Source organism: Ictidomys tridecemlineatus, unplaced genomic scaffold (assembly GCF_052094955.1).
Source record: "Ictidomys tridecemlineatus isolate mIctTri1 unplaced genomic scaffold, mIctTri1.hap1 Scaffold_51, whole genome shotgun sequence".
NCBI classification, from domain to species: Eukaryota; Metazoa; Chordata; class Mammalia; order Rodentia; family Sciuridae; genus Ictidomys; species Ictidomys tridecemlineatus.
The window spans coordinates 1,215,252-1,359,430 of record NW_027523338.1 but is presented as its reverse complement, the minus strand read 5'-3'; the positions used below and the strand labels follow the sequence as shown (position 1 = coordinate 1,359,430).

The 144,179-nt window shown below is 41.5% G+C and overlaps 2 protein-coding genes and 2 pseudogenes across 6 annotated transcripts; 3 read left to right on the top strand and 1 right to left on the bottom strand.

Annotated features, from left to right (window-relative positions):
- The first annotated feature begins 23,129 nt into the window (after positions 1–23,129).
- On the top strand, positions 23,130–30,990 carry LOC101965773 (protein phosphatase 1J). The gene is given in 13 exon segments (XM_005337635.3): positions 23,130–23,192; positions 25,119–25,427; positions 25,430–25,530; positions 26,864–26,978; positions 27,448–27,735; positions 28,031–28,149; positions 28,636–28,670; positions 28,673–28,719; positions 29,600–29,718; positions 29,919–29,982; positions 30,140–30,247; positions 30,391–30,542; positions 30,681–30,990. Coding segments are annotated over 13 exon segments (1,668 nt in total). The 3' UTR covers positions 30,829–30,990.
- A 2,041-nt stretch (positions 30,991–33,031) lies between these two features.
- LOC144373840 (rho-related GTP-binding protein RhoC-like) lies at positions 33,032–40,046 on the top strand (annotated as a pseudogene). Its single transcript, XR_013433379.1, has 6 exons — positions 33,032–33,553; positions 35,971–36,034; positions 36,552–36,799; positions 38,111–38,231; positions 38,497–38,627; positions 39,461–40,046. The product of XR_013433379.1 is annotated as a rho-related GTP-binding protein RhoC-like (transcript).
- A 381-nt stretch (positions 40,047–40,427) lies between these two features.
- On the bottom strand, positions 40,428–51,769 carry LOC144373833 (helicase MOV-10-like; annotated as a pseudogene). The gene is made up of 16 exons (XR_013433375.1): positions 51,535–51,769; positions 51,021–51,183; positions 50,517–50,752; positions 50,058–50,317; positions 48,449–48,583; positions 47,607–47,792; positions 46,724–46,877; positions 44,736–45,457; positions 44,542–44,644; positions 43,082–43,199; positions 42,687–42,855; positions 42,410–42,475; positions 41,462–41,535; positions 41,239–41,327; positions 40,850–40,971; positions 40,428–40,764 (listed from the first exon to the last, which is right to left on the bottom strand). The product of XR_013433375.1 is annotated as a helicase MOV-10-like (transcript).
- Positions 51,153–140,432, top strand: LOC144373839 (uncharacterized). 3 transcript variants are annotated; one of them, XR_013433377.1, is made up of 4 exons: positions 65,542–65,614; positions 73,852–73,901; positions 79,963–80,031; positions 80,150–83,831. XR_013433377.1 is itself a non-coding variant. In XM_078036803.1 (2 exons), exon 1 carries the CDS (start codon positions 52,125–52,127, stop codon positions 53,451–53,453), a length of 1,329 nt encoding a protein of 442 aa, XP_077892929.1. In that variant the 5' UTR covers positions 51,153–52,124; the 3' UTR covers positions 53,454–53,498; positions 73,852–73,901. The 3 variants fall into 3 exon arrangements, 1 of the variants encoding a protein (XP_077892929.1); XR_013433378.1 differs by lacking the exons at positions 79,963–80,031; positions 80,150–83,831 and adding an exon at positions 140,420–140,432; XM_078036803.1 differs by lacking the exons at positions 65,542–65,614; positions 79,963–80,031; positions 80,150–83,831 and adding an exon at positions 51,153–53,498.
- The last annotated feature ends 3,747 nt before the right edge of the window (positions 140,433–144,179 follow it).

The following is a 144,179-nucleotide window of genomic DNA, read 5'->3' as shown; positions in this document are numbered from 1 at the left end:
TCATTTAAGGCAAAAGATTTCTTAGCTAAGGGCTGTGGCTCTAGCTCAGTGGTAGAGCACTTACCTAGCACGTGTGAGGCACTGGGTTCAATTCTCAGCACCACATAAAAATAAATAAATAAATAGATAAATAAACAAACAAATAAAGTCATTAAAAAAAGATTTCTCTGCTAAAATCCAAACATCACAAACCAAAAAGGTAAATTATCCTCAATGGGCTTCACCAGAATTAAAACTTTACTCTTTAGAATGCAGAGTTGAGCTACTGAGGCTGCAGCAGGAGACTTGCAAATCTGAGGCTAAACTTGGCAAATTAGTGAGACCTTCTCTCAGAATAAAAAATAGTGGTGATGAACCCCAATTCTAGCGACTGGGGAGACTAAGGCAGAAGGATCGAGATTACAAAGCCAGCCTCAGCAACTTAGTGAGGCCCTAAGCAACTCAGTGAGACCCTGTCTCTAAATAAAATATAAACAGAGCTGGGGATGTGGCTCAGGAGTTAAGCCCCTCTAGGTTTATTCCCTGGTTCCAAAAAAATAAAAAATAAATAAATAAAAAGAAGCTAGAAATGAGGTTCCATGGTTGAGAGCCCCCTGTATCTAGTACCAAGAAAAAAGAAAGAAAAAAAGACAAGTCACAAACTTAAGAAAATACATAAAAACATAGACTTACTTATATCCTAAATATACAAAGAACTTTTCCATTTAATAATATAAAGCAAATGACCTTATAAAAGCAAATGAATATTTGAACAGACATTGCATTAAAAGAGATATATGAATTGTTAAAATAAGCAGATAAAAAGAAACCCCATATAGAGACTTGAAATTTAAAAAAAAATAGTAAGATACCACAAGACACCTATTCGAATAACTAAAATACAAATGTTGGTGAATATGTGAAAATGATCAAAACTTCATATTCTACAATTGGGATTGTAAAATTCTCCAACCACTTCAGAAAAATAGTTGTACAGTTTCTTATAAAATTGAATGCATTTTCTGATATGACCTAGCAATCCCATTCCTAGATAACCATTCAAAAAAATGAAGTTTTATTCCCCACAGACTCACTTGAATATTCATAACATCTTAATTTAAATAGCCAAAACTGTGGGGAAAGCCCAAATATCTATAGACAAGGAAAAGTATAAACTTGCTATACAACCAGACAATGCAATATTAGCAATAAAAAGGAGTAAATTAATGACTTACAACAAAAGGGATGATTCTCAACAACATTATGCTAAGTGAACGAAATTAGGCACAGTTAAATATAAATATGTATCTATAGTGTTCAGAAAGCAGTCCATTGATTGCCTGGAACCCAAATGCATGGATGGGTTGGTGTGGGGGCTGAGAGTAGTTTGGGATACCACACAGATAACTTGTGTGTGTGTGTGTGTGTGTGTGTGTGTGTGTGTTACTGAGCATACATGACAACTTTTAAGGAGATGTACGTTGTATATAAATAATCATGTCAGTGGTATGTAAATGTGTCAAAACTCATCTAAATATTCACTTAAAATGGGTGCATTTTATTGCATGCAATCTGTACTTCGATGAAGTTCAGTTTAAAAAAAGAAAAGAAAAGAAAAGAAAAGAAAAAGGAGGCAGCTTTCCACTGAGCTTCAACCTGGACAGGCAATATTCTGGCACCTTTGTATCTTCATTTTCACCTACAGAGCCCTAGGTTTTCTGCTCGGAGACTGTCAGGGTGCCACAGAGCCCAAGAGGAACTCTAGTTAATACCTTCAGCCCGGTTGGACTCCGGACAGTGGAGCAGGTGAAGGTGGCGCGGGGTGAGTCCAGCGAACAGGCCGGGAAGGGCTGGAGGTAGGATGCGGAGCTCCCTCGTCGCCCCCGCGGGGTTGGGCGCCGGGAGCACCACCCGATCCCACCGCTAGGGGCCGCTGATTGTTCGGAGGCTGGAGGTCCAGAACACCCAACCAATATGCGTGCCCCTGACTATGCGCGGAGGCCGGATGGCCCTGGAGGTCGTGGATCCGCCCTTGGGTCCCCAATGCCTCAGCCTCGCACCCGCTCCTGCACTGAGCGCCACCGCGTGCCACTTCTGGAGGACTGGGGCGATGGACCACCCAGCAATGGGAGCGGGCAGGACCTGTCTGGCCAGAGCAGCCTACCGGGCGGGAAAGGAGAAGCCTCGGCCTCCTCTCAGGAGGCGGTCACCCGCCCAGATGCGCTCGGATCTGCCCTCCTGCAAAGCCAGCTCGCTCAGGAGGTGCCGGGGGGCTCTGGCTCGTCCACTAGCCTCCTGTGCCTCATTGTAGCCTAGAGGTGCATCAGTGGACATCCTCTGGGAGACGCCGCCGATCCCAGATCTGCGGGCTCCGCAGCTCCCCGAGGGGCACTGACAGAGCCTAGCCCGATGCGGTCCGGTCCTGACGGTCCTCGGTTGGTGCTGCTTCATTGATCAAAGGCATCTGCCCACCTCTAAGTAAAATAGAATTCCTGGGAGTAACTGTCCAACCAGAAGGGGATGGGGACGACAGGGAAGCAGAAACTGTCTTGGAAGAGCTGTCGCCCTGCTTAACCCAGAGACACCCCCCCCCCATCTTGTACATATCCTTCACTCACTCCCCACCTCCACCTTTCCAGCCCCCCACCTTCCCCTTGGACGTCTAATTGACTAATGTCTATGATTGCAACCAATTGTTTCTATGTAAACTTAATTAAAATATTTTTTTTTCTGGAAGATTATTGTTTTGCAATCAGCTTACCAGCAGCTTAATCTTTAACAATCAGCAACTAAAAGCAAACGATGTTTGCATGTCCCCTGGCTTGTGTTGGATAACACAGAAAAGGGGCAGGAGCTGGTGGAGAACAGCAAGGAAAACCCCCCTCAGGTGGGAAAAAGGGAACTATCCTGGACTTTCCAGCTTTGAAGACTTTCCCAGATATCACTCTTGAGGAGAAAACAAAAAACTAAAACACTTTCTAGTCCTCTCAGCTGAATGCCTTGGGCTCAGTCCTACACAAGAGCTTAGGGACTGTGCAGCGTGGGACTTGGATACTGAGCTGCTCACACTGCTCCTGTTTTTGACTGGTCATTGATAGGTCTTGCAAGTCTTAATGAGCTACGTTTTCCATATCTGTCACTCCTTTCTTGTGGAAAAATGCATCAGAGGAAATGTTCTATCATGTGCCTCTCCAGCTCCATGCAGGCTCTGGATGGCATGTAGCAATCTTGTTCTGGGAATCCTTGTGCCTTAAGAGAAGTTAAAGAGAAACTTGATGCTGTGTCAGAATGAGAGGGAAAAGACAAAGCTCAAAATTCCTAGAAGCCAAAGAGCAAAAATTATTTGTGTTCAAGGAATCCCCTTCCCGCTCCAGCAGTCCATCCATACCGGGCAGAGTGGCCTCTCTTCTTTCATGGAAATTCCTGGACATCTAGTCCTCCAGAATGGCCATACCATTAAAACTTTTGCATTTCAGTCTTTCCTCACAGTTGGTTCAGATTCAAATGGTAGCCCTTAAAGATGTCATTAAACAGAGTACCACTATGTTTGCTTGTTATGAATACAGCTGTAAAAATAAATAACTAAATAAAAATAACTCACAAGAAGGGATTATAGGCTCTGCAGAAGGCAGTATATTGGAATACTGAGCCTTCAGTATGTAAGCAGTCAGTCATCTGCCTAGTAGATGGAATTAGGGCTGCCACTCATCAATTGAGAAGAGACACACACACACACACACACACACACACACACACACAGCAAGCATTGACTAGAGAATAGAAAGAGCCTAGAGATGGAAAGTATCTTCATCTTCCTCTCCCCTATCTCTACACCCCCAGGCCAACTCTTGTTTTAAGAACTTATCATTTCTTACCTAGATTATTGTCAAAACTTCTGATCTTTCCTGTGCAGTTTCACCCCTCATCTGGACTTAGCAGCTCTGTCTTCAATGTGCTAATCTACTTTTGCTTTTGCTCCTGAGTTCTTGTGTGGCTCTCCATTGTCTTTAGTGTAGAATTCAAACTACACAGTATCCAGCTTCTTCCAAGCTCACTCTGGCCAACTGTCAGCTTCTGCAGTGGCATTTATTACTCAGCCTATCCCTAGGCCTTCTCATCTTCCCTAAGCATTTCTTGTGGAGTGTTTGGACTGTGGGGAATTGGGTCCCCAAGGATATAACCAGGACACAGCCCACATGTTATAAAATGCTACAAACTCTAGAGCTGGGCAATCCTGGGTAAATCATAGTTCTTCTGCTTGTGGGCTCTATGATCTTGGGCAAATTAGTTAGACTCTGGGTCTTAGATTCCTTGTCTATAAAATGAGAATATTAATAGCTACCTTATGGAATTGTTCTGAAGATTAATGAGACAACTCACATTGCCTGATCCTTCCCCACCAATTCTCACTTTCCATATGCATTTTCCTGGTCTCTCTCCCAGTTAGTATGAAAGCTATCGAAGGCCCAAAGGCTTTTTTTCCCTCTCTGCATCTGTAAACTGGTGTTAATAGCACTTACCTCATAGGTCTTGAGCAGATTAAATGTTTCAAGGTACATGTAATCAGTTCACTGAAAAATTTTTCCAGTTCATTGAAGTATAATGACTTGGGTGGGGAGGCTCAAGCAGGAAATAATTTCATTATTACCACACCTTTGTCTTTAATCCCAACATTTTTGTGGTTCTGGATGAATCTCAGGCAGCTTCTGTATATATTTCTGGTTGCTTTTAGATAATAAATTGCCCTGATCAATTTCATGAGTTTCAGGGAAGAAAATAAATTTTAGTATTTATGTTAACATATTGTATTAATGTAATCAATTACGTTATAATTGTATGATTATGGTCATAATAATATTCATATTAATGTGAGGAAAACATTTTTAACTATTGCAGTTCTCTTTTTTATAGCTATTTATGTGGTCATAGTTGGTGTTTTTAACTTCATTCTCTATTATTCAATCTATATTCCCTTTGCTTCCAGCACACTAAATGTCATCACTGAAAGATATCTGTATTATTGGGCTGGGATTGTGGCTCAGCGGTAGAGCACTCGCCTAGCTTGGGCGGGACCCAGGTTCAATTCTCAGCAACACATAAAAATAAAGGCATTGTGTTGGGTCCATCTAAAAAAAAGGTATTCTCTCTCTCTCTCTCTCTCTCTCTCTCTCTCTCCCTCTCTTAAAAAAAGAAAGATATATGTATTACATGTTTTACTTACATGCCATTAACCTAGGCAGATATATTTTTTTTTCTAAACCTGAAAAGAACAAAGTTGTGGGGCTAGAATGCAAAAATTTCCCTGATGGATCACTAAGAATGACAATGAGAGGAATCATTCTCATTTCAACCTTTTGATTTTCAGACCATGAATCCTTACTATGGGGAAAAAAGCACTACATATTGATCATTGCTTCAAGACATACACAGCTTCCTGAAGTACATTGCTTCAGCTCTGTCCTATGTGAGTATTCAACTAGCATTGAAACTGTGTCACCAAGTGACCATTCCACCATTCTATTAGGCCATTTACTTCAGAGTAACCAGGTACATTATAAGACCTCTGAATTCTATGATCATGAGTACTTTGCCATATTTTATTTGCTGTTAAAGGATCCTTGATCAGAAGCCATGTTTAGTGAAATATTATATTAATAAGATATTCTGTAAGTTGGTGATCTAATTAGCAGTATGTGGACAAGGAAGGAAAAATCCATATTCAGATTAAGTGTCCCCTAGTGAGGAGAGGCTTGCCCCTTCATGATAAAAGTGTTCCAATGTAATCAGCCGAATGGCACCACATTGAAGGTTCAGTGTTGGTCTAAGCTGTTGGCAAGTTGGCCTTTAAGCAGTGATTGTAGACAGATCAGACTTCATGAATAGAAGCCCATATTACTAAGCCATGCACAATTTCTGTCCCTGAACTTATATAATGGAACTATGAGACACTGGACAAAGATAGAGATGGCTGATAAAGACAGTTGGGGAAAGAAATTTGCTATCTTAGTGCCCTGATTATGAAGATCATCCTCCACTAAGATTTCACTTCAGTGGACATTCATGAAGACACAAATATTTTCACTTTGTCTCAGCTCATCATGGTTCATTCACATACCTCTTCCCCAGATTTCCTTATTACCGATTTTCCAAATGTGTATTTCCCTCTAATACTATGAGTATCAAGTCAAACTTTCAGCCACAGCACACACACCCATTCAAAAACTTTTTTTAAGTATATATTTTTATCACTGGCTATCTGGCCTTCCAGGAAAAATGAGCAACTATGTGTATTGCTTAAAACTTCTGAACAAAGGGAGGATTTTCCAGCTATCTTTCTGGGTGCCCTCTGAGTGGCATAGTAGTACTGCAAATATTTTCCTTTAGGTCAACTGGGTCAGAGAGAATTTCTCATAGGGTCACATGACAGGGAAGAGGCAGTTTAGCAGGGTTAGGAGCCAAGGGAATCTGGGGCACTTGTTTATGCAATTTTTTTTCACCTTTAAGGCCTGCTCAAGTTCTAACACATATGCATACCACTTCCATTTGATAGTAGAATATTGCTGTAAATAATATCCAGCTCATGATATGCAGCTCAGGTCACATGGTAACTTGGTAATCCAGAGTCAAACATTGAGTTTCTAGTAGACCCTCCCCAATGAAGCCAAAAAGGGAAAGTATTATCTGAAGAGAATGGCATAGTTTGATCCAAAATCCTAAAGGTTTGTTCTGTGATTCATCTTTAGCATCTGCTGAAGTTTCCATACACTTATTCATAGTCCTACACAGTACCAGACACCTGAAGCGCCATTGAAACTTAAAGCTTGGTTCAAGGAGCAGATAAGTTTGCACATTCTGGGTCCTACTCAAAACTGCCAGACATTTGAATTATTTGATATATTAAAGCTGCATGACCAAAGTAATTGAATGTTACTTTCCAAATCTAAAGAGGCTCACCAAACACTGCACCCCTTTCTTAGTGTAGAGAAGTGAGAGGTAACAATTTGTCTTTCACCTTAGATGTGATACTTTAATGTACCTCAAATCTCTGGGCCTCAATAAATTTTACCCAAATTTCTATGGTACTTATTTCCAACCATCTGGATGCATGTGTCTTACCAAAGCCTCTGAAGTACTTGCTACTTGCTACCTACCCGGTCCATTCAGCATCATCTCATTCCTGTAGTAGATAAAGCCCTGAGGAAGGAAGATGAGGGCATATTGCTGGCCTTACCAGTTGGCGTAAGCTGAGTCTGGTGATCTTTCCTAACAGGCATAAAGAATAAGCATTTTGCCAGGTCAACACCTGAAAACCAGATGCCATTAGAGGTCTTAGATCCACAGGCTGGAAATCCAAGAGCACAGCCAGCAGCTGCTCAGTTTCTGTGAGGGCCTCAGTGTGTCAGGGCATATGGGTGTGTGCAGAAGAGGCAAAACCCACTCCTATGAGAAAGTCATTAACAACCAAATCTCCTTTTAGAGGTCCCACCTTCCATCACTTCAAATTACAATATGAGCTTTGAAGGGAATAAACCATAATCAAGCAATAGCAATGATTTTTGGAGACACTGGGGGAATAAGGTTTGAATAGAGAAATTGGAGGATCAGAGAAAGCCTTTCAAACTTTTTGAGCTCAGGCAGGCCAGCTACTAGAGCAGGATCCTAGAGAAGTCAATGGAAGTCCGTTGTCTCTGCCTCTGAAATATGGACTGGGATTTCTGTGGGTCAAAAGGGCTGGAAGTTGCTACTACTTCTGGTAGTGGCATGGGGTAGAATAAGTACAACCTGGAACATGCTGGAAGTAATTGCTGCTTCTGCTAAATTTCTCTGCCTTCCACATAATTTAAAAATATATCTTTTTAGCCAACCCTAACCATGACAAGAAGATGATTCTGAAAAATATAGTTCTAGCTTACCCAAATTGACCCTATACAAAACCACCATACACCATTTATTAGCTGCTTGATATTGAGCAAATTATTTAATATCTATGAATCTTTCTCTTTCTATCACAGTTTGGCATTGTCTTGAGGGTCATTGTCCTGGGTTTCTGGATGATGTCCTATTGCAGAGGATCTCTTACTTATAGGTATAAGTAAGAGATTCTCAGCAACTGATGTGGGCAATACTCCTCCCACTGGCCACTTAAGACCATTTGGCCATGTAGCTTCTGTAAATCTTTCCCTAGTTAGGGTCACCTCTCTTTTCCAGGCCCTCTGGGGTAGTCTACATCTGGCCCATGGAAAATGCAAACATCTGCTCTACTAAGCTCTCAGGGGTGTGCTCACCCTGAAGGTAGTGATCTGGACTCACTATCAGAGCAGAAATCCTGCCACAGCCACTTGCCTTTAGATTATCTTTAGGCCTGAGTCCCTTTACTCCCAAACATATATCAATGATTCCAGTCGAAACTCTTTTCCCTCTGGAATACCCACCTTAAGTGTTATAGCAAGAAAGAATCAACACCCTTGGTTGGAGGGGGAAGAAAGTGACATCTCTCTGCAGACAGTTCTTCAAGTGCACCTTTTAGCCTCAACCGTTAGCCTTCTGTCATTCCATGAGGAGGCAGGTAATGAGCTGTTGACCACCCACTTTACAAGTCTGAACAAATAGTCTTGCATCTTGATTTAGAATGTAGGGTTGCTTGAGAATAATTCATACCCCATTTTCTTTTTCCAATCTTTAATCCCTCTCTCAAAATTTTAAGATGGGAGGAGTTCCATTTGTCAACAAAAATAACAACTCTGCTCTAAGGAATAAAAAAATGATTTATTCAGAGCCAAACATGAGTAACCATGGGCTGGGAACAGATTCAAGTTCTCTGGAATGACATGGTTCTCCTGTGAAAGAAGTTGAATGGGCTTTTACAGTCACAGAAGAAAGTAGATGGGGACTACAAACAGATGGATAAATCTCTTCTACAAGATTCAGGTGTTGTCTTTCATAAACTGAGGAAATCTTTTACAAGATTCAGATGTTATAACATTTTTATCAAGCTTATTATTCATTCCAAAAGTTTTATTTCATAGTCACAAGAATGCTAGGTCAGATACACAGGTCAATAATAAAAAGCTATTAAAGAGATTAAAGATAGCCCAAGATAACTTGGCTCTTTATCTGCAACATTCTCTCCACTCAAGATATGTTAGATGTCCAAGATCAAACAGTCTTCAGGCTCTTTGTAGATCTTTAGTTCACATGTTTAATATATGGTTACCTCGCATGGTACTTGAGACATGGTAGACATTCATTAATAGCAGTGATGATGGTACATTGCCAATCACCCAGCATGTAGGTCAATCCAACTTTTGAAAATACATAATCGTTTTCAAAAGTTGAACTCCCCTTCCAGAGTTAGTACCCTCATTAATGGTTTAAAAAGCAGTCGACTGGGCTTTCTTTTACCTATTCTACAAGGCTATTCCAAATACATGAATAGTCATCTGGGTCCAATAGCTGCTGTGCCCATGTTCACTGCAGAACCACACTTAGTGACAAACCACAAGCTTAAGGATATCGGGATCCAGTTTAGCTACTTGCCCTGGGGGAAGAGAGAAATGAATCCTCTCTACCCCGTAATGGAGTCCCATCTTAGCCCCAGCAGGTGGAGCAGGAATGTACAGTTATGTGCTAGACTGTGTGCAGCCTGTGTGCCCTGGTCTAGCCATCTGTCTTGATTAATCATAATTAATCATCTCTGTGCTGAAATAGTTTGATGATACAAGTATCATCCTTGATTGTAGATATGGAAATACAAAAATCCACAGATACCCCAAACACCAGCAGCATACAGGCATGTACAATTATATCATTACCCCCAAGGTACATATGCAGTTTATTCCTTTTTTAAAGTATTTTTCTAGTTGTAGATGGACACAATATCTTTATTTATTTATTTTTATGTGGTGCTGAGGATCAAACCCAGTGCCTCACACTTAAGAGGCAGGCTCTCTACCACTTAGCTACAGTCCCAGCCCCTGCAGTTATATTCTTTAAGTTTAAAAGTAGAAACAACATGAACTTGGAAAGCATGAACTGTACTGATATATGGAGAGACAAAACCTTAGGGAAGGCTCTATCTGCTCCAAGTCTTCTCTATGGCATCTCTCTTAGTCTTTCTTTCTTTCTTATTTAAAATTCATTTATTTGTATGTTGTGCTGAGAATCAACCCAGTGCCTCACACATGCTAGGAAAGCGCTCTACCACTGGGCCACAGCCTCAGCCCCTCTCTCTTAGTCTGATGTCTTCAATTCTTTTCAGGTATCACAAGTGACAATGGAAGGGAATAAAGGGGACACAGGTACACTCAGTGTCAAACAAACAGGTCCCTCAGAGCAGGAATACAATGCAGTCTCATTTTCCAAATTGTGAAATGTACATATTGAGAAAGCTTAAAAAAAAAAAAAAACACTTTAGCAGGGATTGGCAAAATTGTTCTATAAAGGCTCAGATAATTATTTAGGTTTTTTGGGGAGGGGGGACATATGGTCTCTCTTAAAAAAATCAACTCTGGGTCTAGGGATGTGGCTCAAGCCGTAGTGCACTCGCCCGGCATGCGTGCAGCCCAGGTTCGATCCTCAGCACCACGTACAAACAAAGATGTTGTGTCCCTCGAAAAACTAAAAAAATGAATATTAAAAAAATCTCTCTCTCTCTCTCTGTCTCTCCCTCCCTCCCTCCCTCTCCTCTCTCTTTAAAAAAAATCAACTCTGCTGTTATAGCACAAAAGTAGCCGATAATAATTAGGCAATAATAAGCAAATAAACATGGTTCTGTTGCAATAAAACTTTATTAACAAGAAAAGGTGACCAAGGAGTTTCATTTACAGACTCCTATAGCAGACTGTAAGAACCTAAAAGCAATCAAGGCTGGCTTCACAGCTTTCAGGGGTTGACAGGGGCTCCATTCCGTTTTCTCCAGAAAAGGCAAAAATAAATTCTCTTTGTAATGGCATTAGTTTTGTTTTTTTGTGTCCTGTGCTCTGGTGTTTTGAAGTTGTGGTAAAGTGATACAGTACTGGGCTTGAACCCAGGGGCACTTGACCATTGTTATATCCACACCCCTTTTTACTTTTTATTTTGAGACAGAGTCTTGCTAAGTTGCCTGGGCTGACCTCAAATTTGTGATCCTCCCAATTCAGCTTCCCTGGTCACTGGGATTACATGTGTGCCCACTGCACCTGGATGCTTCTTCCCTCTTTCTGTGTGTATATCTCTAAATGTTTCCATTTTACTTCTGTCCTCTTGCACTCAAGCCATAAAAGTGTCCAGACTCTTTCACGTTAATAATTTTCCTCCTCCTTCTTTCTCTTCTTCTTCACCCCTACCTCCTCCTCCTCTTTTTCTTCCTTTGTTCTGGAGATTGAACCCAGGGGTGCTTAACCACTGAGAGACATCCCCAGCCTATTAATATTTTATTCAAAGACAGGGTCTCAGGAAGTTGCTTAGGGTCTTGCTAAATGTTGAGGCTGGCTTTGAACTTAGATCTTCCTGCCTCAGCCTCCTGAGCTGCTGGAATTACAGATGTGCACCACAGCACCTAGCTTCACATTCATTCTTGATAACTACTTTCCAGGTCTCTCATCAGTTCTGGGGTAAAAAGTGATGAGCAGTAATGAAAAGATCACTTGTCTGGGTGGGTCACTGGGCAGAACAAGCCAGCAGACTGCTGTGTATCTTTGGGAAAATTATCTAAGCTCTCCAAGCCACCCTTTCCTTATCTAATAAATGAGCGAGTTAACTAACTGGCCCCTGAAATCCCTTCCAGCTTTGAGCTTGTGATTTTAGGAAGCTACAGCATAAACTCTGTGCAACTGTCTGGGGCCATTAATTAAGATGTCACTCACAGACCTTAAGGAAACTGCCAGGAGACAACAGAAATCCACTACATGATCTGTAACTAGCAACCTTCCTAAGGCCTTCACAGCTGAGGGGCAGAGGGTGCCTGTGAACTCAGAGGATGTGAGACTCAGCACACTAAGGGGAGATGAGGAAGACAATCCATGGAAACCAATTTACATTCTAGGCTCTCATTATACAGCTACAAAATGTATTACAAAATGTATTACAAATATTGACTTAGTTGGAAACAAGATCCCAGGGAGCTACTATTGGAAAGTGGGACAACTTCTCCATCAGATCCTCTCATGCGGGGCTTTTCTGGCCATGCAAAGGATACCCTTCAAAGCCCTTCAGATAAATATATGAATAGGTTTGGAGGAAATGTGACTTTGAGGAGCTAATAAAATAAACTACCAGATTGCAGCATGTGTCAAAGGAAAGCAGTCTCCTCTGAGCAGGGATGAGGGAGGCCAGGGAAGGTAGGAGAATGAGGTTGGCTGGTGCAGAGGCTGGCACTGGTTGGCTTATGATGAGCAGGGGCCTGGAGCTCTGTCCCTACCTCCTAGACACAGTCTTGAGGGTGAGGAGGGAATGGAAGAGCCCACATCCTGGCCTCCAGAAGAGCAGGCTTTTATTGCCTGACTCTGCTAAAGTTATCTCACTTGTAGTCTAAATAATTAACTTACCCATCCCTAAAGGAGCATTCAGAAAAAAACAAAACCCACCCCTGCCCTCAAGTTCAAGTTTCCACAGCACCCAGGGCAGGCCAGGAGGCTGGGAAACCATCCCAAGCTGCAAACATGGCCTGACTTCAGAGGTTCACTGGGGTTAGTGACCTTCTGAAAAAGGCCAAGAGTTGCTTTTTGTATTTGAGCTAAAGTTGTTTGCAGTTTTGAAGCTTTTTTTTTTAAAACCAAATGACACAAACAACAAAAACATAGAATGTGCAACAGGCTGTCCTCAATCTGATGGAGAAGGTATCCCACTTTTGTGGTCTACAAAGCCTAAAATATTTACTCTCCAACTCTTTCCAGAAATAGTATGTCAACCTTTATTCCCTCCTCCAGGTCCTTTCCCAGCCTTGAAGGAGGCAAGATTGGCTCTGATCAGCTCACTGACAACCCCACCTGAGAGCCCACTCTATGCAGAGATTATAGTTGTCAGAGCACTGATATTTATAGTCCAGCAAGAATCTGACACCATTGTTCACCCCGTTAATAAAAAAGAAAGAAAAAAGAAAAAATACACTAGGGTGGGGTGAGGGAGACATCAGTCTTGATTCTACTGTATAAAGAGGTAGGCAGAGAGGGAGGAACTGAAACTAGTCCCAAATCATCTTATTTGCCTTCTTGAGGATCAGAAAACGGCATCATCCCAGTTGGTTTCTGATGACACCCTACCCCTAAAGCCCTGGTGATCCCCACCATCACAGAGGCTGCATCCAAGCTATCATATGATGCCAGCTGATCCTCAGCCCTAGACAAAGGCTCCAGCCTACCATCTCAGCAGGTGAATTTGAAGTGACAGGACTTTGGCCAGCCCTACACTCCTCCCAGACTTTCTCCTAGAACCAGAACCTCTGAGAGCGTCACAGGCTGAAGACCACAAAAGAGATGGGTCAGAGCAGGCAATGGGGATGCCAACCGAGCACACCCACTGCAAGTGGGCTGAGTGACGTCTGTGTTATCATGGAGCTTATCTGGAGTTTGGGGGGCTTAGGGTAGAGTAGAGACAAAGTGACTCTACATCCTGGTGTGTGAAGATTCTGGGTTATTGCAGATAGGAGAACAGTAAACTTGGTCAAAGTGTCTAGCATGTTCCAAGAAAAATGTTGCTACTGTCCAGCCAATGCTTTACAGGGTCAGGTGTAATAAGGAAGGTCCAGGTTGGAATCTCAAGGTCCATACTAGTGAAAGGCTGCAGTCTTAGAGATTTGAGAGACCAGGCTGTGAGCTCATGGGATAATCATCTCAACCTCAGCACTCTGAGGCTCAGTTTTTCTTCTCTCTCTCTCTCTCTGTCTCTCTCTGTCTCTCTCTGTCTCTCTGTCTGTCTCTCTCTCTCTCTCTCTCTCTCTCTCGGTAATGCTGGGGATCAAACCCAGACCTCTCACATATGCTAGGCAAGTACTCTACTATTGAGTTACACCCACAGCTCTTTTTATTTTGAGGCAAGGGCTTGCTAAATTTTCCAGGCTGTCCTCAAACTTGTGATCCTCCTGCCTCAGTCCCAGAGTTGCTGGGATTAGGTGTGCGCCACCACATCCAGCTTTCTTATCTGTTACAATAAACAAATGAACAGAAACCTGAGGTGCTTGGATGAGGCTGATTCTAAGGACCTGTGCATTCCATACCCAACAACACAGCTCAAACATGCTGTGACTCCACAGATGCTTCATTGCTTTCCTTCCCCAAGTCAATCCAATCCCATCCAAATGAGAGATTACTGGCCTGGCATAAGGAAGAAAGCTTTCCTTCAACTTGTTAGCAGTTTACCATGGAATCAGGGTGGATGGAAAGGTGCTGATTGTGAATTCTCATCTTTGTGCCTTGTGACCAGGGAGTAGCCAAAGAACTTCAAAAATTTTATCCCCAAACTCCTATCATGCCCTCAGCAGGTGGTTCAGAAGTCATGGTTCCATAGACTCTCAATGACCTAAGTTATCTGTCTTCAATTCCCCAGCCCAACTGGATATTCCTTAAGGGCAGGAATTGTGTCTTGAACTTCTTTGTCTCTAGCAGAGCACAGTCTTCAAGATATGTGGTTGGAGATCCATCCATATCTACTTAGAGACTTGATTAAAATCAAGAGAGTTAATGCTGAATTTGACATGAAGCATGAGTCCAGGTAAGTGAATCTCTAAATTTGCTGGGTGATGACTGGATGCCATTCTTTAGTCCAATGCTCAATCAAGCTTCTCCTATCCAGGCTGTGATCCCTAAGAGCTATTGTGTTACCTAAACAGCAAACAATAGAAGACAAGGTGGATCCATTCCATTGTGCCAGAGACTCTCCAGGATACGCAGATCACAATGCTGCTGGTCCCTTGCTCCTGAAGCAGTCCAGGCTGCAAAAGTGGCCCAGCTGGACCATGCAAACATAAATCAGGCACGCTTTACCCACTATTTGCTTCCAGGTCACTGTACAAATTGCAAGCACAGTGTAGGCTTTATGGGCTACAAACCTAAACATATAATGTGGTGACAAATTTCACAAGCTCTGTGGTGGGTCTCACTCTCATCTAGGCTTAGGTATAATCAGAATGGCTGTCTCCTTTCTCTGCCTACAGATAAAATGCTCTATATCTAGTCAAACTCCCTGCTCCATTTGTTCTGTGCTCTGGGAAAATTGTTGCTTTTTTCAAAACTGTTGAGGCTGCCTTTCTTTCTCTTCTTGTTTGTTTGCCTGTTTGATGTGTGTGGTGATGGGCACGGAATGTAGAAGGCAGTGCCTTGCCTTGCCTCACATTGTCACTCTCATCTGTACAAATGGTGATGACAAAGAGATGCAACTAATTAACCATGACACACATGGAATTGCTAACAACTTTAATAAAATTTTAATTACCCCTTGTTTCATAGGATAGGCAACAAACCATGAAAATAATAATCCTCTTCGGTGCTGTCACAGCAGACAGAACAATTTGACTAGAGGAAGGGAGGTATGAACTGTCTGGAGTTTAGAATTGTGGGAATGGGGGGATAGTCCATGGAGAAATGTTGGGCAGAGTGACTACTATACCTGGAATTCAGGTAGGAGGAGAGACTCTTCCCTGAATTATCTAGATAGCTTCCCCAATTCCCCACTTTTTTTGTATAGACTTGATGTTTTCCAGAAGCAAACTCACTATAGGCAAAGAAGAGAAAACAAGGCATATGGACCATCAAAAAATCTGCCAGAAAGACACTCCTGGATTTCTGATCCAGAGCCCTAACACCAGTCCTCAGAGTCTGACTGTACATGGAAGGACCACCAGGGGATGCAGTGAGTATCTCACTGCTCACAGATACCAACTTGGGTCATGCCATCCTGGATCCCCAGGGCTCCTGTGCCCCCTTGGATGCCCCAGGTGAAAGAGGAAGAAGAGGAGTAGAATAAGGTGTCCACCTGGATACCTTAGTGAGTTTTGACTTTGTGTCCACTGCTGCAGCTCCATCCCGACAGGTCTGGGAGCACCTTACACTCCTATCCTGGCAGGCAGGGCTCCATCTGACACCACCACCTCTGCAGGATGATAGAGGCTATTGGGATAGGAGGCAGGAGTGCATCTCTAAGCTCTCTGCAAGCACAGCCAGCAGTCAAGAGGGGGGGTGGGTCTGTGAATGAGGTACACATTTCCACACACCCCTTGCATAGAGTCCCGCGTTTCCCTTATCTTCTGCCTACTCTGGGATGCCCAGAGAGGAAGAAATGTTGAGGCCTGGGGACATAGCCCTACCAACTTTAATCCTACAGGTCCTAGCTTCTCACCAAAAACATTGAGGGGGAAAGGAGGCAGGTGAAGTTGTCTCTGAGGCAATCATGTCATTGTCACAGAGGTACCAATCTTCAGCTTGGTGTGTGTGAGCTACTATGCACCATGTGCAGAGGTCCACAGACCAGGAGGACACAAGCTGGCATGCATGTGATCACACTGGGCATGGTTACTCAGAAGCCATTTAAGCGTGAGAACAGAAGCAAGGAGTGGGTAGGTGGGAAAGGGTGATGTGAAGGAATACAAGTGTTCATGTAAAGGCAGGGTTGAGAGTAGAGCATGTGGAAGAGGCTGGGGAGAGAGCAGTAGGTGAGGAGCCCACGTCCGACAGGCTGTGTGTGGCAGAAAGCCTAAAGTATGAGGGAACTAGTCTGTTGGTGTGGGCTGGGCAGTGAGGGACAGCACACAACAAGAGCTTTCCTTGTCTATAACACAGAGATAGTCATATCTACCCTCCTGTCCCCCAGAGGGTGCCCCATCATTTGAGACTCTGATCATGAAAGCCCTGAGATGGGTATGAAATTGGATCCCCAGAAGATGAAAAGGCCCAACCAGACCTCCTTATCTCTCTGCTCAGAGTCTCACTGACCAGGGCCTAGCTTCTCACTCACCATCCACACAGGAGGGCTTTGCCCGCATAGTGCCAACCACCTGGCTGGAAAAGCAGGAGCATTTTACAGTCTGGGAGTGCTCCTCCATGTGGTATCTGTTGCAGCAGTGGTGAGAAGCAATCACCTCATACGTGCCCTGCTTTACAAAGACTGATGGGGCCAGCCACATCAGATCAGGTCCCCAGCCCAGGCCTCCAGCCCTGCTCCCCTCCCTCCCACCTGCTGGTCCTTGAGCCGCTTATACCTGCTAGGGAGAAGGCCTTTCCTTCCTTCCTTTCTTGTTTGTGTGTGTTGGGTGGGAACTACTAGGGATTGAACCCAGAAGCCCTCTACCATTGAGCCACACCCCCAGCCCTTTATATTTTATTGGGAGAGGAGGTCTTGCTCAGTTGCTGAGGCTGGCTTCACCCTGCCTCAGCCTCGGAAGTCACTGGGATTATAGGTGTGCACCACTTCACCTGGCTGGGGGAAGGTTATTTAAAAAATTTCCAGGGCTTTGGTTTTAGCTCACTGATGGACCACATGCCCAGCAGCATCAAGTCCTGGGTTCGATCCCCAGCATCACACACAGAAAAAATCCAATGGCAGGGGATAAAGAAGCAGATGAAATCTTCCTGTTCCTCCCCAGTGAAGCCACACTCATCACCCTTTGGCAGACCCTGAGTCTGAGCAGAAGAAAGCTGAAGTCCGGCACCAGGTCCCGCCCCCACCTCCCTGCTTTCTCAGGGTGAGGGCAAGGGCCCCAGGACTTACAGTGCGTGGGGAGGATCATCCACTTATATAGGCTTCAGCCATCCCAGAAGGAAAACCCCAGAATTAGGCCAGGAGGCTAAACTTAAGCCCCACTCAGTGAGACCCTGTCTCTAAATAAAGCACTAAATAGGGCTGGGGATGTGGCTCAGTGGTTGAGTGCCCCTGAGTTCAATCCCTGGTATCCCCCCAAAATTAAAAAAATGGGCTGTGGTGTGGGAGGAACAATCATGCTAACTCCCATTTTTTTTTCAGTTCTTAACCCAGGCATGCTCTTGAATCCTTCATGACTATTCCAAAAAGTAGGATAGTTATTACCTATTTTTTAGATCAGCAAATGGAAACTCAAAAAGTCTGGACACAACCCAAACAGCCACCAGTGAAGGACTGGCTAAATGCTTTGAAGAGAATCTGAGCAGTCTCTTCCAAACAGCTGTGGAAACACAATGGAAAATGCTTTATTTAATGATGCATGCAGTGATCTCCAATGATTATCCACTGTTAAGAGGGAGCAGCAACATTTGGGACAATGTGTATAAAATGTGTAAAAGAGAGAGATTTATGCTGCTTGAATAGGCATAAACTAGCTCTGGAGCCACATGTGGTGGTCTGTACCTGTAAATCTCAGCAACTCTGGAGGCTGAGGCAGGATTGCAAGTTGAAGGTCAGCCAGGGCAACTTAGTGAGAGCTTGTCTCAAAATACAATAAAAAGGGCATGCACTTCGGAGGCCAGATAAGTCTGGCTGAAGATTCCTTAAATGGTGTGTCCTCCAATGTCCTCTTAGTAGGTTCTATACCAGGCTCCGATGTCATTGGTGTAGGACCCATATTTTAATACTGTTCCTAAAATTTCACTTAATACCAAGATGTCTTTGACTTGATTTTATTCTTTGTAATTCTAGAAACGAGATTGTAGTTTAGCCATTACTGATATTTTTAAAAAAGGGATATGATTTCTTGCACAGCGCTTCAAAAGAGAAACAAGCTTCAGTTCTCAATGCTGACCTTTCTTTTTCAGGTACAAGTTTTCTAGTTCAGACAACTGAGAAAAACTATAGACCATCCTTGAGGCATTGGTTACACGTTGATTTTCTATATTGCAGGCAGATTGGACTGTGATGGGTGGTGTGCAGGCAGATACAGGATCTGACAACCTTGGAGGTTCTGTATTAAATGTTACTTTGTATCAGTTTTAGTACAACAAAATAAAGGAAAATTTCAGAAAAAAATTAATTAAAAATAAAAAGGGCCAAGGAAGTAGCTGGCAATAGAGTAGCCCTGAGTTCAATCACTAATATTGCGAGTGAGCGCGCGCACACACGCAGGCACACACACACACACACACACACACACACACACACACACACACAAACACCAAACCAAACCAAACCTCACCAAACAAAAATGTTAAAAAATTAGCTATGGAAAAAAAAAAAACAGGAATAACATTGTTTGCCATTAAGAAGGAAAAGTGGTTGGCTGAGAAACAAGATGACTTATTTTTCTACCAATTTCTTTTTTACTCCCTATTTATTTTTTCCTTTTTTGTACCAGGGATTGGACCCAGGGATATTTAACCATTGAGCCACATCCCCTGCCCCACACTTTTTATATTTATTTATTTATTGTTTGTTTGTTTGATTTGAGAAAGGGTCTTGCTAAATTGCTTAAGGCCTCCTTATGTTGCTGAGGATGACCTCGAACTTGCATCTTCCTGCCTCAGGGAGTTGCTGGGTTAATAGGTGTGCACCACCATACCCGGCTCTTTTTCATTTTTTGAGTTTCAAACCTGGGGAATGTAGTGGCCATTTAATTTAAACAATATTTAAACTTAAAAATGAAAATGAAAAATGGGGGTGGCAGGGGCCAGAACCCAGCAATCTTCCCTATGCCCACCTACCACCTTGCTTCTGAGCTAAACTCTCTTCCCCTTTCCTTATCTTCCTCCATCCTTGGTGGTTCAAACTCCCAAATCTGTTCCAGAGAGTCACTAGAAATGGAGGGAGTTTCATCTGGGAAGTAGAGGTACACAAAGGCTGGGAGCTGCCCAGCCACAGAGGGGGGCAAAATCCGTCTCAGGAGGCATCAGGGTCTCAAGCTCAGGGATAGACCTGGGTCACTACCTCTGTTGCTCACCTAGCCCCTTGGGTCACTGCTGACATCCCTCAAGTGCCAGCACAATTGTGAGAGTATTAGGGATCAACCAAATGCCAGGAACCTGCTGCCTTTATTAGAATAAAATGCCCGATGTCTGCCCACCCCTCACACTTCAAATCTTCAACTGTTTCTTCACTTACCTTTTGTTAAGATCTTTTAGATTCAGTCTGCTCATCTGCTGGTCTCAGACTCACTCCACCTGGACAAGTAGGAAAGATTTCAGTGAGTTGTGAGATCCAGAGGGAGTCCGGGCCCTGGTCTGGTTGGGTAAAGGAAAGCTTAGGAGAAGGCAAGGGGGTGGGCTGGCCGGAGTCCAGTTATGAAGCTCTTCTAGGCAGTGGCAGAGTCTCTTTTTCTGGATTGGGAATGGCCCTTACAGAGTCAGGATGAGCCTGGGACCAGTGGCCAGGGAGCTTCAATGTCACAGGAGTGAAGCAGTGGTGGGAGGGGTCTAAGAATCAGCACTATCATCTCTCTGATCTTGGGACAGAGCTGAGGATCAGGGGAGGGTTCTAATCAGAATCTGACAGATAGATTCCTGCTGGGATAGACCTCTGGGGAGGATTCCTGAGTCTTGAATCCTCTTTGCCTCTACCACCAATGTCCCATGGCACTTGCTTCCTGGAGTTACATACAGCTGGCTCAGTTCTGCCACTGTCACCCTCTTTCACCCCACAGAGCCAGAATGGGGGTTCAGCAAGTCTCTGAACTGCAGGCCACAGCTCCCCAACACCTTCTCCTAAGTACTCCTCCTTTTTCAGCCTCCTAAGGAGGCAGAAGTGAAACGCAGGATGGTGAGGCCCTGGAAGGAAGAGAACCCTCCCTCCTAGCTCCCAGCAACAAGGGTCCTACAAAGGGGAATGAAGGTGTTCAGAGGAAGTGATGGCAATATCCTGGAGATAGTTAAGCTCCCACCTATCTGGATGTATCTCTTTCCTGAACAGATCTCTCCTCTCTCCGCCCCTATCAGGAAACCTCATTTCAACTATTAGAAATGCAGCTTCTCCCAGGTGAGGGGTGCTGGGGATTGAACCCAGGGCCTCAGGAATGCTAGACAAGGGCTCTACTACTGAGCTACATGCTCAACCTGTCTCAGGTGATCTTGTTTCTGAGCTTACAGACCCTTCAATCCCACTCACCTGGTCTCTCTTATGAACCCCAAGACTCAAAAGACCTGGGGGAGGGGAGAGGATTGGGGCTAGAGGAAGCTGCAGAAAGCTTCTGGGAATGTTTCTTCAACTTCTATGCTCTACCTCAGTTTCCCAGCCTGTTTCCCCCCCTCCCTCCAACCCATGCTATAGTGAGACTGAGTGAGCAGCCTGCACACCAACAAGGAGTTGAAGACGTGAACCACAAGAACCTCCAACCTTCCCCAACCTACCCTCACCCAACTCCAGTGTCCATTCAGATCTCAAAAATTCTGAGCACTCTCACAGGGACCTACCTGCCCCACAGCGGTGACCACTGTTCAACCTGCTGGCCTGAGATCCGCCGCTGCCTCTGAACCTGGGACCAAGACTCAGAGAGCAGACTACTGTTGGGTGCAGCCAGGTTGAATGCCCTCCAGTCCAGGGCTCTGTCTGCGTCCCTCACCAAGTTGCTGTGCCCCAGGACGGCAGGGCTCTGGCCAAACTCGCATCACAGACGTGGCAGTGATGAGAGCCCTTGGCCCGGCTCTGATCAGTCGGACCCTCTCCGATCCTCCCGTCAGAAGGATGGGGAGCGTGCTGCGGCCGCTGCAGCCTTGGCGCCGGTGCGGCCCCACTCCTCCACCCTGGGCCAGCACAGGACAGCGCGGGGCAATGGGCGGGCTGGCGGTTGCAGCGGCCCGCAATGGCCCCTGGCGACTCAAGACAGGAGGAGGGAGAAAAGAACTCCTGGCCCCTATGGTCAGATAGGTAACCCCGAGGAAGTCCTCCCAAACCTGCAGGCCTCCTGACGCCTAGTTCTGATGCTCGCAGGTGAAGGGCGGAGGCGGGGTGGAGGTGGCAGTGGGGAGCTGGAAGTGAGGAGTCATTGCCCGGACCTGCAAGGTGTCTTGAGCTTTGAAGATTCCAGAACTGCATTGTCCAATGGGGTAGTCGCTAGCCACATTTTATTTAAATTTAAATCTAAACTCATTAAAATTTTACTTAGCACTCAAACGCTATTTAAAGTGTCCAGTAGCCACAAGAAACTAGGGACAAGTGTATTGGGCAGAGCAGATATAGAACATTCCCACGGTTGCACAAAGTTTTTCCCTGTCCTCCTTCTACTAGGGCTTGATCAAGGGGCCCTCTACTGGAGTTACATTCCTGGTCCTTTTTATTTTGAAAGGAGGTCTTTTTTTGAAGGGGATATATGTGTATGTGTGTGTGTATATATATATATATATATATATATATATATATGATTTGTTTTTAGATATACATGACAGTAGGTTGTATAGATGAGGGCTGGCCTCAAACTTGTGATCGTCCTGCCTCAGTCTCTGGAATCAACAGTATTACAAACAATCACCATTAGACCCAGCTACAAAGTTCTTTTCAGCATTCCTCTCCTAGATTGATATCTGGAAGGCAATATTTCTACCCCAGAAATGGTACCCTTAGTGACAGGCAGGAGGGCTATTATAGCCTGGTGAATGGTCCCTATGGATGATGGGTGTGAGTCTCAACTTGGGAACCAAATTCTGGGACCCAGTGTCTGCATCAGAAAAAAAAATTGTAATATAATTTCCACTGTAGATTTATTTATTTAGGTACTGGAGATTGGACCTAGGGGTGCTTTACCACTGAGATACATCCCTAGTCCTTTTTATTTTATTTTTTTTTTACTTTGAGACAGGGCCTCACTAAGTTGCTTAGAGCCTTGTTAAATTGGTGGGGCTGGCCTCCAACTTGCCATTTTCCTTCCAAGCCACTGGAATTACAGGCATGCACCACTATGCCTGGAAATAGTAAAATTCTTTGTAAGGTTATGTTTTGTATGTGAAAAGCACTAGGAAAATAAAGGCAAAGAGATTCTGTGAGTTTCTCTTCATATGAAGGACATACCTCTTACTGTAACAGGGCTCTGGGGTTGGGGTAATGTGGAGGGAAAAGGCAAGGAGGAAGAAATGGTAAGCAAACTATCCCTGAAACACCAAATAATAAAAATAATAGGCCCTGAACCCCTGCATGTGGACTGTGAAAAAGGGGCCTGCCTTGAGGCTCTCCAGTCCCCCTTTATGGCTAGACATTATCAGTCTGAACTAAGGAAAACATCCCACAGATTTACTTCTTCCCAGCCTGCTACCTTTCTCCTCTCACCTTCTGCCACCTTGGGATGGGTAGGGGCGATGACTGCATTACCAGGTCTGAAACAGTCTGAGGATGAAGGAGGTGCGATCGTGTTAGGATGGGTGGGTGGCTCAGGGAGATGAAAGTCTTAGGGTCTGGGTAGGCTGGGGTGCTGTTCAACAGCCCACAGATGCTGCCAACTTCCCTGGGGATCATCTGGTACAGAAGCAAGGGGTCTCCAGGCCCTAGCTCTGTGGCCTATTTTTGCAGCCACTCCATAGATGCTGGGAAGATCAGGGAATAAGGAGCTGTGTGACAGTGAGAAGTGATAAGTAAACTGTCCCAGAAACAATGAATAATAAAAATAGCTAGGAGTCATATTTTTCTTCAGTCTTTGACCTGGCAGTGATGTTATGTCATTTATTAGAGAGCTGATTCCCATTTTACCTCAAACAGGAGGGGAACACCCATAACAAGCAGCATCGTGTTCTTTGTCCCTGTCTTTGCTGCTCTGTGGGGTCTGATGTTTTCTCCCTCTTGTGACTTCATTTGATCTGGTTTTCTGCCCAAATCTCAGGCATAATTACAGCAAATCCATACACCTGAGTGACTATTGTAGGCCAGGAAAGCCACCCCTTCTGGGAGCACAGTTTAGCCTGGGGTACAGAGTATACTATTTTCAGGAAGCACTCAGTGGACAGACCCCAGAGGTAGGGTCCCTATAATGAACTTGATTCCAGTGTCCCGTGATGGCTAGCACAACTTACATTAGGGAACAGAGACCTTGACCTCATTTGAACTGTGTGTTGGGTGGGTGTACCTGGGACCTAAAATGATCTATTCCCTGATACCGTGTGTAGGAATAGAGCTCTTCCCAGGTCAGGTCAGTACCACCTTCCTGCAGGAGGCAGAAAGCAGAAAGAATAAGCATCCCACCTGGTACTTGGTCTAGTTTCAGTCCTGGAGCAAGTGGGCTTTTAATCTGCCCAGGCAGGAGTTTAACCTGGCCTCTGTCTCCCCCTGGCTGCAGAGAACTTGCCCAGCACTCCAGGACTTCCCAGCCTCTGTGCAAATAGGAGAAAGGCAGAGGAGGAACCTCATCCCTCTAACTGCTGTCATCTTCTCCCTAACTCTCCCTCCCTGATTCAGAGAAATCAACTTGATTCTCAAGTCAGAACCGGGTTTTGGTATCAGGAGACTGACGTGGTTATGAATCTCTCAATGGCCGTATGATCTCTTCTGGCATGCCATATTAAATGACAGGTACATCCAGTCCCGTCTCATTTGTAAAATGGGAGTGATAAATTGGCGTATAGAATGTGCTTTGTAAAAGGCCTACTGCCCAGTAGGTCTTCTATAAATGGTATTTATTTATTATATTACATTGTTATCCTTATTAACTGATGAGAAGTCTAAATCTGAGTGTACAGGGAAGGTTCTGAGAAAGTAAGTGGGGTAGGAGTGGCAACCGCTCTCCCACACGTGGAAGTGGCCTTCAGAGATAACAGTACCATTAAGAGCTCAGGAATTTACCCCCGCTCTCTGATCCAAGGTGATGAGCTGTGACCTGCATGGTTACCATTGCCTCCACTCTGCACCAGCTCGCTGCTCTCGCTCTCACTCCAGTAGCTCCAGAAGTGTTGTCACACCAGCTGTTTCACACCCAGCGGCCCTGAAGCGGCTGTTTGGATCTGAGGTCATCAGCTTCGTTGCCCTGAAGGCAGCCTGACCACCCCGAACCAGGAGTGGGGAGACCGCCTCCCCCACCCTCGTCACAATAGGGAAGGTCTATTTGATGTCTCTCCTACAGCACCACTGAAGTAAAATTTCCTTCTTTCAGACCTTTCCCACAACAAACCCATCTCCCTCTGAGAAATTGCGGCTGGACGAAGACAGAATGAGGTGGAGAAGAGATCGGGAGCCAGTGGGGCTGTTCCCAGGGTGGCCTAGAGCTTGGGGAAGTTCTGCCCCTCACAGTCCCAACCAGGCAGGGAGCCAATGGCCTCAAAGGACCAACAGGGGTAAGCACCGCCCACGCTGAGCCCTAGGGTCAGGGTCTGAGAGAGGCGGGGCCACAGCCGAGGGCGGGGCCAAGAAGCAGCAGGCTAAAACTGGTGCACTCTCCCGTGGCTCACCTGGTGAGCTCTGGGGGTGCTTCATCTCCGCGCACCAAATCCCCAGACCTGTCCAGCATGACCTCCGCGCCACTGGCTTCAGCTACAGAAACGCCCAAGAGCCCTCCAGCGAGGCCAGGAAGCGAGAGCTGGGCGTCAGCGAAGACCGCAGAGGCTCCAGCAAGCTTCTCCAGACCGACGTTTCTGCAGCTGAGTCCCGGGGGGGGGGGGGGGGGGGGGGGGAGGGGCTGCAACGCGCCAACGACCACGCGGGCTGGGCGGGCTGGGCTGTGCAAAGCCCTCCGGACAGGGGCCGCCGCCTGCCCTGGAGCACTGGCTACATTGAGTGAACGCCCTCCCAGGGCACCCAAACCTGGATGGGACTACCACTTCTCCCTAACTCTGCATCCCCGTTCCAGGGATGCGCCTCCAGTGCGGCGCTCAGAGCCATGAACCCCGTTTCCCGGGACCTTTGCTATCCTCTGGGCTTCGGGCACCACCCGCTGCTCTGGGCCCTCTTTTCAATCGGGTGCAGCCTGAGTCACCTTCCTCAGAACTTTGTAACTCGTTGATAACCCTCACTCTGTCCCCTCAAAACCCCGTTTTTTCCCAGAGCTGAGGGGGTGGGGGGGGCTCTGCCAAGGATGAGTTGGCCAGGTCCTAATCGCAGCTCTGCAGGTTAAAGGCTAAGGGACTGCGGGGTGAGGGCGGTTGTTCAAAAAGGAGCGGAGTTCCTTCTAACCAGGGGATAGGGGTTGGAAAGACTATCAGCAGCTTCCAGCCCTAGAGCCCCAGGTCCCTGTCCCTCTTACCGTTCCCCCTCCCTCTCAACACCCAGAAATAGCCCAACACCAGAAGGCCGCCGGCCTCCCTGAGTGGGGGAGGGGGCAGCCTATTGCAGTGGGAGGGTACCCTTTGGATTGCGTTCTTTGGGTAGACTTATTGGTGCAGCAGATAAAGGAAATAGACCCCTTGATCAGGACGGTGGGCGTGCTTCTAGGCTACATGGATTTTTTAATGCATCTACCAGAAAACCTAACCCTGAGGGAGATGGGGACACTGAGATCGCTGAGAAAGGTGGCTGGTGGTCTCATGTTCCCACCACCACCTCTTTTAACTTCCTACAAGGGAGAAGTTTGTGGTTAAGTGGCTCCTTCCCAGTCCAGGTGGGCCTATACTCTTACTCTACTTTCAATTCCTCTTTCAGGATCTGGGCTGAAGCACTTCCTCACTGCCAAACAGGCAGAAACTTTTGCTGGGCAGTTTTAAGGTGAGGGTGGGTGTGCCCATGAGTTGTGGAACGCTGGGGAAAAAGTACTGGGAGAACTGATTGAGATTGGAGGTGGAATGTAGGGTCTTGGCGAGCAGAGAAGTAAAGTTTCTTACCCTCATCTTGCCTCTTCCAGCAGAACCCCTGAGGGAGCCTCTTTTGCCAAGTAAGGGGGGATCTGAGGCAGGCAGGTGCTACTGTCTACCTTTCTATGAAGTAGGGCCTGCCACCAAGACAGTATTCCTCGTCAGCTCTCCCTGCTCCTTTTCTCTCTGGTCTGGATACCAAGTGGCTGTGACCTTTCTCAGCTTGGCCAGCCCACAGGGGAGGATGTGTATATGTCTAAGGTGGGGGTTATTCCAGGACCTGGTCTGGTGTCCAACCTGATGTGGTCACTCTGGCCTGGCAGTGTCATCAACACTGGCAAGAGCCAGCACAATGAGGACCAGGCTTGCTGTGAAGTGGTGTATGTGGAAGGATGGAGGGGTGTTACAGGGGCCCCTAGGGAGCCTAGCCAAAGCCCAGTAAGACCTCACCCCTTCTCTTAGCCTCCAGAGACACAGACACTCGTCCTGAGGGATACCAGGCATCTGGTTTTATTTCTGAAACTGGGAAAAACTGCCTCCTAACTCACTAGCTTTCTGTGTTTGCCTCAGAACCCTTTTGTGGCATTGATTCCTGCCATGTCAGATGAATGTTACTTTTCTACTTCAAATGTAGATGTTCGTGTATTATGGATAATTTAATTAATTACTGATACTGATTTTTGCATCTTTTATCTTCAGAATTTGGCTTTTTTGAGGGTCTCCTTTCTTTTGACACATAATGTGCCCTGGGTGAATAAGTGAATAAATCTAATTTGCCTGTAATGTCAACCTCTCTAATATTTATTGGATGCCTACAGTCTTGTTCTTTTCCCTATATTATACTATACACACACACACACACACACACACACACAGATTTACTCTCCTTCAACTTTTTCCCCACCAGGGACTCAGCTTCTATTATTGGGGCCTGTTGGATGGACAGGCTAGTGGTGGAAATGCCGAAATGGCCTCACGGCTCCTGCATTGCCACATCCGGGAGCAACTAAAGGACCTAGTAGAAACACTTCAAGACCACTCACCACCTCCCCTCTGCCTCCCATGTACCTCAGGGACCCCAGGTTCCTCTGATTCTACTCACTTGATTGGTCCTCAGTCCTGCTGGTCTTCACAGAAGGAAGTGACCCATGAAAGCCTGGTAGTAGGGGCCATTGAGAATGCCTTCTAGCTCATGGTGAGTGGGTGGCCCAGGACAAAGGCTGGCTAGGCAGACACTCTGTCCAACTCTGTGTGAGAGCCAGGTGGCCTCAGGGACTGACCTTGAGAACCCACAACACTATTGAGAACCAGAGCAGAGTTTGGTTCTGAGGGGAGGCAGAAGGAGTAGTTACCCCCATGTGTTTCACTATTTTTCCAGTTGTGGTTTGGCTGTGCCAGATGATTTCTGCAGATGGGAGTGGGGAGGGTGACTCGGTGTCTGCAAACTCTTCTTTTACTCTCCTCCCTCTTGACCCTTCCTCACTTGGCAGGATAAGCAGATGGCTTGGGAGCAGGAGTGTCATGGCCAACAAGTAGAGGGGGGCTGCTGTGCACTGGTTGTGGTGTACCTGCTAGGCAAGGTGTATGTGGTCAATGCAGGTGACAGCAGGTATGAAGGAGAAGGGCTTTAAAAGTGGCTACAGGAGCCATACTCTCTAGGATGGGGGGATAGAAGAGTGAGGTGGTGGGGTTCAAAGTCATATATTGGACTTGGCATGGTGGCACATGCCTGTAATCCCAGAAACTCAGGAGGCTGAGGCAGGAGGATCACAAGCTCAAGATCAATCTAAGAACTTTAGTGAGACCCTATAATAAATTGGGTCTCAAAATAAAATCAAAATGGCTGGGGATATAGCTCAGTGGTAAAGCTGCCCTGGGTTCAATCCCCTGTACTGTAAAAAGAATAAAATATTTAAAGAAACCCTAAAGATTGAAGGAGCTTGGAGGACCACAGATATAAAGAAAGGCCTGATATATCCACAAGGAGAGGAAAGATGGAGTCCTGGGTAAGAAATCCTAAGCAGAAGGCCTGGTCCCTCTGAAATTATCCATGAAGGGGGCTGAGGAGAGCCAGGCCTTTTCTGTCTCTGGGCAGGGCCATCATTGTCCGGAATGGTGAAATCATTCCAATGTTCGGGAGTTTACCCCAGAGACTGAGCGCCAGCATCTTCAGCTGCTTGTAAGTAGAAAACAAACTTCCTACCCACATCGTTTACTGGTTCTTTTGCCTCTCTGCACTCTTGTCCCTGAGAACATCCCCCCAACCCTACCCTCTCTCTCGGTCTCTCTCTCTCTCTCTCTCTCTCTCTCTCTCTCTCTCTCTCTCACACACACACACACACACACACACACACCACCACCACCACCACCACCACCAGTACCACCACTACCACCAAACACAGAATACTCCCTACTGGGAGCTTCTTGGGAAGGCGGCTGTGTGGGCTCTTGAGTGCAGGGCTGAGCCCAGGGGATAATGCTACAGGAAGGAGTCTGAGATGGTTTGCAGCACCCACCGTGGCCCCAGCTGAGGAAGGAAGTAAAATCAGAGATGGGAGGAGGGAACAGAAAAGGCCCCTGGGCTCTGGAACTGGACTGCCTGAATACTGAATCCTGGTTTGTTGTTCTCTGCTAATTATGTGACCTTTGACAATTCCTTAACCTCTCTGTGCAGTAATAGTTCCTGCCCCATGGGTTGTTTTGAAGAGTAACTGAGTTAATGTGTGTATCAGAATAGTGTGTAGCATGTGGACCTTTACTTAAAGGTCTGCTATAATAAATATCATCACAGGTGGCACACCTGTGATTCCTGCAACTTGGGAGCCTGAAGCAGGAAGAGCATAAGTTCAATGACAGCCTCAAAAAATTAGCAAGACCCTGTCTCAGAATAAAAATTAAAAAGGGCTGGGGATGTAGCTCAGTGGTAAAGCACCCCTCAGTTTAATCCCCATTAGTGCAAAAGAAGAAAAAAATTAACATTTTCTATATATTGTACTAGGGTATGTTTTGAGTGTAACACCCCCTGGCCCTTTGCTCTTTCTGGCCATTCTCAACCCCAGGGCTTCCTGAAACCAGAGCTGCTGGGTGGTGAATTCACCCACCTTGAGTTCCCCTGCAGAGCTCAGCCCAAGGAGCTGGGTAAAAGGATGCTCTATTCGGACCAGAACATGACTGGCTGGTAACACTTCCCTCAGAGCTGGGTCATTCCCGTGGCAACCCAACCAGTCCCTCACCAGTTGCAAGGTGGAAGCTGAAGGCTGGGCCAGGCTGGGAGTTGGGGGATGGGGCCCTTCTAAGGGGTTTGTGTGTGGGTGTCCAGCTCCTAGAATAGAGGAGGCTTTGATGCCTAGGTTATGCCTCTACTCCCCCACTCCTCAGAGCCTACAAAAAGATCCAGTTGGAGGACCTCAGGTTTCCTCTGGTCTGTGGGGAGGGCAAAAAAGTAAAATCCACGGTAGAGGTGGGAGAGGGCAGGAGGACCCACCACAATTTGTCTAGGGAGGTGGAGGTTCTACCTGAGGTTAGGTGTGCGAGGGCTGTGTGGTTTCAGAGAGCCTGGCAGAGGACTAAATAGCTATCCCCCTCCATGTTTCCCTCAGGCCCGAGTGATGGCCACTATTGGGTTAACCCTGGAATTGGGAGACCACAACCTTAATGTCTGCAGATCCACCCTGCCCATCAAGCCTTTCCTCTCCTGCTTCCCTGAGGTGAGCTGTATGGGGGCCTCCTTAACTATACCTTCCCTCCTCTGTGGGTCTCAAGCTGGCTTTTATCCAGGGTCCTTTTATCCCCAAGCTTCCTGTCCAGAAAACCCCACACCTCAATCCTCCCTATACTCTTTCCCCACCAGGTTCAAGTATATGACCTGACACAGTATGAGCACTTCCCAGATGATGTGCTAGTCCTGGGAACAGATGGCCTATGGGATGTCACCAATGATTGTGAGGTAGCTGCCACTGTGGACAGGGTGCTGTCGGCCTAAGAACCCAATGACCCCAGCAGGTAGGGGTTGCATGACATGATGGTAAGGGGATGGCACTGGCAAAGGAAAGGACAAAGGGAAGCAATGCTTGGGGACCCCATGTGGGCTTCTGTGTCTATATTACCATATACATGAATCTGCACATGTTCTCCTGGCAGGTATACAGCTCTGGCCCAAGCTCTGGTCCTGGGGGCACGGGGCATCCCCTGGGAACATGGCTGGCATCTCGCTAACAACAAGCTGGGTTTCGGGGATGACATCTCGGTCTTTGTCATCCCCCTAGGAGGGCCGGGCAGTTACTCCTGAGGGGATCAGCCCATCCCTCCCACCACCACCCAGCCTCTCCATGCTTACCCCTCTCTCAGCTCAAATTCTGAAGTTGTCTCCCTTTAGCGGCAGTTTAACCCAAAAAGGGATATCCACTAGACCCAGAATTACAGCTCTTGGCAAATAAACCCGATGGATAAAGGTGTGTGTCTTTATTTGCTTTAATTAGAAACTAAAAGTTAAGGAAAAGTTCTGTGCTGTGGTGGAAAGGACATCAGGACAGCCCCCCCAAAATGAATTTTTTTCCAAGTTCTTCTTTCTGCCCTCTCCTCTCCTCAATCCACTCACTTGCCCTAAGTGTTCTCAGACACTTTTGTATCTTCATCCATCTGCTGATGTTTCTTCCAAATTGGGCTCTCTTCCCAAATCTTTCCTGAGCTTTAGATTCATACATAGCAATCATCTCCCAAACATTTCCGTGAAAACCCACTGACACTTCACCTCAACACACCTCAATCCGCTATTTTCCCCACAACATGTTACTTCTCCTACTTCATCTTCTCAAAGGGCATCAGCTTGGCTGCTCAAATTAGAAATATTGGAGTTGGTAACCCTTTAATTTCCTCTTCATCATGCTAATCATCACTAAGTACCATCATGTGCTATATGATGACAATGAGCTGCATTTATGATGGTATACACCATATAGCCTTGGTGTGTAGTAGGCTATGCCTTCTCAGTTTGTGTAAGTACACTCTATGATGTTTACCCAACAATGAAATTGCCTAATGATGCATTTCTTATATCCCCATCATTAAAGGATGCATGACTGTATTGTTGAATATATACATTTATGTATCCGTGTGTGTGTACCTTTTCCCACATATCTTCACTCCCACTGTCACCTTCTTATTTTTTCATTATATTAGTTTCCTAACTCTAGCAGCTCCTTGCTGTACCTGAGAAAAATTCACAGTCAACTCCTAGACATGGCATATAAGGACCTTCATGGTCTGTCTCTGTTTCCTTCTCCAGCCTCATCTTCCATCACCATCACTGTCTTCTGGGGAGTTCCCATGACTCTGTAGGCCTGCAGTACCTTCAATTTGTTATTTAAAATATACACATCAACCTAATTTGAATACTTCATTTGTTCTTCAGGGCTGGGCATCCCATAGCTAATGCATTCTCTCCACCCCCCAACAGCAAATGCCTCCTGTATGGCCGCCTGCAAGAGTTGTCCATAGGGAATGGCAATTAAGAGCAAAGTCTCTAGAGTCCATTGGTTTGAATTCTAGGACCAGACCCAACATCAACTCTGTAATCTCTCTGAGCCCCCATTTGTTTTCTCAGTAAAATGGAGATAACACTACTAGGCCATCAGGTTATTGTGAGGACTGAAATAGTTAATGTGTATAGAGTCAGGTTCCCCAAGCGTTAGATATCTTGAGATTGTCTGTAGTCCTCATTTAGACTATAAATTATTTGAAGGCATAAATCAATCTTCAGCACATAGCTCTCACTTCATACTGAGTGAACTATTGAGTGGATTAAGAGGCCTGGGGACCAAACTGCTCTTGAGCTCAGTTTTCTCATTTACCAAATGCGTTGGCTGTACTTCAGATCTTTAAAGTCTGTAATACTTCTAACATGCATCCATTCGGCAAATATTTCTTGAAAACCAATCATGGGACACACACTGTGCTAGACGAGAGGAAGGGAAGACTGGAGGAGCACGGTAGTCATCAGAAGACAGCACCAGCATTGTAGTCACACAGGACTGACTGTATGAATTCTTGCTATCAGAAATCTCAAACATTTGCTAAGCTGCGTCTTCAAATCTCAGTTTCCTTACAGGCAAAAGGAGATGGGTATACTTCCCCCGAAAGGATTGTGACAAGTATTTAAAAGGTTGAGTTATGTAGTTCCTAGAATATACAAGTCAATAAAATGTTGATAGATTTCCTCCTTCTTTGTCCACCTCCTCAGTCATTTTTACAAGAAAGATCTACATGTAGGTAAATATGGTATGTAACACATCATACGGGGCTAAGCGTCACTAACGGCACAATAATACAATAGTTGTGGGAACTGTATTCCTGGTTGGGGATCCAGAAGCACTTCCAAGAGTACCCTTGGAGAAGTAGGTAGGAATTGGACTCAGGGAAATTCCAGGCAGTGGAAGGAAGGGGATATGAGGCAGAACGGTGGTCTGGGTCTGCAGGTCCCAGAAGGTCCGCAAGGATTCTAGTGGCAGAGAGTGGTCTTCTGCACACACCTTGGCCCACTCCATCGCCCGCGCTGGCACCCGGGTTTCCCAGTCCTGCCTCCCGAGAGCGCCCAGGTGGGGCAGGAGCGGGTGCTGTTTGGCCGCGGGAGGGCACCAGCGGCCCTTCCTGACGCCACCCCGAGGGCCTCTCAACTTTCTCAACTTTCTCTACGCCCATCTGCCCCTAGGGGCTGGAATGCTGGGCAGAGGCCCCTCTGGGGTTCCACCCGCTCTGGTCACCGCCCACTCCTCTGCGGTACTGGCAGCTCAGAGCGACTCTCCTTCCAGCCTCTCACCCAGCCCGGGGCAGGCGCCCCCAATCTTCGCGCAGCGGAGGCGACCCTTGGCCGCCTGGGGCTGGGCCAGAGGCCAGCCGAGCCAAGGACTGAAGGGGGGCGGGGGCGGGGCCCGGCCCCTAGGGTCAGTCTCAGCCTCCTGCAACGGCCACGCAACTCAAGAGGCAACCGAGCGGAAGGTACAGGGGTCGAGCAGAAGGTACAAGGGTCCGGGCAGGGGGAGAAGGGCGTCCCAGTTCCCGGGAGAACACTTTCCTCCTCTCCACTCGCTGGGAGCTCTGGCGGATCCGGCGAGGGGTTTTGGCCGGTTCCCTCCCCTTGGACGCGGTGTCCGGGCTGCGCTGGGGTCTGGCCTGCTGGGCTCCTCCCCGGACTGCAGCAAGGGGCCCCAGGAGCGGCCTGGCAGCGGCTCTCTCCTGCTGAGGCCCTGATAGGAGCCCTTTCCCTTCCCTCCGGGTTTCCCCTAGCCTCCCCCGCGGAACAGGGGAGAGGCCTTGATGTCCCTAGGCGAGGGAACCCAGCCCAGACGCCCTGGCTAGCCCCAGGCTAGACGGCCCAGCGCGGACCTGGCCTGGGGTGCTGGGCATGGGCTGGGAGTTCTCCCAGGCCCGGAAGGTGGAATGGCGTGAATAAGGGCGTGGTGTGACCCTTGGGGGCTGCTACTGTTGGGGGAGGTTGGACACTGCCCTCGACAGTCCTTGGAAACTGCTTGGGGCATGGGGTAGGGGAGACTGGGAAGGATCCAGCCCGTGTGTGTTTGTGTATTCGTTCATACGAGTGTGTGAATCTACCCTCCACACTCCCCAGCTAGGCTAAAGATTTATTTTAGGGGTGTCGGCTGGGGAGCCCGGGGCACAGAGTTCTCTCAGTTCTGGCTTTAAAGTTGAGGAAGAGGTGTCAACTGAAGAGTGAGTCTTTCCCAAACTTCAGGGGAAGTGAGCCAGGTAGGAGGCCCACTGGATCTGCAGGAAAATCAAGAGAATGAGCTAGGTATCCCACATATCTTGTCTCAGGGGAGGCGCCACAAGTTCCAGGCTCCGTTCCAGCTACACTTCAGTCTCTGCGGGGGTTTGGTTGCCCCTTTTAGAGTCAGTGGGGCAGTTCCTCTGGGGTTTCCTCTCACAGGGAACTATTGTTCATGCTATCTTGGCCTTGGGCCTTGTGTCGTGGCTTGACCTGGGCTGCTTGCTCTTCTGGCCCAACCAGAGCCTGGAGGGAAAGTCTTCTGAGCTGGGGGTTCCAGGTCACTTAATTCATGTCCTTGTCCTGAAGTTCTGGCCTCTGCCTCCCACCATCTGGTGCCCTTTGCCTTGCTGGGGGATGGCAGTGGCGCACTCTTGCCTAAGTGACTGGTAGATCAGTAGTGATTGTTCTCTATCTGCACTGCCTGGGTTGGAGTTACCCCAGCCCGTGTTTACACAGCTGCGTAAGTTGAACTAATGGGAGTAGGTGGGGGAGTTGGAAGAAATCCTAGTGTCAGTCACCTGGGTAGACTTCAATGAACCACTGTTTGGAAAGGGATGTGCTGGCAGGGCACATCTTCCCTGTCATTTGGGATATCAGCAAGAGCCCCTCTGTGATCCGGAGCGTGGTTCTGATAAATTTCTCAGTGACTCATGTCCTCTTCCCCCACATCCCAGTTTTCTGAAGGTGTAAGTGGAGGAGAGGGAGGGGTCGCCTAGCATCCCACTGTTGAAGAGAAACAGCCTGGGGCTGGAGTATTCTGCTTCCTAAAAAGCAGACCCAGGCTATATAATGTGAGGTGGTGGAATGCAGGGACCAGAAGAGCTCAGCCCAGCATGAACGGATGTGGAACTGAGGAAAAACTAGGTTTGAGGCAGAGATCAGGTTACCTACCATACCCTGTGCTCCCTGCCTAGTTGGTGGAGGGACTGGTCCTCATTTGTCATTTCTTTTGGGGCTCCTCCCAGCCCAGGCTCTAGCTCCTTCCTTTTTCCCAACAGCCTAGATTTCATTTCAGCTCCAGAGCACACCCTCTCTTTCTCCCTGACTGCAGGGCTGGGAATCTAGCTGGCTCCCCTCCCTGGGGAAGGAGGAAGTGAGGGGAGCTGTGAAGGTGTGATGAACTGCAGGTGTGATGAACTGCTCCTTCATGTGTGTTTGTGATGAGGGACGCATGTTAACCCTGGGAAGCTGACTCCTTGCCCTTAGTCACAGGGAGGGGTGGGCAGGGCATAAAAGTGAGCTGGACCGAGGGAGGAAGGGGCTGTTCCAGAGTGGGTGGAGGTGATTCCCTAGTGGATTATTCTGTCCCTCTGCTGTGGTGGATTCATGACTCCCTACAGTGTAGTCATTGTCCCCTATTGGGGGCTGAGTAACCTAGTGTTGCCACAAGCCCCGGAGGAAGAGGGGAGGAAGGCAGGCCGTTCAATTGTGTGCTGTGGGCACTGCCTGGACTGAGCCTCCTTTGTGTGACCCGGGCTTTGGGTACAAGGTGGGGTGGGTCAGAGAAGCTTCTGGCTGCTGCCTCTGTCCTCTGTCCGGGTTTTCCTCCTCCTTTCCACCTCTGAGGTGACATGTAGAAAGGCAGAGACTCTGGAGGCATACAGCCTGCTTTGAGTGCTGTCCTTGACACTCTGATTATCTAATCTTCAGAGAGTTTCCTTGTTGGTCAAAATGGGAAGTGCACCATTCACCTAACAAGCCACTGGAAACTGAGGTAAATAATTTTTGTCAAATTACCCAACAAAGAGTGGGCACCTTGGAGCTTTATAAATATTCCTTCTCTTACGTATCAGCCACCCAGTAAGTGGTTATGCTAGTATCTGGTTTTGTAGAGGGACTCCTTGTTTTTGACGAGGCAGGTGTGACTCAAGCCAAGGGACAATCTGTTCTAGATTACACCTTAGCAATTATTAAACCTTAAATGTATAAAATCTTGTTACAAATGAAATCTGTCTCATGACTCCAATATGCAAAGCAGATAAAAGCTGGCTTTTCTGGAGGCATCCCTGAACACCTTGCTGAATGTTTCTCCTCAATTGAATGGATAACATTGAAAGTCATGTTTTCTGGTTCCCAAGTGGGTTCTTCCACCTCGCACTGCTATATTTTAACCCACTGGAGAAGACCTGTCCCTGCCCCAGAAATTAGGATTCTTAAACTCTGTTTCCTACAGGATTGGTGCTTGGCAAGAATGTGCTGAAGCAAGCCCCCTTTTCTGTTTTCTCTTCCAGGTTTGTGGAGAGGTTTTGGAGTCCACAGAACAATTTTTGGACTACCATTTTTTTCCCCAAACCCCTCCTGCCTCTTGTTTGCCAGTCCCAGCCATGGCTGCAATCAGAAAGAAGCTGGTGATTGTGAGGGATGGTGCCTGTGGAAAGACCTGCATCCTCATTGTCTTCAGCAAGGATCAGTTTCCAGAGGCTACTTCCCTACTGTCTTTGAGAACTATATTACAGATATTGAGGTGGACAGCAAGCAGGTAAGTGCTGGTAGCAGGCCTTCCCTGGCCCCCGGAGCCCAGCCCCCAATTCCTTGTTCTGCATGTCAAAGTGGCCAGCTCACAAGGCCATGACGCAGACTTGCGGTTCTCCTGTTTATCCGCCTGAGACATATGTGCTCCACAGGAACATCTTGACCTTTTCCACTCTGGTGGACTTCCTGATAAGGGAAGTTTCAGTATCTAACAATGGCAGATGTCACAACCGAATTTCTCCCCTCTCCCTCCCTCTTTTGAGTAACTTTCCACTTCTGCTGCTTGGGGTATAAAAGGGGATGATGTAAGTAATGAAGTGGAGACTCCTGGATGAAGAACCTTGGTGTCCTGTGAGTTTTTTTTTTAACCTCGACGTCTCTTGCCGGACTCGGTTCCCGTTAGCCGGACGCGGCAGGTAAGGCCAAGAGCCCTTTCCTATCCTGCCTTGGAACCATGTTCTTGGTCACGTAGTATGTCCTTCCTTACCACTCACTCACATTTTTGTTTTATTTTCCTGTGGGAACAAGTAAAATTTGAGATATGAAACTGCACTTTTAGAAAACCTGGATGTATTCACGTGTGGTGGTACATGCCCATCATTCCAGCTACTTAGGAGGCTGAAGCAGGAAGATTGATCACAAGTTTGAGGTCAGTGTGGGCAACTTATCCAGACCCTATCTAAAATAAAAAAGGGCTGGAGTGTGGCTTATTGGTAGAGTACTTGCCCAGCATGCATGAGGCTCTGATTTAATCCCCAGTACCCCAAAGAAAACCTGGATATATCCTCTGGTTCTACCACATACTCACTGTGTAATCAGGGCCAAGTCCCTTTGCTTCTGGGTTTAAACTCCCCACCACCACAAAATGGTGATGATGGCATGACTTACCCCAAAGGAATGTGAGAATTAAAGTGGTATTCATGATAGCAATTCATCTGAGATCACAAAAATCAAACACATTTTAGTGATTTTTGTGGGAGAGGGGTTACTAGGGGTTGAACCCAGCAGCACTTTGCCATTGAACTACATCCCCAGCCCTTTTTACTTTTTTAAACAAATTGAATCAGCATCTTGTTAAGTTCCCCAGGATGGCCTTGAACTTGGCGATTTTTCTGCCTCAGCCTCCCACAATGCTGGTTTATAGGTATGCAGCAGTACACCCAGTTTACATCTTAGAACTTTAAAGAAAAACTCAATTGAGTTTTTTATGACTGTGATTAATATGGTGCCTTGCACACAGCAGGACTAGTGGTTTGAGAGGATCTCTGGGTAGTAGGTTGGGGCCCTTGGGGTCAGCTATGTAATGCCCGTTTGTCAGGTGGAGCTGGCTTTGTGGGACACAGCAGGGCAAGAAGACTATAAATGCCTTCGGCCTCTCTCCTATCTGGACACAGATGTCATCCTCATGTGCTTCTCAATTGACAGCTCCGACAGCCTGGGTGAGGACTTTGGAGAGAGCGGGTGGAGACGCTTTGGAGTCAGCCATCTTCAGAGGCTGTGGGGATGGAGTCACAAGGGCTGCACAGGCTCTGCTGGCTCCTTTGTTGTGGTATCTCCAGTGTTTGGAAGGGCTTGGGGGAGGATATGCTACAAGGGACCGGGTTTTGAGGTATGAAGGAGACCATTAGCCTCAGACTGCTATGGGAAGGAAGACCAGTGCCCACATGCTTAAACTGAGGAAACTGTTGGGACATGTCTGTACAGAAAACATACCTGAGAAGTGGACCCTGGAGGTGAAGCACTTCTGCCCCAATGCGCTCATCATCCTAGTGGGGAATAAGAAGGACTTGAGGCAAGATGAGCATACCAGGAGAGAGCTGACCAAGATGAAGCAGGTGGTGGGGCTGCCTGATGGGGAACCCTGGGGAGGAAGGTGCCCTCTGAGGGGTTGCAATCTGAGGCAGAAAGGAGCTCTCTCTTCAGCCAACTGTCCTGTGTTAAGCAGTCATAGTGATATCTACCTCCTCCTCTCCCATGTGTGTGCCCTGCTAAGAACCAGAAGGAACCTCAGTATCAAATCAGATGATCATAGAATGAAGTGACTTGTCCAAGGTCACTTGGCATTTTAATTTATTCCAGTTTATTATTCTGTCTTTGGAATTGGGGCTACTAAGATGAATAAGGAAGTCCTTGTCCATGGGGAAACAGCTTATGTTTCACTTAGGGTATGCAGACTGTGCCATCAGTGTACCTGGGGAGGAAGGGCATCATCAATGGCTGAAGAAAGGCATAGAGGGTGAGGGATCTGGCTTATTCAGGGTCTCACTAAGTGGCCCACTGACCAGAGGAAGAGTTTATTACATGAAGCTGCCAGGGTATGGAATAGAGACTATCTTGAGAGGATAATTATATAAGGCAAGGTTTTAAACTGGGGACAGCAGGCAGAGGATGGGTTGGGGGGATGATGGAGAAGGTAGTCATTTAGGAGGTAGCTGACACACATTCAGGCAAAACATATGTGGACCATAGAGTCTGCAACTAGGTGGGAGAGGAGGGGCTAGTCTGGGGATAACTTTTAATGTAAACATGAGGTTTAGATCCATGCCTGGGGCAGCCGGGGCCTGGATGCTTTGTAAGCTCAAGGCTGAAGGAGGTATTTGTTATGGGTGATGTGGTGTGAGGTGCACTTAGCCAACAGCTTCCTCTGCCTTATCTTCTGTCTTCTCAGGAACCCATCGGATCTGAGGAAGGCCAGGATATGGCAAATCATATCAGTGCCTTGAGTGCTCTGCCAAAATCTATGAGGGATTGCGGGAGGTTTTCAAGATGGCCACTCAAGCTGGCCTCCAGGTCCTCAAGAATAAGTGCCAGAGGGGCTGTCCCATTCTCTGAGATCCCCACGGCTCCTGATGCCCTTTTCCTTCACAGTGGCTTAGGGATCACCCACCTGCCCTTGAGCTCCACCCTTAGGACTCCATGCTGAAGGCTCCTTTTTCCAGTTTCCTCGTGCCCAGGATTGCTTCGTTTCCCTAGCCCCCAGAGTGGTGACAGGCCTGCTCTCCCTCCCTGTCCTCTGGGAGCTGGGCCTGTGGCCTGCCCTTCTTGAGCAGTCCCTCTCCCTGCTGCCTTGGTCCAGGGGTAGGGCTCTTGCTCCCTTTGGCCCTCCCCAGAGGATGGTCACACACCAGCGCTTTATATACTTCTGGCTCAGAGGAGCATTTCTAGGGTAGGTGGATTGGGGTTTCTCCTTTGGGCAGGGGCCTTGTCTCTGACTGAACTTGTTGGGGGTCATGAATAAAGGCCACAGGTTCCAACACGTGTGTGGCAGCTTCCTATTTCCTTTGTCTGGTTCCTATCTTGGCTACAAGCCCAGAGTCCCATCTCTCTCTTCATTTCCAAGTTGCTTGCCAGACTGGCCCCCTGTTGGCAAAGGCAGGACTATGGTGGAAGGGTGGAGTCTTGGAGCAGAGATGAGGTCATGCCTGGCTTAGCCTGGGGGGTAGGTGAGGGGCATGGTCTCTAGTCTGGACTAAATTTAGTAACTGGTGGGTGGCTTCCCACTGAGTTTCCTCCCCTGGACATGGAGGCTGTGAGGAGATGTGGCCCTGGACAGGGTGTGACAGTCTCAGCCTCTTGCAGGTCAGCTTGGGGACACAGGAAGCTGGGCCCAAGAAGAGGAGACACGATCTAGAGGATTTTGCATAGAATAAGATTTTTTGTTTTCAGAGTTTTTCTTCCTTCCCCTTCCCCCATAACAATGCTAACAAGCAGCTTGATGTGTCATTCTCGCCAGCAGTGGAAGGGGTGGAATGGCTTGGTTGTAAACACCATCCCCCAGCCTTCCTGTCCCTTAGAGGGGCAGCCCAGCTGGATTCTGGTTCAGGATTGGGTGCAGCGGGCTAAGGCTTGGCTTGGTGTGAGAAGGCAGGCAGCTGTGTCTTCAGAGCTCATTCCTCCACTGGGGCTCCACTTGCAGGGACAGGCCCCCTTTACTCTCCCACTCCTGGGGGAGGTAGTCATGACCATGGGGCCCTAGAAAGAAAGGAGGTATGGTTTGTCTTCTTTACCTTCTCTTCCACCACTGTCCCCTGCCTGGTCCACCCTGGCCTAGTCATACCTAAGGTAGAGGGGCTGAGCTTGCTCAGATCTTGAAGTAAGTTCTGTCCATTCTGTAGGTCCAGTTTGGCAGGAAAGGGACACCCTGTATACCCTCTGTTTTCTTTACCGAACTCCAGGAATCTGTGGGGTACAGAGGTGTTGACACACAGAGCTATGCAGGCCTGGATGAGGAGTACCAGCACAGGCTGGAGGCGAGGCCTGGGTCCTGCCACATCTGAGCTTTGGTTGCTCAAGCTCTAAATGTCAGCTCACTTACAAATAAGATGGAGGTTTTATGAAGATTAACTGATCCTGAGGATTGAGCCATAAACAGGTACTAATGAAGATACAGCTGCCTAAGCTGGGGCTTGTGGCAACCATGAGGGATTACAGGGCAGGAATGCTCACGCTTTCCAGTCGGGGTCATGGCCCAAGAGAATGGGGTTGCCCACTATGAAGAGCAAAGCTTTGGCCCAGGTCACAGCCACGTTGAACCTCTGGAAGGAAGAAGTGGTGGGGTCATGGGAAGGAAAGGCCAGAGGAAGGAAGAATTCCTGCCACACACACCAGCCCTCCAACCTTGGGGTTCTTAAGGAAACCCAGGTTAAAGAACAGATCCAGCTGCACAAACCTCTGTCTGCTTCGCACAGTAGAGATGAAGACCACGCTGCATTCTTGGCCTTGGAATTCTTCCACAGAGTCCACCTAGAAGAGATAGAGGCAGGGCGTGAGAAGAGGTGGGTTCAAGGGGAACTTAAGGGATGTCTGCCACATGGCGCTTGAGCTGCAAGGAGGGTACACTGGGCAATTGTCAATCAGTGGGTGAGTGCTGCCACAGGGGACAAGAGGCATGCTCTGGAAGCACAAGCCTCAAGAGTAAAGCTAGCTCTGGGATTCGGGCCTGTAAAGTCATCAGAACAAAGCAAACAGTGTTTCAAAGAACACAGTAAATAAAAAGAGTGTTTCTAAAACTTTCCTGGAGATAATCAGCAAGTACTTGTTAAGACTATAGAACCTTGGGCCCTAACCCAGACTTCCTGATCAGAATTTTCCAAGGCAGATGTCTCCAAATCTCAAAAGAGTAGTTTCAGGCTTGTACCTGAGGAGCTATAAAAAAATACTAGTGCCCTGGCTCTGCCCCCAGATATCAGTGTTAATTGGCTGGGAGGGGCCCTGGTAGTATTAAAATCCCTCCAGGTGATTTTTCTCTGTATTAAGAATCACCATCTCAGAGCAAGTGTTAAGCTACTGAGGGTGGAGATGAGGTGACAATATCACATGACAAATGGGGGTAGGCTGTGGCATTTGGACTTCATTCTTAGGGCAAAGACCTCAAACCTGCCCAATCACAGTGATGTGGGAGGTTGTTAAACATGCAGGCTTCCTGATCCCATGCCAGAACTATAAGCTGGAGCTTTGAGGAGCAAGAGGATAAGGAAAAACCCAGTTCTGTCCAAGGCAGTGGAGGTGGGACAGGGACATGGGCCAGACTGAAGCAGTGGCACAGGAGCTGAGGTCTCTGATTTGGGAAAAAGAAGGGTACAAAGAAGGTGAGAGTGAATGTGAAGTAGTGAGTCACCTTCAAGTCCTTCCAGTCTCTGAAGCTCCCTGTCAAGTTTGGTGATGCAATAATGGATTTTTCCACCTGGAATGAAGGGAAAGGCATCTTTCTCTTATGCAGTCACCTCAATTCAAGAGGAACCAGGCAGGAAGGAGGCCAGAGAGCTGGGGAGCAAAGAGGGAGGAGGAAGCTGACCTCTGCACTCTTCTGAGATATAGGGCCAGCAGAGGCCAGGGCTGTTCCAGAGGTATCACCTGGGGGAGGACCCATCCTTGCTGGGAACTGAGGGCCTGACCTGCTTCCGGTAATGGCGAGATGACTCCAATGCTTTGTGGGCTCAGGCAGGCTTTCCCCTTCTTAGAGGAAGGGGCCAGGAGCAGCTCAGGTAGGAGGTCACCGTGGCAGCCTCTTCAGGGTTGAAGAAGGATGGGCTATTGCACTCATGCTCATCTTTGCCCATCACACTATGAAAGATGATGGGAAATCCCTGGTCATAGGTTAGAAGAAACCCTCAGCTGGACTTCCCTGCTTCCCTTCCCTCCCACTCCAAAACACTTGCAGGCAATAAGGAAGCTTAGGCCAAGGTGACAACTGGAGGGACCCCTGGTGTTCAGTGGAGCCTTTTCCTACCTTCAGTAAACAATCAAGATATGGGGGTGGGGGCCTGAGTCCTGCTCTTTCCAGCCTCACCTGTTGAGGCAGACCCTGTCAGCAGGAGAAGCACTCTTGATCCACCACATCTGCACAGGCCTGTAGCTCTCCATCGTAGTAGAGTTGGTTGGGAATGTCCAGGATGGTGGGATGGGACCTGAGAGGCAGGAGGGAGGGAGAGCTAGACCAAGGCCTGGATTACTTTTGTCCTGCCCTTGGGGGACAGGCTTTAGGTCCACACATGAGCATCTTGCTTCCTGCTTTCTGCATAGCAGGACACATTCACCTGCAAGCTCTCCTGCCAGGCATTGCACACCACATAAAGCAGAACTTGTGGGTCCATAGGGATCCAGTGAACAGTGAAATTATTATTATTTTTTTCAAATTACTTTTAAAAACTAAGATTTGCCAGGCATGGTGGTGCATGCCTGTAATCGCAGTGGCTTTGGAGGCAGAGGAAGGAGGATGACCAGTTCAAAGCCAGCCTTAGCAAAAAGCAAGGCACTTAAGCAACTCAGTAAGACCCTGTCTCTAAAAAATACAAAATAGGCCTGGAGATGTGGCTCAGTGGTCATGTGCCCAGTTCAATCCCTGGCACACTCCATCCCTCAAAAAAAAAAAAAAAGAAAGAAAAAGAAAAACTAAGAAATTAGGGACTCAGCTTTCAATTTTGCCAAGGAAGGTCAGTACAAAAACAATGTATCACTTCCCATTACCCTTATTTGAGATAATATGTTAAATCCAAAAATAAAAGTAGTAACGACACAATAACATTTCCTTTCTGCAACTGTCCTATATGGTACTCATTCAAGCATTTTTAATGTCTAAACTTATTCAGTAAAAGAAGTATATAAACAGGGTGTGGTTCTGTGTGCTTGTAGGTCCAGCTAGCTATTCAGGAGGCTGAGGCAGGAGGACTGCCTGAGGCCAGCCTGGGGAACAAAGAGACTCTTAAAAAAAACAAAACAAAACAGAGCTGGCTATGTAACTCAGTGGTAGAATGTGCCTAGCATGTGTGAGAGCCTGGGTTCAATCCCCACCACTGCAAAACAAACAACCCTGCCTAGCCCTCTAATCTGACAATATGTTTATGAAAAACTATTCTTTTTCTCATTTCTCCTTGGATTGCCTGGAAATGCCATCGGAGACAGACATGAGACAAATCCTGGTGTCTGACCATCCCCATATCTAGATAATCTCAGTAGTCCAGAATAAAACCTCTAGCTAAAGGAGGCCTCTGACCTTCCAGTCTATACTCCTTTCTGCATCACAGAGGCACAGAGCACCAGGAATGCAGACCACAGCCTCCTGCTGGAGCACAATGGGTACGAAGGCATGGGCTAGCAGTGGAGGGAGATGAGGGTGTGGGCATATCTGTAGTTTCATAGCAGCTTGGTTATGAACTGAGGTGATGAGCTTGGTCATAGCCATCAGGGCCCTTCTTGTACAGGGCATTGTAGGTGAGAAGCCATTCCAGCAGCGAGTACACCAGCCCATACTTCTGTGTCAGTGGGGACTGCAGCACAGGTCCCAGCTGTCAAGGGTCTCCAGCCAGCACCAGTTGCCCTCCTGGATTGCCTGTTTCCTTAACTTCCATCAGTCCTAGAAGGCAAAGGTGGTATGAGGAGAAAGGTAAGTGATGGGATCTCCCCATGCAGGGTGGCACACCTGTACCCCACTCTGAGCCGCTCACCTACTATGGCCACCAGACTCTCAGGTTCCATGCAGTGGCCAGCATCATCGATGAAGATGTGTGTGAAGTGATCAATGGGAAACTGGGCTTATACCAACCTGGGAGGTGTCAGGCCAGGCAGGGTCATCCCCAGGCACCCAACTACCAAACCTGAATGCTCACCCAATCTGATCCCTCACTCACCCACTGAAAACCCTTCCCCATCTTCCCAGCCCACTACCCTTTTATTTACACACACACTCCCCACCTGCTGGCCATGATGAGAGTGGTAATTAAGACTCGGTATTCCTACAGTTCCTGCTTGGCAGGAAACACATACTCCCCCTTTTTCGCATCCCTGTTACAGTAGGGCTGTGGATTGTGAAGCAACATGAGGCATCAGCTTGGCTCTACCCATGCCCACCCTCACTCTGGCACTGGGCCACTTTATAGACATGGAAACTGAGGCCCAGAGAGGGTTCTCACCCACCCAAGGATGAGGATCCAAGTCTCCCTACTTTTCTGGTTTACCCTTAGAGTCTCCCAGACATCTGCCATCCCTTGACCCTCTGCACTTCCCTGACCTTAATGTCCTCAGGTACCATGTGGATGTCCCTGCTGGGGGCCAGGAGGCAGTAGATGGAGCTGGGCAGGTGGACCCAGAGCCGCTGACAGAGAAGGTCAGCACCCGAGTTGGATGGAACGCAGGCTAGGATGTGAGCTTCGGGCAAGTGCTTCACCACCTGAGATGCGGACAGGTAGAGTGTGGGAAGCAGTTTCCCAAACTCTGGTGACTCACACTGGGGCAGTGAAGCATCTGCCTCCCACAGCCAAGGGAGGCAGTGATATAAATGACAAGTTCTATCCTGGAGCCCTGCTAGTTCAATTAGCACTTTGACGTGGGACAACAACTGCAATAAAACACACAAGTCTATGAATACCAAAATGCAAAAAGTCACTCCAAGAGCCACACAGTGCCCAACCTACCCAACAGTGCTCAACAGCCACACTGACTCTAGCTCCCCACTTTTTTTAAAAAAAAATTGTAGTTGTAGATGGACAGAATGCCTTTATTTTATCTGTTTATTTTTATGTGATGCTAAAGATTGAACCCAGTGCCTCACCCATGCTAGGCAAGTGCTCTGCCACTGAGCTACAGCCCCAGCCCTCCCCACCTCCTTTTGATGGCTGATGAAAAACAAGAACTTTCAGGGAGATGAAGGAATTCAGAATTTGGGGAAAACAGCTCCATCTGAGGGAGTCAAGGATATAGGTCTCAGGTTTATCCTCAAGCCTCACCTGCTTAATGTCCTCCACTAATGTGACAGTCTTGCCAGTACCTGGAGGCCCAAAGATGATGTAGGGGGCTGGACGTGTGGCGTCCATAACAATGTGCTTTATGGCCTACAGCTGCTCTGTGTTTGACTCCAGACTCTGGTCATACAGCCTGGCAAGGAGGCTGGGAATCTGAACTTCAACTTATCCAGCATCCCAGAGGCCTCTAGGACTCCATCCCCAAGCCCCACACTCCAACCAGCCCTGGAGTCCCCTGCCCTCAGTCTCACTTGAGCTTCACATCTGAGGTCAGCAGCGGGACCCCACAGGAGGCCACAGGAAAAAGCATGGACCACAGCAGCCAGCACCCTGTCAGTTCCAGGGCCCGATGCTGGACCTGCAGGGGCTGGCGGTTGAAGGTGAAGTTCACCTTGAAGGTCAGCCCATCCACAAATCGGCTCAGGAGGGTTTGGATAGGGAGAAAGGTAGAGTAGCTCCAGTTAGGTGGGCCAGACAGTAAAAAGCCAGGACCTCCTTCCACCTCCCTCTGCTCCACTCCCTGTTTCCAAGACTTCCATAAAAGCTCCCTAGGAGTGGCAGCTGCTGAGGTAGCTCAGAGTTCCCTGGAAGAAAAGCCCCTGCCCTGTGCTTGGGATCCACTCATCTTAGGAGAAAGCCTCTCGTCTCCCCTGGCCTGAGGGAGAAGCCTGAAGAAGGGTTCCCCCAACACCCACCTCATGGAAAAGCTCAGTTTGACATGGTCCAGTTCCACCTTGTGCATGAAGCCCTTGTAGGTGATGGGGTCCTCCTGGTGTGTCTCAGAGGACAGAGGGAAAACAGGTGGTCCCCCCGCAGCACTGAGGGGTGGCTCTCGGTCACACCAGGAACCTACAGGGTGTGAACGTAAGCAAGCTTCTGTCCCAAGCATGGTCACTGAAGGACCCAACCCCCAGGCTCTCCAGATCTCTGAGGGACGAAAACTGAGGCTCTGGCCTTCTAACCCAAGACTCAGAGAGCTGCGTTTTCCCTATTTCCCTTCCTCTCCCACCAGACAGGAGTTGTGGGGAGAGGAAGAATACAACCTTCCCAAGCTGCTCACAGGTTCAGAACTCCAGGGTGCTAGTTTAAGGCCTGGCAGCTGCTTCCCACTCTACTCAGCTGCCCTCTCACCAGCTCAGTTCTACTCTGCCTTTAAAATATTGTTAAAACTCATCTCCTGTAGTCATCTTGCCATGATCATCCTTGTTCTCTCTTCCCACCTGCATTTGTGTGGAGAAATTTATTCTCATGGGCAATTCTGGTCTAAGGTACACACATTCAAAATCTGTGTGCTAGAAAGGGGCCTAAGAATTATCCAGTCCAGCTTTATGCTTTTTAGATAAGGAACCTATGGCTCAGAGAAAGCAAGGATATTGCCCAAGATCACACAGCCAGTAGTAGCAAAGTCTAGATTAAAACCCCAATGTCCTGCTCTGACACCATTTTGGGCAAAGGATGCCCACCCTATCCCTTGCTGACCCCTCTGGGACAGGAACCATTTCATCCTTTTTCTAGGTTTGACCTGTATTTAGGAATGGCCTATAGAGGTTGGCTGACTTGAGCCTGCCCTCCCTGCACCTGATCTGAGCCCCAATCTCCAGAGTGAGCAGCCTGGGGTTCTGGTCCATGGAGTCCCAGGTCATGGGCACTGATTCCAGGTCATAGTGCCAGATGTCATGCTCCATCTGCAGCTCCTCCAGGTGCAGCAGCAGTCAGAGTTTCACCTCATAGTTCCTCCACGTCAGGGCTGTCTCCAGCTGGGCCCTGGCAGTGATGGTTGGAGGATGAAGTGGGAAGGGCAGGAAAGGGACAAATCAAGCACCCCCATGACCAGGAGCATCTAGCGCCTCCCATTTGCAACTAGGAAAACACCATTAATCAGAGAAGACCAGAAGGACAGAGAAATGGATTGGGTCAGAGGCCTTGAAGAAGGGAGCCCCAACTCTTGCTTCCTCCAATGTCCTTGACCCAACCTCAGATCTGACTTGAGTATCCGCGGTAGATCTTATGGTGGAAACATTCTTCCCCAGATCTTCCTTCCATGACTCACACCCTAACCTCATTCAAATATCATTCTCTGTTCAAATGTCACCTCCTCAAAGAGACCAGGACTGACTACTCTCTGTAAAACATCACCAATTCATCCCCTTGTCCTGCTTTGGTTTTACTTTAGCATTACTTGAGTTCTTCAAAGCACTCACCAGAATATGGAATGTACAAGATAAAATAAAAGAAATGATCAGTGCTCACTGTTCCCCACCAGAATGGGCAAGGCCCATTTGGAACAGCACCTGGCAAGTGGGCTGCTCAGCAAGGGTGAACGAAGAGAGCCTGGGAGGCTGGACAGACATCCAAAGCAACAGGCAGAGGCCAGCAGGGAGAGGGAAGACGGGAGTGGGGTACTGAAGGAAAGCACTTACTTGATCTCAGCAATCTCCTTTGAGGCAGTGAAGATACTTGTTCTCTGAAGAAGGATGGGGAGCAGCTGCCTGAGGCATGGGGGTGGGTAGTAGGTCCCCAGTTCCATACTTACCTTCAAGTCATGGCCTTTAGCACTGCAGAAGTAGGGGGAAAAGCTGTCATAAACATTGAACTTGTCACCTTCAAGACTCTGGGAATGCCCCTCTGTGGAGGAGGCACAAGGACCCCTGTGATGCCATTTCCAAAGGGTGGTCGGCAGCCTCTGCCCAAGGACATGGAGCTCACTAGCTCATGTGGCTGCTCAGTCCATGGGTGGACCAATTTTGGAAATCCCAATACTTGGAATATTTAAAATATATTATTTATAATACATTTTCATTATTAAAAAAGAATCTGGCAAAAAATTATAACAACATTTTTACCATCCTGAGATAGCCAATGTTAATTTTGGGGGGTATGCAGGCTTCCAGATTAATTTATATTATATGTGTATATATATTGTTTTTGTTTTGGGGTACCAGAAATTGAACCCAGGGGCACTTTACCACTCAGCCACATCCCCAGCCAGCCCTTTTTAATTTTTGTTTGAGACAGGGTCTCAGTAAGTTGTGTAGGGCCTCACAAAGTTGCTGAGGCTGGCTTCAAACTTGTAATTCTTCTGCCTCAGCCTCCTAAATCACTAGGATTAAAGGCATGTGCCACTGCACCTGGCACCTATATATTGTTAACAAAAAGTGAACAATTATCTAACTGTGAAGGTCCTACAGTATTTTGTAACTAGCTACCTATGTCGAAAAGATGTTTACACATGAGTCCACTCGCATGACATGTCCAGCACAGAGAAATTTATGGAGACAGAGATAAAGTGAGTGGCTGCTAAGCACTAAGCAGGTGGGTGAGTGAAAAAAGGGTGGTATCTAAAGGGTATTGGGTTTCTCTTCTTTGGCATAATAAAATGTTCTAAAACTGACTGTAATGATGGTTGCACATATCTGTGAACATACTAAAAAAAATCACTGACCTGTATGATATGTGAATTATTTCAGTAAAGTTGTTTTAAAAAAGAGAGAGATCTGGGTGCAGTGATGCATGCCAATAATCCCAGCACCTCAGGAGGCTGAGTCAGAAGGATCAAAATTTCAAGGCCAGTCTCAACAACTTAGCAAGACCCTGTCTCAAAATAAAAAGAAGTGGGGCTATAGCACAGTGGTAAAGTGTCCCTGATTTCAATTCCCAGTACTACCAATTATTTTTAATTTAAAAAGAGAAGAGAGGGGGCTGGGTAGAACATGGGCTTAGCATGCATGGTTTTGATCCCCAATGCTATGAGAGAAAGAGAGAGAGAGGGTGGGGGGAGAGGTGTGTGTCGGTCTATAATGGGCTGCCTGATAATTCATTACACAGTGAAAATACTTCTTAAAAAATGTTTTCATACTGTCCTTGTTCCTGCTACTCTCCTGCAGTTTGCTTCCTAGGCAGAAAATTTTTTCTGAGCCCAGAGGAGGGAATAAAGGGTCCCTTGGTTCCCAGCTCTGGGCTTTTACCAAGGGTCCACACTGTTGTGATAAGGACAGGCCAAGCCCTGTCAGGTCTGGAGGGAGGGCTTACAGGTCAGGTCTTTCTCCTTCCTCTATCCGGTTGGTCAACACAGTGTTTCCAGTGATCCAGGTGCGCTTGAAGGGAGTCATGGGCTCCAATTGTGCAGCCAGAGGGCTGTGGGCGATGGCAGCCAAGAAACGGGAAATGTAAAAAGATGCCAGCTCCTTCTGAACCTGACTTCCCAGGTCCCAGCAGCTCCCAGAGCACCGTGGCTGGGAAGTAGCCCACAAAGCTGGTCTTACAGTGCACATGCAACTCATAGCATTCACCTGCAGGAAGAAGGCTGAGTGAATGGGAGGGGGGAGGGAAGGCAGGGACCCTCCCACCAACATGCTGACCCTGACACTTGCCCAGCCAGACCTATCCCGAGAGGAGACTACTGGACAGCCAAAGTGTGTGCTCCAAAGCTGCAGCCCTGCTAGGACAAGCCCTGCCCACCAGAATTCTTCCCTTTGGAAAGCTACTCACCGGGGCCCAGCAGGCAGGGCAGATCTTGGTCACCATAGTAGAAGGCAAACTGGGGTTTCCGGCAGAGTGGGAAGAGGTGACTGAGGGTAGCAGGTTTGTTTCCTCTGTTCCAGAGCCTCAGGGTCAGCACCTCCTTGTGGTTCAAACCCAGGCAGATAATGAGCTGCTCATCTCATGCTTCATGGGGTCCCTGGACTTCCACGTCCACCCCATGCTTCCCATGAAGATACTCAGCCCTGGGGAGAGTGGGAGTCAAGGGTGGGGGCTAGGGCAGGAGCGGCCTGGGCTGGGGGATGCCCTGGGGAGAGTGCCAGCCATGCTCTCACCCGCAGCCAAGCCCCCCACCTGCTTCCCCCATTCCTTAAGGAAGAGGCCTCCCCACAACCTGAGCAAACTACTCTTCTTGGTTAGACAGCCCCTTCCCCCATGCCCTGAGTACCCCTCACAAGCAAGTGTGTGTTCACGAACAAACACACACACACACACACACACACGGACACACACCTGTTATAAAAGATCTTGGCTAGCAGTGACTTATGGTGCTTGCTGATATCTGAGCTCAGCTTCATTCTCCTCTTTTCTGGAAGCCGCGAGTCAGTCCAGCGGTCCAGTTTGAAGAACCTGACCCGAGTCTTGCTGACGTAGGCCAGATTTGCCTTGAGAAGCACTCAGACTGAACCCAGAGATTCCAGTGTGTGACCGCAGTGCAGCCTCTGAGGCTCCCAGGGCAGCCTAGGGGAGGGGACTGGTCTCCCAAAGATGAATGGGCACTACTCAGGCAAAAGACGGAGGGCACAGTGAGTCAAGGTGAGGGGTGTGACCTCGCTACCTCTGGGCCATTCCTGCACCTCTGGGAGCCTCGCTTCCCTCCATTATGAAATGGGAATGGCAAGGCTTGCCTCTTTTAAAGGTTGCTGTGAGCCTCACCCAAGATGGTAGCATTGCTGCAAGCCACTTAGCCCAGCACCTGGCACATAGGAGACCTCAGTAATAGTGAGTGATGATTAGTATCACATACAGTTTGGTTGCACTAAAGTGAGAAGTGCGAGGGGAGTGGCAGGAGATAGTAGAGGTACACAGGGCCCATGATTCGGGCCGGGTTGCATAGGCCGGTACCTGATCTTGAAGTCGCTGTTATAAATGGTTCGCAGCTGCTCGGGATCTGTCTCCATGTCCTGTCCTCTAACGACTAGGAAACTCTCCAAGCACTGGCCCATCTCCTGGAGCTGCCGGCAGCTGAACATACTGGGCATCTCAGCGATGGCTACAGCCCAGGCAGGAGGGTCCGTGGAAATGAAACTGAAAGTCGCCGCTGTGGTTGGAAGTTGGCGGCCCTGCGATGAGGGTGCAGAGGGGGGAAGCCCGCTACCTCTGACCTCCTGCTCCTGCAATCTCCCTTTCCCCCACCAGGCGTCCCTCCGCAGTTCTTTCCCTACCTGAGCCTTCCCTTTGGTCTCTTCGTCTTATCCCCTCCCCGTGCGCTGCGACCCAGGTGTAGGCCAGCATGACCATCACCCTCCTCTGGGACTCCTGATAGCGGCCACCTGGGACACTGGAGGGGAGCCAAGGGAGGACAGAAGTACCCAACACCACCAACTCACCCTCTGAATGGAGGACTTGCGGCTGTGCAGCATCCTCAAGAGCAGAATCCTCAGCTTTGAACTCATCCTTCTCCTCTCCACCAGAGAAGAAATCCTTTGGGAACCAATCCACCCAGTCGGAACTACATATCAGGGGCGTCTCCTCCGCCCCATACTGCAGGGACAAGGTGGCAGAAACCAGAACACCACCGCCCGCGCCCTGACAGGCCAGGACAGACCAGGCGGTGCCATCTCACCCCACCTACCCACACTCCTGCCGCCGCCACCGCCGCCAATGCCTCAGACCTGCCTGCCAGCGGCTGCCTCTGGCTCCCACCCGATTGCCGCCACAGTCACCTCCGACCTCCTGCTGCGGACGCCAGGCCGCCTGACGCCCACGCCCCGCTGCCTGCGGCTGTGGCACCTTGCTGCCTGCTGCGGACGACGCCCCCCTCCTGCTGCGGACGCCAGGCCGCCTGACGACCAGCCCCGCTGCCTGCCGCTGTGGCACCTCGCTGCCTGCCGCTGTGGCACCTCGCTGCCTGCCGCTGTGGCACCTCGCTGCCTGCCGCTGTGGCACCTCGCTGCCTGCCGCTGTGGCACCTCGCTGCCTGCCGCTGTGGCACCTCGCTGCCTGCCGCTGTGGCACCTCGCTGCCTGCCGCTGTGGCACCTCGCTGCCTGCCGCTGTGGCACCTCGCTGCCTGCTGCGGACGACGCCCCGCCTGCCACCGCCTCCGTTTCTGCCACCACTGCTGCTGCTGGCCCGCCTGCTGCTACCTTTGCCTCGCCTCCTGCCACTGGAACTACCGCCCCACCAGCTGCCAATGCTGCCTCCTCAGGCTCGTGTGCGCCACCGCCGCTCCGCCTGCTCCCGCCCCCGCTGCTGCTGCCACAGCCACCACCGCCGCTCCATCTGCAGCTGCTGCCTCCTCCCCGCCTACAGACGCCGCCACCGCAGCCCCACTTGCCAGCGCCATCCCGCTGCTGCCTTGGCGGCCAAGGCCCCGCCTCCCACGGCCTCAGCCCCGCTTCCCGCCACCTCCGCGGCCCCACCTGCTGCTACCTTTGCCTTGCCTCCCGCCACTGGAACTACCGCCCCACCTGCCGCCAATGCTGCCCCCTCAGCCTCGCGTGCCCCCGCCGCCGCTCCACATGCTCCAGAGCCCGCTGCTGCTGCCGCCGCCACCGCTGCTCCACCTGCAGCTGCTGCCTCCTCCCCGCCTACAGACGCCGCCACCGCAGCCCCACTTGCCAGCGCCATCCCGCTGCTGCCCTGGCGGCCTCAGCCCCGCTTCCCACGGCCTCAGCCCCGCTTCCCGCCACCTCTGCTGCTCTGCCTGCTGCCGCTGCCGTAGCCGCCCCTCCACCTGCTGCCTGAGCTGCTTCTTAAGAGCTGTGAGGTAGGTGGTGCCTTGCACGTGCCCGGAATCGCCTTACTCATGGCAGTGGGGCTGGGATGAGGATTCGTGAGGAGTGCGGCCCTGCCTTGATTTTTGCAGAGCTTGGTCCCTCTGCCCTTGGCTGGGCCCTTGACCACATGCACCATGGTCCTGCCCTGTAGCGCAAGGCTCCTCACAGTGTCTCTACATTCTTCCGAGCTCTTGAGAGCACCCCACAAAAGGAGATGCTTTCTGGGATTTTGGGGAAGAACTGATTGTTCTGCTCCTCTAATTATACTTGTGGAACCAATAATTACTGATGCCTTGATACTGAGTATCCAACAAAGGGCTTGAAACTGGAACGGATTTGGACCCTACCTGCCCTCAAAACTGCTTTAAGATTAAGAGATGTCGGACCTCTGAGAAAATTGCCTCCACAGATTAAAAAAGAATAAAAATAATTAGAAAGCAAAAATTCCAGAAACTCCTCAAAATCAAAAATTCTAGAAAATCCCCAAAAGCAAAACTTGAAATGACTACATCCTACATAACACCCTAAATGCACACAAGTGAAATATTGTGTAGGCACTCTATTGGATGTTTTATAAGTGGTCTGGAGATGATTTAAATTATATGGGAGGTTGTAGGTGGGTCCTATGCAAAGTCTATCCCATTTTATGTGAGTGTTGAGCTTCCACAGATTTTGGTATTAGGTTAGGTGGGTCATGGAACCAAACCTACACAGATACTGAGAGACAACTTATGTTGGTTCAAAGAAAATCTGATATTTCAGAAATGCAGAAAGTCAAAAGCAGAAGCCCTACTTCATTTTTGGGTCCTGTGAGGTACATCTTTTCCTAACTTTTCGTCTAAGTATTGAAATATCTATGCATACATGTGTTGGCTTTTCTACAAATATATTTATCATTTCTATCTCATCCTTGCATTTAGATATTTCCTTATCATGACAGTGATTGTGTGTGACTGTGTATGTGAAATGAGTCTCATTTCTTTCTTTCTGTTTTTGGTACTGGGTATTGAACTCCAGGGTGCTTAACCACTGAGCCACATCCCCAGCCTGTTTAAATATATTATTTAGAGACAGGGTCTCACTGAGTTGCTTAGGGTCTCTTAAGATTCTGAGGCTGGCTTTGAACTCTTTTTACTCCTGCCTCCACCTCCTGAGTGGCTAGGATTACAAGTGGGCGCTTTTTTAATGGTAACATAGAATTTCCACATATGCATGTGCCATAATTTTGTGATTGATATCCTATAGGTGAATATTTGGGTTATTTCCCAAATTTACTACTACATATAACAGTGCACACTATTTGATGAGATACCATGTGGTTTCATTGGGTCAAATGGTGGTTGCATTTCAAGCTTTCTGAGGAATCTCCATACTGCTTTCCAGAGTGGCTGTACCCATCCAAATTGATTTATTTTAAGCAAGTGTCTTCCCATGTCCTTTAAGTTTAGAGGCATAGGGTTCTGTTTCCAAGGATGTCATGCCATTGTTTAAAATTATTGTTGAAACTCCAAATATGTGTAGCTTTTCATCCACCCTTCCCACACACAAGTAAATAAATATCACAGTATCTCACTGGATCTCCAGTGCCCATACATGTTTGCAGCTGATGGCAGGGTTGAAGTTTTGTGGCAGAGATCAGACAGCACAGGCTCAGAATATTTCTCTCTTCCTCATTTCCGATCCTTTTATCATTGGAGATGGAGCCCAGCAGCCTGCTTGAATCCTTAGGTAGTGTGAGCCTAGAATATCAGTGGCATTATTTCTCCTCTCCATTAGGCACCAATAGCGAAAAAGCAAATTGGGAGCACACTTATAGCATCTGCAGTAAGTCTGAAGTTTGTGTGCATCTGTTGGGCTGCAGTGATGAGATAAATCCTCTTTGTTAATATGTGACTTGCAACTTGAAGCCTCCCCACTCTCTGGATTATAAAGCAGGTTGCTCTGTGGGCAGCCTTTCAGCCAGAGAACAAGTGGAACAGAGCAAGGGCAAATCCTGGGAATGCAATGAGCACACTGGAATTTTTTTCCTTTTCCTTTCGGTGGTGACTTTAGCTAACTGCTGCTCAAAACCTTGCTGATTCCATAAAGCCTTGCAAGCAAGGGCTGCTAGAAATGAGAGCACACTGAAGTATGTCAGCAAAAGAAGAACAAGGGACTGCTCTTGTAACAGGCACTCTGGTACCTTGACCCCTCTCCTAAAAAATATAGTTCCCAGTCAGGTGTGGTTGTGCATACCTGTAATCCTAGTGGCTCTAAAGGCTGAGGCAGGAGGATTGCAAGTTCAAACCAGCCTCAGCAAAAGCAAGTCCCTAAGCAACTCAGTGAGACCCTGTTTCTAAATAAAATATGAAAAAGGGCTGGGGATGTGGATTAGTGGTTAAGTGTCCCTGGATTCAATCCCCTGTAAAGGGCGGATTTTTTGTATATGTTAATTATATAGAATAGTGGTATATTTGAAAATGCATATACCATAACTGTAGCATAGACAAAGGGGTCAGAGGGAGAGACGAAGGGGTGCAAGGGGAGCGTACCCTGAATGAAATATATCAGTCAGACTACCATAAATCCTATAAAGAAAGAAACTTTCAAGCCTGCCACTGAACTAAGACTCTGTCTACCACCAACAGATGGAGCTTATGTCATGTCCCTTTGGCTTGGAAACAAATATTTCTTAACACCTTTCCAGAACCTAACACATAAATTGAGACTGAAATAGAAGACAGGAACTTATTATACTTGATCATGACCTGTTGGCATATCACTTAAGATCTATTGATTCCCTTCTTCTATAATTCCATAGTCATAAAGAAAATTGGAATCATTTTGTTAAAAGCTAGAATGCTAGGTAGTGCTTTCCCTGGAGAAAATATACCAGAAGTTTGTGCCTCAAAGGAGTGGAGTGGAGTTACAGCTACAAACCTGTTTTCTCTGATATCCATTTCTAGTAAATTGTTTTCATACTATCTGAGCAACTCTTAATTAATTGGTAAAATGAATTTCTGAGCAGAATTGTACTGTGGTCTGATAAGCCAAAAAAATCCCCTCTTATCCACCCCTCACAAACACTCTGTTTAGCATTTTGACAAGGATTCTCCCCTCTTCAAAGTTGAAGAATGATTGTTGTTTTTATTTTATCAATCCACATATTTTAAACAAGTTTTTTTCCTGTTTCATACCTGAAATTGAACCCAAGGGAACTTAACCACTGAGCTATACCCCCAGCCCTTTTTCTATTTTATTTAGAGACAGGGTCTCACTAAGTTGCTGAGGCTGGCTTTGAACTTGCAATCCACTTACCTCAGCCTTCACAGCTGCCGGGATTACAGGTGTGCACCACTGCACCCAGCTAAACATAACTTTTTAATTCCACTTCTACACATGGGTGTATAAAGTCAATGTGACCTCAACTCATGTAACCTGCAGATTAGCCACGGAATGCTAAAAACAAACATGATTGGTGCCTATTTAAGCAAATGTTTAGACGGGTTATCACTTTTCACAGTATGTCCTTGATTAGCATATACAGTTTCAGCAAGAATCTTGCAGTTTCTGATGTAAGTTCTTGCCATGAATTTTTATTGGGGGGGGGGCAGGGATAGGAGCTGGGATTTTAACACTAAAGCCTGCTGTCTGTTGTGTGAATAATCCCCAGTTTTTTTTCTTTTGCATTTGACTGTGCAGATGTCATAAAACATTTTGTGAATTGGAAAGTATGATCATATCCCCCTCAGGTTTCATTGAGGCACAGATTCCTAGTGAATCTAGTTTGTGCCTGCACTTTTTTGGGGAGGTAAAGTATTTTTGCTCTGAAGGATGCTGCAGCCACTTTTCAAGTGAGAAAAAAATCATCTCTAATACATGTAAAAATTTTCACTACCTAAGAGGAAGGGAGTTGGAAGACAGTCTTTTCTTTTTCTTTCTTTTTTTTTTGTTTTTCTTTTGTTTTTTTTTTTTTTTTGTACCTAGGATTGAACTCAGTGGCACTCAACTACTGAGCCACATCCCAGCCCCGTCCCCTTTGTATTTTATTTAGAGACAGGTTTTCCCTGACTTGCTAAGGGCCTTGCTAAGTTGTTGAGGCTGGCTTTGAACTTGCTGACTTCCTGCCTCAGCCTCCTGAGCTGCTGGGATTACATGCATGCCCAGCTAGGGAGCAGTTTTAAGTCACAGAGACATTTGATCTGCATATTTGTGTGAATTAGTGTCTTACTAGAGACATTTTTAAAAATAGTTTTTAAGTTGTTGATGAACTCAATATCATTATCTGGTTTATGTATTTTTATGTGGTGCTGAGGATTGAACCCCAGTGCCTCACTTGTGCTAGGCAAGCACTCTACCACTGAGCCAAAACTCCAGCCCACAAATTAATTTATTAAAGCTCAGCTTTTCCTCCTGTCAAGTGGAGTATTACCAATATACTTCACAGGGTTGCAAAAAGGAGTTAGAAAAAGTGCTTAAAAGAATATATTCTCTATAATCCTTAGATGTTGTGATTAATGTATCATGCACAATTTCAAGTAGCTTACATCATAAGACACAGCTAAAAATGGTGAAATGAATATCTCCCAGTGGTAGAAAGTGGTAGAAAAAAGCACTTTGACACATTCTGGAGTCCTGATACATTCTTACTCAGATCGTGAATGGGGTTCTGTGTGCCCCTCCTATGGTCCATGATGGTTTTGCTAGGTTTGTATATAGTAGGAGTACAGGTAGAGCAGCAGATGACACAGCCTCAGGGCCAGGCTGTATTTATCCACATTATCTGGGCAAAGACCTGAGGTTCCTGGGGGAGGAAACAAATACTAGCTCATAAAGTTTGGTGGTACTAAGCATGATTCCAGACAAAGAAATTCTCCCCAGCTAGCTGGTGACAGATTCCTGCTTGCTCTTCCTTTAACCTAAGAGATGAGCAGAGGTTGATGGGCAGGGAGTGGGGGTGAGTTTGATTCTTCCTCATGGCTTTATCTTTGTGAAATAGGTTACGGAGATTGTTATTTGGACCTTCATGATATTTCTGTACCCTATAATGAGCGAGTCTGTGCTAGACAGATTGATAGCACTCCATAAATAGAGATGGCCCCCACCTTACGATGGGTTGACTTAAAATATTTCAACTTTACAGTGATGTGAGAGCAGATCTTGGCAACCACTCTTTTTTTTTCACTTTGAGTTCAATATTCAGTGAATTCCATGAGGTTTACCACACTGTGTTATAAATTGAGCTCTGTGCTGGGCACAGGGGTGCAGGCTTGCACCTGTAATCCCAGCAGCTTGGGAGGCTGAAGCAGGAAGACCACAAGTTTGAGTCCAGCTTTACCAACTTGGCGAGGCCCTAAGCAACTCAGTGCAACTCTGTCTCTAAATAAAATACAAAATAGGGATGAGATGTGTCTCAGTGATTGAGCACCCCTGAGTTCAATCCCCAGTACCCCCTCACAACAAAAAGAGGTATGGTGTCAGTGATTTTGCTCTGCAGTAGACTCACACCACTGGACTTTGTTTAAGGCAAGCCAGGCTGAGATTTGATATTTGGTGGGTTAAGTGTATTGAAAGCATTTTCAGTACAATGTTTTTAACCTCCTGTGGGCATCCTTTTATTGTAGGTTGAAGAGCACGAGAGTATTGGTTGGTGGGTTGAGGATTGGGGGGCAACCTCTAAATGTTTATGTCATCTATAGAAAAGCAAAGAATTGAAATAAACCAGTCTGTGCTTTAGTTATATATTAAAAATTCTTGATGTGCCTTATGCTGGTAAACATATAACAAATTATTGCTGTAATGACTGATAACACTCAGTTTGGAATTGGGGAGACATGTTAGCATATGACTCTTTGGAGCCAGTACAAGCTTATAAATACACAACTAATTAATACCACGTGTGTGCTGGGTACAGTGCTAAGTGGTTTAGGTATATTTCTTCATTTAAACATCACTGTAACTTTTTTTTTTTTGGTACCAGGGATTGAACCCTGGGGAACTTAACCACAGAGCCAGCTCTTTTGTTATAACCACAGAGCCACATCCCCAGCTCTTTTTATATTTTATTTAATGACATGGTTTTGCTAAGTAAGTTGCTTAGGGCCTTGCTAAGTTGCTGAGCTTGTTTTAACTTGCAGTCTTCCTGCCTAAGCTTCCAGAGCTTCTAGGATTACTGGTGTGTCATCATGCCTGGCATAGAACCTCTTTTGAAAGGAGAAAACTGAAGTTCATAGAGATCAAGAAGCTAGCCCAAGGTTACATGGCTTGTAAGTGACAGAATTTCCATGGGGACCCACACAGCCTGGCTTCAGGGTTCATGCTGTGGACTCGAAACTATACTGTCACCTCTCAGCAAAATTTCAACATTGCTAATTTGAAGTTTCCTTAAGTTAGAAAAAGTCACACAAGAGCAAGTCTAAATCAGAGCTAAACTTGACTAAATCCTTTGCTCTGTCCCATTTGCAAGCAGGTGCAGCTGTAGGTGGGGGAAATAGGTTCCTTCCTCCCTTTGAGAGTCCAGAATTACCCTTTAAAAGCCACACACTCCTCCTGGCTGTGTCTTCTCTCCCACAGGCATCCCTCTTTCCCCAGACTGTGCCAAGCATACATCACTCTCTTCACACAGGAGTCTCCAAGGGCCTCCAAAAGCATAATTAAGTTTTACCTATGGCTGATTTTCTCCCTGGAATCAGCCACTGTGGAATTCTGAGGAACCAAACACTTGTCTTTATCACATTGTTTACTCTATATAAGACATTTTTTTAATTCTTGTACCAGGGATTGAACCCCATGGTGTTTAACCACTGAGCCACATCCCCAGCCCTTTTCTTGTATTTTATTTTGAGATAGGGACTCACTGAGTTGCCTAAAGCCTCACTAAATTGCTGAGACCAGCCTCGAAGTTGCCATCCTCCTTCTTCAGCCCCCTGAGCTGCTGGAATTACAGGTATGCACCACCCCCCTAGCATATCCCCAGCCCCCTCCATCACTCAGACACTCATACTCCACCCCAACTGTACACTTTTGAGTTATTTCTCAAGCTACCCCCTAGGGCCCTCTTCTTCACAGGAGTGCTCCTTTTGTCACCAAATAATGTAGATCAGTGCCTCAAAAATGAAAATGTCTTATCTTGAAGATTATTTTTTCCTTTTGTCATTCTAGGCAAAGAAATGGCGTTTCTTCTCACTGTGAACCATTAGGATGCTGCAATGTAGGAAACATTGTTGATATTTTGTTCTCTCAGTGGGATCATTGTAGATATTTCTGCCACGCCATTCTGGGTTCTGTTATCCATCTGGGATACACTACTGAGTATGGACATGGTCAGGAAGAAAAGGGCAGCGGTGTCCATGGCTTATCTCTGCCTAATGTTGGACCGTCATAGTGGCCTGAAGCAAAGGGTAGAGCTATTGCACCTCTGAAGTGTGCACAGCTGCCTACAGATTGACCTGTGACCGTTTCTTACCCTGAAGTGTACAGGGTAGACCAGACACAGTGGTGCATGCCTGTCATCCAGGCATCTCAGGAGGCTGATGCAGGAGGATCACAAGTTCAAAGCCAACCTCAGAAACTTACTGAGGCACCAAGCATCCCAGTGAGACCCTGTCTCTAAACAAAATACAAAATAGTGCTGAGGATGTGGCTCAGTGGTCAAGTGCCCCTGAGTTCAATCCCGGGTTACCCCAGTCCCTCAAAAAAAAAAAAAAAAAAAAAAAGAGCTGCTGGAAAGGGTTTGGCATCTTTCTCACTCTGGGTAACATGACTGTCGTGTCAGTATTTTAGCCTCACATCAGTGATGCCCAGGCAGCTTTATCTATTGATGGTCATCTTGCATGCCCCCAATTGTAGCCTGTCTTCTGTCTTTTTCATAGCTCAGTCCTGCACCATCAATGCTGCTTGATGTTGATAGTGACCATGAAATAATAAGAAGGTCAGGCATGATCTAGGTGGGTACATGCACACTTGGTGGCTAAAAGTTTTCATTGCTCTGTGTATATTCATAAAGGACCATGAAGGTGTCAAGAGCATTGATTTTGAGGTTACAAATTAAATATAGTGGGTAGGAAAATTTACACACATAGAAACTATTAATAATGAGGATTGAATGTCTGTCTCCCTGTGTGTGCAGCTGGAAAGAAGAACCACTTTTGTGATGCAGGTAAAAATCCCTCACCTACCAATTTATAACACTTTAGCTTTGGCTAAATCTCTAATTTCTCTTATCCTTCTGTATAATGGAAGGATACTATAGGAATTTATGAGCATTAAATAATTTGATGACCTTAGAACAGCAGGTAGTTGATACATATGTGTGTCCCCTGCATAGATAGTATTATTTTGGTGGATGTGGGTGGTGGTGATGGTGACATGAGCCTTGGAGACATTAAGCATCAACCTCAGCATCCTAATATTGAAAGGAATAGTGTTTCTGGGTATTCTGGTTTATTTTTCACTCAGTACATACTATAATAACTATTTGGAAGACCATTGTGAGCATTCAGTAAAATAACCTACTGGATAGATTTTGGTCATCTTTGAATCCCAATACAATTGGGAGCTGTTTCACAGTCATAGAACAGTATAGATGTTGCTTATCATTTTCCTTCTCATTATAAGTATCACCTAGGATATGTAATTTTTTTCAGTATTGAGGGTGGAACCCAGGGCCTTGCATGTGCTAGGCACGTGCTCTACCACTGAGAAGCATCCCCAGCCTATTCTGATTCTCTTTCTTCTTATTATTTTGAGACATGGTCTTCCCAAGTTGCTGAGGCTGGCATGAAATGTGTCATCCTCAGTCTCCCAAGATGCTAAGATTATAGGTATGTGCCACTGTGACCAGCAAGAAACACAAGTTTGTTTTTTTTTTGTACCAGGAATTGAACTCAGGGTGCATTTTATCCACTGATCCACATCTCCAGTCCTTTTATATATTTTATTTAGAGACAGGGAATTGCTGAATTGCTTAGGGTCTCACTAAGTTCATGAGGCTTGCTTCAAACTTTCAATCCTCCTCCCTCAGACTCCCAAACTGCTGGGAATATAGGTGTAAACCACTGTGCCTGACAGGATATAGAAATTTCATGGATGTTATCTTTCCATGAGAATTTTAAAGTTCCTCACTACTTGGCATATTATAGTACTTGTTAATAGTGATTATCAATATTTTGTATTATGCCAGTCATTCATGATAGAGTTGATTTGTCTGTAGGGAGACATATGGCAATGTTTTGCTCGTCACAATTATGCATAGGTGCTACTACCATCAAGTGAGTAGATGACAGGGACACTGCTAAACCTCCTGCAATGCACACACCATGCCTCACAGCTGGAACAGCCCAGAATGTCAATAGTGCCAGGGCTGAAGCACTCTGCACTAACTGAAAGCTTTTTGGAAGCAGCACTGTGTCCTACTCCCTGTCCAGAGCCCTGGCATGGATCCCTATCAGATCTACCTTGGGTCCTCAGGTACCTCCTGAGTTACATAGTCTACAAATACACTTAGCCCCTGGGTTTAGCATTTCTGCAGATTAACGTTGTGACTTCTAGATTTCAGGATTCATCCACAGCCATTTTTAATATTTCATTCAGGACAGGCTCTCACTGAATTGATTAGGACCTCGCTAAGTTGCTGAGGCTGGCCTTGAACTCATGATCCTCCTGCCTCAGCCTCTTAGATGCTGGTATGACAGGTGTGTACCACCATGCCCATCTCTCTTCTGCTTTTATTTTACATTTTTGATGACAGAGATTTAACACAGGGCCTTGGACATACACATATAGCATACACTATAAATATAATTTTATATTTTTAAAAATATTAATCTCATAATATAATGGACATTAGGGAAAAAATAGTATAAACACAGCTCAAAGCACTGTCTGTGGACTGCCCTCACTCTCAAAACTGTTGGTCCCCAGGCAAGCGAGTACAGAAAGTGAGAGAGTTCAGAAACTTGGGAAGCCATGGGCCAATGCTTGGTGGTTTCTGTTCTCTGTGGGTAGCTGTCTTCACCATATTCAAGAATTTGAATTTCTTTTACAATGTATGACCTTTTAGTATTTAAACTTTGCATAATGGTTAAAATTGTTGGATAATTCAAAGACATATTTTTACAACTTTTATCATGTAAATGTTAAAATGTACAGAGAAGCTGAGGTAATTGTATAGCGAACAATTATAGAACTACTAAAAACTTGGATTGGGTTACCATGCTGCTGCTTGCAGGTCCAGCCAGTGTGGAAATGAAGCCTCTGTTTGGAAGTGAACTTCTTCTGGAACAAGCCCCGCCCCTTATTTCATGTATTGTTTCTGCCTGCTCTCGTACCACTCAATCAGGACTGAGTAGTTTCTACAGAGAACTTTAGGCACTGCTCCTCTACCCAGTAGCAGTACATGGTTGTTTCAGAATCACAGAGAGCCCACATTTGGATCCCCAGTTTTAGCAGGTATTGACATTTAGGTGTCTTAAGTGCACATTTATGGCTCTTTCCCAATCTCACCCTGTCATGTCCTACCCCCAGTCTTCTGCTTATTTTATGGTTTTCTCCTTTCATTCACCTTTTGGTTTATTCTGATCCAACTTCTTTCCTAAATTTATTAGAATTTTTGGTAATTTTTTTGTCTTTGTGTGTGAATGTGGGAGTGTATTATGGGTTTTTGTTTTTATTTATTTGTTTTATTTTGGTGGCAATAAAAAAGATATCCAGAGACAATTACAATAATAGTAAAACAGGAACACTTACAAGTGCCAGATGCAAGGCATAGTGAACAATTCCTTACATCAGAGTGAATATGTCACACCCTATTTTTTTGTTTATACATTTCAGTAAAGGAAATAGAGATATGTTTGATGTCTTCCATTACATTTTTACCTTCCAGAAAGTAAGATCATTATGATAATAGAAGAATTTCTTATAAAATCCAGGACACAAAAACACAAATTTTTCCTATTCATATTTAAAGCTTGAAAAACATCAAGTGTGCTGTATAACAGAAAGGAAGTTTCAACAGGGTGTTTTTAACCATTTAAATTTCTTTCTTTCTATAATGTATATTGTGGGAAGGGACACTTCAACCATTGCTTTCTGGTCACACATAAAACAATTCCACCTGTCTTCTATGAGGGGAAATGTGTCTTTTAAATGTTACAATTACATGACAAAAAATATCAGGATTAGAAAATCAGCCAGGAAGCTAAAATATGTTTTAAAGTTATATAGTAGTAAAACATAAATAGAAGCTATAATTTGAAGCCTTTAATTTAAATGAAGCTGAACAAAAAGTAGATGTTAATGTAAGAAAAATTACTACAGATAAAGAAGTACAATTTACTATGCCAAGAGTTTTAATCTGCAAATAATGTGACAATTCTACTTTTATGACTTGAAAGATGTAATAGAAAAATGGCAGAACTAAAATAAGATAGACAAAATTACTAAATACACTTGATGACTGTAGTGCATTTGAGTGGCTGATAATATAAGCAAATTAACTTAGTAAGAATATAAAGCTATAAATAATATATTTATATTCTGTATATGTTAGTTATATATAAATAATATAACCAAAACTTTAAAATACCTTCACACAAAGAAAAATCTCTTCTCTGATGGTTTCAGCAATGAATTTCAATAATAATCAAAAGAGAAATAATGAAAATCTTATACAAAGCATCTAAGGACCAAAAAAATCACTACGATTTTATCATCATTTTTTTCTTATAAACCAGAACCTTAAACACAAAACCTGAGGATTTAACAGAAGAGAAAATTACTCTTGTCGACATGAAAATGAAAAATTTGAAATAAAATTTTAGCAAACCAAATCCAGTAGAACCCTGTGTACGGGAGATTTGAATTTTTAAAATAGTTATACCTTTTAAACATAATACATATACCAACTCAATTGTAAAATACATATATTTTACAATTCAGTTGGGTTTAATCCAGAATTGGCTTAATTTTTTATTTTTTATTATTTATTTATTTGTTTATTTTTGAGAGAGAGAGAAAGCGAGAGAGTGAGAGAGAGATTTTTAATATTTATTTTTTAGTTTTTGGCGGACACAACATCTTTATTTGTACGTGGTGCTGAGGATCGAACCCAGGGCTGTGCGCATGCCAGGTAAGCGGGCTACCGCTTGAGCCACATCCCCAGCCCTAGCTTAATTTTTTAAAATCAATTATATAATTAAATTAAATAAAACAAAAATTATACAATCATCTCTATAGATGTAGAAATGCATCCAAATCAATTCATCCTAAAAGGCCTTAAACTCACTATGAATGAAGCAGGTATTCTTGTTTTTGATGTTAAATTTGAGTTTAGTTATCTATTACAATTTTGAATAATGTATATGTGCTATAGTTGTCTCATAATGTATTACAATACTTTCATTTAATAACAATATTTGACATCTATTTCTTACAAAAAACAGATACAAGTTAAATATCTATTATTTAAGTGCATTCTTTAACTGCTAAAATATATATAAGATATTTGCTCTAAATAATACTAAGTAATGTAATTCTGAAAGTATTTTCTGAAGTTGGTAGAGCAGGATGCTAATATCCTCACTTATTTTCAGCTTGTTCTATTCCTAACCTGTGCATTAGAAAACAAAATGAAATAAAAGTTATAAGGACTTGAAAGATTTTCTACTAGAAAAACAAAAAATCAAACAAACCAAAAGAAAGACAAAAACAGAAAACGAAATAGGTAGATGGGCAGAAAAGCAAGCAGGCATATTTTAAAAGCTAATATACTAGCAGTCAATAAACATAAAAAGGTGCTTTATTTAATTTGACATCCATAAAGTGAAAACTAAACATACCTGCAAATTAAAAGTAATTTCAAAATAAGATTCAACATTCACATTCAACAGAAATGAGAAGGAATGACAATAACAAGTATAGCTAAAGGTGGGGATAGTTCAGGATTTGCACAGTTCAGATTTCTTGTATATATCTGGTAAACAGTTTAAGCAGATATGACGGTATATTTATCAAATAATATTGAACATGAATATGAATCATGACTTAGAAATTCCCCCTGTATGTAGGTACTCAACAAGAAGTTTGTACATATGTTTTTATGATATATATATATATATATAGAGAGAGAGAGAGAGAGAGAAATGTATATACATATATATAGAGAGATAGATGTATATAAATATATCTCAATTCATGTATATGTGTATATATACATATATCTCTCTATATATATTTAATAGCCAAACTCTCTTAGATCTAAACATATATATATGAAAAATTTTCAGACAAAGAGATTATGATGCTAAATAAAAATAGAGAAAATAGAGGTCAACAAACAAAATTTTGAAGAGTCTAGAATTGAAGAAATAAAAAAGGTAATTTTTCTATATTTAAATATTTTAAAACTTAATTGATACCTAATGGAAAATTTCCTGCATTGCATAGTATGAAAACACTAGCAAAGAGAATTGGAGAGGCAATGGGTAACTTATTGCATAGACAAGTAATAGCTTAAAGTAGTGAAGATAATGATTAAGGATGTGTATGCCAAATAGAGGAAAATTGTTAAAAAATAGGAATGAGTCATAAATGATAATCTAATAGCAGAAATAAAACAGTTGAATTCAACTTTTTTCCCAGGGAACAATCACCAAGATAAAAATACTTGAGGCCATAGAAAAAGTATACAAATTTAAAGAACTGAAATTATATAATGTGTATCCTTTGATTATAAGGTAACTATGCTACAAAACAATAACAAAAATCATCTGGAAAAATCCTAAAAATATTTGGAAATTACCCCACTTCTAAGATGGGTGGGTTGAAGAAGATATCATAAAAGAAAGACAATATTTTCATTGAATGAACATTAAAAATTGAAGAATACACATAAAACAGGATTTGGCAGAAATATATATATATATATATCATTAACTGCTTTGCATTCAGACCTATATACAGCTATGATCTTATCTTCCATCTCAAGAAAATAAAAACAAAACTTAACATAATTATTAAAAGATATTATGCCACTGTTGTCTCGATATTTTTGCACAGTTCCGATCATGTCACTCAAGAGTCTTTATGAAACACACTTGAAAGCTAGTGTCTCCAAAAAGATAAAAATGTGATTCTGCAACCTGTACACTCAGAAAAATGAGAAATTATATGCCATCTGATTCAAATTTATATGTCAAGATCACTGTACTGTCATGTGTAACTAATTAAAACAAATGAAAAATTATATTTAAAAAGATAAGAACATTTGGAAAGACCTGGAATCATACAACTACCTAATTCCCCTGCTTGAATACCTTTGCTCACATTCTGTGTTAATAAATCTACAGACACCTCTCTTCTCTCCTGGAAGATGTTTCCAGACTATTTTATATGGAGGGGAGGATGAGCAAGTGTACCAGAGGATTATAAAGACAGTTTTTTCTTGATTTCAGGATTTCTATCTTGTGGTCCATCTGGTCTTGCAGCAGGAGCATCAGTGCTAGGAAACTGCTCTGGGTGTTGCTTTCAACTTGAATAAAAAATGCCACCTCTGATCAAAGGGCATGTGTTTTTCTGTCAGTGTATATAAAACTATAACAATCTACTTTCTTTTTGTTTGTTTATTTTTTATTTGTTCTTAATAGTTATAAATGGCAATATAATGTATTTTGACGTATTATTCATATATAGAGTATAACAACCAAAGGCCAAATCTTCTCTTTGATAGCCAGATACTAACTCATAATAAGAGGGGACAGTAGGGAATAACAGAAGAACTTTGGCAATCTACATTCTTAGGAGCAAGACAGTCTCAGAAATTCCTCAGTGTTTGTTTTTTTATTGTGTAACTGATTTATACACACACACAAAAAGAGTATTTTAAATAAATAAAACATACAACTTCATGAAGTGAAAGTAAAAACTCAATAGAAAAACTTTAAATATATAAAAACTTAATAATATGCTGGCTAGAAAAACCAAGTAACAGAGAGAAGAAACAAATTCCAAATATTCTAATTAAGTTAAATTAAAAAGATTTGAGGACATATTAAATGCAATTATATACCCCAAATTTGACAAATTAGATTAGATGAATCAATTTATTAAAAGACACAAATTACAAAGAAATCACTCAAGAAGAAAAAAGTCTATCTGAATAATGCTAGGTGGAATACTTAGACTGAAGTCACAGTTAACCTTAAAACAGACACACACACACACATACACACACACACACAAACACACACACAAACACACACACACACACACACACATGCTTCCAATCTAATATGAATATACTTTTGAAATGGGATCTATATTGAGCCCAGGACCTTGTGCCTGCTAGGCAAATGCTCTACCACAGACCTTCAGCCCAGCCTAAAATCTGCAATCCACTCAAGGCAGCAACAATGCAAGTTTTTCACACTCCTTGACTGTAGAAGAAAAAGGATTCTTCTTATTTTATCTGTTCAGTATAACCATTCTCTCAAGAATAGAAAAACACTTTGATCAAAAATAAAATTAAAATAAATACCCATAATCAATAAAGATCAAAAAGTCCTCAATAAAAAAAAACTTAGAAATGGAATCCAGCAATATATAAACTGGATGATATATTGGGATCAAACTAATTTATCACAAGTAAAGTCTTGTTCAGCATTTGAAAATCCATCACTCTAAGGACAAATTTCAACTATTATTCATGATAAAATGTCCCATCTGTGGGAGAACTGGAAACTTCCCAACTTGATAAAGGGTATCATAAATTAAAACAAAACCTGTTGTGTACAATTGCACTTATACATGATGAAGTTCTGAATGCTTTACATCCCTGAGACTAGGAACAAGATACTGATCCTCACCAGCACAACTCATTTGGTATTATACATGAGGGCCTACTCAGTGCATGTGACCAGATCAAAGATTAAAAGGTGTAAATATTGAAAAGAAAGAAATGAAAGCAACATTGGATAAACAACAGACTATCTACCTAGGAACTCCAAACAGGAAGTTCAAAAAAAGCTACTAAAAAAAAAACTATTTGTAGGGCTGGGGTTGTAGCTCAGGTGGTAGAGTGTTTGCATAGCATGTGTGAGGAACTTGGTTCAGTCCTCTGTACCGCATAAAAACAAATAAAATAAAGATATTGTGTCTGTATACAACTAAAATATATTTTTGAAAAAAAAAGGATTTCTAGTGTACAGCCAGATATATGAAAAATTATGCTCCATTGTGTAATATGAATTGTTGTACATTCTGCTGTCATATATAATAAATTAAAAAATGTATAACGACTGAGTTCTGTTTGGAAACACAGGGAAAAGTCTGCATGCTCTACAGGTAGGAATGGTCACCCAGAGGACATTCAACCCCCAAAACAGCATCCAATGATATATATCAGTGGAGAATGTCACAACAAAAATGAAATAAAATCTAGGGATCCAATCAGATGCAGAGAATATGGAAACAGAATAATGCACAAGAAAAGAACTGAAAGATTGTTGGTTTGTGATGCTCAATGAAACATGGAAATTCAGAGGAGTGTCTTCCTTTGTACTTGAATTTGACCCTTTAATGTTTCTCATTATTATATAGCTTTTCATTGAGCAAACTTATCTTATGAATACAACTATATACATATGATTAAATTGTATTTCATTTTCCAAACCAAGTTGTGTTTATTTATCAATAATTTGTGTAAAAATTTTTTTGTTTAATTAAATGACTTAATTAAAAAAATGATCAAGTAAAAAAAAAGAACAACAAACTATTTCTAGAACAAATGAATAAGTTTATAATGTTCATGGAATATAATACTAATATACAAAAAAATCAGTTGTATTTTTATTAGCAGTGGACAACTGGAAATTGGAATCTAAAAACACACTTTATGATTTATAATAATAAACAATAAAATGCATATTAGTCTAATCAATATGCATAATAGTTCTGTGTTGAAATTGATACTCTTTCAATTTCAAAAAAGAAATAAAAGAAGATGTCTTATGGTCATGGATTAGAAATCTCAATATTTTTAGGATATTAATTTTTTTCCAAATAAGTCTAAAGATTCAATATGTCAATCAAAAACTGAAATTTCAGAAAAAAAATTATAGAAATCAACAAACTCATTCTGAAATTTATATATAAAAGAAGAAAATTTCAATAGCCAAAACTATTCTTCAATAAAAGAACAAAACTGAAACACTGACAATATGTAAATTTGTCACAGTCACTGGCAGGCTGGGAATCAAGACAGGACCCTGAAGGCCAACACAATGCAGCACATGCTGAAAGGCTAATTACTGACCACAGCCTGGAATGCCCTTTGATTTGATTTTATTTTTTATTTTTTTTACATTTTAAAAAATAAAATGGAAATGAAAATTATAAAGAAAAATGAGTCCTACAAAGCCTAAAATATGTATCATGCAGTCCTTTACAGAAAAAGTTTGTTTGGTAGAAGCAACATAACACACACCTAAATCAATGGTAGTAAATGGATAATACAGGAATTGGTACAGATAGCCTCAATTGTTTGCAAGGAATGAAGCAAAGACAATGCAATGTAAAGACCAGTGTTTTAAACTGGCTATTCACATATCGGCAAAAAAAAAAAAAAAAAAAAAAAAAGAAGAAGAAGAAAAAATTTAAGTCCAATTTTACTATAGTCCAAAATATAAAAGCGAAACCTAAAAAATTTGTGGAAAAAATGTAGTAATAAAATTGTGACATTGCTTTAAGCAAATGTCACTTGAATAAGTTGTCTAAAGCAACCCAAAACAGAACAAGCAAGACAAATTGAATATCAAAAGATATTATCTATAAAACAAGGCAGCAAAACTCAAACTAGGAGAAAATATTTTGAAGTTATGAATCTTATAAAAGACATCTCCTGAACATGTTAAAATATTAGAAGTAAATATAACAATTAACTAGAACTAAACGGACAAATATATGAATCCATTGTTTATTAAAGAACCTGTGTACATGACAAACAAGTTTATGTGAAGGAGCTAACATCTATGTCATTAGGAAAACATAAATTGAAATCCAATTAAATTCCTCTATATATCAGTTAGAATGCCCCAAAAATATAAAATCTGAAAATTCTAAAAGGTGAGGAGAATGTGGTAAAACTGGAAATTATACATTGCTGGGGGAAGGGCAAAGTTGTAGAGCACTTTGAATAACACTTCAGCAGCAATTGCTTAGCAAAGACCAATGCAAAGCAATCAGCAATCACATAAGTAATTCTTTTATATACCCACTATTGTAGCATGATAGTCCAATGAACGCATAGATGGATAGATACATTAATCAATCATTCTCCATGATATTTGGGTAAGCAAGTATGTCATTATTATGATCTGTAAGTATTAGAAGCATATAGAGTCCAGAAAATATCTATGCAGAGTGCTATTACATTTATCTTTCATATATACTATTATCATATTTAAATTCAATATTTGTTAAATTTAATTTGTACTTCTCTTTGGTTGCAAGAATCAAAAAAAAAGCCTTGCCATTTATTGAAACAGAAAATTTTAGGCAAAGTTTTTCTTATAAAGAGGGTCAACATGATCATCATTTAGATAAAAGAATATCAGTTAAGTTGTCTGTTAGTGCTAAAATAGATTTAATACTGTTTTATATGTGGACAAACCTAGATTCAGTAGGACTTCTGAAATCCATACCTTCTAAAAATCATAAAATAAATTGAAAAGTCCCCTTGGAGTCATAAATAATATTGAAATGGCACTAGTGTATAAAAGGACTTGTATGGTTGATCTTGTACCAACATAATATCACATTTCAGATTTTTTGATGTTTCTCATACAGAGGAGAAAAGATTTGTGTTTCTTTTTTACACTTAGACATAACCTTCTTCTGTGGCCCATTCAATATTTTATTTTTGAACTCAGTTTTGAGTAACAGGCATATACCAGCATGTTGGGGTTCCTGTTTTCAAGGACATGACATTTTGTGAGTCTTGTTTAGAGTCCAGGCCAGCAGTTTTGTGAAATATAGTCTTTCATTTCTGGGTCACTGGTTGGAATTGGGATCATTAGTGAAGTAACCGTTAAGGTCTACCTGAGAAAAATTCTTCAGTCAAACACATTTCTATTGAATAGAAGAAAAGGGAAGACCAACACAGGTCCCCGTCACCCTAGTGAATGCTCATCAGTAACTGCCATTCCTTTCATTAGTCTTACTACAGCTATCAAACTCTAGCTGTCTCACCACACCATAAACAACATCTGCCCAGCTTTATTATGTGATAGAAATGCACAACGGTATGTCTGATTTCCTCATGAGATTTAATTTTAAGGGAATCACAATCCACAATGAAAGTATACATTTAAGTAAATGAAAGTTTTTAGGAGAAGTGACAGATGAAACCATTAAGCATAACAATAAAAGAAGATAGAAATGATGATTCTCAGTTAAAAGTATTCAAATTATTGAGTTCTTTTTTTTAGAGAGAGAGAGAGAGAGAGAGAGAGAGAGAGAGAGAGAGAGAAGAGAGAGAGAATTTTTTAATATTTATTTTTTAGTTTTCGGCGGACACAACATCCTTGTATGTGGTGCTGAGGATGGAACCCGGGCCACACGCATGCCAGGCGAGCGCGCTACTGCTTGAGCCACATCCCCAGCCCCAAATGTACAGTGTTTTTCGTATTCTAGAAGTATGCAAAGAGAAAAAAATGCAGAAGTAATTAAAGTATACACAGGAGAAGAATGTTGACACGAAAAGACCTTAGATTCTTTTATTCACAAATATTTGGCTATTGAGGATTATTTATATGGGTCGTAATGTATTACTGACTGAGAAGTTAATGTTTACATCAATTATATCTAGATTTAACTATCTATATATAAAAACAAGTGTATATTTTACTCAATGTGTTGAAAGGAATATTGAGTTTTACTTACATTTAACTTACGTTCTCACAAAAAGTAAATAAGACAGAGAACCAAAATCTCCACTTTGTATTAGGCTCATCCTATAGTATCTTAGTTCTTACTGCAGGAAAAATAAAACAATGATTAAAAATTAACCTAACTATTAACTAAACTTATTCAGTAATTTTGAACCCTAGGAAGAGAATTTTATTATCTACAGAGAAATAGGAAAGCAACATTTCCATGAGAAATTGAATATATAAATGAATGTCAATAAGTAATGGATTTTGAAGACACCAAATTGTAAACAGAAATTAATAAATGTATTCTGCGTGGTTAAAAATGATAAACTGCTTAATTTCCATTTAAGTTTTTCTCTTTTTGGAAAATATTTAAAAATCTATATACATTCAAAGAAAATTGCAAAGCTTTTAACAAAATCTTCTGTTGTATTTTTAGGTCCAGATGTATAAGAGAAAGAGAAAAAAAAAAGAAGCCTATTTCATAAGGTAAACCACTTCATATGGACAGAAGAAATTCTTACTTTACAAATTGGATAAAAAATAGCCAGAGGGTCATGAAGGTTTTAAAATGTAAATTTTAAAAACCTCACTATAGTGTTTTTATTAAGAATGGAAGCATAACTCAGGAAAATGGCCATCCTGACCTATAGAGGAAATGTAGCCCAGAAGAGGCGTGGCCTTGAGCAGGGCCGTGGTAGTGTCAGTGTGCTGCCTTATAAGCTGTGTGGTCTTGGACCAATGGTTTCATTCCTCTGTGCCTCATTTCCTCATTTATAAAATGAATACAATAACACCTAGATCTTTGGTTAATGAAAAATCAGAGTGTGTGTGAGGAGGGGGTTAGAAAATAAAGATTTTCATGAGAACAACAAAGAAAAACTACTAACCCACTTGAATCCAATGTATGAAATAAGATATGTCAAGAGCTATGTAATGTTTTGAACAACCAATAAAAAAAATTAAAAAAAAAGAAAAAACTACTTCAATATTTGACAACAACCATGGCTTTAAAAAGTACTTTGCATATTGTTGCAAGAAAAGGCAACGTGGCACTTTGCCTTATCATGTATCCCATAATTAGCAATGAGAATTTAGTTACTAGCTCATAAAATTCAAAAAATTTTAATTTAAGTGTATTGATGCTGAGGCTAAAATTTGAAATACTTTGATATTTGGTTTTATGTATTTCACTGAGTCTTTGATATGGTTTTCCCACCAGAAGCTTTTGTTTAGTGTCCTTGCTGCTCAAAATAGACATAGTCAAGTAGATTGAATGGTAAATGGTTGATAGTAAATGCTTGATTTGTCTCTGGTTGCTGTTACTGGTGTTGTAGTTTCTTTCAGAAGCTTTCAGTAGTTTGGTAGTAAAAATGCACTATCAAGAGACTTCTGCTGGTTCCTTTTTTCTTCTTTTTGAATTTCTTTCTGTTTTCTCAAAGCTTTCTCTTTTTTAACGTAATTTTCTCAAAAATAAGCAGGAATTTTTTCTTAAGAAATCTTCCCTGTGAATCTCAGAAACTAATCGATGGAAAGACACTTCAGAAACATTACTTGACAAGTCTTAGTTTCTGCTTTCTGATCTGTGATTGAAATATTGCCTTGTGTTACCTATTTTCAATTAACATGTGGACACTCTTTAGACTTCCCATTGAGTTTTGACAGCCTTGTTCTAGAACGCATACAAAATGATGTTAGCCCAATTATGTATAGAGAGGGATGAAAAAAAGTATTATAGAAAAATTTTATGAACTAATTCATGAAACAATGCTGCTGACAAGCATAATTATTCAGAAAGGGCAAGAAAAAGATGTTCCCTTAAGTTCTTTTTTTTTTTGCATTATTTCCAACTAAAACAATGAAGTTCACAATTCTGAAGGTTTTCTATCTTGTTTTAGAAAATTGTTTCTAAAACAAGATAGAAAATAGGAAATATGCATTTGTTTTTCAGACCTAGAGTCACAATTATATTTAAAAACTATGGAAAATATATATTTTCACAGATTGACCTTCCCAAGGACTCTCAAATAGCTCTAGGAATGTAATATTCTTTATCCACTCTACAGCTTATTTACAACTAATCAGTCTCATGAAAGAGGTGCCTGCTTCAACCAGTTATTCTGTGCTTTCTGAAATAACATTTGTCACTTAAAATTTTGCAAAGCCAGTGTTCCTTAACACTGGCTCCAAGATATTAAGAATAAGTACTTTTAATATATCTTCAATTAAATTGAAAAAGTCCCAGATTTTTCTTATAACAAGAAAGTAGATGCTTTTTTTTTGTCCCCACTGAAATTGGCATGTCAGATTCTATGCTATCTTCAGGATAATAATAGTTGAATTCAAAGACAACTCACAATTTTTAAATGAGAATATTTAATGTCTGCTGCATGAAAACTACTTGAAGAAACACGTTTTGTTTTGCTTTTTCTTTCCTTTCTTTCCTTTTTCTTTTCATGTATAGTAGGTACTTGATAAACATTTTAGTTCTTTGTGGGCAAAAATCATAGAATGAAGGTTTGAATTTGGTTCTTTAGCATTTTATCTTTCCTAAGCTCAAATCTGGTTGTGTTTTTTTTAAAGAAAGAGTGAGAGAGAGAGAGAGAGAGAGAGAGAGAGAGAGAGAGAGAGAGAGAGAGAGAGAGAGAATTTTAATATTTATTTCTTAGTTTTTCGGCGGACACAACATTTGTTTGTATGTGGTGCTAAGGATTGAACCAGGCGGGCTGAACGCATGCTACCGCTTGAGCCACACCCCCAACCCCTGGTTGTGTTTGTTCCCAGTTTAAAACAGCTTTTATTGTAGAAGTAAGTGACTCATACCCTTGAAGCTATACTTTATCACTGTATATGCTTCGTGAGCATTCTGAGAGATTATTATAAGTCAATTATCCCTTGAACTATTGTTTTCTTAAGCATGGGCCCTCAATATTTAAAACAACATAACAAAAGATATGTTTGCCAGCCTGGCTGGAAATAATTAAATTTTTTTCCTTATTAATCAAAATGTACATTGAGACTTGTGTCCACATGGATTTGGGGCAGGGAAGAGGCCGCATTTGAAATTCTTTAATTGATTTTCCCTCATTGATTCTCCAATGTTATCTCCCTCTGTATTTATGCTCCTTGTTATCATGATGGATGATTCAGGGAAAGATTGGTACCAAGCAGATAATACTCCTTGAAATGGTGCTATTTGCATTTTTCATAGCACTCATCATTATTTATTTGTATGTCATTAAGTTTTTTTACTTCCTGGTATCAATATTTAGAAAGAAATTTTCTAAAAATTATTATTACTACTAGTGACTTATCTGAGTAAACAGCTGTTATACCTGATGGGAAAATAGAACACCAAGGTTATCTGCCCTGCCCTTGTCACAACACATACAGGTGGTTTACTTCATCACTGTCACTTCTCAGGTGACCACTGTGACAGAAAATGCTTACCCAAGGGATTTCTGAACAGCATGGGTTTAGAGACTTCTGCAACCTAAGTGTATAATGAGAATAGTAGAGTTTATAACTCTTTTTGACAACCCCTAAAGAATATCAAGGACTGAAAGGCAGAAAGAAGAGATTATAGAAATAAGAGAAACTAAAGAAAAATATGCAGTAAGATTTCCCAGAAGGCTACTGTGAATAAACACAGCAAAAAACTAAAGCCATAAAATTATTGGATTACAATGTATTATTTTTATATTATTGAAAATTTCCTCCAAAAACAAAACAAAACAGGATCCTGGAAATGTCTAGGACTCAGTATAACAAAACATATCAGACTTCTAAATAGGAAAAAAATATATTTGAATAAAAAATATCTTGTGAAATGTAATGAACCTTGATACTCAGAAAAACTTAGTGTTGCAAAAATATCAATTCTAGAAAACCAATGTAGTTTCAGTCAAAACATCAGTGTGTGTGTGTGTGTGTGTGTGTATGTGTGTGTGTGTGTGTGTGTGTGTGTGTGTGTGTGTGTGTGTTGAGAGAGCTGGCAAGCTGATCTTAATATTTATATTAAAAAGCAAAAGTCCAATACACCTACAGGCATTCTTCAGGAATAAACTTGGAAATTTCTATGGACATTTATTAAGACATAAGTAAAATGATAATAATTAAAACACCATGGCCTTATCACAAAGATAAAAACTAGATCGAAGTAAAAATAGATCTGGAAAAGAATACTACATATAAAAACCTATACCGACATCAGATAGTAGTCAAAAGTATCTCTGCTGTACAAAGCGGAAAATACAGTATTTCTAAAAACTTAAGTTTGATCATTTTATCACCCCATCCAGAAAATGAATTGTGGGTGAATAAAGTACAAAAGAGAGAGTACAGTTTGTAGAAGATAATATATGATGTCAACTTCATGACCTAGAGTACAGTTTTTAAAAAGAATATAACAAATGCAAATAATAAAGGAGAAAAATGTTTTAATTGAATTATATTGCTGTTGAGAATTTTTTTGCTGAGAAGACACAAAGGAAATAACTGAAGTGGAAAAAGAATAGAATGGGAAAGATGTCCATGTTAATACATATACATATATATGATAAATGATAAATATTCTTAGTATATAGAGAGCTAATACAAACCACAGAAAATAGAAAAAGCTGTAGAATAAAGAAATTTTATACAGAGAGTTTATAAGGTTGAATATATAACTAAGAAATCAATATGAATAAAATATTCAAATTTTTCTGTTGTTAGAGATACAAAACATAAAACCCCACACTCACTAGAAAAACTGAAATGAGACCTTCTAACCATTTAAAGTGGTAATGAGAATGTGGAATAAACTGAGCTCCCTGAATCTGTTAGTGAGACTGTAAATGGTACAACCACTTTGAAAAACTAGCAGTCCACTTATACTGAACTTATGCATAATTTTGATCCAGTAATTTTTCTCCTGGTTACCACACACCCAAAAGAAAGGCATAATATGTTCATACCCCAACTGTATATAAGAATGTTCAGAAGAGCAGAATTACTAATATACAAAATCTAGAAACATCCAAATGCTCACAAAATGTCCATCAAGGTCAGAATGGATAAATGAATTGTGGTATATTCACTCAATAAAACATTATACAATAAGAAGAAAAACATTATAATTATATACAAATATATGTATGAATCCCAAAAGCATAATTTTAGCAAAAGAAATACATTAAAGAATAAATATTATATTGTTCTTTATGTAACCATAGGCGGTTAGAAATGAGAGATTATTTACTTGAAAGCAGCACTTTTTTTCAAGGGTTCAGAGGAGTCTTCTGAGGTGATGAAAATTCTTCGTTTATAAATTTTGGTACTAAAGATGAGCTCATTTATCATAAACTGAAACCATGTACGTATGAATCTCTGCTCTTTTTCTTGCATGCATGTTACAGTATTAATTTAAAAGATTGGAAAAATATTCCTAAAGTGTGTTTAGAGTATAATTTAACATGCAATTTTAAAGAATGAGCACTTATTGATTTAAGATAATGTGTAATGAATTCTATCTATATGTAATGAACCAGGTAGAGAAACAAGCTTGTCTGAATTGAACTATTTATTCTTCAGGGCAGACAGGCACATCTCTCCTATGGGAGAGGTGCCTACAAGTTGGGATGTGTGAAGCGCCATTACCTTTCTCCTCTCACTTATTGGCCTTGCTGGAAGAATATTTTAATGACACCACTCTTTTTTTCCAGGCAGTATCACTGTCCTTCCTGTACCCTTTTTAAGATATGATTGCATATTACTCCACTTGCTTCTTTTCAGTCAGTGGATACTAAGTTCTGTGAAGTCTACCTTCCAATGGTTTTGGCTCTTTTCTCCATTCTTATCACTATTCTCTTCCTTCAAACTCTCTGTAATTATTTCTTAATCCCCACTACCTGATCATGTTTTATTGAAACACAGATTAATGCAGTCTGGCTGGGCAAAATTACTGGGGAGGGGTGGTGGCAGGGTAGTGACAAGCAACTTGTGAAGATTGGTACAGTGGGAGCCACTTTATTGTAGGACAGCAAAGGTATATATACATAACTGAATACACAACTTGACTCAATTTAGCATCATCCAATTACAGCAATCAGTCATTAAGGATGGAATCCTCATCAGCTTAATAATTATACACAGCTTAACTTAATTGACATAATCTAGACACAGCAGTCAGTCATTAAGGAATCTCCATCATCTTAACCGCTCACTGCCATTACTTCTCAAACCACTCCTCCTGGCAAAGTGTCAGGTGCCACCTTGACTTGTCTGTGATCCTCAACAGATTAAATTATACAGCCTCCTCTAGCAAAACAAAATAAGAGTCAAATTTTATTGATTTTTCCTTTATAGGGAAAAATAATCATTTTGGACCATTTTCTATATTTTAAGCAACCATGTTACTCATTTCTATATTTTTTCTACTGATTTTTCACCTGATTATTTATAACAATTTACTCCTATTTGAATGAATTTCCATTATTCCAAAAATTGAAATACTATCACCACAGGTTTTACATCCATTTTCTTCTTTCTTCCTCCTTCTGCAACTTAGGGACACCCCCATACTCTTCCTTTGGACTGGCATACATTAAACACAAGGGAGGATTCCAGTCTTAAAAAAGTAAGTCCAGGATTCCTTCTGCTTGACCTTAGATGGCAACAGATTTCCCTGATCTTTTATAATCTCTGTTTCTTCTGGGACTGGATATTTCAAGTTCTCTTTCTTTCTTTCTCTACAGTGTTTGCACGTGTTGCTTACTTCATCTTCTTAGCCACTGGTTTGGAATGTTCTCTGAAGTTCCAGTCTCCTTCACAATATATACTTTCAATGAGATGCCAATCAACATAATAGCTATTATACAAAATTTACATTGTGAGAAAATTGAATTTTGTATCTTGATCTAAAAAAAATTATTAAATTGTTGAATAAGATGGAGCATGTTTTAGTCAGCTTTTTCTCTGCTGTGACTAAATAATCTGACCAGCTCAACTGTAGGAGAGGAAAAGTTTATTTGAGGGCTCACTGTTTCAGAGGCCTTAGTCCGGAGGAGACTGGATCCATTCCTTGGGGCTTGAGGTGAGACAGAACAATGGCAGAAGAGTGTGGCAGAGGGAACAGCTCACCTCACGGTGATTGTGAAACAGAGACACTCCAGTTCCAGATACAAAATATATACTCGTTAACCATGCCCCCAATTAACCACGTCCTCCAGCTACACCTGCCTCTAGTACCACTCAGTTAATCCCACCAGGGATTAATTCACTGATTGGGTTGACTCCCACAATCCAATCATTTCTACTCTGAACCTTCTTGCATTGTCTCACATGTGAGTTTTGCAGGGGACATCTCATATCCAAAACAGAACTCTTGAACTCTATCCAGATTTTTTTAAATTGTCATTAGGTAATCCCCTTAGAATAAGTCTATAATTAACTATAAAACATTCAAAAACTCATCATAACTATTTATTTATACCCAAAATTTGCCAATAAGTTTATCACAGTAAATTCATATAAATCTTCTCTCCCCCCCCAAAAAAAACCCAATGAGAAAAGAAAATTATTGCTACGATAATCTCAATGAATGATACTTAGAATCTGGTTATGTTTGCTAAGTACCCCCACAAATCATATAAATAGCATATATTGGGAGAGAATTTGAATATGAGGGCATTTTTAATACTGGATTTTACAAATTTCTCCTTGGGAAAATCATGATATTTATGGTGTATCTTCCATCACCTTTCTTATTCCCATGAATCTTTAAAGCAAGTGGTATCTCTCTACCTGAAGTCATTTCTATAATTCTTTGGTCCTGAGATCTAATGCACCTCAGCTAGAAAACATAACTTCATTTAAAAGTATGTGGTCACTTTCAAGCCCCCTCCAATCATGTATTTCACTTCCAAAACTATTTTCGAATTATCCTGTTCTTCCAGGTTGAAGATTATCTTCTTAATTAGAAAACACAGAACCTAAACAGATGGACGTATTGATTTTTTTAACCTTATCTTCCATCTGTTCAAATATTGACTATCTACTGGAGTTACCCATTTCTTATTTTTCCTTTATGTTTCAAACAAAATGGAAAAAAAAATGTGCTTAGTTCTTCACGTTTCTGTGCTCACTTAACAATTCTGACAAAATTATTATAGGGTTATATTTCCTTTTGCTTCTAAGTTTTCCATTACAATTGTTCTTTCAAAATCTGTACTATTATACTGTAGCCTGCCTACTTACCTTCATTTGCTTGTAAGCATGCACCCATTATGTAATTTGTTGGTAATGTGCCTTCTCTGTTTGGCCTGCCTATAAAAAGTGCCTATGGATGACTTGAGGGATGGCACCGACAGCTAGGCACTGGCAATTGTCTACATTTACCTCCAAATAAAACATGTGTACTATCCCAACTCTTATGGTTTAGCTGGAGTGTCTCCCGAAAGCTCATGTGTGAGACAATGCAAGAAGGCATGGAGGAGAAATGACTAGATTACAGCCTTAGCCCAATCAGATAATTAATTCCTGAATGGATTAACTGGAGTTGTAAGGATATGGCTGGAGAGATGGGAATTGGGACTTGGCTTTGGGGTATATATTTGTATCTTTTGAGTGGAGACCTCTCTCTAAGCCTCCTGGTCACCATGATGTGAGCTGTTTCCCTCTGTTACACTCTCCTGCCATTGATGCTCAGCCTCCCGTCAAGCCCCAAGGAATGAGGGAAGCCTTCTATGGACTAAGACTTTTGAAACCATGAGCTCTCAAATAAACCCTTTTTCCTCTACAATTGTACTGTGGGTCCTTTAGTCACAGCTGTGAAAAAGCTGACTAAAACACCAACTGTGCCTCACATCTTCTTTCAACTACAGGAGCCCAAACTTGGTTTCCTGGATTTGAGCCTCTGGTTGACATTATGTCTTACACAGGGAATAAAGTAGAGATGGGTGGTCTGTGCACTTCAATTTCCTCTGAGGAAGAGATGTATTTAATCATTTCCAGGCAATTTTCCATGTGACTGGAATAGATCAAAGAGCACAAAAAAAGTCCTAGTTCTCATGTAGCTTACATTTTTGATGCACTGAAGGAAAGAATGATGATTTCATAGAAAGTGGACTGTATTTTAGTGTTCACTTATCTTTATAAAATTTAACAGAGAAGCATGTTTCACAACCAAGATTCATTAGTACTGATTAATAATGATTTTATGTCATATATTCTATAGACTGTCTTGAGCTATTAATCAACTACAAAGTATGTGTTTCAATTAAACATAATGATTTAACAGATGTCCAAATAATATTAGAATCCATATGAAGGAAGTGAGTTATTTAGAACCATTAGTTCATATTGGAATCCAAATGAATAAAATCACCATACCACTTCAACCTCACATCAGGAAAATGATTGCATAGAAATATTTCTAACAAGTTTGGTTCTCTGGGATGCCCCAGAACAGAATTTAAATATTAAATGTGAATTTGAAAGGATAGCATAGGTAAACACAATTATGTGAGAAAATTTTCAAGGCAAATAGGTTTTGATCAACTCTGAGAACGCTAAGAACATGAATAAATATTTGTATAACTGTATGCACTGAAGCATTAAATCATTTATTATCCCTATTGATTTGTTTGACATAAGCAGTAGATATTGATATGTTAGCCATTTATAGTTTTGAAGCCCTGTGCCCTTCTTGGGAAATTAGGAACTTTGGAAATGGAAATACAGCAATGAAGAATGAATGGGCAGAAAAAACCATTCTCAAATGATTGAGTATAGTCTTTCACTTTTCAGGCATTTTTTGCAACACATAAAGCTTTCAAACTCAGGAAGTTATACAAGCATGCATATGTCATGCAGCCTTTAACATAAATATAATCAGAATGATTTGATTTTTATTTAAATGTTATTAAAATTTGATTAAAATTATCTAAGGCAATTTATTGCTCTGATAGTTCTAAAATCCCATTTGTTAAAGTGTACTTTTTCTGAAGAAGTAATTTAATTTTCAACCTGATATTTCAGTTCATTAATTATCGTATTTTCAAAAATGAAGTTTTTTTTTTTTTTATAAACATACTGATGTGATCATATTTAGGAGCACAGACTAACAGCTGGTGGACAATAATTCCTTTCCTACTTTTCAAAATTAGTCATTCCTGTATTTAAGTACTAAAACCTAGTATTTCATGACAAATTTCCATAGAACAGAGTAAAACTAAATTATATTGGTCATATTTAAATATTTTTCTCCTTTTACTTTTATATTTATTAGGCTTCATAAAATATGTTAATAACATGTGAAATTTTTTTTATTCACAGAACTTTCTTTTCTCTTACATCAGGCTAGTAAACTTCCACCACCTCACTGAAGAAATACTTGTCATCAGACTTACAAAGTTCTCAGTGTATATTGTTCATTAAAATCACATTTACTATAACATTCAAATTTTGTTTTGGTTTTCTTTTCCTGGCAATTTCTTCATCTTCAAAACTGAAGCTTAATTTTTCTGGATACAAAATACTTGGTTGGAACCCATTATCTTTCAGCATTTGAATTATGTTGTTCCAGGATCTTCTAGCTTTCATTTTCTGTGTTGAAAAATCAGCCATTATTCTAATTGGTTTACCCCTATATGTAATCTAATCTGATTCCTTTCTCTTGTGACTTTTAAAATTCTCTCTTTATTTTGTATGTTGGGCATTTTCATTGTAATGTGTCTCAGTGTGGATCTTTTGTGATTTTGCACATTTGGCATCCTATAGGCTTCTTGGATTTGGATTTTTGTTTCATTCTTCATGTCTGGAAACTTTTCTGATATTATTTCATTCATTCCTTTGGTTTGGACTTCTATACCTTCCTCTATTCCAATAACTCTTAATGTTGGTGTTTTTATGTTATCCCATATTTCTTGGATATTCTGCTTGTGTTTTCTAATCATTCTCTCTGTGCTGTCTGTGTTCTTTTCAAGATGATATACTTTGTCCTCGTTGTCCGATGTCCTATCTTCTAAGTGGCCTATTCTGCTGGTAATACTCTCATTTGAATTTTTAATTTGGTTTATTATTTCTCTCATTTCCAGGATTTCTAGAGTTTTTTTGTTGTTGATAGTTAGTTAGTTTGTTTGTTTGTTTTGTATATCCTCTATCTCCCTGTAGAGGTGGTCTTTTGCTTCTTGGATTTGTGTTTTAACTCATTGTCAAAGTGATCTTTCATGTCTATATTTGTTCTCTAATGTCTTCTCTGAAACTCCAAAACATCTGAATCATGTATATCCTGAAATGTTTATCTGTCATTTTGTCTGCTGTGGATGTTAATTCTTCTAATGATGTGTTATCTTGAATTGTTTGTGGTACTTTCTTTCCTTGTCTTTTCATTTTGCTTGTGTTTCTTTCCAGCTTTGTGAGAGTGTTGTGTTATTGTTTTTACCCTATAGATTTGTATAGTTCCAAGATTTCTCCTTTGTGGGAAGGACGATGTTAACAGTTCCCAATATCAACAATACATCATCTAAGAGCAAGTTTTTGTTATTTAGACATTTATAGTTAGTCTATGTCTAGAAGTATTGGATTCAATTATTATTTAAAATATAGTCAGTAGTTTCATAAAAGGTATAGAGTTTCTTGTGGCATATAGAGAACTGGGGGTAGGGTGTAAGACGTTATGTTAAGGGGGAAAGATGTGAGGGTATGGGGTTAATATATCTTAACAACTTTGGAGTAGAACTCTAATCAGGGGAGTTAGTAGCAGGAGAATGGAAAGGAGGTAATTTAGTGTAGACAAAGTACATGGGAGGACAATAGGATGTATAAAAACAAACACATATATGTAATTAGTAAATTACCTGAAGTAGAAATAGGAGGTTGAAAGAGGAAGAGAGGGAGGAAGAAAAATCAAAAGGAAAGAAAAAAGAGAGGGAAAGAAAAGAAATAAAAAAACAGTCTTAGAATTCTGTTTTCCTCTCTTTCAGTAGGTGGAGTTGTCTATTCCAGCTTGAGTCTCTGCCCTCAGGGTGGTGGAAATAACCAGTGTGAGAAGGCTCTCCCTCTCTTACCTGGAGCCTATCTAATCTTGGTCTCTCTTTGTTGCTCTCAGTTTTTAGCCCCCTCTCCTCTATTGCTTATCAGGTCTCAATTGCGGGATCTCTTGCTCACAGCCCTCTGTTCACTCCATGTGGGCAGTGCCCTGGCTGTACTGTGCTCCTGACCAACTGAGCGCTGTTTTTGTGTTGGATAGTCACTGTGCCTGCTGAGTTATCACATTAAGTGGGAGGGTGAGTTGGAAATGAGGTACCTATTCAGTCGCAGATCCACATTGATAGCCACACTCCCCAAAAGATGGCCAGAAAGGTTTTGGGTTATCATAGCTAGGGGGAGGGGTAGTTGGAAACCAGGTATGTGCACAGTGGTACTCCACTCTGATAGCCACGCCAACCAAAAGCTTGAGAGAAAGATTTTGAGTTATTATGGCTAGGGAAGGGGGGTTGGGAACCAGATACCTGTTCAGTTGCCTATCCACACTGTTAGCCACATCCACCAGAAGTTGATGAGATAGATTTTCCAAGATGGAGTTTGTCCATTTCCCACACTGGGGTGTCTGGTGAGGTGGGGGGAGCTGGGCTGTCCCTGTGGTGTGTTCAGAACTCAGTCTGGTGGCCTATGCAGAAGCCAAACGCAGCCTGGTGGACTGCAGCTTTGTAGAGGAGCTGACCCAATGTCTCTGCACTGCCGCCAAAGAGTCTGGGAGCACTCAATCTCAGTCTGCAGCAGCTCCTTTACAAGAGTCCAGATTCCTGCTGCCAGACAGAGAGATTTCCACTGTGTGGGGTCCTGTCACATGCTCTGAGATGAGATACTGTAATTCCTCAAGGCGAGTGGTCTGACTGCTTTCTGGGATTCATGCACAGAGCAGCCAGAAATGGTATCTCCTCAACTCCACCATCTTGGATCCTGTTTTCTTATTATTTTTATTAAATACAGGACAACAGTGAAATGAATTACAATCCTTCTTACACATATAGAACACAATTTTTCCTATCTCTGTATATAAAGTATGTTCCAGTCAATTTATGCCATTATACATGTACTTTCTTGGCATTACAATTCTTAATACACATATATACCATAATTTTTCATATCTCTGTTTGTATATAAGGTATGTTGACACCCAATTCAAGTCTTCATACATGTACTTTGTAAATGATGACCCTTTTTTATCAGCTCTGGAAGTCTTCTGGTAGAGTTGTTTGGGTCACACCATCAACAGAGGTAATTTATTCTTCTTCTATTTGTATCTCTTTAATTTACTTCTCTTTTTTTTCCCCCATCTTGCTGGAGTTTCAATGACTATGTTACAGACAAGTGTTAAGGGTGGTCAATCTCATCTCCTTCCTATTTTTAGAGAAAATGCTTTCATTTTTTCTCTGTTCTGTATGATATTGAATTTGGGTTTGTTATATATACCTTTACAATGTTGAGATAGTTCTTTCTGTCCTCGATTACTCTGGTGTTCTAAACATTATTGAGACTGAACTTTGTCAAATGTTTTCTATTTTATGTAAATTTGTATTAGGAAAATTTAGAATAAAAGCATTTAAAATATAGATTCAAATGCAAAATAAGACTTGAGGGTTTTGAAAAGATGAAGACAAATATAAAGAGGAAAATGGTTTAACTATATTTTTGCACCTTTATCATAGACAAGGAAATCTTCTGCAAATTTTTAATGATATAAAAAGAATGTCTTTACCCTGTACTCAAGGATAAATGAGTTTCCCTTCTGAGAAAATTGGCATTCCTGAGGAAAATATTTCACATATATTTAAATTTTAGCTTTCTAAGCAATTTTATTTTGTTTTCTTGATTCTTGAGCCTGAAAAATATTAAGTAAGACTTTTTCCCTTACTGCAACCCATCATTCCATTTTTTCTACATTGGGAAGTTTATTAATGCTGAGGAACTATGTTTCAAATAAGTAATCCTTTTTTTCCCTTCCTAATTCAGAATCGTTAAGAATAAGACACAGAAAATGTTGTAGACCCAAATGCCAGTTCATTAGTGAAGAATATGCCTTTTCATCTGTGGAGCGATGAGCTTGTTCACAAGCACCCTTGTATTAGATGGATGCTATTACTATGGGCCTCCTCTGTGTGCTTGCAACAAAATGGTAGCAAGGGCCACCAAACAGAAAAGTACAGAATGCTTTGGCAGTACTCATCTAAAATGCAAATGAGGAAGGGTCAAAGATGATGATTCTTCTCTTCTCCATACTCACCTGCTGAATGTGTCACTTCACTATGAATCACAGGGAAGAAATACAGTAGCAAAGAATCTACAACATTATCACATAGTTTTCTCTCCTGGATGGTGATGAGAAGAAGTTTTCACTCTCATGTGGAGACAGTTGGGCTGGAGCATGAAACTCACTATTCCTATAAAGCCACGCTGTCACATATGGGAATGCTCTTAGAATCCATCCCTTCCCATTAACTAGTTGTTATTAGGTAAACTGCCATCATATAGTGAGCATTTGAAAGAAAATGTTATTATCATTTTATTCTCAGCTATTAGGAAATGTGAGCTTTTGATGAAATCCAGATCAAAAGGATGACAGAGCCAAGTGTGTAACAAATGGTGGTTTGTACCATATGTGGACAAAAAGCAATTTATGAATGTCAGGTTGTCAAATTTTGATATGGTTTTACTGCTAACATTTGAGTTAGAAGACTTCATCCTTTTCACTTCTATTTTGACAGCTACAGTTTACATCAACAATGCAAACTTGACATTCATATATTTTTAAGCAATCATTACTGATAATTGTTCCTTTTGTGTAAAGTAAAACACATCTTCTTATCACTATATTGCATAAACAATCTTATGATCTGAAGAGAGTCTATATATATATAGACTCTCAAATATATATATATATATTTGGAAGAATTTTAAGTCTCACAAAGTTTAAATCCTTTATTTTACTGAAAAACCCTAGAATCCTGGTTTTCTCAAGGTCAGACATAGATCATCGTAGAACTCTGTTTTCCTCATTCACTTGTTTCTTATCATTGTTATATGGGTCAGGCTGGTCTCTCTGCCTGGTTTCAGTAGGCACATAATTGTCACCACAGCTTAGTAAAATGGCACCAATTACCAACAATATGTTTTAAAATTTCAGTTTCCAGAGTATATGATGCATACTTTATTTGCACAACCTTCTCACTTCATTGCTAGCTCTTCAGCCCACAAATCATAAAGTAGATGTAATTACATTCCACGACCAATCATATCCTTCTTTCAAGTCTGTCAGTGATTGGTCACTGTACATTCCTTGTTCAATTTATGCAAAGATATTGGAGTTATATATTTCTGTTGCTTCCTTTGCTCTCAGTGAAAAACTCAGATAACATTTTATTTAAAAAATTATAATGAAGAGAAATATCTGTCCAACAAAGTCAAACGTGTAGCAAGCAAAAGAAAAAAATGTAAGAGTGCAGAAAATAAAATGAGTTATAATTAGATTGGAAATGGCAAAAGTAAAACAATGATAAAAGGAATCCTGGGTCTGCATGAAGTTACAGTGCAGACCATACCGAACAAGTATAATGAGTACACAAAGCCAGGGTTGTCCAGAGAACAAAAACTGTTTATGGACTGTGCTAATCAGCTTTTTGCTACTTGGACAAATACCTGAGAAAAATGATTGAAAAGAGGAAAAATTTAGTTTTCTTTTAATTTTAGAGGTTTTAGTCTATGGTCGACTGGCTTTATTGCTCTGGGATTGAGAAGAGGTAGAATGTCATGGTGGAAGGGCAGGAAGGAGGAAAATTGCCTGGCACACGGCCTCCAGGAAGGAGCTAGAGAGAGCAGACGTCCAATCTGCAGAATTATATGAGGGTGAATTTGTTTTAAGCCACCAAATTTGTGGTAATTTGTTATTACATCAATAAAAACCTAAAACAGTTATACTTTTGAATTGCATATACTATGGCAGAAACTTTTACTATAACAAAATAACTTTGGAGATTTCAAATGGAAGTCAGTGGAGTCGTAGAGTAAATAGCTTACTAGGGAATGTTGACACTGATGCCATACCAAGCTCAGAATTTCAGTAGAGGCATGTTTATTGACATAAATGAGGATAGTGGTTGTGAGAGGATAAAGATGTCCCAGAGGAAGTGACAGCAGTAAAATCTTCACATTATAGAAACTCTCAGGCATTTTTCATGACATTGAAAGCTGAAACGATAAAATAATGGCTGCCGAACTGCTGTTAGAAAGGATATTTGTTTGTATAAAGGTACATGCTGAAAATGATCACTGGAAAGAAATGAAAGATTGAAAATAGTAACGACTATGAAAAGTAAGACCAACTAGAAGACATTGGCAGAGCTGCCTGTTCACATTCAGGAGTGGCTTTTTCCACACGTTTAAGGAGTGTGTTCATTGTGATCTATTCACCTCTCAAAATTAATGAGTAAAATATAAAAATAGATCAGCTAGATTATTCAAAGTGTGTTACCTTCTCTGTCTTTCGCAGATAAACGTGTCCTGTTTATTGTCCCATGAGAGAATAGTTAAAATACTATAAAAACATCATGTGTAGAAAACGTTTAAATTAAGCTTCCAAAGTTTGAAGACAAGCCTCATCATGTGTTTTGAGATAATTTAAGTCACAAAGTGCTTAACCCAATACTTTAGAAAGTGTCACTCAAGTAAATAATCAATATTAAGATGTCTTGTGTAGTACCCCCAAAATATTAGTTAGATAAATGAATTCTTGGTGTTCAGAAATAATGGTTGAAATAAGAAGCAGAAAATAATACAATGTAAACAACTCTGGTGTCAGATTCTTTTAATAGAGAACACTAGAAATGTGGTTGGAGATTTGAAAAATAAAAGATTATAAAAAGTTAATACTGATCGAGAAGACTTTAGAAAAACTGAACATGTACATGTAGGTGTGTATGCATATATGAATTGTGCTTTCTCTATATTTACACCCGTGTATATATACACATGCACTCACATATGCACACTAATGACAGATGCCTAGTTCCTTTTAATGATGGAAAAATATATGTATCATTTATATAAAAATTCAATTTTTCTAAATACTTATCATATTTTCAGTCTTTATTTGTGTGTGTGTGTGTGTGTGTGTGTGTTACTGAAGAACAAACCCAGGGCCTCATGCATGGTAGGTGAGGGCTCTACCATGGAACTGCATCCCCAGGCCTCCAACTTTTTACTCTGAGAAATAGATTTATAGTTACTCTGTACTGGCAATATCTATGACTACATAAATTTATCTAGTTTAGCAAAGTAATAGCTAGTTTTTGATGGGCAGACATTGCTGTCTACTGTGATGTCAGTTTTATGATTAATAAAGGGATGCTTTATTTTCCACATTTTACCTAATTTGTTACTCAATTATTTTGAAATCAGGAGGGAATCTATGGTTATTCATTAGTGACTTAAGCCTAGTCATGTGATATATTGTTGACTAGGAGCATTGGAAAGGCAGAAAAGTAAGGAAATTAGATGCTCAAAATAACACTTGGAAAATAAAGTCCTCTGGTGGGGACTTAAACAGTGTGCACACTGAGCAAAAGGGGCTTTGACATATTAAGCTGCTAGTGGATTTTCCAAAGGCGAAATGGGTCCTTCTGAAAAGACACAGATGTTGCTAACTGCGGAGTGTTGGTAAATACAGACAGGTCACTGAGGGGTTTCAAGCAGGTATATGGCTTCCTGCATTCATGAGGAGGCCAGTATGACTTGTGCTCAAGGATCCAACAGCTTGGCTTGACAGGGCAGAGGTGACATAAAAACACTAAAAGGGGCTTCATAATAAATGCTACTCCAAACATACTATAAGTGAGGTTTCTGGTTCAACTGAAGTATCATCTCAAAAAAAAATATTTTATAAGATTTTTGAAGCCATGACTTGTGTTTTTCAACCATTTCTTCAAAGTAACTAAATTCCAGAATGAAAAAAGCATGAAAATGGAGATGGAGCTTGGAATCATTACTGCAAAAAAAGAAAAAAAGAAAAAAAGAAAAAGAAAAAAAAAGTCAATTTGGGGGAGAATCAACATCTTCACAATATCTTTCTAATATTGTGTTTCCCTATGTAAAAATATAGCATATTTTTAATTTAGTTGTCTTCTTAAATATATTTTAATAAAAATTGTATAATATTTATTTTTAAAAATGTACTCAGATGAAAGGGAGAAAATTGGAGGTACTCATACTGTGAACTCATTCATAAGGTTTTATTATCTGTCTTTTTGTTCTTGAAGGTATAATTTTCTTTTTTTAACGAATATTACTAAAAATGATTTTCCAAAATTGAAGTGGGATGAGGTTAAACATGATCAAGTACTATCAAGTTTACCACTATATAAATGTATATGCCCCCTATATACTATTTCATTAACTTAAAAATACACTGTATACTAGCCCATTTCTTGGTCATATCTTAAAATGTTTAACAAACCTGCTTCCTAAGTACTTTGAATGATTGCCAGAAAGCTCCTTGGCTGATTGTATGATAGCTCTGAGTTAAAGGTGAAACTGTCAATATAAGACATGGTAAATTGAGTTGATATTACCAGATGGGGTTTTGCAGTTGAAGTCATTCAGTTCCCATCTTTTCTATGAAATAATATAATTGAATTGATTCTTACAGACCTTATCTGGAGAGTGTCAAGTGTCTTTCCTTCCTCTGTAAGGTTAAAGTAAGCAGCTATTATGGGCAACCTTTTTCCTAGGGCAAGCCTTAATGAGTTAATTTCCTGATTCATTGTTCATGCCCAATGCACATCTTCCCATTACACTTGGATCAACTTTTTTCCTACACTTAAGCACATGATAACCTTTCTAATTAATGCATCTAGCATAAAATGTTGCAGCACATGGTGAATGATTCCCTTCAATTGCCAGAAGCCTATGGAGATTTTATAAATTTTGACTGATAATGTTAGATCATGGGCTTGAATTTTGTTTAGATTTACTGAAACTCCATTGATGAACATGAAATAAATTTAACATTGAGTGTATTCAGTCCCAATGAGGATGTGAATGCTTAGTCCAATAAAAGTACAATTTCTTTCTGTTCTCAGAACTCTTACCTCCCTCTCTGCCATGTCAAAGGGCTCTTAATGAAAAATAGGAAGACAACCTGCAGATCTCAGGCAGCCTTGTGTTTACATAATGGATTTCTAATCAGAAAAAGAGGGTATCTTATTGGGTAAAATTAAATAAAATAAGGAATGTCAGTGCACTCTTTGCTAAATTTTATTTCATGCTTATTTTTCACAAATTCAGAGAATACAGCACATATTTTATTTATATTCCATGGCCCTCCCTCTTAGAGTTATTTCAGAAAGGTATATTGCATTGTGCTAACTCACTTCTTAGCATGCAGTTCTCTTGAAGGCAACGTAACATTTCAGTTTAATATTGGCATTATTATTTGTACTCAGTCCCAGTGACCAAACACATATATGGCAATACATATTCCAAATACAAAGCTTGTATGTGCATACAAAGGATATGGTATACATAATAAACACACACACATATATCAAGCTACTGTTTATTTCTGTATAGTAGATTATTTCCTACAGCTTGCAATCTTGTTTTCTATATAGCATTATCTGGAACAATTAGAGAATGCCCTGTATCAAATATATACGGGCAGGGAATGCCTTTTTAAAGTCAATTGGAGTGAAATGTGCATGTATTATTTCCTCTCCACAATGGGAGCTTTCTTTATTTTCCTTTCTTCCTTCCATTCTTTCATTTTGCAGTGATGGGGATTGAACTCAGGACCTTGAACATGCTGGGCAAGCACTGAACCACTGAGCTACCTCCCCAGGCCTTCAATTAATTTTACATCAAAAGAAGCATTGTAGCTTCTATGAGAGAACCTGTGTGTGTGTGTGTGTGTGTGTGTGCATGCGTGTGTGTGTGTACTGTTCAATAATTACAAATATACTTTGTGCACACCAACACAGTCCATCATATTCCATACCATTCTTCTTCTTTTTCCAAAAATTCAGTTATCAGCCACATCCCTCATTCTATCTCATAAGCCTCAATTTATTTTCAAGTACTTTTTATTATATCTGTTGCTGCATTTTATCAGCTTTGATTACTTTGAAAATAAGGAAAAATTTGATGAGGACAGGAGAGGGCACAGATCTTTCATTGTAGTCTCAGAATATATTTCTTTGTATAATCACAGTAAATTAGTTAAATCAGTAATGAATAGAATTGAAATTACTAATGCTTTTATTCTTATTATTTGACACTAGTTCTGGAATTTAAAAGCTGGATGGTTTATCTTTTATTCTTTAAAATCAGTGAAGAGTAAGAAAAGTGTAAATACTCTGATCATTTCTCATGGTGTATAAGGTTAAGTTATATATCTTTCTTTTTAGAACTCCAAATCTTGAGATCATTTTTTTTTCAGTTTAACAAACCACAGAATTTTGATGAAAACTGGAGATATACTGAATGTACTTTCAAAACTTGTTTTTGTTTCCTCTATGCCATATGCATAATTTTTCTTCTCTTCATTTCCAGTAGTAACGTGCCCCTGCACACCCCTACCACACACACATACCAGATTTCAGTAGTAACCCCCTTGCAATACTGTAAATAATCAAATAAAATGGGGTCTTTCTTGTCAGTGCAAAAACCAGTCTTTTATTTCCCCTAATGATTTTTATTTTTCTCCCCAAATGTTATTAATTGTAAGGCTCATAAGAAAAAAACAGCTATCATTCTGGATTTTATTTAATTATAAAATTTGATTGATTCATTAAGTTCTCAGAAGATAGATGCCCCTTATAGGGAAAAAGTAGTAAAACAATAGTTTCTATTTTCAAAATCTCAATTATATATTCGAAAAATGGCCTAGTCATTTAAACTTCAAAAAACTCAATAATACAAAATGAAACCTACTTGAAACAATTTTCTCAGTTATATGGCACCATATATAAAATAATCCTCTACATTGATAAACTAATATCGATTCAAGTTGAGTATTCATCTTGAGATATTGTGCCAAGAAATATATTTGAAAAGTAGTTATTTGACAAGAAATGTCTAGTGAAATGCTTGTTGGGGTAATAATGACTGGGTATATAACTATGGAACCCCGGTGTTTTTATCTGTAAATAGGGATATAATAGAGCTCAGCGTACAGTTGTGTAGCTAGGATTAAAAGAGCTAACTCACCAGCTAGACCTGGTGGTGCACGCTTGTAGCTCCAGCCTCTTGGGAGGCTGAGGCAGAGGCATTGCTTGAGCCTACAAGTTCAAGAACAGCCTAGGCAACATAGCAAAACCCATCACAAAAACAAAACAGAGATAATCTCTACACAAAACTCAGCACAGGTTTTGCACAAAGTTAGCATGTAATAGTTGCACTATTATGATTATTTTCTTTCAGAAACTGTGACTCTTCAGTATGCTCTCTGCCAGTCAAAAGATGGAAGCCATATTAACAATCCAGGACTGTTGAGGTGGTGACTATAAACACAGTGATTATTGTATTTGTAGGAATTTTTACAACATTCCCCCCAGTTCATTTAAGATATTTCTCATGGATTCAACTAGGATACCACAGTTATACAAGTAGTTGAATATTATTAGAAAACACATATATTTAGCCAACTTATAGTAATTACATTTAATGATATAAATGATCTACATGAAGTCATCATCCTGAAAGTAATTTGGTTGTGTATTCTTCAATCACCTGAGAACATTTAGGCTAACAGCATTGTCCACAGCTTGTTAAAATGGCTTATGATTCTATAATAACTTGGTAGTTACTGATTTAAAAGAACTCTGTTTGTTTTAATTAGCATATTAATGTTATATATTAAGTGCTTGAAAACAATTGTTAAGTATTTGCTCTAAATTATGAGTTATACATTTGATCTGAAGAAAGTATTTAATAATGAAAGAAAAAATCAAAACTTTATTATAGCTGCCCATAATATTAACAATGCTATAATCAAAATTACTAAATTGGATTGCTTAAGAGCAAATTAAAATGTCTTTCTAAACTATGATTTTCCCAAGATATTTTAAAATTGTTAACATGATAAAATCATGATAAAAATCACGGGCTTCTAATAATAATTTTGGATTTCGGGCATTGCGTAATTTTTTCTGAATGTAGGATTTATATATATACACATACTTTGAGTGGGTTACATCCAACTGGCAGCATAATTAGCTATTATGCAAGTTGTGTATTACTTTTAGAAGACATTGTTTATGCATTTGCAAAACTTTAACCATAAAATGTATATAAATACACAAACATATTTGTGTGTTGAAAAGCTGCCTTTATTAAATCTAAGAAACATCAATTTAAAAATGATATTCATGTCAGAGGAGCTGAATTATCATATATTATTGTGAGAGTGCATTTACTCAGTTTTCATTCTTATGTTCTATATTTGATTAGGACACCTTTTAAAATATTTCATTCTATTTCAAAGCCAATTTTAAAAAGAACATTGAAGCTTTTTAAAAAATTAATTTCAAATTGTTTTTAAATATATAATTTTGATCTGTTTGAAATTACAAAACCATCTTTTTGACAACTTTATGTTTTAGCATACAATATAATCAATCTGAAAATAGAGATCCTCAGTTCAACCAATCATGTACAAATAACCAAGTATTAATTCTGAAACACTCCATATGCATTCTGTGTTATGGAAAATGACACCATATGTGGATATACATATGACAATAGTAGCATGTACTTTTGCAGGGGAAGTAATACTATCTGAACAGTAATAATTTGTCCTCTCTTGAGAGATACCTCATGATTTGATAGTTGCATTTCTTACAGAGCGAGTTCAGGAAATCTATATGAACACACAAGTAGAGTTAATTGCTATCACAATGTGTGTTATAACACTAGCAGGCTGAATCGGCTTCTGGAGTCATTGAACAGCCTCAAATTCACCTGTAAACTGTAATTATTGAGAAGCACTTCACTAGCAAATTGCAAAAGCTGAAGGATCCCTGAACCTGCTAACATGTTAGCCCTGATTTCTTTGTAGTTCTAGATTATACGTTAGCCAAGATATCCCTTGGTTCTCTTTCTCAGGTCAATAATAGGACACTCAGGACTTGTTTTTATCTTCTGCTCTCTCTACGCTTTTCCTCTCATGTTCTTACTTGACCTTCTAAGTGTGGGTTGATATTGGCAAGAGGCCTCTTTCATATCACAGCTCCTCTTTCTCTGGGATGAATTAGAGGTTCTTGTGTTAGAGTGAAGTACAATTATATATTACTAAATTTTACTCTATTCAGTTATTACTTCATTGAACATATATGGTTCATTCTGACTTAAAACATAATTTCCTCTGTAGAGAGGGTTTTGCCCTTAGGATAAACTGACTTAAAGACTGTGTGAGAAACTAAATCACAATGAACACTGCTTTTGAGCAAAATTGTTTCGCTATGAGCCGAAAACCCCCAAAGTAAAGCGTTTGGTTTCACAATTAAAATAAAGCTTAAGTTTCATACCTAGGAGATGAACAGATGAGCCAGACTGTTCACATTTGAGAGGAGAGATGGGAGTAATTCAATTTGCTAAGTGTTTTGTTAATGCATTACTTTTATCATTTTTATTAGATTTCCTCAGTAGAGAGAAATAAATTGTGAATTATTGTGGTACTCCTCAGCTATATTGAATCTCATACTTTTAATGCTTGATGAAAAAGACATTGTTCAAAATGGGACTGAACCAAGCCCACCCATTCTACTGACATCCTTCTTGAAATTACTCAAGACAGAACAGTTACGACTTGGGGATATGAACTAATCTATTCCATCTGATCATCTTATTGCATGTTCTCAGCCAGAACACATCTTAAAATTAGGTGTGTGTGTGTGTGTGTGTGTGTGTGTGTGTGAGAGAGAAACAAAAGAAGTTCCTTCACAGGGAAAGAACACAGCCAAAGCCCACCAACTAAGGAAAGTTAAATGCTGACCTAGGAAAGGAAGTCTTGGTGTGTGCTATAAAAGCGTGAAAACCAACTCCGTCCTTTCTCTGAGATGAACTCTGGGCTCCCAGGGCACTTTAACAGTTGTGAGCTCTAACTTGTGTCTTGGGAGGTGAGCAGGGGAATTGAAGGGGGAGCCTAGGAAGAAACAGGATATAATTGGAAGAAATTGATATAATTTGGAAAGTATTACAGTGTTTCTATTCTTTTTACTTTAATCTAATCTTAAGGATAATAAAATTAAAAGCTGCTGTTTATGGTCTTTGCAGTGCTGCGGAAAATTCAAGGAAAAGTCTTGTTGCACGTAGGATAAAGTGGAAAAGAAAAACAACATCTCTGGCCTCTAAGTCCAGAGACCTGGGATCAGCCATGGGTATGGGGATGGAAGATGGATGTCTGGAGGAGTGATGAGCAGTAGAGCCCACACAGTAGAGGCCAAAGTGCCTAGATCAAGGCTCAGGCCTTTTTAAGCATGGCAATAAGAAATTGGGGAGCTAATTAGAAGAGACTGAAAAGGCTTATTTAGAGAAGCTGTCTTCTCATAGTTAAGCTCAATGGGAAGAAGCAATTGTAACTTTAAATTACATGCAGATCAGGGCACTAAAGTTCAGAGAGATTAGGTCATTTCCCCAAGATCACACAGACACTAAATCACAAAACCCAGATTAAAATCTAAGTCTGCATTATTGAAGACTTTGCACTCTAAAATGATCTCTAAAAAATTATAAATAATAATAACTCAAATAATTCATATTGGTAGCAGTTATCCATGGCGATGCAATTGCATAGTTCATGTACTTTAGTTGGACCCCATTTCATCAGTAGGAGGAAGCGTGAGGAAATCAGGAGATAAAGAGTAGAAAATGCACAGACTCATTTTATACTTTGTCCATGTTGTATTTGGCTTATGTACATGACTCAGAAAACCTGTGATTTTATTTGGCCCAAGGAATTAAGTCCATCTTAATAATGATGAAAATGTATGGGAAGAGGAATAAACTGTCCAAAGATCACTATAAAATATGCTATGATCTTCTTCACAAATTAATCGGATTTATAAGTGTTCCCTCTGCCACCACTCACAACAGTAATTTTACATTTAACATAATTTGTGCACACAGAAGAATCTATTATTTTTTCACAAAAGAAAATATCAGTAACTATAGTCCTAAAAGTTAAACACCTCATCACTGAACTTTAGAAGGTTTTCAATGTTCAAAAAGTCTTTACTTCTTCATATCTCACAAAGAAATTGCTTCTGATATAAATATATGAAAGGCATTGTATCAGCTAGGTTTCCACCTGAGAATCAAAATCAGTGAGTCAAGACTCATTTTTGCAGATATAAATGTGTGGATCTTATAGACATTAATAAATATTTATACATTTAAATATTAACATATTTCCTTTTGGACATTCTATGTGCTTTAAATAGGAAAAATTTTATATTATCTTCATTCTTCAAATTAACAGAAATGAAAGTAATATCCTTACAATAGCTTCAGGACTCTATATTTACTTGAAAAAAAAAACAACATTCTCTTTTCTAACCAATGTTTACACAATTATTTGTTTACATAATTGCAACATATAAAGAAGAGAAGTAAATTTCTAAAACCATACGAACAATGGGTTCAAGCTTTGTCATACATCATATCATGTAATATTAGATGACACTCTTTGGGCCAAATATCATTTTAGTTGTATTTAGTTGAATCAGAGCAGTTCTATGTGCTATTTCCTTTTGCTTTCTAATATGTTACTTACAACCAGTGATTGTGAGTGGTGAATTATGATGTCTAGTAGTTAATGTGAAATGCATGAGGATTTCATATAATTTATTAATAAATTCAATTACTAAATTTCTGATCATTTGTTTTAAAGAATGCAAGCAGGTTTGGAAGGGAAAATGTTCACTTTCTTAAACATTTTAAACAGTAGAGAATTTATAGAACTTAGAATTTGTAATTTTTACAGTAATTTAAACATTCACATTTTGTATAAGTCTCCCTTTAAACTGGTATTTCTCAGGCTTAGCTTGCTAGAAATTCTCAAGTGCAAACTTCTTTGTTATGAGAGGGTTGGGCTATTCTTCACTTCAGCAGCATCACTGGCTGCCACCCACTTGATGCCAGTAGCCTTTGAACTCCCATCAAAAATATCCCCAGAGGGGCTGGGGTTGTGGCTTATCAGTAGAACGTGCTTGCCTTACTGGTTTTCCCCAGTAAGGCCCATCTCAGCCTGCTGTGCTAAGGAAAAGCTGAGAACACTTCAGCACTACATTCAGGGGCCTTCAAACCTCGAGGTCACCAAACAAAGCATGTGTGTTTAAAAACATGCTATCTATTATGTCATGGAAAGGACATGCAATTACAGTTGATAGCAGAACGCAGCATGGTGTCACCATGTCCACACGTGCTTAGAATGAAAATGTCAGGTGAGCCAGGACTTATATTGTCTTGTTCATCATGCCCATGCTGGTGAATGACAGGGAAATCGTGAAGGATATTGCCTTTGAGTTAACATATTTAACTGAAGATACATAAGGTATGTTACCCAGGTTTTTTTTGTTGCTATTAAAAAATATCTGAAACTGAGAAATGTACAAAGATAACAGATTATTTATCTAATTTTTGGAGGTCCAAAGTCCAAGATTGGTTGGTCTCATTGGTCAGCCTTTGGTGAGGGCCTAAGGACAGATGGCATCATGATGAAGGGAGAGATCACATAAGAAGCCAGAGAGTGGGAAGGAGACAGTGTTCTCCTGTTATACTAGCCCACACTTTCAGGACAGACTGGGCTTCCAGGAGGGACTACTTCATCTCTTACAAGGGTGGTGCTCCCAGTGAACTTATCACCTCCCTGGAGGCTCTGCCTCTTAAAGGTTTCTCCACTTCGCCACACTGACAGACAGACTTCCAGCATGAACCCTTGGGAGATACACTAGGCATAGCCATTCCTTGAAAATTAAAATCAATAATCAGAGGGAATAGCAAAATATGTCCCATAAATTAAAAAAATGGAGTTCCAGAATTAAAAAAAAATGAGTGATGTAAAAATAAAGTTTAATGAAGCTAACAAGGGAAATAGTGAAAGAAAAGAAAACTTGGAATGAATTATGCAAAATAAAACAGACTATTAGATCAAATTAAGTGTGGGATATTAAAGTACTTGGGGGGAAATTGTAAGAAAATGCAACATATAGTTAAGAGGAGTTCTAGTAAGGCATAGAGGAAGTAAGGGTTCAAAGGAAGAATGGCTGAAAATTATATACAATTGACAAAAGGCCTCAATATGAAATGAATCCTGAGCATGCATCCAGATACATAGATAATGGAGTTTTGATTTAAATAGAGTTTGAAATAACTGTGTGGAATATTTTAGAAAAAAATATGAGACATTATAGAAAAATTCTACAGAAAACTGAAGACTCTAGAAAATAAGAAAGTAAAAATTTTAAAAATGCAACATGCAAACACCCAAACTCAAACTATATTGCATGGATTTAACAAATCAGTCAAAAATATGTACACAAGGTTAACACCAACTTTGACTTAGTATATGTTGAAGTCTGTGTCACGGAATGCATAATCTTATCATGTATGCAATTAAAATTTGCAAAAAAATGGCAACTTAATGAACCATTAAGAAAAAAGATGAATATTGAAATCATACAGAGTGTGTTGATGTACAATAACAGGTCATTTCAAGAAAATTCTGTTACTACATTTTCAAACTTTAATAAAACAACCAAATGCCTACTGCAGGAGTAGAAGGGAGCATACTGACACAAACAAAAATTTAAAAAAAAAGAAATAGTTTTATAAGGATTCAGAAACTGAGACTAAAATATATATATCTTCCATTAATATAATCTCATGAAGAAAACTTGAAGTTCATGTGACTCATATTTATTTCTCCTAAACAGTGAAAATCAAATAATGCAAACATTAGTAAAAATATCATAAGGAATAGAAATTTAGACTTTTTTTTGGCAGGGGGCGGGTGGGGAGTACCAGGGTTTGAACTCAGGGGCACTCCACCACTGAGCCATATTCCCAGCCCTATTGTATTTGGTATTTTATTTAGAGACATAGTCTCACTGAGTTGCTTAGTTCCTTGCTTTGAACTTGTCATCCTCCTGTCTCAGCCTCCTGAACAGTTGCAATTACAGGCATGTGCCACCACAACATTGTTATTTACACCATAATAAATTTTGGATCCAATAATAAGAAAGGAAAATATAAACCAGTTTCATTCATAAAGAAAATAAAAATATTTAAAAAATATTTACAAATGGATATTATACCATAATATGTCTCTATTTAATCTGACAAAGCAAGATTGCTAATCTTGTAATATTTGAAAATAAATTATAATTTATTCCATTAAATATTTTTCTGAGGTCAAGAATGAAAACCCACTGCCCATTCTATTCTATTCAACATTGTACTGGAAATTTTAGCTATGAAATAATATGATCAGAAAATAAACTTTGCATTCTTAAACAATATGATTTTATATATAGAAAACCCAAGAGAAGATTACAAGTCATAAAAATAATTTTGTGAAATTATCAAGATTTATAGAGTTAAGATGCATAGGCAAGCATTAATTTATTTTGGCACACTAGTAACAATTTATGTAAAAAATAAAATAAAATTTGCATTCCTGATATCATATTCTGTGTGGGCTGCTGTCAACAGAGTTACCTTACATATTAGCTTATAAGTAAAAGAAACATGTTTCACAGTTCTGGACCTTGAGAAGTCCAAGACCAAGGCACCTGTAGATGATGTCTGGTAGGAGTCTGTGTCCTAGTTGACAGAGGGCCATGCAGGAGCTCTAAAAATCACAGGGAGGAAGGGGCAAGGAATATCTCTGGGAATTATTCTATAAGGGTACTAATCCTATTCATGAGGTCTACACACTGAAGACTCCTTTACCCCCTCCAAAAACTCCATCACATTGAGGATTTGGTTTTAAGACATGAATTTTAAGAGGACACAAATATTCAGTCTGTAGCAATTCAGAACAGACCTAACAAATGGAACTAACAGGAACATCTATAGTACAAATTTAAAAATAAAATTTAGAGAAGGCTTAAATAAATCTAGGCTCATAGACTTGAAGATTCAATATTGTTATGATAATTATTTTCAAATTGATTTTCTCTCTGTGTGTGTATATATGCATTAACAAGTCAAGTCTACATCATATGAAAGTATAAACATCCAGGTGTAAGAATCTTGTAGAAAAAGAAGAAAGCTGAAGGATTTATACTATATGATGATATCAAGACTATCAGAGAGCTAAACAACTAATATAATATTAAAGAAATATAGTCTTAACTAAAGTATAAGTAGGTTTACAGAAAATAATAAAGACCCCAGAGCAGACTTGCATACTTAGAAATATTATGAAAAAAGTGAGTACTTTTTGAAAAAGAATTATATTTCCAAAAATTTATGTGAGTCATCTCAATACTTGTATAGAAAAAAAAAACAAATCTTGTCATTTTCCTCTACAATCCACAAACTTAAGTTCCAAGTAGGCTGTAACTTTGAATTTAAAAAGCAAATGATAATCAATACGTAAGAATATATAAGAAAACATCTCCACTCATTTAAATACACAAGATGTTCAATACTAGACAAAAAAGCACAAAGACAATAAAAGAAATGTTTGGTAAGTCACATTAAAATTAAGAACCTCTGTCCATCTAAAGATATCATTATTGTGATATCATTATTGCATTGTGGAGGCAATCCACAGAAGGGAAGTATACTTTTACTAGTTAATAGACAAAGATATCCACAACACATAAGAAAGGTAATTTTATTTTAAAAAGACAACTTATTAGAAAATAAGAACCTCATAAGAGATGATATGCAAATTACTAAGACGCACATAGCAATAAAAATGAAATGCAATATTTCTGTGTTACAGCAAAAGTAGTACCTAAGGAAGAGAGAGAGGAGATTAGACAGAAAGATGGTCAGATAGATGGACTGGTATAGATAGACAAAGGTCTAGCTAGACATATAGACATCAATACTTATGTTAAAAAATAAGAGGAAAATTAAGGGGTGAATTAAACTCAAGTTAGAGAGAAACTATTTCTAGCCTGTGTATAGAACTGAGAGCAGAACTAAAGCAAACTAAAGAACAAAGAAGATATGTGGCAAACAATTTAATAAACTGAAGTTTATTTCTTTGATGGGAATAATAAAATATAAAAAATTCTAGCAAAAGCAATCAATAAAAATGTTTAAAGTAATAAGCTATATCAAAAAAGTAAACAATTTTAAGAATATGTCCTGGGCCATTCGATAGAGAGTGACAGAAAGATAGAACCTGAATATGCTGTTTTTGACCAACAACAGCAGTAATAATGAGAGCAAGTAGAAGCCAAGACAATTCGCTAAAAAACTTGTTGAAATAATAAGAGTTCAGTGAGATTTGTTGAAAGATGATCAATATAAAAAATCAATAGCAGTTTTAAATTCCAAGAACAACTGGGTGTTCTTTTTTTTAAAAGACAGGTTACATTTGAAGTATATAACTAGAAATAATTTTGACAAGCCATGGCAATTTTCACAGAGAAATTGCGGCACTGTTGAAAGTCAGTACAGAATAAATAACTAAATACTTGGAATAAATGCAGACATATATCATAGTTTAGAAGAAATAAAATGTCATTAGGATATTGGTTCTTTCCAATTTCGTTTATAAAGGAAATGCAACTATATGTGAATCCCAAATCGGCTTTCTACAAATTTGATAAGTTGACTTTAATATTCTATTCATGTGGAAATAAAAGACCAACATAGTACTAGTGATTTGAAGAAAAGGACCAAATAACTACCTATTTATAAGGCATTAAGCTTACTAACTATAAGGGAATGGTATATTAAACAGTCGGTTATCGATCATGAAAAAAAATAGTGAGACTAAGCTTTTGTCACATATTGAAGATGAATAGATCATGGAATAAGTTTACGGATAAACATTGGAAAGATGGATTGACAATAAAAATCAGATTTTACCGCTCACCACACACAAAATATTGAATGTATGTAATTTAACTAAACGTGAAAAACAAAACTATAAATTGTTACAAGAAAACATGGGGAAATAATTCATTAAATAGGAAAAGGATGAGGCATAAATCATTTTGAAAGAAGATAAATGGTTAATTAAACTACATAAAACATTTCTAGTAGTTTCTACAAAGGACAAGATGAAAAAAAAATGAATAGAACCAGGCATGGTGGCACACCTATTATCCCTATGACTCAGGTGGCTGAGGCAGGAGGATTGAAAGTTCAAAGCCAGCCTCAGCAACTTAATGAGGCCCTTAGCAAATTAGCAGGATCTGGACTCACAAAAGAAAATAATAAAAAGTACTGAGGTGTAACTCAGTGATTGAGTGCCCCTGGGTTCAAACTCTGGTAGAAATAAATAAATAAATAAATAAGCCATAGATAGAAACTAGATTTTTTTTTTAAATACACAGCACTAACAAAAAAAATAAGTGTGTAGAGTAGATAGATAGATAGATAGATAGATAGATAGATAGATGGATGGATGGATGAAGAGAGCCTCTATAATGCATAAGAATGGACAATACCACTTAAGAATATTCACAGATCCTAGAACCTAGAAAGCACACACAAAGCCCAGGAACAAGCTAAGAGATGTTCAAACATAACAGTAGCCAGGGAAATGACATTAAAAATACTAAGTCTACTTTTTCACATTCTTATTTTTGTTTAGAAAAAAATCTATTAACAAATATTTCTGTAAATGAGGAAGCATACTGCTTCCTGAATTTTGTTGTTTCACTCATTGATTTAATTTTGTCAGCTTTAAAACAGGGGCATTAATAACTAAATGTTTACCCCTCCATACAACTTTAGTCAATATCCCAAGTATTTCTATATTACAATTGAAGTTATAGCTTGTTTCTATTTATAAAAACTGTCTTTGAGATTCTATCTCGAGATATTTATAAGTGTATTTTGATAATGAAAGATGAGGAGAGGTTGTTTTTTCTTATTACTTGACTTTTCACTTAAAAATCCTCACTCAGAATATAGTCAATGTGTCAGTAATTTGAAATACATTCAGGCTTTATTTTGTGCCTTTCTAAAGCTCTTGGCTGTATCACTACCGGTGTTTCTCTATTCTTGTAGAGCTATGGTGCATCTCAGATATAATGCCTTTCAAACTTGCTCTTCTTTTAGGATTGTTTTCTACCTTAAAAAATAGAAAAAAAAATCAAGGTCAAATGCATAGTCATCGTTGATTCCTCTTACAAATTCCACATTGGCAAGTCAGTTGGAACTATCTTTAAAACAAATTAAATGTTAGTTAAAATGTTTCTCATCAACTTCATTGCTGTCCACTTATTTATTCTTCATACCTGTTATCTCCTTCCTAAGTGGCTGAAAGATCTCTAATTACTTTCACTTTGGCCCCACCTCTTCAAATATGAAATAGTTCTTTATACTCATTGAACACCTTGTAGAGCCCTACAGTACTTACCTTAGATCATTCCCACCAGTCTCATTTTTACTCTCGAGCCTGACACATCATCCTTGGGCATATATTTCTGGTTATCCCTTGAACAAGCCAAGTCCATTCCCCAGCAGGATTCTATACTGGGCACAGATTTGTTCTCCTCCTAACCTCAGTACAAATGTCACTTCTTCAAAGGGTCCTACTCTACTCTGTCACCTTTAGCCATTAACTCATTTTGTTTTGTTTACCGTAATGCTTCATTCCAAGTGAAATTATATTATTTATTAATGGTTTGTGTATTGTCTACTTTCCCAAGTAAAATATAAGCCTCTCAGAAGCAAGGACTTTACTTGATTCACAGCTATATCTGTGGGAAGTAGAAAATTGCCTAGTGCCTGCTAAATATTTGCTATATATTCTTAAATAATAAATGAATATTGCTTACTTTAAATACTAATAATGGAATGGTAGACAAAAATGATTTTTAAATCATTTTTTAGATTTTTTTGCCAGGAAAGAAGATGCTTAATATAATCATATCTTGAAAAGCAGCCTTTTAACTTCAGTTTGCAAATTTCAAGCTGAGTTAAACCTGTATTGGTATTTCTGCTGTATTTGATGGGACTTTCGACCAATTTTGAGCACCACTGATTCATACAATGGGGGATATTTTTGGTTAGGCCATTTAAAGTGTCAGAGAAGGGTCCTTTTGTTTGCCACCTTTATTCTATGAGGTGGTCACTATTTCATGTTGAACCAAGATTCCTGTTCCAGATAGCAATTACTCTTCTTTTTTTTTAAAAAAATTATTTGTTCTCTTTAGATATACATGACAAGAGCATATATTTTTACATATTGATATAAACATGGAGTATATCTTATTCTATTTATGATACCAGACTTGTGGTTGTCATTGATGTGGAGATTCATTGTAGTGTATTCATATATGTACATAACAAAGTTGTGTCAGATTCATTCCACTGTATTTCCTATTCCTATCATCCCTCCCTTCTTTTCCTTTCAACAGATGAATGGATAAAGAAAAAGTGGTATATATGCACAATGGAATATTACACAGCCATAAAAAGAATGACTTCATGATTTCTGCTGGTTCAATGGAATGATCTGGAGACTTACATGCTAATTCAAGAAAGCCAATGTCAAAATACCAAAGTTCAAATATTCTGTTTGATATGTGGATGCTAACACACCACAAGGGAGATGGGAAAAATAGAAGTTCAATGGATTAGACAAAGGGAATTTCCTTTCTTTGTATAATGATGAGGTATTATTTTGGGTTTCTTAGCATGATGACAGAGTATTTTCTGGGGTTTAAGGTCAGGTTAATTAAAAGTGACCATGAGGTGATTCTTATTCTAAGATGGGGAATACATTTCAAAATGGTATTGCCTTTGTCAAGTTCAACCTAACATTCCCTATAACAACATTAAATATAAATAGTCTAAACTCTTCAATGAAAAGACATAGATTAGCAGATTGGATTTAAGAACAAGCCCCCAAAATATGTTGTTTGCAGGGGACTCACCTTCCAGAAAAAGATACCCACAGACTTAAGATAAAAGTATGGGAAAAGATACATTAGGCAAACTGTACCTTCAAACAAGCAGAGGTAGCCATTCTCATTCAGACAAAGTAAATTTCAGGCCAAAATTAATCATAAGAGACAAAGAAGCCATAAAAGAAGAACGAAATTATGGCATTTTCCAGTAAATGAATGGAAATGAAGAATATCATGCTAAGTGAAATAAGCCAGTCCCAACAACCCAAAGGCTGAATGATTTCTCTGACACATGATGCTAACCCACAACAAGGGAGGGTAGGGAGGGAAAGAACAGAAGTTCATTACATTAGATAAAGGGGAATAAAAGGAAGGGAGGAGCATGGGAATAGAAAAGACAGTAGAATGAATTGGACATATTTTTCCTTTGCTCATATATGAATACACAGCAGTGTAAGTATATATTATGTACAATCACAAGGATGGGATCCTAATTGGAATGGATTTTACTCCATGTATGTATAATATGTCAAAATACACTCTACAGTCTGCATGTTTAAAAATAACAAATAAAAAATTAGCTAGGATTTTTAAAAAGACAACAAATGTCACTTTATACTGGTGAAGGGAATTATACAACACCAGGACATGATGATTGTAAATATTTATGCCCTAAACAATGGTGCATCTACATAGAGAATACACTCTCTTCTCAACATTAAAAATCAAATAAACCCAAATACAATAATACTGGGTGACTTCAACACACCTCTCTCACCACCAGATAGATCATCCAGACATAAACTAACATGCTTCAGATCTAAAATTACTGTTAACCAAATGGACCAAACAGACATCTATAGAATATTTCACCCATCAAGGACTGAATTCATATTCTTCTCTGCAGTGCATGGAACATTTTCCAAAATCTATTGTATTTCAAATCACACAAAAAATTCTTAGTAAATAGAAAAAGATAGAGAATGGATCAAAATTAGAAATCAATGACAAGATAAATCAAAGAAAAGAAATCATTATAATTCCTAGAAATTAAATAATATACTTGCAAATGGTGAATGGATAGCAGAAGTAATCAGGGGAGAAATAGAAAAAAATTGCAAACAAATGATAGAACATATCAAAATCTCTGGAAAAGTATAAAGATAGTTCTAAGAGAAAAATTTATAACATTAAGTTTATACATCAAAAAGAAAGAAATATATAATACTGAAGAAATAATCTAAAATTATGTATCAAGGTCCTAGAGAAAGAAGAATAAATCAACAGCAAATTCAGTAGAAAACAGAAAATAATTAAAATCAGAGCCAAAATCAGTAAAATAGAGAATAAAAAAATACAAAGGATTAATGAAATGAAGAATTGGTTTTTTGGAAGGATAAACAAGATTGATAAACCCTGAGCCAAATTAACCAAAAGAAAGCAGACTCAAATAAACAAAATTAGAGATGAAAAAGAAAATATCATCATAGATACCAATAAAATCCAGTAGATCATCAGAAACTATTTTGAAAATTTATGATTATTGGAGAAAATATTCTAGAAATTCTTGAAGATATTGACAAATTACTAGAGACATATCAAATACAAAATCTGAACCATAAGGATAAAGAAAAATCTAAACAGATCAGTACCAAGTAATGAAATTGAAGCAGGTCTCCAAAGCTTTCCAACAAATAAAGCCCAGGACTGGATGCATCCTCAACCAAGTTCTGCCAGATATATAAAAAAGAATTAATACCATTACTCCTCAAATTATTTCATGAAATTAAAAATAAGAAAACACTGCCAACATTATCCTACAAATACTGTATCACCTTGATACCAAATCCAAACAAAGACACATCAAGGAAAGAAAATTTCAAGCCAATATCCTTCATGAACATAGATGCAAAAATGTTAGTAAAACATTAACAAACTGCATTACCCCAAAAAAAATTTGTAAAAAATACTGTACAACAATCAAGTGAGTTTTCATTCCAGGGTGGTCCAATATATGCAAGTCAACAAGTGTAATTCATCACATAAATAATATTAAGTACAAGAATCACATGAGTATCCCAATAGATGCAGAAAAAGCATTGGACAAACACCCATTTTTGTTGAAAACACTAGAAAGACTAGGGATAGAAGAAACTTACATCATCATTGTAAAGACTATATATGACTAACCCCAGATCACCATCACATGGAGAAAAAATTGAGAGCATTTTCTCTAAAATTGGGAACAAGGTAAGGATGCCCATTTTCACCACTCCTATTCAACTCAGTCCTTGAAACTATGCAAAGCAATCAGACAAGACAAGAAAATTAAGGCAATACAAATAAGAAGAGCTCAAGTTATCTCTGTTGATGAATGATTTGATATTTAGAAACTTCAACAGAAGACTTCTAGCTCTGATAAACAAATTTAGTAAAGTGTAGCAGGATCCAAGATCAGCATATATAAATCAATCACTTTCCTATACTCCAATAACAAACCTACTGAAAATATAATTAGGATAACTATTCCACTAACAATAACCTCAAGTGAAATAAAATACTTTGGGATTAATCTAACAAACTATGTTAAGGACCTCTATAATGAAAACTATAGAACACTGAAGAAATAATTGAAGAAGAGCTTAGAAGATGCAAAGACCTTCCATGTTCTTTATAGGAAGAACTAATATTATTAAAATGACATAAATCAAAAGCACTATAGAGATTCAAAGAAATTTCCATCAAAATATCTAAGACATTTTTAAGAGAACTAGAAAAATATTCTAAAATTTATTTAGAAAAATAAGAGGCCCAGAATAGTCAAAGCAATCCTGAACAAAAAGAGTGATGTGGGTAGCATCACAATACCAGACCTCCAAATATACTTCAGAGCTATAGTAACAAAAACAGCATGATACTGGCACCAAAACAGGCATGAAGACCTATGGAATACAAGACACAGTGATCAATCCACATAACTACAATTATCTGATACTAAACAAGTGTGCCAAAACATTTGTTGGAGAAAAGGGACTTCTAAGAAAATGGTAGGGAGAAAACTGGAACTCCATCTGTAAAAAAAAATGAAACAATACAGATCAAGACATGTATTTCTCACCCTGTCTTTAAGTCAACTAAATGTGGATCAAAGATCTAGGAATTACACCAGAAACTCTGCAAGTACTAGAACAAAACATAGGCTCAACATTCCAACATGTTGGCACAAGGACCAATTTCCTTAACAAGACTCCAAAAGCACAAGTAATAAAATAAAAAATCAAGAAGTGGAATATCATCAAATTAAAATGCTTCTTCACAGCAAAGGAAATAAGCAATCCACACATTTTCCCTTTCCTTTGCCTAGGATAAAAACTGCCTTCCCACATGGATCTGAGATCTTAGTTCCCATGTCCACAAGTGCCAGGAGCCCACAGAGCTGTGTAAAGTACTGGGTGAGGCCAGTAGCTCCAGGGCAGGTCTGCTCCACACTGCTCTCCTTTTTCATGGGTGGGAGAAGGGGTCGTAACTAGTAGCAATTCCTCTACAACCTTTCTAGATGGATTCTTAAGAGATCTCACCACAAGGTTACTCATTCTGGTTTAATCCAACTATCTGGAAGTGTGAAGATGTTGTGTGTATTGAATTTCTTCTCAGGTGACTGGTCAGCTATGGGATCCACAGAATGGCTGCCATTCCAAGCATGGGCTTCTCTCCACAATTTGGTTCTAAACTGCTTGACCACCTTTCAATGACTCCACTGCTACGGATGCATTTTAATTTGATCTATTTTTTTCCAGCTATTGTTAAGGGGTGAACATTTGTGCTTTTCCTCTCATTCTCTGTTTTCCTCTCCCCCAATCCCCATCCTGGGCTGGATTGGGGATTAAGTAATTCAAGACTGACGGGAATTTGAGAAGAGCAGACTTTGAAGTGTGTATTCCGATGTCAGCCCCTTGAATCAGAGCTGCTGTTCAGGATTTAAACACTCTCAAGTCTCTCCTGATTTAATAAATACTTACTGTTCCTCTTTTAAGTAGCTGATGACAGGTACCTTCTCTTACTCTTCATCATTCATTTTACTGTGGTCCACAGAAGCCCATTGCAAGTGTTATTTCCAAAGTCTCTGAGGTCCTTATTGCCACTAAAGCCATGAATAGGTTTTTGTCCATATCTTTCTTGATTTGTCTGCATCCTTTGAAATGGTCTCTTCCCTCAACTTCTCTGATAATAAACATGCCAGATTGTTTCTCCTACCTCTATTGTTGTATTTTCTCATTTACTCTCATCTTCTTCTTCAGGAATTTTTAAATTCTTCTCTTTGCTTTTGTTGTTGCTGCTTCTTTGTTTTATTGTTGTTGTTGTTGTTGTTGTTGTTGTTTCTGTTCACTCTTTGAGACATCCATTAAATGATTCCAACTCTTTTTATACACTTAGATATGTATCTTCAGGCTAAATCTTATTCTTGAGCATATTAAACTACTATTTGGATTCCTGTTAGCATCTCAAATTCAACTCATCTAAAACAGAACTCATCACTTTGGACTGTAAAATGTATTTTGCTTGGTTTCCTATTTTATCAAATACACCATCAGTTTCCAAGGCAAAACATCTTCCTCTCTTTTCCACAGCACATCACCAACACTTTTATCTCCTTAATATTTCATAAACCCTCCTGCTTCCTTCTATTCAAACTGAGTGGTGCCTAGTTGTTATCATAGCCAGCATCAATTTCCTCTTCATTCTTTCTAATTGAATAGAATTCTAGAGTTCACCCTTCTCCACAAACCTTTTGTACCTCAGAGAAAATGGAGCTCAACCCCAGTTCCAGGAATTAGCCTGATTGCTTCAGAATAAATTCACTCTTCTGAGCATTGGTCAGGGTAGGAACAGGCATTGACTATCCTTTAGACAGTAAGGGCTGGGAACAGGCAAGCTGAGAATTCAGACCTGTAGGACATTTCTCACTCTTCTGGGATGACTTCAAGAAATCATCATATCACTTCCTCTGGAAGTCTAAGTTGCAATTTTAGATAGTAAGGTGTCACAACAATTGCCAAAATAAGTAATAAGGTGCATTTATTGGGTATATACCTATTATGTACAAAGCACTGTGTGGGGGGCTAGTTCACATTGGAAGAAACATCAAAGAGGACAGTCATTGCTTTCATGATCCCAAGTTCCACTTACCTTGGGAAATTCTTGATATTATTAGGAATTATTATATTCCTAAAATGAAACCAAGACTTTTAAAATATCTAGACAGGCATGGTAGCACACACCTGTAAACCTAGAAACTCAGGAGGTTGAGGCAGGAGGACAGTCCTGTCCCAAATTAAAATATAAAATGTACTTCAGGTGTAGTGCACTGGTTAAGTGCCCCTAGATTTAACCCCTAGGAAAAAAAATTTAAAAAATATAGAAATATTACAAGTATGTAGTTTGTTTTATACTAAAATTATATGTGCATTATTAGGACAATAAATTTCTCTATACTACTAAAGGCAAACTGTGATCAAACAAGCCAATAGTATTTTAAAGATACAAGTCCCATGCTCCTAACATTAGAAGTTCCAAAATATTAAAAGTTGGAGTTCATGTATTTCCTTCATTTTGAACCAGGATACAGGAATGTACTTGGTCTTAGTAGAAAAATACCCAAAACACTGCAGGTGCAATTCTTGCTCTCCTAGGTCACAGAAGACAGTGAAGGGCAATCAGAGAACAGGAGTGTCAATACTCAGAGGAAGTGAAAAAGTATTGTCTTGGACCACTTAATTACTCAGTGACTTTGTGTAAGGGACTTTATCTTCTCAGAGACTGTTTGCTCATCTTTAAGATATGAATAAGAATGCTGATCAAGAATATAGGTCCATACAGCCAGATCAATTTCATAGCAGCACAATTCACAATAGCTAAACTGTGGAACAAATCTAGATGTCCTTCAGTAGATAAATGGATTTAAAAATGTGGCATATATACACAATGGAATATTACTCTGCAATAAAAGAATAAAATCATGGCATTTGCAGGTAAATGGATGGCATTGGAGATGATAAAGCTAAGTGAAGTTAGCCAATCCCAAAATAAACAAATGCCAAATGTTTTTTCTGATATAAGGAGGCTGATTCATAGTGGGATAGGGAGGGGGAGCATGGGAGGAATAGATGAATTCTAGATAGGACAGAGGGGTGGGAGGGGAAGGGAGGGAGAAGGGGCTTAGCAAGGAATGTGGAATGTGATAGACATCATTATACAAAGTACATGTATGAAAACACAAATTGGTTTGAACATACTGTATATACAACCAGAGAAAAAATTTGCTGTATATGTGTAATAAGAATTGTAATGCATTCTGCTGTCATTTCTTTTTAAAAAAATCAATTAATTTTTTTTTTTGAAAAAGAATATAGGTACTGACAAATACTGAAGTATCTTAGAATAAAATGATCAAATCTGCTATTTGCACTAAATTATTTCAGGTAAAAAAAATGACATTCACAGTTCAGTGGGAAACAACAGTAAAAATAAGACCAGCCACAAGTTAGTAACTATTGAAGAGGGGTGGTTGAGTACTAGGAATGCAAGATTTGTGTGTATTTGGAAGTCTTAGATAATAAAAAGTTAAAATAATTATACAACATTTAAAATATCAATACAGTTTCTGGAGTTGGACTGGATTTTATTTCTAGCTTTTCTATTTGTAAGCTTCATGATCTTAAGCATGTTCCACAGTCTCTCTAAATTAAAGTGTCCCATTTTATAAAAGGAATATATCAATAATATATGCTTATCTTTTTATAAAAAATAAATGGAATGAAATAATAAGCATAGACTCAAATGCCTAGAAAGCATCAATCAATTACTCAGAAATTTTTATCCCAGGGCACAGTGGCACATGACTGTAATTTCAGTTACTCAGGAGACTGAGGGTTGCAAGCTCCAGGCCAACCTGGGCAATTTAGTGAGATCCTGTGTCAAAAAAAGTAAAAAGAATTGTGATATAACTTAGTGGTAGAGTGCCCCTAGATTCAATTCTCAGTACACAAAAAAGTTATTTAAAAAAGGAACATTTTTTTCTCCCCCAAACTCTTACCAGAGTTTACTAGTATTGATTGTGTCCATTTCTCCTTCTTTCTCTGACCTCACCTACAGCTGCTTTCTTACAAACCTGGGCTTTATCATTTGACTTTCTATAGGTGCCTCAATCAACATACTGAAAACTCACTTTTAAAATCATTTTCTCTGCCTGCTCTCTGACTATAAAATTGCACAGCATCCCCTCCTGTCTTTAAGTTGTTAAGATTTGTTTAAAATTATGCTGTTCATTTCAGAACTGTCGTCTATCTATCCTCATTTGGAAACTTGCTGACCCTGTGTAGCCCCCATTTATCAACTCTCCAAACTTCTCACAATAACTGTTTCAGGCGTTTTCCACTTACTATGAGAATCAAACTTATTCTAAGGAGATGACCTTGCTCCCATTTTATTGAAATCAAAACACTACAAATACCCATCACCTATTTTCTAGAAGGGGTCTAGATAGCCCCTAAACTTGAGACACATACTCAACTGCTTTCTTGGCCTCTCCATTTGTATTTAATGGGTACATATGCAATGTCTTATATAATCACCAATTTTCTGAATGGGTTCTACTGCCCTTCTTATTCCTTGGGGGAAGAGAGTAACCCGACAGTTAACTATCCACAAGGCAAAGCCCTCTTCCCTAGTCCTGCTCTTCCTCCAGCTTTTGCTGATCCTATTACATGGGCCAGTGACTGTTCCATGAGTACTGTTTTCAACATGTCCCTGCTGTGCACACATGCATACTGAGCAGGTTCTTGATGCAAGGGGATTTTGGAGAAGCTTTAGGACAAGAAGTAAGAAGTATGGAAACCACCTCCTGGCAACATGCTATGAAGAGAGAGCTGAGGTCTGCTTGGTACTGGGCACCGCATTAGGGACCAAGGAAAAGTGAGGCAAAAGGGTTTTGAGTGACATGTGTCAAGAATTGAGGCTTAAGATTTTTGTCCTATTTGCAGTTAATCCTGCCATAGTTTAAGGGATGCTGGCAGAAGGCACCAGACTCTGGGGTCAGAGACAAAGAACATTTTACACATAAAAAGAGCAGTAGTAAGTAGAAGAGCATTTTCCTAAAAGTCTATTCCCATGGAAAAGACTAATTCTTAGCAGTGTACTGCATTAGAATAAAGGACTATGAGCTTACCAGCCTCTAATTTTTAGTAATGATCAGTAAGTCTGTCTCTTCTTAAGAAAGAGACATTGTCTTCTAAAGCCAGAACAAATCCAGACTTGTGTTCTAAAGTCCAGGACAAATGCAGACTTCTTGTAAAAGGGTAGAACCATAGAGATTCACGGAAAATTGTATCACAGCAGTGTAAAGAAAGTAACCTATAAAATTAGTAAAATTTGATATGTACCCTAGCTCCTATCTTTTACTCTGGGGGAAGAGACTGTGTTTCTTTATTCTCTGAATATCCTAACAATAATTAGTTAAATGTAAAACTTAATCTGTGAATTGTAGCAGTCTATGCACACACACACATCTCAAAACAACAACAAAAAAACCTTAATCTCTGACTACACAAAACACAGCTGGCCAATTACCTCTGAAAAGTGAAGGATCATGTCTATTTTATATATCAGAATGTTGAACAGCATCTGGCACCTAGTAGGACCTCAAAATATATTGGCTTATTGTATGCGTGAGTGAGGTCTAGTGTGGGAGGCCAAACTAGCATGTGACCCTGTCTGTCTCCCCTGCTGATTGATGCAGCATCATAGATCACTCTGTGATCTGGTTGCCTAGGTACCCAGACAACAGCCCTGATCTTTAGGGTGTGGGTGATTGGGTCTTCCTGCATGGGCGTGCCTTCCTACAGCCCCGTGGGTCAAACTACGCTCACCTATTCCTTTGTGATATTAACCCTTCTCCTGTTTGGGACAGAATATTTCATGGAAACATCCTTTGTGTGTCTCCTTCTCTTACTCTGCCCTTGGGTGTGGCCTTCCTAGAGGTCAGTCAACCTGCTGACAGCAGACATCATGAAGCTAGACTCAGCCCCCCTAAACTTGACCCCTTGCCTCATTTAAATATCTTCTCCTCAAAAAAAGGGGACAGCATGTGTGGGCGCTCTCTCTCTCTCTCCCCCTCTGAACCCTTAAGGTCAGAGGAGCCATCACAGTACCCCCCCCAAAAAAAGGTATTTCTGTCTCATGTGGTTTTTTCTGGGGGAAGAGATTGTGTTTCTTTATTCTCTGAATATCCTAACAATAATTAGTTAAACTTAAAACTTAATCTGTGAATTGTGACACTCTATGCACACACACACACCTCAAAACAACAACAACAAAAAACCCTGGAGTGACCCCTGAATGTTTTAGTCACAAGCAATAGGGCAGTCTAGAACAAGAGAAATTATTGTCTATCCTTCTTAGTGCTCAGATCAAATCTAGAGTACTGTGTTCAGCTGGATGCATCATTCAAAGAGAGATTTTCAATCTATGAAACTATGAAACGTTATAAATGCTGAAAGCCAAGGAAACATGTAACATGAACAGAATTTAAAATACAAATAAATGCGGTATCATGTATGTTAGGCCTACAGTGAGAATCTCCAGAAATGAAAAAAAATTGACCAAGAGCCCCAGTCTCCTCTGCCTGAGTCCCACTTTCCCAAAAGGACCCCTCATTCTGCTTCCCACTGCCTCAACCACAGTGATCCCATGAACGTGCTTCTTCCCTTCACAACACTGGCTCAACTACCTACCAAAACTCCTCCTTTGCACCTACTGATCCCAGCTGAGATAAGCTTCAGTGTTTAAAAAGAGTAAAAATGACTAAGAAAAAAGTCTTGTGCAATTACCATTTGTTTCCACACTGCTACTTAATCCTGTGGGTCCCTGGCTCTCACGGTAGCCACACTCCAGACACACGAGTTCCCAGCTCCTGTCGGTACTCACCAGCTGAGCAGTTCCTTTCTATGAAGAGAGCTTTTGATACAGTCACGGCCTCATGTTACAGTACTAAGCACTTTTTACTAAGCTACTTAAGCCTGCTGCTTTTTATCTCCATGACAGTCTAGTCAACATATTTATCGAATTCTATTTCATGCAAAGCACTCTCCTAGGCACTGAAGATATAACCAAAAACCAAAACAGGCAGAACTACTTTATCCTAATGATCTGTTTTGTGACCTGGAAAACATCAAGGAAGCACAACAGTGTTAAGCATTGCTTTGGATTTTTTTGTTTTTCATATTTGTAAGTACACCCGTGTGTGCACATGAGTAATAATGTGAAATTCTATTTCTTGATAAGAACTGAGGCTTAAATTTTTGTGAACCAGTAAAGCACAAAGTGCAGGGAGTAAAGTAGCATTGAAATACTAAATAGAAGGATTTTGATGAAGGATTTTGGTGGGATAGTGAATGGCATTTCACTAAAGTTTGTAGATTGTATACTCCTAAGGTCAATGTTGATCTCAGGCTACACAAAGGAAAGCTGGCATTGTGAATACGTAAGTTAATGTCTTTTTTGAGGAAATATAGTGAAGTATTAGGGATCAATGAGCATGTCTGTAAATTACTCTTCATACTACAGAAAAGAACATGGCAAACACCAAGAGAGGATGATAAAGCAAATTAGTAAATTGGGCATTTGGATGAAAGGCATATAAAAATTCTTTACTGTTTGTACAAAGTTTCTTTTAAGACTTAAGGACTTAGTAAAATGGTGGATTATGGTGTAGGAAGAAAGATCTTCCATTTGTGAATTTCAAGTCACAGCAGAGAAAAAAGCTCACTAAAACACCAAATTACCATATTCAGTCATTAGGGTAGACCCTTATCCCATATAGAGGGAGAAAAAAGGGAGAAGTTTGGCCATAGAAATATGCCAAGGGAAAGATCACCTTTTACAGGCCAAGAACAGATCCTTCCCTCACAGCCTCTGAGACAACCCAGTCTGCAAATATTTTTGGACTTCTGGTCCCTAGAATTGCGAGACAACTCATGTCTTTGGTCTGCTCCATCCATTCTGTGGTGTTTTATTACAGAAGCCCTAGAAAACTAATAAACCTATAACTTGACACAGTAAACACAGAGAAGCCCATCACAACTTAAAGAGGAAAACAGAATTGACTACCATGAACATCTGAGAATCATAGACATTTGTGTTCAAAATTGTTATAAAATTTTACTCAATAAACTAAAATATAATGCTGACTGGCTATAGCATGTTCATGTTACTCTAGAGAAAAATACCAGAAAGCTAATTTTTTTTTTTTTTTGGTCATGGAAACGAAAGGACTGTTTTGAGAGTCAGAAGTCCTTAGTTCTGGTACTGTCTCTGCCACTGGCCATTTCGGACTTTAGCAAGTACCTTGAATTCTGGTTTCAGTTTCTTATGAGGTATAAAGGTCCAGTGGTTGGCACAGATAAACAAAACTCGATTCACTTCTATTCTAAGCATTATGTTTATCAAAAACATTTAAAATATATAATGTGGCTAAGCCACATCAATTCATGCACACTGGACTTTATTCATGCTTATATTAAGAGTTGTAACTAAAGCTATACCTTTATAGAGAGCCAAGGATTCAGTTTTCTATATAAAATTTACTACCATATTCACAACAAAAAAAGATCAGGCATCTTCCTGGACCCTCCCTAAGTAACAGGTGCATTCTAATAAACCTCTGCTGGAGATGATGGACCATACATACCACGCTGATATCTGTACCTATCTAGGGCTTCATAATTTCCTCAATTTACATTTTTATAATATTATATTTTGGGGGGACTGTTTGTTAACATAGAGCAGTCTCCATCTCTCAAAATAATGTGCTCAGTACCTCAGTACATATTATTGCACATTCACTGGCCCTATGTTTTGTTTCCATAACATGTTCAAGGTGATTTTTATTATCTTTTTGATATTTTTCCTAATAAAATATAGATATTCTTCCATAAATCTGTGTTACTTTTATGATTGTAAGGAAACATTCATTAAATAAATCTTATATAGATGTGTTAAGCTAACATATTCTAAAACCAGAAGCTAATAGCCAGTTGATAGGATGTGAAATATAGAGAAGATAATATTTCTAAAATCAAAATAAGGCCTTTCAGGTTTGGTGGTGCACACCTGTAATCCCAGTGTCTCAGGAGGCTGAGGCAGAATTGTGAGATCAAAACTAGCCTCAGCAACGTAGTGAGGCCCTAAGCAACTTAGCAAGACCCTGCATCAAAAACCAAAACCAAAAAGGGCTGGGTGGTCTTGGATGCTTAATAAAGACATCAAGTGTCTCCCAGTCACAAAAAGGAGGAGGAGGAAGAGGAGGAGAGGGAAAAGAAGAAGAGAAAGAAGGAGAAGAACAAAGAAGAAGAAGAATCCAAAATCAGAACCAAAGAGGGAAAAAGAAAACTAAACAAGAGTCAGAGCCAACGTCCACTTCAAACCAGCTGCAAAAGCCACTGTGTCTGCCACCCAGAGAGGTGGGTCTTTGGCCCTTGGCAGAGGAGTTACATTGGGCATCATCAGGGGGACAGAGTAAAAGTGACATCCTAGGAGCCACCGGGCAAGAGGAAGAAGAGACCCAGAGAGGCAAGGGAGACAGCTTCCCCGTGTGGCTTGAGGCAGGGGCGCCAGCAGTGGGACTGAAACCAAGTGCAGCGACCTGCCAAGGAGGAAGCTGCAGACATCAGTGGGCGGCAGGTGAGAGGACAGCTCTGCTCCAGAGCTGGCCCCGTGGCCTCCTGCCCAAGCTCCTTGCCAGCCCTCCTGGCTCTGCAGGGCCCGGGGCACACCCCTGCAGCCTTCCAGGGAGGCTCCAGGTGCCCCTCTAAAGACCCCATCTTCTCCCTCCTTCTCACATCTCTCTGGTCCTCTGGCTTGGAGGCTCCAGTTGGGTGGGGGAGCTGTTCCACCAAGGCTTCTCTCCTTACATTTTTTTTCCTTCACCCTCTACTGCACTCCTAACTTTTCTCCCAGTCTGTTTCTTGCCTCTGGAGCAAAGTTGGATTGAGGATTTGGGGTGCAGAGTAGGGAGATGCCTGCTCCACCCTTCATTCCACTGCTTGCTCAGTGCCTGTGGCTTCTGGCCTCCAGGGACAGAGTCCAGTGGGCCTTGGGGTGCTGAAGTGTGAGGCATGCCCAAACCTGGGCAGCAGGCTGTCTGTGGGGCAGGCCACTGGAGTTCAGCTTGACAACCAAGGTGGATAAAGCATCTCAGGAAATAGATGAAGTATTATTTCTAAAAGGATCCCCTTCTGGAAATCTAATAAACCTCTCCCTTATTTTAATAAAAACCATAGAAATTAACGCCTTTCAGTATTTTCTTCCCTTAGACAGAGTTGCAAACTTTGTGAGTTGATTAGTGGGATGGAAACTATTACCAGTCAGGCCTCCTTCCATCTTCGGAGGGAAATGACTCTGGATTCATGGGAGAGGCCCCAGAAACCTCAACCAACTGGGAGAGGAGGGGACTGGCAGCTCGGGTACAGTTGACCTTTAATTCACTGGTGGGGCAGGATTCAAGAGAAGAGGAATCCAGGAAGTATCCCTACCCTGATGCTCTCGCTTTGTCTAAACCTCCTTTAGAGAGACAAATTCATAGTTTGAACATTTAAATGTCTCATGCTTATCCAAACAGTATGATTTTAAGATAAATTGAGGGGAAAATAAAAACACACTCACACAGACATAATAAAGCACCCACAACACAAACTATTTTGGCTGTACTTGTCATTTAAGGGGGAACCCTGGAAAAGGAAGGACAGGTACCTAGAAGGCTCTTCACGGTGCAGTGTTTTGGATTGAGATCAACTGTTTAAGTGGCCTTTTGCCCCTGCCTTCCTGACTGCCTTCTCCCACCCCTCACCTTACCCTTTAGACCCAGATTGAATGGGACATCTCAAAAGATCATCTGCTTTAGGCATTTATTGATCTCATTTTTAATCTGCCATATCAGGACATAATACATTAGCCCTCCCAGCAGATCGCAAGTGACAGGGAGTTCTTGTGGACACTAGGTAAGGGAGAGGGCTCTGGGAAACTTCTGGATAGTGCAGTCTCTGAGGCTGGAGGGTTAGATATTGGATGCTCTTTTTCAGGAGGGTAGAAGAGACTTCAGAGATACCTACTATTCTTTTCCTGCCATTTTATGTTTCTATTTCTCTTCTGGTCACCTCATTTCTTATTGCTACACCTAAGGAAGCTTCACACAGAGATCTCCTTTGCATCTTCAGGATATCTGAAGCATCTCGACCTGTGTTGCACTCTCCACCAAAAGTCTTAGATTCTTGTTTCATGCCTGCTGACTTCCCATTCACTGGAGGCCATCTCTACAGCTTGCTAATACCTGGATTGGTTTAATTCTCCTCCCAGAGGTTTGGGAATTGTGCTCTCAAGTTAGCAGGTTTTAAAGAGAACAGGCATTACTTAAGGCCAAGGAAATGATGAACTTCTGCTCATCCCTGCAGTTTAGATTAGGAAAAGGAGCCAAGAACAAAAGTGAGGCCCTGTTCCTGTTTGTGCTGGCTCTGCAATTAGCTGAACAGGTCAACGTCCAGAGTCGAGTTTCCTGTCCATAACACTGTTTGTGCTCCTTTTTCTGTAGCAAGGTCGTAGTTTGGGAAAACTCAGGGACTAATGAAAAGACAAGGCCTTCATTACACAAGTCCCCTTTTGCCTAACAAATTTTAGATGAAGACGAGGCATGCACACAGTATCATTTTTGTTCGATGCCAAGTCAATTGCAAATACATTACATTAACACAGAATCTTGCAAGGGGATTCCCTGAAGCAGCATTTTTTCATTGCATATTTAATTACCATCAAATTGAAAAACTTTCAGGAAAAAAAATCACAGCAGTACTAACAGAAGCTTGGCACACAAATAATTTTATTGCATTGCAAGTTGAGAACACTGTTTTTTAATATTTTTCACTTCTTCCAGATTTTTTTTTATTTTCTAATGTTATAAATGCAGAATGTCTTTGACAGCAGTCTCTAATCAGAGAAAGCACAAGTTCTACCTTCATGGATTCTGCTCACCCTAGAAGAGGGTTTTATAACCACTTTTCAGTAATTTTTAAAAAAATGTTTAAGTTTCACAAGTTCCATTTAAAGTGGGGGATTCTCATGTTCCATTGGGTGAGCTCTGGCAAACAGCTCTTCATTATGAAGGGGCTCATCATTCCATCCACTTAAAAAAAATCACCTCCACAAGAGAGCTGGCTTGATTACCTGGATATTCTATGAATAAAAACACCACATATTCACAGACTCCTATCTCATGACACTTTTTATTAGATTTATAATTTCTTATTTTTTTCCTACTCACTTGGTTTAGAACCTTTGTTTTCAGGAGAAATAATAGATATGTCGTTCAAATGGCTTTTAAGGCACACCAGGTTTTTAAGAAATGGTAATAAAAATCAGATATTTCAGAGCCCACTGTCCTTGCTGGACTCTGTCTGCAAACTACTTGGAAGGCACATCTGTGGATCCTGTCCCCTTTAATGACTATTTAGGGAGTGAGAGTCAGGAGCCGGTGCCTGTGTTCACTGGTTCATTTTTGTTCTAGAAATGATCTTGAGGACATCCAACTCAGGTCTATTCTGGGAACATTTTGTATTCACACAAGCATGCAGAAAACAATGCAAAATCCAAGTGGGAACTGCTGATATGTTTCCAAAGCAAACTCCATAAATGAGATGATGAAATAATTTGAAGCTATTTGAAAGTCATTAAAATGGCCATCTGGAATCTCCAATTGTTGCCTCTCTCAATCTTTTGCATTATCTTTATAAAAAAAAGATGTCCCCTAGGTATCCTCAAATATTCTCAGACACCAAAGTAATGCCTAAAAATATTTGAAATTTTAGAAAGTAAAATTAACAACAGGCACAGCTGGATAATGCTACTAATAATACATCAATAATATTTTGAATGCCTAACAACAGGAAAACATATAATGCAAAAGTTTTAGAGCTAAGAGCTTAGAGAAATTACACAAGAAAAAAAATACGTGGATCACTTCTAAAAGCATTTGTCTTGGATTTTTCTCACCTAAATAAGAATACCCTTGCCATCTGTTTATTTTATAAATAATAATAATTAAATGCCCTGTATCTTCTCCCTCAGCCTGAAATTGAATCTAATAAGCTCTTTCTGGATCCACAAAGATTATAATGTATAACCTTTAAATTTAATTTTAGATAATGAAAGTGGGCATATGAACCCAAAAGAAACCATCCAGAAGCTGCAGGAACTATCTTAGGGTCCAACATCAAAAACGTTATATCAGCAGCATAAGGAGAAAATAACATTGCATTTTAACAACACATTTTCTCTTGGCAAATAATAAGCACAGAAGCAGAAAAGATTTTTAAGGAGTTTTTAGGTCTTCTGCATCTCTTTTCAAAGACTATGCTAATTGAAAAGGTATATAATGTCCATTTATGCTAAAGGAAAGGTCTCATGTTTACGCAAAGCTACAAGACACTAAAGTGGGTTAAAAAGAGGGAGGAGAGGGACAGCATTCTGCAGCTTCTGTTACCAAAAAAACTCAGATCACTGAGCTGAATTAGTTGTGCTTTCAGAACTGAATGAATTCACTGAACTCATACCTGAACTTTCTTCTTAAAGCCCATCTAAGGCATTTCTATGGAAATAATATAATTTAGATATTAAGATGGCAGAACACAGTTATTGTTTATAATGAATATAGTTACAAAGGGAAACAAGAGATAAAAATAGAGTTGGCAGCAGCCATTCTGCCTGTAATGAGTTTGCAAGGAACTTTCATATTCCTTGACTGGATCATGAAAAATCCGTGATATGGGACACACAAAAATGAGACAAGGGTCAAGGTTATCTATAGGGTAAAAAACATTGTGTAAACAAGAACAGCAGCATATAAATGATTCTATATAAAGTAAGCATGGGGCTTACTTTAAATCACTTCCATTGATCAGATCTTTGGAATTTTCTGTGTATTTAGGGGGCTTTCTCTTACACCCCCGGGAGATATGAATGTAGCTTCTGGGCTAGATGATGCTGTAGAGCTAAATCTGGCCCATGCGTTTGTTCCCATTTGGTATAGAAGAAATGTCCAAATGAAAAGCACAAAGTGGGCTTTATATCAAAATTGCCCTCAGGTATTTTCCTTTATTGGAAAGTTGGGTACACTGCTTTGCGTGTCTTCCTGTTTTCTCCTTGGGATTAACTTTTAGATTGTGGTTGGAGCAGTTGAATAAGAGGAAGTGACTGAGGTTCTCGTTGCAACTTTGCATCATGCTGGAAGGTAGCCCCAAGCAAGCTCTGAAGATGAGCCTCACAGGAGAGCCATGAGGAACACAAGTCAGGCTGGTCCAAGTCAGATCTCTAGGTTCTGTCTCCTCATTGGCTGGGTCAGCTCAGTCAGCCAACTCAAATCTCTACCTCTACCTTTTAATCTATAAAACTGGGCCAGTGGTAGTTTTTTTATGTCCCAGGTTTGTTGAAAGGGTTGTATGAGACTGGGTCTGAGAAAGTACTCAGAACCCAGTTGATCCCATGTGGATAGGAGGGAAAGTGCATTTTTACTCTAAATAGCCAGACCTTGGAAATTTCATACCAGATGGGAAATGAGCTACACAGCAATTATCATAGACCCAGGAGTCTAGGGAACTGAAGGAAATCAGGCATGGGTGCACTGGGGGTTTTAAAATTAGCAATACAATGGCTGAGAGATTTGGGAGCCTCTGGACTGGGACAGGCTTATGCTGGGCTGTCTGGAGCCCTGCAGCAGCTCAGGAAAACTTTCTTCAGGAACAGGAATTACAGTGCTCCCAACAGTCTAAAAAATAGAAATAATGACACCTGCTGAGACAATAGTTCTCGTGATATACCAGCACTGTCCCAACTGCTTTAACATTGACTTTACTCATTTAAATAGCTATTACTTCTTGAGTTCCTACTCTGTGCCAGGTCCTATTCTAATAGCTGGGGCCTGGGAGTGGACAGTATGGCTCTGATCCTGGCAGACTTGCCTTTCCGTTGAGGAGGCAGGAGAATATCCATGTAATGGTATAAAGAAAAAGGTAATTTTCATATAGAAAAATACATCATGATAACAATCATTTCATATAAACAAAATTATGAGAGCAGAAATTGGGACAACATAAGTGTGGGCAGTCAGGGGGGACCTCTCATTGGTGGGGAGACCTCACTGGGTCTTGGTCCTTATACCTTCCTATGCACACATGCAGATATGATCCCTGTTTTGCTGACAGGGGTGTGGATAACATGAGAGACAACTCATTTTAATCAAGCTGGGTTTGAAACTCAGCACTCCCTCTTTCCAAGGCCCAAGTTGCTCATCTGTTCTGATTCTTTATCTAGACTGGCCATGGCAATTTACCAGGAAGGACCCTTTTTTGCATCCATTGTGATGTCTACACCTGTGCAGGGGGTGAGGGATATGGACCTTTCAGACCAACTACTGTCATGAATGCACAAAGTTTTGTTTTTTCATGTATGTAAACATGTATTCATGCATTCATTCTTTCATCCAGCAAACAGTGATGGTGCACCTACTAGGAACCAGGCATCATTCTCAATGCTAAGTATATAGCATTGGGGAGGGGAGAAGAAACAATATCCCTTCCCTGGCACAGCTAATATTCTTGCGAGTCTAAAAAAATCTAATGCACAAAAAAGTTCAACAATGACTAAATATATTTATTGAAAAGTGCTAATTGCATTTCACAAAAGTAAACCAGAATTATTGGGTTTTAGAGAGAGAGAGCTGGGAATATTTTCTTTTAAATAGAGTAGTCAAGAGTGGAATTTCTCCAGTGGTGATTGTCAGGACTGAAAAAGTGAGAGTCTAGCAATCCACCGAGCTGGTAGAAGCATCTAGGGCAGAGAGAGCAGTAGATACCAAGGACCTGAGTCCAGAATGGACTCGCTTGTCTGAGACTACTGGAACTGAATGGGTGAAGATGAGAGAGAGTGTTAAGGATGAGACAGGGGCAGAGCGAGGACAGCCTTCTAGATTCCATTCTAAGTGTGGTGGGATTCCACAGAGTGGTTCCAGCAGAAGAGCAATGCAGTCTGGTGGGGATATTACTGGAATATTTGCCTGCATTCCTAAGGTGCAATGAACCTGGGTATGTGTAGGAGCTGTTGTAGGACCAGCCTCCCAGGGAAGGTGAATGGACGAATGGATATATGGCAGGATGTGTAGGTGGATGGATGGATGGAAGGATACATGGCAGCATGGAGGGCAGGATGGAAGGATGGGTGGGTGGGTGGGTGGTGGATGGATGACTATGTGGCAGGCTGGCTGGATGAAAGGATGGGTAGATGGCAGGCTGGATGATGCCTGGCTAAAATGAAGGGTGAAAGAATCAATGGGTGAGTGAAGATGATCCACGGCTGTCCAGGAACTGGGGCTCATTGTGTATGTTTGTTTCCTGATCTAAGTGTTGATTTCCTGTGTCAACAATGGTGAGCAGTAATGTGCTGTGAAGCTCTCTTCATTTTCAGTTGGCCTTTTTTACTCCTCACTGAGGGTACTAATGGGGCCTCTGTGTTTCTGTGCCTTCCTTCCCTCTCCTTCCCTCTCAGAAACTGTCCTCATGAGACGTGCTGACATTTCCAGAAAACCCACTCTGTGCCAGGCATTGTCCCAAATGCCTTGGTGCACCTGACCTCCTTTGGTCTTCCTCTCAATAGGGAGTGGACACACAATGATCTGATATTCCAGATAAGAAAGAAACAAGGCTGAGGTCTCCTAAGTAATGTGCTAATACAGTAAACAGGGATGAGGTGCACATTGGAGGCCAAGTGTGTTTGACTCCAAAGCCACACTTAGTACACAACCCCGGCACCTTTAGAAGCCTGGGTGAGCCCTGTGGTAGCACCCCATACACCATGCATCTTCTGGTGACTCAGTGCAGCCCTGGCTCAGCAGCTGGGAAGAGAGCCGTGGGATGGGCTGGCACCAGGGCTCTCTCCTTGACTCTTTCCTTCAGAATCTCTGCACATGCTGGTTGCAATGTCCACCTAGCAGCATTGTCCGTGTGGCCTAGTGGCCTTCTTCCATGAACCCTGGCACATGATATGGAGGTTCCATGAACCCACATGTTTCTGCACAACCCCCATAATTAGTGACTGGCCTCTGAGCCACCAACCTCTGCCAAGAATATGTCCAGGACCTCAGGAGGCAGCCGTGTTGACGGCCAAAGCAAAATCAAGCTGGCATTTGCAGCACAAGGGGATGGATACTGGGCTTTGTACTGCCTGCTCTGTAGGGTTAGCATCCAGGCCTTGAAGTCAGTCAGACTGTGGTTCAAAATCACATTGTTATTTCCTTTTTGTCTCCCTTTAGAAAAGCTGTTTAAACTTCTCAGCACTAGTGTCTTAACTCAAATATCCCCCCCCACTCTGTTATGAGATCACCATGTGTTTTATACAGGTTATATCTAGGGCATGCTGTATGTGTACCTGGTGCATAATAAGTGCTCAATAAATGCTAATGGGGTGTTTATGATGGTGAGGGTCAAAACCAGCCTAAGGACTCCTAGAACAACAGTGTGTGATGTCTTGAGAAGGAGATGCATTCTTTTGAGATCTTTGGTATATTTTTGTGCATAAGATTAATAAAGAAGCTTATGGGGAGTGGAAAATATAATTCCCTAAATAAGTCAACAGGATCGAAAGAACCACATTCCAAGTCCAGCTTACCATCTTTTTTCCCCCCCTTAGGGCCAAAAGTTCTTTACAACTTTCATTTCCTTTCAGGTTTTGATACATTTATTTATTAGGCAAAATGGGAAATGAAAACCCTAAAATGATAAAGATGCTCAGGATTTGAAAAAAAAATTTCAAGTGTCAGGAGTGAAGGATGCAGGAGAGAAATGAGGGTGTCAGAGTCAGCTGGGTGGGGGGAAGCTGGTGAGAAGGTTGGGGGTCGCCTGCTTGCTCTCGGTGGACCTGGGATTGTTCACAGACTAACCGGTCAGACGCAGTTTGCTCTTTTGGACCGACACGCTCAGCGGCACACCTGTGCTCTTGAGGCATGAGAAGCCAGTTTTCTGGCAGTTTGTTCTGGATGGTGGTTTTCCCAGGCTCCTCATGCCCATGAGGAAGTGATGTGCTCATTTGGAGTGACGCTCCCTGCAACATGCATGTGCTCGTGGCTGAACTCCATGTGTCTCGGAAGCCCTGTGCCCTGGCTGCTGCTGCCTTGGGCTGAAGCATGTGCAATGCTCTGTCCAAACTGCTCCTGGAGAGCAGCTGCTCACTCACTGTGCTGCACAAGCTGCCAGGAAAGGTGCTCATGCTGAACAGGAGCCACCTTGGATTTAAAGTTATGGAAGTGCTTATTTAAATGGAGTAGTGAGCAGGGGGTTCAACCTGTGCTTGGGGACACTCAACAAGAGCCTCTGGGACTGCTCACAGGGCAGTGTTCTGTGGGCCCATCTTTTTCTCCCAGGTGGTCTTAGAAGGCCTTGTGTACCTGGCAGGCGTGCCGTGGAGGCTGTGTGTCAGCAGCTCTCTTTCTCACCTGTCCTCCTAAATGTCACCAGAGAACATATCAAATCCACTTTCATCACCCTGACCCCTGGACCTGCATTCCTCTGTGCCCGCCCACTGGCTTTTCCCAGTCACCTTCCGGATATCTCAACCCCACCATGATCAGCCTCCCTGGGGGGACTGCAGTGCTGAGATTTCTGACCTGGGTCTCAGCTTAGACATCAACAGCCAAGGTCAACAAGTTCTTTAATCCTCTAAGGACTGACTCTGAGATGCATTAGTGTTTGTAAGATTTCATTTCAATCTCATGTGTGGTTATCTTTGCTTTCCAAAGATTACCTGAACCTGTGTGTGTGTGTGTGTGTGTGTGTGTGTGTTTTCTTTTTAGCAAGCCTAGGATTTTTTTTTAAAAAAAGAAGCAAGTGTGGGTGCACAGGGCTGTCTCTCCACTGCCTTCCAGAATTTCTAAGTTGCAACCCGCAGGCAACGGAGTTCCCACTGGGAAAAGGCACGGTTCAAGGCAGTGTCAACTATGATTGGGGCTGAGTTGAATGTTGGCAAAAAATCAACAGCAGCAACCAGGAAAAAGCAAGGATGTCAACTCTTTCTCTCTCTCTCTCTCTTCCCCCCCGTCCCCCCCCAGTCTTTCCTTCCTTCCTTCATGTGTGTCTGTGTGTGCGTGTGTGTGCGTGTGTGTGTGTGTGAGAGAGAGAGAGAGAGAGAGAGAGAGAGAGAGAGAGAGAGAGAGAGAGAGAGAGAGAGATTTCCCAAGAATTCACAAGTTCCAGGCAGAGGATTTTTGCTTCATGATAATGGTAAGACAGGTTCATAACATCCAGAGGGGTCTTCGGAAAAATCCCTTTTGTCTCTTAGTACAAAGACATGGCCTAAAAACCTTCCTCCCCCAAACTCAGTTCATGGACCAGCAGACTTGCACCTGGGAACTTATTAGAAATGCAAATTCTCAGGCCCACCCAGACCTGAAACCAGAATCTGCATTTTAGCAAGATGTCCAAGGGACCTGTGACACACAAAAATTGGAGAAGGACCAGACTCAGCCCCTGACTGCTTGGCTCTGCCACCTTCTGAGGTGAAATCTCCAAGTTTCCGAGCTGGCCTTGGCCTTCATCCTGTTCTCATTCCATGTCCAGCTCCAGCCTCCTTCTCTTCTAATGAATGCCTTCACATGGTCCAAATCTGGGCTCCAGTGGCACTTGCTCAGGGAACCATCCTCTGACTCCTTAGATTCCACGTCAAGTTCACCTCTGACTCTGACACAGACCTGAAGGCCACATAGACCTCACTGCCTTCATGTGTTCAGGGCTGTGCTGTAGGATTCTTGGCTCTGGTGATTCTCATCTGTCACCAGTTCCACACAGAATGTAAGTTTCATGAGGGCAAAAGCTGAGTCTGGCTTATTACCCCAAATCCCAAGACCCTAGCACAGTGTCCAGTATGTGACAGAAGCTCAATAAATATATTTCAGAAAGCAGATGCAAGTTGTCAGACCTCGTCATTAGGATGTCACAGGCACACTGCTGGCTACTCAGTTTCTCTTTGGACATGTTCAGAGAACTTCTACAACTGTGGTCTGTTTATAAAATTCCAGGTAATAAGAGAAACCAACACATAGACCTACTACTTTGGGAGCTTCTGCTGCACATGGGACTTCATCCTGTTTAATCCTTACAGTGTTTTCTAAGTTTTATAAATGAATGAACCGAGGCTGAAATCCACGGTTTCAGACCAAATATCTGGGAGGAAAACCAGGCTGCATTCTTGATTGCTGCTTCCAAGACAGAGGAGGCTGAGACTCAGGCCCTGCCCTGGGTGGGCTGGAAAGTTGGCCCCCACAGCTAGATTGCTCCCTACTTCCGGCCCCTGTTAGCACAGGTCTTGGCTGAGCACACTGCCTGGCTTCCCTGCACTGTTCCAGGCCTTGGGAATACCAGTGGGCCAGCTGCTACCAGGCTCTGGCTCTCATGGGGAAACTAGAACACATTTTAGATACCAGGTGGTGAACAGGGCTGAGGAAAACTAAGGGGTGGTAAAGGGAGGGAGGTAAGGAAGGGAGGCTGTAGTGTTGGAGGACCTCTGCTTCCTCATGCTTTGCTAGCACTTAGTGTGCCATTTAATAGCTCCTCAATGAACACTGGTTGACAACTGGCTGACATATGGAATCCAAGACTCACAAAGAGGGCAAGAACCACCTGTGACCATAAATCAGGGCATGAAAACATCCAATCTAGGGTTTGGAGTTGATTCTGTAATTATGAGATTATGCTCTCTCTGAGCCACAGGTTTTTGGTTGGAATCATCAGATTTTCCTCAAGAACTTTAAAAAAAAAAATCACTAATGCTCAGCTTATTCCTTGGACAACTTTTGGAATCAGAGTTTCCAGAGAATGAAAACTCAGCCTGTTAAAGAGTGATCCTACAGTGGAATCCAAGTGTTTGGAAAGCTGGCATGTCCTCCTTTGAGCACGTGAGGAAAAAACACTGTCTCCCATTTTTTCAAGCCTACTGTGTGTCAGGCAGAGTGCTCAGGACTGCCAGACCCTGGAAAGAAAAGGTGGTAAGGACGCTGGTGATGGATCCAGTGAACGCCGACTGGGGCCAGGTGGGGTGCGGGCCACCAAACAACTCTCCTCTTTTCCTAGCCCTCCTGTGAGTGTTCTTATCATGTTCACTGGCTGTTTTAAGAAATTTCAGAGAAGGCTCAAAAACACATTGGTTTTGTGATTTAAATCAGAGACTACGGCCCCTGAGCCCTATTCAACCTACCAGCTGTTTTTTATAAGACCTGTGACCCTGGCTATTTTATTGTGAAGAGATAAGGAGAAAATGTTGAAATGTGTTTTTACTCGTGGCATATAAATACCCACACAATATCCTTGATTTATGCTTTTTGGTCTACAAAGCCTAAGATATTGACTATTTGATACTTTACAGAAAAAGGTTTACTAGTCCTTACTCTATCATTTCCAAAATTTTGCAGTCTTAAGAGTCATATTAAAGGTAACTTTAAGTGGTATAAGCATGAATAGGTTAATAGTATTTTAATTTACTGTGAGTAAGAAGGGGAAAGTTTAACACAATAAATTTATGATTTCATGTTATTGCTAAATACAATGTAAAGAAAAATTAAATATATATTAAATATAAATATATATATATTACATAACATTGGAATTTGAAAAACTAAAATCAGAAATGTTCCAAAATCAAAACAATGGATCCCCATTGTTATGATACAAGTAGAAAATTCCACACACAACCTCAGGGAATGGTTCACAGTCAAAACACAGGTGCACAAAATATGTTGCATGACATGACCTTCAGATTATGTGTAAAATCGCATCAGCAGCACACAGGCATGTCCTTTTTAGACTTGGGTTTCATCTGCAAGACAAGTTATGCAATTGAAAATATTCCAAAATTGAAGAAATGTGAACAATTTCTCCAAAATATTTTAGCATAGACTAACTCAAACTATCTATCTCTCAATGAGTGTGTGAGCCATTGTGTGTGTGTGTGTGTGTGTGTGTCTTTGTATTTTTCTGTGTCATGGCATTTGATATTTCATTTCTCCTATTGAAAAATTGACTCAGATAATGCCATCTGCCATATTCCTAAAAACAAAATTTCTTTGTGATCGAATGAAACATTCCTCCCTGTTGCTTTGGATGTGTGCTTTAAGAATAACTGCTATAATTAATATACTCAAATCATCAAAGTATCAGACAAGAAAAAAATATATATATATTTTAAAAAGTACTTGGTTTAAACAACAAACACATGATATAGTAATGAATGTGTTTACTAAAAGGAATAAATAAAAAATATCTAATGTCAAACTACAAATTAGAACTTCAAAATTTTGAAGCAAATATTAATAAATGTAAAAGATGCTTCAGCGCTGCCCAGCCACACAGCGCCTGGGCAGTGTTCTTAGAAGGATCCTGTGGAGAGCTTGAGCCTCCTATGCTCACAAAGGGGAGGTTTGGGCTGGAACTACTTATCCTTCTCATTTGGGGTGGTCCTCTTCCTCAGTACAAAGCTGTATTGAATGTGGGGGTTCATTACATAGAAAACATTGGCAAGGTGAGGAATCTCTAGCTCTGGGAAGAGAGGGGTATATGAAAAGAAGGTGGCACTCAAGAGGTGTCTCATAGGACACCCCAACATCTGAGAGCCTCAGCCTGGAAAGGCCAGAGCCACACACCTGAAAGCTCTCCAATTCAGCACCAATACCAACAAGACAGCCTCCACAGTCCTCCCTGAGGAAGAACTAGGCAGAGCACTTCCACAGACCTAGTGTCGGTTCCTACCAAAGGCTTTGGACTCCAGAACATCCCAGGTCCTCTTGCACCTGCCAAAGCACACCACTGGATTTACATCTGAAATCTCCCACAAAAGGCTCCTGTGCCAAAGATTCGGTCCCCACATGAGCTATCTTCATAGGTGGGTTTGGAGGGAAGCATTGGATGGTGAGTGCTCTGATGTCAACATGAAATTCTCATTCAAGATAAATACACTACTGGGAGGTGGTAGGATCTGGAAGAAAGGCTGGGCATGGTTGGAGGAAGACCTGAACAGGGTGGTGTCCTAGGCAACAGTACCTTGTCCCTGTTGGCTCCACTGAATCCTCATTCTCCAAGTAGAATTTCTCCTCCTCCTATCTCTCTCTCTCTCCCTCACCCCAAGGCTCACCCTCTGTCTCCCATTCTATGCCCGTTTGGCAAGAGCTGAGTAGAGCTCCACTGCCACACACTAAGACTTTATGGACAGCCTCAGAGCAGAACCAAATGGAAAGCTATGAAACCTGAAGGAAAAACATAGGATTCCACTCTAATTCATTTTACTCAAATATGGCCACAGTGAGGACAGGCTGACCAGTTACAGATGCCATATTGGAGCCACGCTTCTGCCATTGTCGGTGCCCACTTCCACGTGGACCAGGCTTCCTAGAATGGAGGCCACATCTTAAATGCTGTTCTACTGAGGAACATTGCTCCAAAGGGACTGCTTCCCTCCAACACGGTGCTTTGGTCCAGGGATGCCATGACCCCCGTGGGGTTCAGACAGCCAGCTACACCTACCTATGAACACCTGTTTCCTGAAGCCCTCTTCTAGCCTAGAGCCTGTTCTCTATCCCTTCTGGGTAGATGTGTCTCTGCTATGAGTTTCTTAGCCTACGAAGGCCGCAGAATTTCTCTTCCGTAAGACACTACTAACCGAACAGACTTAGTAGGTTAAGGTATTAGAGAATTTAATCTAGAATGTGTAGGGATGGTGGTTTTCAGTGTGGACAGATTGCTGTGGGATCACAGCTGCTGTGGGTATTTGGCTCACAAAAATAGAAAATAAAAAAAACACTAGCATTATGAACAGATCAGCTTTGTGTCAGATGTGCTGAGAAAGCCCTCATCTGACTTTAGTTAGGAATAATAACCTGGTTATTGTGATCACTTCTGGTGAACTCAGGTAGAGACAACTAGAGAATCCAAAGTCAGACTATTCAGGCTGTCTCCCAGCCTGTAATTTCCTTCCAATTTAGTCCCATTTCTGCTTGCTAGAATCCTGGCCATGCTCTGCCCAGGCCGTGGTTTCCTGGTCCTACATAAGGCTTTCAATAGCCCTGCTTCAGTCCACAAAACTGTAAGTTCCATCCTTAGCCCATGCATCCCCATCTTCCTATCAGAGAGACCTGGGCCACAGTGGCCCTGGAAGGAAGCCTTCCTCTTTGCTCCTCAATGATGTCAGCACTGGAGGCCTGCTCAGGACCAGGAGAGGATACCTGGCGTCACACTAGAGTCACACCTGGAAACATCACACCAGCATTAACATAGTTTTCTTTATGCATGAGCCCCAACACACCCTGTTTGAATGTTCTTCTGGGTCAAGGAGCACTCTTTGGTGCTATGAGTTGACTGAGTCCACTTCCTAACCTTGCTCCCCACCATATGAATCCCCCACTTACTCTGACAGTTGGAGATGATCTGGCCAAGCTCAGTCTTCTGGCTTCTCTTCATTTAGGAAGTGTAGCTTGAAGGCCCTGTGGATGATGATGAGCACTGTATTGACAGGTCACCTGGAGGAGCATGGGAGACAGGTCTTCAGGAAATGGGCCTTGAAGTGGTTATTCAAGGACTGTGGACAGGTACACTCAAGAGGACAGGTACACTCAGTTCTAAATATCAGGGCACCATCTTAAGACACTACTACCCAAGGAAGACCTCCTGGTAGTCCTGTGGGCTCTTCCTATGGACCACGAGCCCAATCCCTGTACAGTGATCTGCCTGGACCTACCATTACCCTTTGTGGAGCCATATTCCACTCATGGTAAAAGGAGCACACAACCTGTATACAAACACAATCTCATCCCATCAAGATGGGAGGAATGGGACAGTGGCCCCCAAGATCCCACGTCTGCTTGAGGAAGCAGGCTGCATCTGGTGTGGCCCAGACACAAAACCTAGAGGCTTGGTCCTGATTGCCAGGGCCAAAAACAGACTCAGGAAGAAGACCACACACAGGAGTGCTGAAAGACAGCCACGAGAGCTCCTGGCCCCAGAGGCTCAGAGCTGCTGGGGTGTAGTAGGGCACCTCATCCAGCAAGGGTGGTCATTGGAAAGGGTTCCTGTCCTGCAGTTACCTGGACATTTGGTGTGCTTGCTCCACATCCATATCAATTCTGCAGAGACATCCTCTCAGCTCCTTGTTCAAGGAACATGAAAAATATCCTGTTGCTGTCCTCCCCCATGTGTAACAATATCCTCGATCCCATAGAGTGGAAACTGCAACCTAGATCCTGTCCTATTCTCATCTCCCAAAATACCTGTCCCTGCACTTTTGGCCTGCACACTGCCACCTGACACAGACCCCCTCAGACATGGCAGCAGACATGCTGTTGCTCTCCTCATCTCAGATCAACCCCTTAACATTGACCACTTTCTTCTTTATTCCCATCTATCCTTCCTGAACACCCAAAAGCTCCAATTCAAGAGGGCATGAGTAGTCCATTGTATTGGACTAGTGTCTGTTCCCCACCTAGGTGTAAGCACCAGGGGACAATCAGCAGAAATTCAGTTTGAATAAAGTAGGTGTTTTCCTCCTTCCCCTTGAACCAGGCTGTCTTCATGGTGGGGCGTTTTCTCAGGATAAAATGATACTTCATTCCCGGATTCATGGACAGATACATGACTGCGTGGTCAGGGACCTTGACTTCTTTAGAGAGAGGTGGAGATGATTGGTAGGTGACACTCAAGAATTATTCCACAAGACACCCCCAACCCCTGAGAGTCTTTGCCAGGGCAGGCCTGCACCACAGACTTGAGAGCCCTCCAATCCAGCTACAGTGCCACCAAAGACTCCCTCAGTGATTCTTCCCTGGAGGAAGATGATGCACAGGATCTAAACCAAAAGAGCACCTGGCAATGGAAACAGCACCTTGGGCCCCAGAACTTCTCAGTGCAGGTTGGATCTGCCAAAGAGACACTGCTAGGCTTTGCATCAGGATTGGCCCCCGCAAAGGCTCCTGTGCTTAGGCCTTTCTGCCCAGGGAAGCCATGCTCACACATGGGCATTCAGGGAAGCGTTGGATGGTGGGTGGCTGCACATCACCAATGGATTAATCCAGCCATAGGTGAATACACTAATGGGAGGTGGTGTAAAATTAGAGGTACACTGAGCAAAAAGATAAGATGACCTCAGCAAGACTATGCCCTGAAGAATGATATTGTTTTCTAGATGAGCTCTCCTTTCTCGTTTCTCATTATGATCTCTCAGATTTTTATTCTGGTTCTTGTTCTACTTCTGGTTCTTTTTGTCCTGCACTTTCTTGTTCTATTTCTGGGTCCTTTTCTTGTTCCTAATATTAATATTTCAAGATTTCTTTCTTGCCCATTCACCACTTCTCATCTTCGTGCTCCTCCTCCTCCTTCTCCTCCTCTTCCACATCCTCCTTCTACTTTTCCTTCCTTTTCTTCCTCCTCTTTATGTCTTTATCCTCTTCCCCCTCCAGTTTGTCCTCTGTCTCCCCCTCCACCTTCTCCTTCTTTCTCTCAAATGTATCACACTATCTGCCCAGATGCAGCCTCTGTTCAGGACCCCAAGATGAAATCAATTCTCAATGAATGGCAAGTAGAGAAACCAAGACAAAAGAGAACTTACTCCCCTTTCTTTGTAACTGTCACAGTCATGAAAGACTGCCTAACAGACACATACCATTTTGGTCATGCTTCTGCCTGTGCTAGTCAACACCTTATCTGGACTAGGCATTCAAAAATAGATGCCACATCTGATAATGAAAACAAAGTTTTCAAAATCTAGGAGACAGCCAGCATCACTGACATCCTCCTGCCATAATGCAAACATGCTGTCACACCTAGGTGTTCCAGGCACCCAGCTAGTTCTTCTTTTTGACTTTTGTTATACACAAACCTCCACTGGTCTTGAGCCTGCTCTCAATTGATGCTTGGGTTGAAACTGGCTGCTTCTGAAATCACCTTCATAGACTCTCAGTTTTATAATTCCTTATTGAATGACTTATTTTTGTACCACGGATTAAAACCAGAGGCACTTAAGCACTGAGACACATTCCCAGGCCTTTTTACTTGGGTAGAGGGTCTCCATAAGTTTCTGAGGCTCTTTGAACTTCTGACCCTCCTGCACAGCCTCCAAAGCCACTGAGATTCACAGCCACTTACACATTGCCCATTTCCTTGATCTATTTTGAGCTCAGCCTTCCTTCTATGTGAGACACAGCCAACCCAAACAACTTGGTGTATGAAAATTGGAGAACTGATCATACATGCCCTAACGTTGGTGAGTTCCATTGTGGACAGGCTGACATCGTGGAGGCTAGGAGTGGCTGGCTCACAGGAAAGGAAAGAGCACTGGCACTGTTGACAGATCAGCATTGTGGCTTCTCTGCTTCTGATGCCCCTCTTTGATGCTGGAAGGAATAAGAACTTGGCTATTCTGATATTTTTATGAGATGGGCACCCAGAAACAGAGGACTTGAAATTATTTCCAAAAAACTACCCAATCACGCTGTCCCCTGGCCTTGACTTATTCTTCACTGAGTCCTGTTCCCAGTTGCTGCAATCCTGACATTCTTCCTTTCTGACATTCTGGCCATGGTGCTGCATCAGTCTACGTCAGTGCTGATCCCACTTGGGCCTTGCTTTTTCCTTATGCTCATTAGAAGACATCCTTATGAGTGAGTCACAAACCAAACTGCCAATTCAACCAGCCTCTCTTCTTTGACCCTCATGGATATTAGCTTTGCCACATCTGACCAGGCCCAGGGAGAACACATTTAGGAAGATCCAGTAGCCTCTGGGGCCTCACTGAGAACCTGCAGATATGACTCACCCATCACTGCAGTTTCTGTTGTGCACAAGGCCCAATTTCTGGCTGTTTTCTGGGCCAAGGCCCACTTTTTTGGACTGTGGGTTACCCTGAGCCCCTGTGGATCATTCCTCCCCACTAAATGTCCCATGTACTCTCATGCTCAGAAACCACATTGAGCAGCCCAAGTCTTCTGGATTCTGGTCGTTGAGAAAATGGTGGTCAAGGACCTATGGATGATGCTCGTACCCACCCCCTGACAGGTCATCTGGATCAGGGGAGGAGAAATGTCATCAGAGAATGAGTTTTAGAACAGCTAACCAGAAGAAGGTGCTCAAGGACATTCAGGGGACACCTTAGCTATGTATACAAGGGCATCATCTGGTTATCTTTTTACCTGAGCATGTCCTCTTTATAATTCCCTGGGTTCTTGCATGGTGCTGCCAGACCAATCCTGGTATAAATAAATGTCTGCCTGTATCTGCCATCTCCCAAACCACCCGACCCCCATGGAGCCACAATCCAGTCAGGGTCAAAGGACCCAACTGTCTGTGCATAGACACACTCTAGTCTCACTGAGATGGGAGCAATGGGCCAGTGGCCTGTATGCCAGGTTTGATCTGGGATGCAGCCTGCTTTTGTGGGTGGACTAGGCAGATACATTGGAAAATTTGGGACTGACTGCCACTACACAAAACAGACTCAGTTATAAGAGCACACACAAAAGGAGAAAATCTTCCAGGACAAAACTTAGGACAAGAGGTGCCAGGAAGCCTCACTGGGGGGAGACTTGAAAAAAGGCAAGTGTACTAGTAGAATAGTGTCCTTCAAAAATTCTTGTCCACACAAAACTAGGTGAGACCTTGTGTGAAAGAGAGTCTTTGCACAGTGATGAAGCTATAAAGAGCTCACATGATGGAACACAGCATCAACTGGGCCCAAATCCAATATGTGATATTCTTGTAGAAAGAGGGGCGCTTGGACCCAGAGACCAGGGAGACTGGGGGAAACAGACTGTGTCATTTTTGAGGCAGAGACTGGATGCCCCACAGAGGAACCACAGATTGTGGGCAGCAGTAGGAGAGTGATCAAGGGCTGGGAGAGTTGGCGGGGGGGGGGGGGGCACTCCGCTTGAAACCTGTGAGGGAGTGTGGCGTTAGGATAGCATAACACCTGTTGTGTTGCGCCCCTGAAGCCAGATAAAAGCCCCTTCCTCCGCTGTAGGCCACCCAGATGGCAGGATTTGGTTGCAGCAGCCCAAGACCCACCTGAAAGTCTGAGCTTGTTGGCCATGCAGGTCGGATCTGGGACACAGACACACTCTGATGACTATATGGTCTCACCCCTGAGGTAAGACAGGCGCCAAGCCAGGCCAGGTGGGGAAAGGGCTAGGAACACACTGTGGGGGCTGGTGCCTGTGTTACTGGATCACTTCTGACCTTTTTCCCTGATCTGCTGCCAACACAGACTACAGAGGAGGGTACAGGGACACAGAGCATGGATCTGCCCCACTCAGGATGTGCAGACAAACACCATGGCCAGGAGCCTTGTGTCATCTTCCCATCCTGAGAGCTCTTCCCTCCCTCACCTACCACTACCTCCCCATTGCCTCTGGCAATATCTACTCAGTGCGATGGCAACATGCCTGGGTGCTGCTCTCTATTGAATGCACGGGGAGCCTGTGAGCCCAGGAAAGTGTGTTTCAAACACCCAGATCAAATGGGCCACCTGGAGGCAGGAAACAAGGTGGCTGAGGCAGAATGCCAGGTGTGGACTTCTGGCACTTCATTATTTATATTAAAAGACAAACAAATAAACAAACAAACAGGTTTTGGTGTTCGATAATATTTGATGTGCAAATCCTCATCCCCCACCCCCAATATTTTAATTTTTTATTCGACATATGAGATTTTACCAGTATGAACTTAATTTTGTATTATAGAAAATTCATTGAAATCACATTGGTATAAATAACAAATCACCAAACCTTCAATGATTGTTCTCCTTTCCTTTTAGAAACCACTTTTCTACAAGAGAACAGAGGACAGACTCATGGAAATGCTTGAAATGACAAGAAGCTCCCACTCAAGCTCAGCATTCAGTCCTGGACAGGGTACGACCAGGCCACTTTGACATCTACTCCAAAGAGTCTACCAGACACATTCTTCTGACATCACTGACTGAGCTAAACGAACTGACTAGAAAAACCTTCATATCCTGAATACATTCATCACTTCAGGACACTTGAGAATGAATCAAATCCATTTCTCATTACCTTGCTCCACAGCCAACAATTCTTTAACAAATTCAAAGGAGCAACTCATATAAGCACATCCAGAGTAAGGTTAATTTTAAATATCTATGTGTAAAAAATACAGCTGGTATTTCTTCTTTATGCTAGGTATAAATGAAATCTCCCCCACATTACTTCCACAAACCAAATAAAAATATTTGTGAAATTCCCATGTAGAAGACAAGATACACTTGCCAAGGAGGCAGTGCCAAGAAAAAATTTTGACACTCCAAATGTAGAGTGTGTGTTTAGGAGGCAGTCACAGTTTCCATAAGAGAGTCCCATGAAATCAATTAGGAAGATCCATGCTCTAGCCCTACCATACAAGTGATGTGACTTTGAAAGAGTCACTTAGTCTTAGCAACCATCACCACTAACCACTAAGTCAATGAATAAAGGTCCTCAGGTGTCAAGCTACAAAATGTGGGATGAGCATGGATGAGGATGAGTGGGAGAAGTCTCCCCCTCTAACACAATTAGGGAAGGCTGTGCCTGCCCTCAAGAGGCTGGGGGGCCTGGGATCCTGCCACAGAGGGGGATTCCAAATCTCACAACCTCTGAACACAGGCGAGAAGACCAGGTAGAGTCCAAGGACCCTGGGGTGGCCCAATGGCAATAAAGGTCAAAAGGAACTAGGGATCTGCCTGGATCCTCAATCCTCTACTCTGAGCAGGGCTGCATGATGAGGCCAGAGGCCATCCACAGCAATCTGCCTTTACAGAAAAACAGGGACTGCAGGCTGCCTCTGGCTCACTGAATCAGGGTGGTGTTTTTATAAAGCAAGACCACTTCCTCACTTTTTTTTTAAGAGAGAGAGAGAGAGGAGAGAGAATTTAATATTTATTTTTCAGTTTTCGGTGGACACAACATCTTTATTTTATTTTACGTGGTGCTGAGGATCAAACACAGCACATGCCAGGCGAGCGCGTTACCGCTTGAGCCACATCCCCAGCAGAATACTTCCTCACATTCACCTGCAGCTGCCTCTAGCATCAAAAATGCTGCAGAGACACTTGGCTACACAATGAACAAGCTCTGCCATTGACTTCAGATCCTTCCCTGCTAGGAAAGGAGGCCAAATGCTGTCCAGATGCAGCTAATAGAATTTTCTCTGTTCTCTGGCTTTGATTCTTCAGAATCAAACACACACACATACACACACACACACACACACACACACACACACACATACACAAACGCACACACTATCTCTCTCTCTCAATGAAATAAAATTTGGACCACAGCACACATATCAATATGGTAAATACTAATTATTTACAGAAGAAGGTTCTAGACCATGTGTTTGCTTGATGTTATTGTTTTTATTATTTTCTCAAGAGGCTAGGAGCAAAGAGGATCCTGTGGCTGTCCTCCTTAAAGTCTTCCATGGCTCTTCCTTTCTGGCAAGTCTCATGGGTTGTACAACCAGAAAGGGGAATAAATTTGGAGGCCAGAGCTAAGGACAGCCCAGCCTATGAAATCAGATTTGGTGTTTTCCGGCACAGTTTGGAACACTGACACCTGAGCCCAAAGATCTGTCCAGAGAGTCAATTTTGAAAACACTTGTCTTTACACATGAAAGGCACATTTTCAGGGAAAGATTAAAGGAAGGAAATGTGACTTATAATTACTGCTAAGCATGTGTTAGCAGTTGTGTATACTAACATGGCCCATGAAGAATGCCAAATTTATGCCAAGTTTACAAACCACATACACACACACACACACACACACACACACACAAATTCTAACAATTAAAACATCCATGACACCTATCAAATAATTGTGAAAAATGGGTAAAATTATATGTATACAAAGGAATTTCAGAATACGCTGCTGAATTTGTAAAATGAATCAATATTTTTTCTCTTTAATTTTTATTGTTGGTTGTTCAAAATATGACATAGTTCTTGACATATCATATTTCACACTTTGATTCAAGTGGGTTATGAACTCCCATTTTTACCCCGTATACAGATTGCAGCATCTCATTGATTACACATCCACTGTTTTACAAATTGCTATACTAGTGACTGTTGTATTCTGCTGCCTTTCCTATCCTCTACTATCCCCCATCCCCTCCCCTCCCATCTTCTCTCTCTACCCCATCTACTATCATTCATTTCTCCCTCTTGTTTTTTTCCCCTTTCCCTCTCACTTCCTCTTGTATGTAATTTTGTATAACCACGAGGGTCTCCTTCCATTTCCATGCAATTTCCCTTCTCTTTCCTTTCCCCTCCCACCTCTCACCCCTGTTTAATGTTAATCTTCCTCTCATGCTCTTCCTCCCAACTCTGTTCTTAGTTACTTTCAAAGAAAACATTTGGCATTTGTTTTTTAGGGATTGGCTAGCTTCACTTAGCATAATCTGTTCTAATGCCATCCATTTCCCTGCAAATTCTATGATTTTGTCATTTTTTAATGCAGAGTAATACTCAATTGGGTATAAATGCCACATTTTTTTATCCATTCGTCTATTGAAGGGCATCTAGGTTGGTTCCACAGTGTTGCTATTGTGAATTGTGCTGCTATAAACATTGATGTAGCAGTGTCCCTGTAGTATGCTCTTTTTAGGTCTTTAGGGAATATACCAAGAAGGGGAATAGCTGAGTCAAATGGTGGTTCCATTCCCAGCTTTCCAAGATGTCTCCATACTGCTTTCCAAATTGGCTGCACCAATTTGCAGTCCCACCATCAATATGATGTCTCTGGGTGAGGTATATCAAATATATGTTTATTCAGTGCAAAGTGTTTGTTTCCTTCAAGAAAATGTTTCATGATACATATAGGCCAGGAGCCAAAACCTAGAGACTTTCTCAGTTGAGAGAAGCCGGGAACTTTGTGTTTCATTTGAGAATTTCTGCCTAAATCTAAAAGCAGGACCTCAGTGACATGACCAGATAGTGGGTTTATTGGAGAATGTCCCCCATTCCTAAAATGATAGTATGGACTATATCCCACTAGGCCAAGGGTAGTTTGGGCTTCTGCCTTCTATTTGATGCCATTTTTTCCCCTCTGCTCCCCCACACCCCAGCTCACTCTTGAAAGGCCTTCTGTTCTGCCAGCCATAGTGACATCTGCTGGCGGACATGGGAAGTCACAAATCTGGGGGACCCTCTCAACCAAGCCTTGTTAATGCTGCCATTTATCACAGGGGCAGGGGTGCGGGCTCTGGAGGGCTGGGGTTCCTGTCATTTCTCCAACACCCTCTCCCAAGAGAGCAACCGTGTCTCAAGCAGCCAGTTCCCACCTTCCATTCACAGAACTGAAAGTCAGGCAGATGCAAACCCCAATGCTAGCGTGGGCCCTGGAAAAGAAGACACCACTTCAGGTGACAATAGACTTGACTGGATGCTTAGGGACTGAAGCAAGGCAGTTCTCACCCACCTCTGCTCCCTCCTCATTTTCAGCAGGCCTCTGCCTGCGGCTAGGAGAGGAGTGGAGCTCTGTCCCCCACCTGGCCCCGCTGTCTCAGTGCTGCTT

Excerpts from the sequence above, each read along its gene's own strand:
- LOC144373839 (XM_078036803.1), top strand. The coding sequence starts at position 52,125 with ATGGAGGACTTGCGGCTGTGCAGCATCCTCAAGAGCAGAATCCTCAGC.